This window comes from Pyrus communis, chromosome 17 (genome assembly GCF_963583255.1).
Source record: "Pyrus communis chromosome 17, drPyrComm1.1, whole genome shotgun sequence".
Classification (NCBI taxonomy): domain Eukaryota; kingdom Viridiplantae; phylum Streptophyta; class Magnoliopsida; order Rosales; family Rosaceae; genus Pyrus; species Pyrus communis.
Window position 1 is genome coordinate 12,824,636 of NC_084819.1, and position 144,179 is coordinate 12,968,814.

The window sequence follows — 144,179 nt, forward strand, 5'->3', positions numbered from 1 at the left end:
GATGGATTATAAAAATAATGAATCTTGTATATGTCAAGTATCAAGGGAAGGGCTTAAATATACAATTGGGCGTCGGGGGAAGTGCCTGTATAATAAAGTGGAAACTGAGAATTTAATTACAAAAACTGGGTTTAAGGGATGAATGGGAGTTAATTCATATTCTAAGGTATTCGGAGCCAAGTGGTACAAGCATGGTATGGGATGTGCAAGCTTGGGTGTTTTAGGTATGTGTTGACGGGAATAGAAGGGAGTGAATATATTCATGCATCTCACTTGCATATATTTTATGCATTTGAAAGAATTGTTACAATTTAATTATTTTTAATTGGTAATTCTTGTTGTGAATTAATTTGTGCACCATAGTTATTCCGCTGTGTATTTGATAAATTTTATGTAAGATTTTGTTACACGATGTATTGTGTAATCGTTATAATTTAATTTAATTTTTCCACCATATCTTGGTTGTAAAATTTATTTCTATAGCTAACATATGAATCACACCCTAATTCGTGAATAGTCTTTATTCGCGGGTTACGGCGTGACAAAAGGCGTTGCTAATAGAATTAGAGGCAAATATTTTCTTAAATCCGCCCCTATTGTTTTTACATACGCATCTAATGTTTTTCATGACACGCTGGAAATTAGCACTTTAAAGACAGAATGTTCCGTCCCTACTTAATATTTTATAATTATAATATAAAAGTACCATTTATTAGCCAATATTGCATTTTGAGAAATTGGTTCAATCGGAAAAGGTTTTCTTTCCACAATTAATAACCTACAAGAACTTGATAAACAAAACCCAGAAGAAGCTATTGCCAGCAAATATGGGGAAAAAAATTCCGATTTCATTTCATTAGATACAAAACATACAAGAACATGATAGATTGATATTTGAACTACAAATCCAGTAGTGTACATAAGGCTTTGAACAAAATTTAAAACTAAATCTAATGAAGACACATTCTCTAATCCGAACACAAAACTGATGTAGATTAAATGTCTGTCTTTCATCATCCCGAGTCAAAGCACAAAAAGTTACAAATTTTCAATACATTTTGGAGAGATGTTATTCATATCATGTTTTTATACCACATTTTTATACCATCTTAGGTGGCATCTGATGTGGACAGCCACATCATTTGAAAAATTTGCAAAACCTACCACAATCATTATTTAATTTACTTGTTTTTTTTATTAGGTTAATAAATAATGAACTAAATTTAAAAATCTAATTAATTCAAATGATGTAATATTAAATAACAATATGTAAAGTACTCACCAATATGAAATGAGCAACCACTCTTAGTACTGGTTTGGTACTGCTTTTATAAAAAGTGGGTATAAAAAAAGTTGAACTTTGGTAAACACTTAAAAATAGCTTATTTTCACAGTTTTGGGTGAAAAAAAAACTAAAAACATGAAGCAGCCAAAATAAGCTTATTCAACCTGGGTTTGATCATTTTCATTAGTAACAAACAAAATATATACAAATATAAGTTTTATAAAATAATAACAAATAAATAAAGGAAAATAATGGGAATTGTTACCTTCATGAACACGAGGAAAGAAACAGGGAACTCAGAAAATAAAATATCAAATTTTTAGAAAGCCTGAATCATCTCCTAGTCTTCGATTCAATCAAGTAGCTTGGACCAGGAAAAAAAGAATTAAGGAAGAAAGAAGGAAGAACGAAAGGAAAGCTGGTGAGAAGAAAGAAAGTGGTGGAGAAAGTGAAGAAATGGGAATGTAAACGGCGATTTAGGGTTTTTAAAAGTTAGAAGTTGGATTACGTGCTAACTCTACATTTAATAATATAAAATTTTGAATTACAACAGAAAATAAACATTTTTTTTCAATAAAAACACAAAAATAAATAGTTGTGGCCAATATTTTCGGATTTGGATCCTCTCCGGATCCCCTTCCTGGGATCTCGGGGATCAAGATACAAGTATCGTTCATTAAAGATCATGCGGTCATAATTAAATGTTTTTTACTCAAAATGAGATTGTTTTACTTTTAAACATATAAAAAACATTTAATTATGGCCGCACGATCTTTGATGAACGGTCCTTGTGCCTTGATCCCCGAAATCCCCAGGAAGGGGATCCGGAAAGGATCCAAATCCAATATTTTCACCCCTAATGTCCCTAAATTAATGCAGGCAATTTAATTCGCCTCAAATTTGCATGTAATCCGCCCCTAATGCATTTTCACTAAATCCGCCTCTAATGTTAATTAATAGGGGCAATTATTTTTTTCCGCCCCTAGTATTCTGCCTCTAATAATCACTTTTCGTGTAGTGATTTAGTGGTGTCAGCATAAGTGATGATAATGTAGTCATATGGTAAAAACCCGAGAGATGTGACTGAGATGATTTCATATCAAAAACAGATAAGAGCATTTCTTGCAAATTGACAATCCCAAATGACCTAACGAGCCTAAAAATTTTAACTTTTGACAAGAACCAATTACTCGACAGACAAGAAAACATGTCCGTTTAAAAATCATTTTGTGCAAGAGCACACAACAATGTTAAATACTTACAATTGAACTTGTATTCAATCAGGATTTTAAGATAGTTTATTAAAATCCTTAGAAATCCGGGTGGTGGAATTTTAAAGAAGTTTATAACATTCTAGATGTATTCAATTAGAATTTGTTTTAAAGAATTTAAAACATTAAGGGATTTGAGGAAATTAAAGAGATTTTGGAGTGTATTTTAAGTATTCACAAATCTTACATCTTCTTCTGAGATTTCGAAAGAATTGAATTAAAATTTTACATAGAATCTTTACAAATCAATTAAACTCTATCAAAATCCATGAATTTATAAACCCATTAAAATCCCTTAAAGGCTCCATTGAATACGCAAAAGTTGAGGAAGTTGATGGAGTTAAGGGAATTGGAGAAATTTTGTAGTGTATTTTAAGGATTCACAAATCTCACGTCTTCTCTTGAGATTTTAAGAGAATATAAATCCATTAAAATTCCTTAAAATCTCAATTTACACGCTTAAAATCTTAATTGAATACATCCTAAATTTTCCAATTGCTTTGCTTCTCTCATTTCCTTACCTGCTAAGTGTACATACCAAGTCTCACTTTCTGTCCGTCCAAACACTTTTGATTGTAATTTGATCATGGTATTGGAAAAGATGAAAGCACACGTTACCCATTCATCAAAGTGCAGTTATTTCCATCGTTCATTAAAAATAGAGAAGGGTGTAGAGTGGTGTTGGTATACGGGAAGTTGCAGAACTACAGGCAGGATGCATGTGAAGTTACTTCTAACCATTAATTCATCCATCACCCCTCCCATCTTACTCACCTACTTGACGAGGCGAAAGTGTTATCAAAGAAAATGATTTTCGTTTTTTTAATTTCTCACACGATTTTCTTATTTTTGTCCGGAATAAATAATACAAAAAGCATTTGCTTCTTTTAATATAAATAATACCGTTTGTTAAAAAAAATCAAATAAAAAAAATTGTCATAATTAAACAAGATTATTTAGTCAATCAATTGTAGCAAATAAATAGACGTTTCATAATATTTTTATCGAATTCGTCCATCTGCTTTTATAAAGAATGATGACGACATAGGTGAATAAAGTTGAGGTTTCACTATACAACTAATTGACAATATAAAGGATAATCCTACTACTTATAAGCCCAAACAATATACCTTATTACCTGATGTTGTACTCTCAACAATCGAAATCATCTGCTAGGCAGTTTAGATCCGATCGAAACTCTGTTAGCAAAATGTATCTGTTTTATTAAAGAAGATCCTGAATTTAAATTTTATGGACGAAAATAGATACATGCATAAACATTAAATACTTGTCAAATTCTTTGATGGGCAAGACAAAGAAATGAACCGTACATTCATTGTCAACCGTTGCTATAGCTGTCTGTACACATTTAAGATGCCACCATTGACACTGACTTCCAGTCCTGTGAGGGTCAGTAAAAGTCCATATGGGATTGGACCTGCAAAACAGATTAAACAACAGTGACTGCTATAAATGTATAGAGAATGATTGATAATTTGTCACTATTAGTTGCCCATACCCAAACGGTGAGGAGAAGGACTTGGATGTCGCACAAACACAATCGGAAACCAACATTAATTAGGTTTCGTCAGGTGTATTTCTCTTTATTTATAAGTGAATGATATTATGTTCGAATTTCGTAAATAGAAAGTTTGAAATTAATTTATTTATTCACCGTTTAATGTAAATATATCGTTTGTTACTTTTTCTTCTTCTAAAAACATGAATTTTCAAGTGCAGTTTTATTATCCAAAAATGTATTTGGTATGTAATTTGAAACTTGAATTTTAATAAAATAAAAATTGGATTCGCACAAACACAATAGGAAACCACAATGAACGACTGCAACCTCTCTTCTCGATTGGTATAATTGCACCTCCACATTTGAAGTCAAATATAACTTTGTAACTTTTAACTTTATTTTTTAGATTGGAGATAGCCTAAGTAATAAACCTAAAAGAAAAAACTACCCGCATCACAAGTTTTGCTCGAGACTTAAAATCAAACTCACAATAAACAAAGTTGTAAGAGCTGTTACAACCCTAAATCTTTACCATCGCCAAAAGTCAAAGCAACGACGTCATAGAATTTACCGCATATCGCCATAAAGAATTTGTGAAAAATTTGACGAATTTGTAAAATAAACTCCTATTTAAATAGACCTAAATTGAAGAAAGATATTGAGAGCATGCTTTTGCGTACGAAACATTCTTCAAAAACCACTTTTATCAGCAAGGAAGTTGTCCCTTGCCTCAGGCTTTGATTAAGTATTTAAATCAGCATTCTACCTAAATCAACGACTACATTAATGGGGTTTAAATCAACGACTCCATTTGGAATTTTCTTTTGAGTCAGTTTTAATAGCAATTATCGAGATTAAGAGAGTCATCAAGTTTCAGGAAAAATTCTTTTTACACTTAGTGTCTCGTCATTCAGTACTACAGTCTTGTGTTATTCATCTTCACTTGAAAGTGAGAGATTTTAGATTTGAATCGGTGGCATTCATCTTCACTTGAAAGTGAGAGATTTTAGATTTGAATCTCATGGATGGCGAATTCAATACCAAATTAGGATGCCAATTGTGTGGCTTACCCGAACTCTCCCTTCCCTTACTGCAAAAAATATCAATGTATTTAAAAAATAAAAATAAAAATAAAATAAAAGTGTCTCAAGTGTATTTAAAAATCGAACAACTAAACCCCTCTACCACTCTCAACACTTTCGATTCCATCCCCCAAGTAAGATTAGTTAAACCTCTATGCTGCCATTCCATGTTTTGAATCTGATTCCAAAATTTCTTTTTTTTTTTCGGTCTCAGATTTTACCTTTCCTCAGTCCCCTGGTGTTCATTTATTTGATTTTTTTTTTTTTAGATTAATTATTGATATTTTGTTGACTTTAATTGATTGAAGCTCTTCGTTTGGATGCAGCTTTCCGATTACGTAACTTACAGCCCCAATTGCTCGAGGGGTTGTGGAATTTGAACTGTTTTGAATGTAATGATTTAGAATTTGAATTGTTTTGAATGAAACCAGGTATCTTTTTATCCATTTTACTTCTTTTATGGAGACAATTGTTAATTTGAATTTGGTGGCTGATTTAAGAGGCATTTTTTTCTTAATTGCTTGAGGGATTTGCTGCATAATTGTGTATTTCAGTGTATTTATTATAGTTTGTACTTTTTCTATGTTTCATAATGGGAATAGGTATTCTAAAGTTATTAGATACATATTATTTGAGCAAGATAAAGGAGATTGTTGATAATTTTAATTTTTGATAGCTCATGTCATATGCTATTTTTTTCATCGCTTCAAATATAAATTGATTACTAAAACACATATACTGACCATCCTCCTTTTTGCATGTCCTTGGTTTTTTCCGTTTGGATTTTTCTGTTTGTATATTCCAATTTTTTTTAGGGATTTCGACTACTATGCACTTATCAATTCAACTCTCATGTGATTTGTACATCCGCATTCCTGATTTGCATCTCTCTCTCTCTATCTCTCTCTCATATGAGATTACAGTGCACTACAATCCTTAAACATACTTTTAGAGGCTTTATTAAAGCAAAGATAAATTGAATAAACTAACTAGCTACAAAGTGGAATAGCTATTTCTCTCCTTTAAAATTTGGGTGCTAGCCCTTCCTCCTAGCCTACGTAAGATTGACATCGACTTTGTTCTTCTAAATCAAGGATCAACCTAAAGATGTGGGCAAAACTTATAGCTTCTTCAAAGATTGCTAAAGATATGTATATCTTCATCTCTTTTTTCCCTATATGTGTGTGTGACCACACACACACATATGTATATATATATATATATATATACCAAATGGGGCGGAACTAACAACAGCAGGCGGCAAAGCCGTCCATAGAATTTAAGGTGCGGAAGTAAAGCATATAAAAATAGAGTAGCATATCAATATAATGCATTAAACGTAATGATGCAAATATATTTGGAAAATAAGTTTGTTTTAAAAACTTACTGCAATGCAGATTACAAACAGGTATTGCCTAATGGCAGATGAAACAAGTAAACAAGGTGGAGCTCGTAGGCATCCTGAATAATATATGTATTACAAGTGTTTGGAATATAATCTCTGTCCTTTGTGGATAGGCAGAGAGATATGTTGCTGAACTGAGTTGTTCTTGAGTTAAAAACTTATATCCTTCTTCTGAAGATGAGTTCCTCTTTTATAGAGGGAGGAGAATGATTGAAGAATGCCATTTTGATCCGGGAATCCCGCTGGCAAAAGAAGAAAGCTGGCAAAGCTGGCTGACTGATGATCCTCTACTGTGGAGTCACGTTGTTACTTTTACAAAAGCTTAATGAATAGTGAAGATGCTTTGATTCTTTTACAAAAGTTAAATGAATAGTGACCTTTTTGTTTTTTACTAATGATAGCAGCTACTGCTGATGATGTTGTTGGGCTGACACAATCACATGGGCAAATAATGCAGTTCAATAATCAAACGGATCTTGAGCATCTTGAAGGTCCACTTGATCAGCCCAATTGGCGGGAGGCTGAGACCCTGCATCAGAAGCGTCAGAGTCCGAGTCGAAACCTTTCTTTTTCTGTAGCCTTGCTGCTTCAGCCATGAGCTGTTGAGCCAAGTCCAGAAGCTGGGAGGACTTAGAAGGTTTTCCTTTGAGGGAAGATGACGGACTAATGTCTGATAGGTATTGAATCGGCTCCTGGGTTTTTAGCAACTCAGGAAATTGCTGATGAACTGGCAAAGCTTGTGAGGACGAAGTTGAAACTTTGATTGGCAGTGCCTGAGAAGATGCCTGGGGAAATTCCACTTTTACAAGATCAATAATTTTTTGGTGCTTGAATTTATCCCACCATTTTACCCATCGGGTTCTGTAAATACCACTAGTGTCCACTTCAAAGTTCCATTTGAGAATCCATGGGATCTTGTACTTGGCCATGAGCAGTGAAAAAATAGTAACTCTGTTGTCGAAACGACTTCTGTCAAAACTGGGCTGGAAGTTGTTTGTGAGTACATGACGAAGGTCATCTGGAATGATAGAAGAGCTTGGGCCATGGGAAGCCCACCAATCTGGAAACCATGCAGGAAACCGCAATCTGAAATTCTTATCAAAGGTTATGAACCATGAATGACTAAAGTCTTCTGTCTGGTGGAGAAAAATGTTGGTCCATGCTTGGATATAATCATAGTAATTGTAATGATTGTTTAGGATGAGAACATGCTGAGTATGAAGGGGTTTTGTGTGATAAAGGGGAATTCCCCATTCGAGTTCGGTAAGGAATTTTCCAATATGGAGTGAATGATACAATATTTTGTTTTGGTGAGTGGTACTGTAAATTAGCTTAATAGCAATGCTTTCTGTTTCTGAAAGGATAGCCTGGTAATATTTTAGGCTTTTATAGGATTCAGTTGGTAAGAAATGAAAATTTGGTGGAAGGAGTAATTTGGCAATGCGCTCTGGGGGTTGGTTTTTGTCAATGTGAAGAGGGATGCTAAAAAGCCTGGGCCATGGGAAGCCCACCAATCTGGAAACCATGCAGGAAACCGCAATCTGAAATTCTTATCAAAGGTTATGAACCATGAATGACTAAAGTCTTCTGTCTGGTGGAGAAAAATGTTGGTCCATGCTTGGATATAATCATAGTAATTGTAATGATTGTTTAGGATGAGAACATGCTGAGTATGAAGGGGTTTTGTGTGATAAAGGGGAATTCCCCATTCGAGTTCGGTAAGGAATTTTCCAATATGGAGTGAATGATACAATATTTTGTTTTGGTGAGTGGTACTGTAAATTAGCTTAATAGCAATGCTTTCTGTTTCTGAAAGGATAGCCTGGTAATATTTTAGGCTTTTATAGGATTCAGTTGGTAAGAAATGAAAATTTGGTGGAAGGAGTAATTTGGCAATGCGCTATGGGGGTTGGTTTTTGTCAATGTGAAGAGGGATGCTAAAAAGCTTTTCTGAATTGGGATTTTGGACATATGGAGATGTTTTAGCATAGCTAGGTGTTTTAGGTTGTGAAGGTGCTGGAGAACGAACTGAAGAGTAGGAATCATAAGGGGTGGCTAAGGCCGTTTGGTAATTTGGTCGGATATTTCCTACTGTTGATCCTAAGGGAGTAAATCTGTTTGTAATGGCGAGGGCCGATGAAGAGTCGGGAATAGACTCTTGTTTTACTGGTGCTGGGGTTTGGGTAAGGGTGGCTGGGAGCCTTCGTTGCTGAGTAGGATTAGTACCCATTCTTCCCCTGCAAAAATTCTCTGGTTAGAAAATCTGGTATGCAATTCTGGCTGCCTTTAATGTATTCAATTTCAAAATAAAAAATACTTAATATGGCTTGCCAGCGTGCAAAAATTTGTTTTGATGCAATGTTTTGAACATCTTTTTGTAAAACATGTTTTGCAGATTTGCAATCAACACGAACTAAAAATTTTTGATTTAATAAATCATCTTGGAATTTGCTAATGCATAATACAATTGATAAAATCTCTTTTTTAATAGTACTATAGTTGCTTTGAGCCGGATTCCAAATTCCTGAATGGAAACGAACAATTTGTTCAGGAGATTCGGAAGAAGTTTTCTGTTTGAGGATACCTCCATAACCGATATCAGATGCGTTGGTTTCGACTATTTTGAGAGAGTCGGGAGTTGGAATGCCAAGGCAGGGCAAAGTCTTGACATGATTTTTTATCTGTTTAACAATGGAAGTATGATTTTGAGACCATGATGGAGGATTCTCCTTGAGACGATCAAACAAAGGTTTACATTGTTGACGAAGATGAGGATAAAATTCTGAAACATAATTGAGAGATCCAAGGAATCTTTGAAGCTGGGTTTTATCAATAATTTGATCTAGAAATTTATCAGCAAACTGGATGACTCGATCAATTGGTTGGATGGTAGACCTGTAAATATGGTAACCTAAAAATCTAACTTTGGTTTGAAATAACTTAATCTTAGATGCCGAGACGACTAACCCATTAGACCTAATGATCCTAACAAATGCATGCAAATGCTTCCAATGCTCATCTATTGATTTTGAGAAAATTAATACATCATCAATATAAACAATCGAAAAATGGCTATATTGATTAAAAATCTCATTCATGATATTTTGAAATTCACTTGGTGCGTTTTTCAAGCCGAAGGGCATTACATTCCACTCATAGTGTCCGAAAGGAGTTACAAAAGCAGTTTTGTACTTATCAGATTCATGAATTTGGATTTGCCAAAAGCCTGATTTCATATCAAATTTGGAAAAAACAGTTGCTTGAGAAAGTCTTTTTATCAAATCTCTTTTGTTAGGAATTGGATATCGGATCCATTCTAAAACATCATTCAAGGGTTTGTAGTTAATAACTAATCATGGAACGCCGCGTTCTAATTCTGCATTTTTCTGGACATAAAAAGCAGGGCATGACCATGGAGATTTGCTTTTACGGATAATTCCTTTTTCTAAAAGTTGATTAATTTCAGTTTTACAAAACTTTAAAACTTCTTGATTCATTTGAATCGGTCGTGCTTTTGTGGGAATTTTTGATTCAGCAAAATCTTTAATATAAGGGAGTTTAACAATATGTTGTTTTCTGTGCCAAAAAGCATTTGGAAGATCGGAACAAATTTCTTTAGTAAGCTTATCAGAAAACTGACGAATAGCATTTAACAAAGATTTGTTCGTCAACTGTTCTTCAATTCTTTTGTGAATAATTTCTTCTTGTAGAAATGCAATTTGCTGGGATTTTGCAGTAATCTGGTTGAGGGTTTTTGAAACATTATTTTTTTGAAGTTGTTTTAACTTTTTAAGATCTGTTTCCATGCAAAAGTCAAAAGTAATTTTTTGGCCAAAAACCTTGGTAGAAATACAGTTATGATGGACTTTGAAAGGATAAATTAATGCAATGAAAGAGAGTCCTAAAATAACTGGATCAGAAATATTTTTAATTAAAATGAATGGAGTTTTAAAACAAACTTCTTGTTGACAAACATGAGCTTTGGGAATTTCATATTTTAACTTCATTGGGGATTGGTTTGCCGCACTGAGTACTTCGGTAGACTTATGATAATATCTAGTCGGTATTAACCCTTCTTGAATACAATTTAAATCTGCACCTGAATCAATTAAAGCAATGGTTTCTAACTGAAAATCGTCAATTATTATCTTGATTTTAGAATACCATTTTCTAATTCTAATTTTGTCTAAAAGACTTAAAACAAGTTCTTTTGAAGAAGATGATTTAGCTGAGTGAGCGTCGGAATCGGAATTTGAGGAAGAACCATTTTGTTCTTGGACGAGTTCTTGCGTACGTACTCTACTGAGTTGTGAACGAATTTCGGTATTTTCGGATTTTAAAAACTTAATTTCTGATTTAATTTGATTAATTTCTTTTTGTAAATCCTTGATGGTTAAATCCTTTTTTGGTTTATTAAACCGTTCCAAAGTGGTGCTGAGAGAAATCTTTTGAGAAGAAGTTTGACTGGTGCCAGGTTCATGAGGAGAAATCAAATTTTTGAGTTTTTTCAAATAAAAAGATTTTAAATCAGAGTCATCGACTTTACTAATTAATTCCATTAAAAACTCTTCTTGTTCTTCTTGCTTGTTAAGCACTGAAATTTTATTACAACAAGTGTCCGTGCACCCAAACTTAATGTTTGGCGAGGAGACGTCGCTAGAATTGCTAGAGTCGGAGACGGAAAAATCGGAATTTTTATCAGATTGACTAGAGTCGGTATTTCTAATTTCTAAAGCCTGAATAAGTTGAATTTTCTCTTCTTCAGAGATTTTTAATTGGTTAATAGCCTTCTTAACTTTGCATTCATTTGCATAATGACTAAATTTACCACACTTGTAACATTTTCCCTTTTTATTCTGAAAATCCTTTTTAGACTTTCGAAAAGGTTTTTTTGTTTGAAGATGGTTTTTCATAAAATTTATTTGTTTGAAAATGTTTGTTGGAAGATCTTTTGTTTTTATAAAATCTGGATTGATGTTTAGAAAACTTGCTGGTTTGTTGGGCTTTTTTCTTTTTACTCGAAGGAGCGATTGGAGGTAAACCATATTGTTCACAAAATGTTCCAAGTTCGTATTTAGCAATAGATTTATCTTTATGAACTTGTTTTGAAATCTTCATGTCGATACACATTTTCAATCCTTCCTTTTGAATAACATTAACTATGTTACCATAAGTAAGGGTATGATAAGGTATGACACCTTCTTCATTTACTAAAACATTTCGAATTTTGTGAGCAAAAAGATTTGGTAAACCATTGATAAATTTTTCTTTCCAAAAAGGTTGATTACTATCTTCCCGAAGCATAACTCTGGATATGAAAACATCTTTATACCATCTGAAATCACTTAAGGTTGGACACCTTAAATTACTTAGTTGGTGGTGAATACCCATAGTAACGTTGCTGGGTGTTCCTATAAAGTGTTCTATAATCGTATAAAGTAAAGTATTTACTCCGTCGGGTATTCCTTGTCCTATCGTTTCGTCAAAAATGGGAAATCCTTCCTCATCTTTTTTGACCGCAAAGCGTATTTCATCTCTGGACTGAGAAGTTAAGTGCTTCTCCCACCAAGAATGAAGCATTCCAGTGAAACCAGTGACGAGAAGATCAACGATTTGTGTTTGTATAAAATTGTGATTTGAAATGTAGCTATTAGCAACCATGGACATGTGTTGAAGTTTGTTCAAAAGTTCTTGTTCGGATAAGCCATCTATGTTCCACTCATAAAGTTTGTCGGCTGAAACTGAAAATTGATTTTGAATATTTCGTTCTTCAAATTGAAGGTCAGGAGGAGTTGGCCTGGGATACCAGTTTTTTGTGAGAGAAGTAGGGTTGACCGGATGAGTACGAATACGTTTTAAATCAAGAGTTGGTTGAAGATCAATGTTGTGAAAAGCATTTTCAATATTTTGAATAGTAGAACTAGTTTCCGTGTCCTGAGAAGAATCTGGATCAGATGTGTTTTCTTCTTCGACAAAAACATCATTGTTTTGCAAAAGACTAACAACTTTCTCTTTTTTGAGCTCAGTGAGCATATGATCAATTTTTTGTAAAGTAGTCATGGATTTTAAAGCAGTGGAACTTGAAGAAGTATCAGTAAAATTTACTAAAGGTTTTTCTTTTTGAGAAGATTTTGGTTGAGACAATTTGTCGATTTTGGTTTCAATTTTGTCTAACTGTTTTCCAATAGTATGAAGACTTTGGTTTGTAAAATTATTCTGTTCAATGACAGGTTTAAAACCAGAATCCTCTTTTGGAATTTTGAAAGGAGTTGCGGGAATGCTGGTATTACCAGTGGAAATTAAAATAGTTTCTTTGGGAGGATGACTGGAGGAAATCAAAGTTTTGTCTTCCTTAACCCAATTTTCTTTGGTAACAACCGTAACTTTATTTTTTGTTTCATAATGTTTTTCAATAAAATCAAAGAAAGATATTTCAAATTGGTATTGTTTTACAAAAGCTTTCCATTCAGCATAAATGGCTAGCTTTTCTTCATCACAATACTTTTTTTGAAAAATATTTCTTCTGGGGATGTTTTCCTCAGAAGCGATGTCAGCTTTAAGCTTCCTCCATCGTATTTTATGTGGTTTGTTTAAAACAAGTAATTGGTGATTCACCGATGTTGTTTCAAAATCAGAAGAAGTTGTAGAAGTGGGTTCTTCTTGGTTTGAAGGATGATAAACAGGATGTGCAACTTGTGAAGAAGTGTCGACAGACTTTAATTTGAGTAAATCATTGACTAAATCTTGTTGTGCAGCTTCCTGCTCTTTTAGTTTTTTGTTTACTAAAGATTTGATCAAATCTTGATCTCGACCCAGTCTATCGGTTGACGTGGATCCAGAAAAAGACTGTCTGCTAGGAGCAAAAGATTTGTGTGAAAAAACTGATTCACAAGATTTTCTTGCTGGACGATCAAAATTGATTTTAACTGTGCCGTCAAAATATTGTTCAATGTTGTCGAGATTAACGAGGCTGTTTTGAACGGAAACCGGCTTACTTTCGTTGATTAAACACCAATCTGAAGGGAGACTGATGTCTGACCACCTAATGGTACTTGGTACTCTTATGTTTGCATTTTCTTGGGTTGTTTGGATCAAAAGAGTATGGTCGCGAGGACTTTTGTTTAAAGCTTGAAAATTCATGTTTGTGCCAGTGACTTTGTAATAAATTCTAAAAATAAGTGCCAAAGGTTGTGTTCCTTCCAGGACTTGGTACCCGGAGGTTTTGATATTAAGAGTAAGAGCTTTTAAAACATGTGGATCTGAAAGACTTATTGTGAGATCTGGAAAACAATCAAAATTGATAGGTCCGTTGTAAAGACTAGATTCGATCATTCCTAGTATACTATCGTTGAAATTAGTAAATCGAGCGTCGCGTAAACATAAAAGGATAGAAGTGTTAAGACCTTTTCGCGTTAATGGTTTAACTGCGATTTGAACTAAACCAATATGAAGATAGTTATGACCATTTTTGCGATGCGCTTTGATTTGTTCTGGAGAAAATAATTGACAAGTCTCATGTTCTTTGCTAAGAGCATAAGCCTTTTCAACTGTTTTGACGTGATGTTCGGATTTAAAAGAGGTCAAAGACCATTTTTTCTTGTAAATATTTTGGGTTGAAACTTTTGGAATGTTCCAGTCGGAAAAATCAATACTTTCGTCTGTTTGAAAATCCAGTTTTTGTTCTTCATTGACAATGTCAGGTATAGTTCCTAAGTTGGATCTAGAGCTAGTGCTGGCCATTGAATTAGATCTAAACAATCTACTCATGATATGCACGAAACAAGTATACTATATGCAAGACTTAAAAGATTCACCTTCCTCGTATGTCTAGACTCTTCCCCCGCTCATGCCTCTCCTGGGACTTATTGTTTGGACCACGTCTTACTGTTTGGCTGGAAAAAAAAAGAACTGAGGACCGACGATTAAGAAATGCAGATAAGATACAAGTATGTGAATAGCAATGAACAGATTAGATAGATGCTAATGCAATTACCAACCACTTGGCTCTGATACCAAATGGGGCGGAACTAACAACAGCAGGCGGCAAAGCCGTCCATAGAATTTAAGGTGCGGAAGTAAAGCATATAAAAACAGAGTAGCATATCAATATAATGCATTAAACATATATATATATATATATATATATACACATATATATACATATGTATGTGTGTGTATGTGTGTGTGTGTCTTTTTTGTGTTCTATATAGCCCATATTATTCTAAGCTCTGGGTTAATATCTAGACCATGGTTGGCCACGTTGCCTGTTTTATTTTGCATGTGAGAACCAAATGGTTACCAAGTAAATCAATAGAGTTCATACTATTATTTAGTTAATTTAATAAGAATAATAACATATTAAATGTTGTCATCTTTTGTTATGTTTTTGCGAATTCATAGATCATTTGAATTGAATATAATTCCTATAAAGATCATATTATTATCTTTTAATCCGTGTGACAAAAGATTATATCCAAACATGAATTGCAACAATTAGCTTTGATTCATGTTCTAATTAAACAAATAGTTATGTTGCAGGTTTTAACTTGAATCATCTTTTAATATGTTCAAATTATCTAGTATGAACCTATGCATATTGTCATTTCATCGTTATTACAGTTAGGAATTTCTGATAATACCCTTAACTATTAACATAATTACAGAATGGCTTTCAAACATGAAATTAAGTAACCCCTGAATTTTGGGCACTTCTGCAAAAGCAGGCCAATTTCAAAACTGCAAGTACACACGCGGATGCATCTAGCAAAATTGAAGTGAAGTACAAACATCTTACAGGGCAGAACCTTCAAATGGTATTTTCTTAACTTCTCTGTTCACAAATTGCAGATTGCATAACAGACCTCTTTCTAATATCTGAAACACTATTTGATATTTGAATTGATACTTGAATTGAATAAACATCAGATAGGCCAATCAATTTAAATATCAGATTTCATTTTTGTATTATGTTTCTCAATATCATATTTTAATCATCGTTATTGGTATTAAATGTGATAATGAAGCTTTATAATCAGTGCAATGTATTATCTAATATCATGTTGATTTTGTCATCTAAGTTTCTTCGAAAGCTCACAGCTCGATTACTTTTCTGACTAGGGTTTTGACATTTTATTTGTATTTTTTAGGAAATTGCAGAAACCTTGCATTGAGAATTGGTTCTTTGAGCAGTAGGACCTCAGGATTGAAGACTGAATTATTGTAAGTTTGTTTTCCTTTTCTTTTGTTTTGGCAAGTGAAATCTCAATTATGCTCCACTATTGTTTTATAGTGTTTTTTTTTATGTTGGTACACTTGTATTACTGTAAAATGAGCTCTTTATCTTGGTTTGTTTGGCATATGGGTAATTTTAACTACTCTAATTGATATGCCCAAGTTACAAATGAGGACTATTAGGGAAAAAAACATTGGTTGTATAATTCCAGGAAATGTGTAAATGAGAACTATCAGGGAAAAGAATAATAGTTGCATAATTTCAGGGCTATGAAAAAGGTTAGAAAAACAATTTTAATCATCCAATTGTATTCGAAATTTCATTTCTATTGGAGCTGAAAACTAACGTCACTGGAAGAACTTAATCTTGCTATGCCTTTAGTTTGGATGAGAAAAGCAGTAAGCTTTTTCAATTATTTTCCCTTTCATGTAAATGATACTAGAATAATTCTTTTTAGTGTTTCTGCCAATGTTTTCCTTACCTACTCATTGTTTATAGAGATCCCTTCTAACTTGAGTGTTTAGAGTCGTACCTTCTATGACTTTTTGCACCAAACAAGCTTCACTCTCAACCTGGTTAGGCTTCAATCTACCAATTAATTTAATGTCATGTCTTCTAATTTGTATTAGTTTAGGCTTTCAAAATTAATGTTTGATTTCTACTATTTCTTATATTGTTCTATTGTTTTAGGCTCCATGTGAAGTGTAAAGTGTTATACATGTTAGGTAGAATGAAGAAGTGAATTAGGTCCTCTTGAGCATATAGTGGATAAATCCATGGGTGTTAACTTGGTTTTTAGATTGTTTGTTCAGTAATAACATAGATCTAAATACTCACACCTCCAAAATATTTAACATCATCTACTAACTAAATATTAGATTGCACTAATCTAAATAAGAGCCTATTAAATCACTGAAAGAAAGTTCTATCCAACTAGCATAAACAAGATTCCTTTCCACAAAAAAATAAATAGGGTAAATTACACAAAACTACCTCAACTTTTGGTCATGAACAGTTTCATATCTCGTCTTTAAAAAGTTTCAATGTCATATCTCATCTACAAATTTGTTACAATTTCATACATTCCGTCAGTTGTCTGTCAATTCCTCCGTTAAATTCTAACGTGGCACACTTTCTATTAAAAAACTAATCAAATATTATTAAAAACTAAAAAAAAAAATCATTTAATATTTTTTAAATAATAAAATTTTTAAAAAATTAAAAAAAAAAACCCACCCATGTTTGTCTTCTCCCCTCCACCCCCTTCTCCCCCCACCCCCTGCAACCCAGAAAGAAAGAAGAAGGAAAAAAAAAAAAAAAAAAAAAAAAAAAAGCCCCATCTTCATCTTCCCCAACCCCCCTTCCCTGCAACTCACCCCTTTCGAAGATACGGTACGACATTGAAACTTTTTAAAGATGAGGTATGAAACTGTTAATGACCTTATAGTTAAGGTAGTTCTGTATAATTTACCCAAATAAATAAATAAATAAATGACTAGGTGATCATACTTTATTCTTATTTTATTTATAGTATAAATGTGTTGGTGTATAAAATAATTGCATGTAATTTCATTTTATTTCTTTGCCTAGGCTGCTTTCTTAACAATCAAGAGTACTGGAGGGAAACTTTTGGTGCTCCAGTGAAAAATTTCGGTCATATTTTCTCAAGGTAAATGAAACAACATTCCCTAATATTTTTTGCATGTAAATAACCCAACGGTTCGTAATCTTTTGTATATAAGTTCTGCTATCGATTGAAAACCACAATCAAGTGGAAGGTCTAGATCTAATATTTTTTTTTTTTTTTTTTTAAATGTAGATAGCCAAGAGTTCTACGATTGTTTGTATGTGGACTTTATTGATTAAATCTTTTGTATGAAAAAAATCTTCCTAATGATTTCAATGTAAATAATGTTAAACTTCTATGACTCAATTTTTTAGATTTTTCAAACATAATCTCTTACAATTTTTAATCCAACAGCATCGCGCGGGCAGCAATATCTAGTGCTTTTCTATAACTGAAGGCCAAAGTATTTCGATGTACTTTAACTACAATTGAATCCAAAAAAAAAGTATTATACAACTATATACTTAGTTTGGTAACTCGTAGTATTTGTAAATAGGAATATATGAGCTGGAATTGGCATGTTTAACTATGTCACATGGAGCTATACTTTGGAATTACGGTAGAGGGTTCTAGGAAATTTTCTATATTTTGTTGAATATTGCTTCTTTATATACATCAGTTTGATATTTTATTGTGTTGATTATGATTTGAATCTGAATATTGTTTTGGCATATGATTACTGAGTTCGAATGCAAATTGGATGTGAATTTCTTATTGCTATGTGGAAAATGGAATGGAAATTTGATAATTACATATGTTGTGAGAATGTGTTAGATTATTGAGAAGGGAAGTTTGGGAATTATGGTAGTGGTTAGAAACTTTTGTATAGTTGAGTTCGAATTTTGATAGGTACCAGGTATCAGGTCCGTCTAAAGTGCACATGCATGATTTTTATCGGGTAATTCGAGACTGGAGGCAAAGATTCAGGCAAAACGACTAACAAAAAGTAGAACGTGGAATGACAAGTTATGAGTGTTAATTAGTTTATACAATAAAGCTTCTAGACCGCCACTATAGGGGACATGCATGTCTGCCTGTTCTAATATATGAATTAACAGGATTAGATAAGCTGTTTCACATTGCATTCGCGCGTTTCATTTCATATGTGCTTTTGAATTTTTTTTCTCTGATAATCAAATTTTGTTCATTATCTATGTGAAAGCATGAGGTCTCTACTGAGCTTAGTAAGCTCACGCTAACTAAATTTTTTACGTATACAAATTAGGATATCCAATAGGGTAGGCCGAAACAGGTCAAATTAGTTAGAAGGCTTGATGTTTTATTATTTCTTGTATCATATAACTTGGTTATTTTATAAAAGGAATGTTGTAGGCCTATTTGACTGAACTGTATTTAGAATTAGAGAGTGAGAGGGGTCGGCAGCAAGAGAAAGAGAAGAGAGATTTAATTGTGAGTTGTGTGTTGTATCATCCCATTATGCCTTTATTTATAGTATTATGATAGGTTAAATCCTTACCCTAATAAGATTACAACTCTAAGAGAATAATATCTACTAAAGAGATTATTCCAAAATATCCCTAGACACTAGAATTTACACAATCACATTCCTATTCTAAATATGACTACAACACTTCCTTCTGAGTGTGGAAATACTCAAACAAAACATCGCATCAGATCTTTAGCAGTTAAGGTAGAATAGTTGATGAAGTTGTCGGCACAACAGACAAATGCGAGTCTCTAATATAAAGAAAGTATGGATCGGTGGTAAAACTCACAAAATCTCGCTATGATAAAACCTAAGGCAAGTGAAAACCCATAGACTAAGGAGAAAAGTGAGAAGTATGCATAATGTTTAAAACAAATGTCAAACAGAACGAAAGTAGTGAACTCAACGAAGTATGATCATCCTAGGATGGGTGCCTCATCAAAACATTGTTAGGTAGCAAAAACCCAGTGGGAAAAATGTTCCTAATCATAGGAAAAAAAAGTACATAAAGATCAAGTGAGTACGCTGCAGGATACTCCCCCTGAGTTTACATAACTTCCAAATAAGAGAACTACAAGCAATTCAATTTAGATAATTTACGCATTACCAATTCCTTGGACGAGTTCTTGAATAGTAGATTTGGGCAATGACTTGGTAAAGAGATCGGCCAGGTTGTCCTGGGAACGGATTTGCTTGACTTTAATGTTCTGATGTTGTTGTTGCTAGTGAGAATAAAATAAATTCGGCGTTATGCTTGGTGTTGTCTCCCTTGATGTATTCTTTCTTTAACTGCTCAATACATGCCGCATTGTCTTCAAAGATCGTCGTAGGAAGGTCAACGACGGTAGTAAGACCACTAGTGATTCGAATATGTTCCATGACTGCTCTTAACCAAAAGCACTCACGAGATGCTTTATGCAAGGCGAGGATCTCAGCATGGTTCGAAGAAGTCACAACTAGCGTTTACTTGGTGGACCTTTAAAATATAGTTGTGTCTCCAACGGTAAAGACATAGCCCATTTAAGAACGTGCTCTATATGGGTCAGATAGATAATCAGCATCTACGTAACCAACAAGGCGAGAATCAACCCAAGGACCAAGGGGGCGGCGGCGGCTCCTCTTGAGGATTTGTGGGTGTAGAACAAACTTAAATCCATCGTACCCTTGAGGTAGTGAAAAATGTTTTTAACACCATTCCAGTATATGCGTGTAGGCACATTGCTGTATCTAGCCAAAAGATTAACAGCGAATGAGATGTCAGGTCAAGTGTATTGAGCCAAGTATAATAAAGCACTAATTGCACTTAGGTATGGAACTTCAGGCTCCAAAATCTCTTCCTCATCCTCATTGGGATGGAAATGATCTCGTTTAGCATCTAGAGTCTGAACGACCATAGGAGTACTCGAAGGCTTCACTTTATTCTCATTAAAACGTCGTAACATTTTTTTGGTCTAGTTCGATTGATGTACTAAGATTCCATTCGAACAATGCTTGATCTCCAGGCCGAGACAATATCGAGTTTTCCTAAGACCTTTCATCTCAAATTCCGATTTCAAGTGAACGACAATTTCCTCAAGCTCTGCAAGAGTTCCGATGAGGTTCATGTTGTCGACATAAGCTGCAACGATCACAAATCTGGAATGTGACTTCTTTATGAACACACATTGACATAGTTCGTTATTCACATAACATTGACATGTCAAATATTCACTAAGACGGTTACACCACATCCATCTGGATTGTTTCAATCCCTAAAGTGATCTCCTCAATCTAATAAAGGGAGTGTTCTGTGGTCTAGAACTATTTGAACCAGTCAATGGAAGTCCTTTTGGAACTTTCATGTAGATGTTCGTATCTAGATCCCTATAAAGATATGTGGTTACCACGTCTATAAGTTGCATATTCGGTTTTTCAAAAACTATCAAACTGATAAGGTAGCGGAATGTTATGACGTCCATTACGGGGAAATACGTCTCTTCGTAATCAATCACATGGCGTTGAGAGAAGCATTGTGCTACGATGCGTGCTTTGTATTGCATTATATCATTCTTCTCATTATGTTTTCTTGCGAAAACCCACTTGTAGCCCACGAGCTTCACATGTGGTGAAGTATGAGCTACAGGTCCAAACACCTTACGTTTCTCAAGTAAATCGAGTTTGACCTGGATTGCTTATTTTCAGTTTGACCAATTTGTTCTACATGGGCATTCATCAACGGAACATGGTTTAATATCATCGTTAAGTATGATGTCAGTAGCTACTGTGTACGCAAATGCATCGTTGACGATAATCTCTGTGAACACGAAAGATTCTTTGAAACAAGAAACCAGAATAACGTGTACAAAATAATATTTTTTGTTTAATGATTTTGGGGTTACGATCTCTCTCAAATTTGGTCCTCTGATTCTATCTTCGTAAGGTGTAGGTTTGTGGATGATTTGTTGATCCAAAGGGTCGTCGAGGCTTGATCTAAGGATGAACAGTTGATGAACGGATGAACACTTTCTTCAAGGGCCGTCGGGGCTTGATCTTGAATAATGGTTGTGTGGATTTCTTCAAGGGCTTTTGGGCTTGATCTTGAAGGTTGATGGATGAGCGGATCTTCAAGGGCTTTTGGGCTTAATCTTGAAGAACGATTGGATGTGTGGATTTGTTGAGGTTGTTGATCCAAAGGGCCGTTGGGGCTTGATCTTAGGATGAACAGTTGATGAACAATGAACACTTTCTTCAAGGGCCGTCGGGGCTTGATCTTGAGTTGGTGGAAGTTCTTCAAGGGCCGTTGGGGCTTGATCTTGAAGGAGGATTTGACGAAGAAACGAAGAGTGCTTTCTTGATCCTTCGGGATTTTCTTGAGAGCTTTAGAACTTTAAGGCTTCAAGGTTTTGGTGTGTAGAGAAATGTATTTGTGAATTGGTTTTGGTGTGTGTTGGCTTTTCTTGGGAATTTGGATGGTTGGAAGCTTTGGAGTTTCAAAGCTTCAAGGATTTGGGGAATTCTCTTCCAATTTGGGAGTAGAGAAATGTATTTGTGAATTGGTTGATGCTTGATACCTTGATGGAGAAGCCTATTTATAGGCTTTGAGAATGAATCACCACCACAAAATATTTTTTTCCTTTCCAAGCACCATTGCCTAATTTTCCCACTTAATGCAATATTGAAATTGAAGTGGTGTAACTTATGGCCTAATTTCCCACTTAATACCATTTTAAACTTGAAGTGGTGTAACTTATGGCCTAATTTCCCACTTAATGCAATATTGAAATTGAAGTGGTGTAACTTATGGCCTAATTTCCCACTTAATACCATTTTAAACTTGAAGTGGTCTAACTTATGGCCTAATTTCCCACTTAACACCATTTTAAACTTGAAATGTGTATGCTTTGTCATTGCCCAAATGAGAAAAACTTACTTTGATCCGTAATGGATTGAAGTGTGCTTGCCTTGTCATTGCCCAACATGAGAAGAAAAACTTGTTTTGATCCTCAATGGATTGAAATGTACTTGCCTTGTCATTGCCCAAAATGAGAAGAAAAACTTGTTTAATCCTTCAAGGGTATTTCTTCCTATTTTGTTGAGTCACACGCCATGTGTACAATTTGTACAACACGTGGCGTATGCCATGTATGCCTTAACACGTCAAAACTTTAATGCATTGGTGAACATTTGTTTTACTAAAATTTCGATGTCTACAAATGCCCCCACTTCAAGGCGCGTCGTAGACATGTGCTTGTCACGTGTAGAAGATGCGTTTTGAAGTCTCTTAATGTAGATGTCAACCCAAGGGCCGTCGAGGCTTGATCTTGAATTGGGCTGGAAATTTCTTCAAGGGCCATTGAGGCTTGATCTTGAGTTCGATTGGAAGATTTTCTGGTTTCCTCCAATCGTTGATTTTCCACAGGCTTAGTCTTGAACTGGGCTGGAAATTTCTTCAAGGGCCATTGAGGCTTGATCTTGAGTTCGACTGGAAGATTTTCTGGTTTCCTCCAATCGTTGATTTTCCACAGGCTTAGTCCTGAACTGGGCTGGAAATTTCTTCAAGGGCCATCGAGGCTTGATCTTGAGTTCGACTGGAAGATTTTCTAGTTTCCTCCAATCGTTGATTTTCCACAGGCTTAGTCTTGAACTGGGCTGGAAATTTCTTCAGGGGCCATCGAGGCTTGATCTTGAGTTCGACTGGAAGATTTTCTGGTTTCCTCCAATCGTTGATTTTCCTTTGTGCTACTCTTGAACTGGGTAGCAGGATTCTTTTGGTCTCCTCCGAAGGTCTGAGCTTTACTCCTTTTTTCTGTTTCTTTGTTCAATCTCTCCAATTCGTATTAAAGAGGGTTAGAGGATAGCTCAGCATATGCAGTTGTTGCTTGTCTCCACATGCTTCAATGTATCATTTTTACTTGCCTTACTTGCTCCCCTTTGCAGAAGTGGTATTTCCTTATGCAGGTGTGGCATCTTCTCTTGTAGTATTTGTCCTCTGATGCAGGAGTTGAATGCAAACCTTGCATTTGAATGGACCCTCACTTCTTGGTGGCAGCGCAAGTTTGAGTGGAGGTTCCGACATATTGCTTTCTCTGTCCTTGTCTTGGCAGGTGAGAACAAGGGCAAAGGAAAAGACAGGGAAAAAGCATGATATGAGATACCTTTGCTTTCGCCCTTGATGATATGAGATACTTTTGCTTTTGAAGAAGTAGCAAATGAATCAGCACATATATTTGTTGTGCTTGTCTCCACATGCTTCGATTTACCGTTTCCTCCTGCCTCATCTGTACTCCAGGCATCTGGTATCTCCTTTGGGGAAGAAGAAAAAATTGAGTATTTCGAGAGGCTTTGCTGGGAGTGCGCCCTCAGAGGTGAGGAAGAGTTGGGCAATTTTTTTTTTTTTTCAGGTCTGCCTTGCCATAAAAGATGAAGGTCGACATATATAGGGATTTCCCAATAGCAAGTGGTGGTTATGTTCTTTTACCCTTGTCGACAAACGTCTCTTCGATTTTTTAACAAGCGTCTCTTCGATTTCTGAGCGAGCGCCTCTTCGAAAAAGTAGTCACGGGTGCGGCTCTGTCACCACGCTTGTTGGCAAAGGCGCGTAGTTGGGATGATAACCTTCACGTGTTTTCAACTTTGTCAGAGATCTTTTGACAAAGTTGAACGCGTTATCTGAAAAACCGCGAAAGCGTCGCCGAACTTCACGCAGGAAAATCCGATTTTTTTTTAATCGGTGGTCGTGTCGCCTTGGCTTTTTATAGAGGTATCGATCACCTCCAACATGCACACTTTGAAGATCGCCCGTTTGTGAAAATCGTCTTCGGCCCTTTCTGATTTTACTCCATCCACCTTTCTCTTTTAACATTTTGACAATGGCTAACCTGTCTAACATTTGCTTAGATTTGAGTCTCAGCAGTGATCCGAGTGCGCCGCGTCAGGTAAATGTATGGTGCCCTTCTTTCTTATCTTCTAATGGCCCTTTGACAGATGAAGATTCTGTGATGAAGGACGCAACAACAGCTACGATAGTAGCTAGGAACTTCCTCACTCCAAAAGATAGTAGGCTGCTTTCAGAACGGTCCGATGAGTTGGCCGTTCAAGAGTCCCTAACTCTCAGTGTTCAGTGTGCAGGCTCTGTGTCCAACATGGGCCAACGCCTACTTGCTCGATCCCGCCAAGTGGAATCATTGATGGTGGAGGTGGAAACTCTTAAGCAAGAGATCAAACAGCTTAAGCACGAGAATAGAAGTTTGCATGTGCTTGCAAATAACTATTCGACGGGCATGAAGAGGAAGCTTGATGAGCTGCAAGAATCCAGTGGTCGAATTCAAAGTGACCGTCAAAGTGACCGTCAAAGACTTGCTGCTTTCTTCCAGAGGCACCTTTTTCCTGGCTCATCTAGCGTTCCACCAAGTATTGAGGCCTCTTCTTTGATGTCTCCCGCTTCTGTAGTTTTCCCAAGTAGTGGGGCTTCACGTGAACAACCTTTATGAAAGCTCCATCTCTCTTTCTTTTTTTTTTTTTCTTTTTTTTTTTTTGTACGCACTTGTAATTTCTCGGAGATCAATGAACATGCTTTATTTTATTCAGTGTATTGTGCTAAATACAGATAAAACATATACATCACCAAGATGTGTTATTTCCCTTTTTTTTTTTTTAATTTTGATGATGTGACTGTACTTGAAGTTTTGAAGTTTCAAGTTGCCTACATACCCTTGGTTGAGGAGGGATCAAGTCATGACGTAGTTCAAATGAGTGATGGTTTTTTTTTTTTTGATGATTTTGCCGTACACAGTTTATGCTCTTGCGGGCCAGGAGCATGGTGCGTTTGCTTTAGGGGTAGTAGCGCTTCAAAAATCTGCCGTTGATGGGGCCGATCTTCAACCCGTCTTCTGCCATGATTAAGTAGGCACCATTGGTGTAGATCTCTTGTATTACGTAGGGTCCATCCCACTTTGATGTGAACTTGCTTTTTGTCTTATGAGTTGTAATGATAGGCCTACGCAATGCCAGCACGAGATCTCCGGCTTGGAAAGACCTTGGGCGGACTTTCTTGTTGAATGCCTTGGATAACCGTGCTTGGTAGCATTCCAAGTGTTGTTGAGCTTCGAGCCTTCTCTCATCCAGCGCTTCCAACTCCTGAAGGCGCAACTTTGCATTTTCTTCATCAGTCAAGCCTTCTTGTATAGCCATCCTTAGTGAGGGAATTTGACTTTCGAGCGGTAGAACAGCTTCTACGCCATATACGAGAGAATAAGGTGTAGCTTGGGTAGGAGTCCTATGTGTAGTCCTATATGCCCAAAGTGCTTCACTTATTCTTTCATGCCAATCTCTCTTTGTTCGGCCGATTACCTTTTTCAGGAGGTTGCACAGCGTCTTGTTGAATGCTTCCGCGAGGCCGTTGGCTGTAGCATGATACATGGAAGACTTGTGCTGCTTGAACTTGTATTTGTCGCAAAGGTCGTCCACGAGTCGGTTGGAGAACTGTTTTCCGTTGTCAGTGATAATGTAGCGAGGCACCCCATATCGGTGGATGATATGCTCCTTGATGAAACGAACAACAGTTTCCTTTTTTACTTCCCTTAAAGGGATGGCTTCAGCCCACTTGGAGAAGTAATCTGTTGCAGCTAGGATGTAAGCTTCCCCTGCAGATGACTTTGGCGTAATTGGTCCTACAACGTCCAATCCCCATGCGTCGAACGGCCATGAAGCAACTGTAGGGTGTAATGGTTCAGGCGGTTGATGTATGAAGTTGGCGTGGAATTGGCAGGCTTGGCACCTTTTGGCGTGTTCCAGGCAGTCCTTCACCATGCTCGGCTAGTAGTAACCCATTCTTTTAAGCCGGAAATGTAGCTTTGGTCCAGACTGATGTGCCCCACACACACCTGAATGTGCTTCTTCCATGGCTAGATTAACTTCTTCCTCACCTAGGCATCTCAGGAGCACTCCTTCAAAAGAGTGTCGATAGAGTGTTCCTTTGTAGTAAAGGAAGCGAGGTGCTCGTCGACGTATTTCGGAACGGTGTCTGAGATCATCTGGAAGCTTTCCGTGCTCTAAGTAGTCGATCAGCGGCTGTCTCCACTCTTCAGCATCGACTGGAAGTACTGAGATGACATTTGTATCATCTAGTGACATTTCATTAACGAGCGGAATCACCCATCTTTGGCAAACTGGCACGTCTGCAACTTCATCTTTTCCTAGTGTCATACTCGAGGCTAGATTGGCGAGAGTGTCTGCCATTTGATTTTCCTTTCTTGGCACATGTTCTAGTGTCATAGCTTCGAACTTTTGTAGCAGTTGGGTCGCTAGCCGGAAGTATGGGACGAGATCATCTTTCCTCACCTCATATTCAGTTAAGAGTTGATTGATTATGAGCTTGGAATCGCCATACACCTCAAGAGCTGTGATTTCCATGTTGATCGCCATTTGGAGCCCGATGATCAATGCTTGGTACTCAGCAACATTGTTGGAGCATAGCTCATTCAGTTGGAAGGAGTAAGGTAGTATTTGCCTTTGTGGCGACATGAATACTACTCCTGCCCCCGCTCCGTCTGCTCGTGCGGATCCGTCGAAGAACATCGTCCATGTTGGGAAGATGTCGATGTAGAACACCTCCTCGTCAGGCAAGTCGTCTGAGATTTTCCAATCAGCTGGGATTGGATGATCGGCAAGGAAGTCTGCTAGCGCTTGTCCCTTGACGGCTTTAGCTGGGACGTAGATGATCTCATATTGATTAAGAAGCAAAGCCCATTTAGCGAGTCGCCCTGTCAAGACTGGCTTAGTCATAACGTATTTGACAGGGTCGACTTTAGCAACCAAGTGGATGGTGTAAGCATGCATGTAATGTCTGAGTTTCTGAATGGCAAACACCAAAGCGAGGCACATCTTTTCTATTGGGGAATAGTTCAACTCAGCGCCGGTGAGAGTTCGACTGAGGTAGTAAAGTGCTCCTTCTTTTTGGGATTCATTCTCTTGCGCCAAGAGTGCTCCGATTGAACTTTCCTGAGCAGCAATATACAATATGAGTGGTTTCCCGGGCACAGGTGCCCCCAGGACAGGTGGACTTGACAAATATTTCTTTATGCTTTCAAAAGCATTATGGCATGCTTTGTCCCATACGAATGGAACATCTTTCTTCATAAGGCGACTAAACGGTTGACAACGCCCTGCGAGGTTGGAGATGAAGCGTCTGATGAAGGCTAGCCGTCCTTGTAGACTTTTCAGCTCGTGCAGGTTTCTTGGCTCGGGCATGCTTTGAATGGCCTTGATCTTTGATTGGTCTACTTCAATACCACGGTGCTTGACGATGAAGCCGAGGAATTTTCCAGAGGTGACGCCAAACGCACACTTTAACGGGTTCATCTTGAGGTTGTATTTTCGCAACCTTTCGAACACTATTCGCAGATCCTTCAAGTGGTCTGATCTTTTCTTCGTCTTAACCACCACATCATTTACGTAACATTCTACATTTTTATGTAGCATGTCATTGAAGATTTTCTGCATTGCGCGTTGATACGTAGCTCCAGCGTTCTTTAGACCAAAGGGCATCACCTTGTAGCAGTAGATACCTTTTGGAGTACGAAAGGCTGTTAGTTCCTCGTCTTCGAGGGCCATGCGAATTTGATTGTACCCAGAAGAGCCATCCATGAATGATAATGCCTCATGGCCAGTGGTTGCATCCACCATGATTTCAATGATTGGCAAGGGGAAGTCGTCCTTTGGGCAAACATCGTTGAGGTCCCGGAAGTCTACGCAAACACGTATTTGTCCTGATTTCTTAAGGACAATGACGATGTTGGAGATCCATTTGGGGTATTGCACTTCTCGAATAAAGCCTGCTTCGATTAGCTTGTCGATCTCGACCTCGATTTGTGGGATAAGCTCAGATCGATAGCGTCTTTGAGTTTGCTTTATCGGTCGTGTTCCAAGCCTGACCGCAAGATGATGAACAGCGATGATAGGGTCCAGGCCGGGCATTTCTTTGTAGGTCCAGGCAAAGACGTCTTTGTACTCTAACAACAGCTGATAATACTCCTCTATCTCATCTGTACTTAATAATGCACTTACGAAGATAGGCTTTGGTTCCTTGCCTGTGCCTAAGTTGAGTTCCTTGAGATCATCGACCGTGGCTTGCCCCCCATCTTCGAGCTGTGGTGGTGCAGCAGTGATATCTTCCTCGGGGATTTCGTCTTCTTTACCTTCTTGAACCGTGATGTGGAAAACATCTTGGATCTCCTCTTCAGTGCTGTCTTCTCGGGCTTGTCGGCATAAGGATTGTCTGGTGTTCTGGGAGAGGCGTTCCTCGCAATCTTCATAGGAAGGAGCCTTGACCGAGTAATTGAAGAAGTCTTCTGGAAGAGGTCACACATTGTGATGGGGATGGATGATCTTTGTGTCGAAATTTCATCATCTCCAACACTTTCACATTGTTCTGGAGGTTGACAAGAGCTGTTTTGCCCCCTTTTCGACTGATAAACTTGTCGACAAGATGGTTGCTGCTTATCCAATTTCTTCGAAGCGATCTTCGAACTGCATTCCTCACAATCTTCATAGCAAGGAGCCTTGATCGAGTAATTGAAGATGTCTTTGAGGAAGAAAAGATCCCGCATGAACGATCTTTGTGTTGTAATTTCATCATCCTCAAAATTTTCATGTAGCTTTGAAGGTTGACGGTAGCTGCTTTGCCCCCTTTCTGATTGGTGCACTTGTGGAGAAGACATATGTTTCTCGTGCAGTTTCTTCGGAGTGACATGAGTCCATCCTTCAATTTCACTTGACTTGGAGCATGCCCCCAACAGTCGAGGTGAAGACTTTGAGTCGAAAGAGCCAGAAGTGACATCTTTCTTAGGGATTTCATCTTCAGTGCCGTTCTCTTGGGTTTGTTGGCACGAAGATTTGCCAGTGTGGATGATGATGCGCCTCCTTACCTTCAGTGGTCCTTTTGTGTCGACCTCTAGGATTGCTTGGCGCTTCATCCTTAAAGGAATCAAGCTTCGAATGTCGCCTTTTTCTGCTAACCCATCGAACTTTTCTTCCTTTGGTCTTGTCTTCCTCTTTCCAAAAGGCTTCTCATTATCTTCAAATCTTTCTGAAGCTGATCGTCGCAGAGGAGAGATAGCTGTGTTGCTTTGTTTCTTAGGCTTTAACAACCTTTCAAAAACAGAGCTTTAGGATGTTGGCGCGTTAAGCCTCTTGAAGACAGAGGTTCGGTCTTGATTACCAATGCGATTAAGCACTGAAATTCTGGAGCTTGAATGGCTCATCCTATCGAAGACCGACGTCCGAGGGGCGGGTTTAGGCTCTTTTTGGTCTTGTTCAATGCTCACGCTGATGTGTTGAGCGCTAGCTTTCTTCACTTGGCTTGAAATCTTCACGGGTGCATTTGGTGTGAAGCCAAGTCCGGCTTTGTTGTTGTCAACTCCGTAACCATGCTCCTTCAACTTCTTTTGAGTTTTGGTGAGGTTACGTTCTTTGTCATTGACAGTGTTTGAAACCTTCTTTCCAGCCGCCTCAGAAGAAGCGAAGTCGTACCCGGCCTTTGACATGAGTTTGTAGGCGTTTGGGTCGAAACCTTCCTCGGTCCTCTTGGTTGGAAGAAAGCTTGATTCCACCTTCTTTGGTAGAGCTTTTATGAAGCCTTGTGGTAGTCTTACGGCCATAGCACCCCCTAGCTGTGTCAGAGGCAAAACTGCATTCATCTTGAGCAACTTTACATTATCCGTGTGCCACTGTGTGTCGGCTTTTCTTGTTCCAGTTTCGAATGGAGATTGACCATTCTTTCTTCTTGACATCGGGATATACCGGAATATGGGTGCGTTCGGTCCTTTTGACGGCATCCTACTCCCTTTGGTTGTTGCAGGTTTAGCAAACTCGTCATCGTCTTTGCTTGAAGACTGCACGGCCTGCTCTTTTTGCTTTTTAGGCATGGCTTGCCACTCCTTCTTTTTAGGTGCTGCTCTGCCCGTGGATTTGATCTCTTCCGGAAGGGCTTCAGGTACCATCTCTTCATCCATGTAGAACTTGGCATCTGCAAAGTGTGATTCGGCTTCGGTGAATGGCTTGGTGTCACCTTGAATCACCTTCACTCCTTCTCGGTAAAATTTTAGGCATTGGTGAAGAGTGGACGACACTACCCCATTTGCGTGGATCCAAGGTCTTCCTAAGAGCAAGCTGTAGGAAGTTCTTGCATCAATCACGTGGAATATCGTGCTTGATTTGAGGATAGAGATGAGAGGTAGAGATTGTCCCACTGGGCATGCCAAATTTGTGAACACGAAAGATTCTTTGAAACAAGAAACCAGAATAACGTGTACAAAATAATATTTTTTGTTTAATGATTTTGGGGTTACGATCTCTCTCAAATTTGGTCCTCTGATTCTATCTTCGTAGGGTGTAGGTTTGTGGATGATTTGTTGATCCAAAGGGCCGTCGGGGCTTGATCTAAGGATGAACATTTGATGAACGGATGAACACTTTCTTCAAAGGCCGTCGGGGCTTGATCTTGAATAATGGTTGTGTGGATTTCTTCAAGGGCTTTTGGGCTTGATCTTGAAGGTTGATGGATGAGCGGATCTTCAAGGGCTTTTGGGCTTAATCTTGAAGAACGATTGGATGTGTGGATTTGTTGAGGTTGTTGATCCAAAGGGCCGTTGGGGCTTGATCTTAGGATGAACAGTTGATGAACAATGAACACTTTCTTCAAGGGCCGTCGGGGCTTGATCTTGAGTTGGTGGAAGTTCTTCAAGGGCCGTTGGGGCTTGATCTTGAAGGAGGATTTGACGAAGAAACGAAGAGTGCTTTCTTGATCCTTCGGGATTTTCTTGAGAGCTTTAGAACTTTAAGGCTTCAAGGTTTTGGTGTGTAGAGAAATGTATTTGTGAATTGGTTTTGGTGTGTGTTGGCTTTTCTTGGGAATTTGGATGGTTGGAAGCTTTGGAGTTTCAAAGCTTCAAGGATTTGGGGAATTCTCTTCCAATTTGGGAGTAGAGAAATGTATTTGTGAATTGGTTGATGCTTGATACCTTGATGGAGAAGCCTATTTATAGGCTTTGAGAATGAATCACCACCACAAAATATTTTTTTCCTTTACAAGCACCATTGCCTAATTTTCCCACTTAATGCAATATTGAAATTGAAGTGGTGTAACTTATGGCCTAATTTCCCACTTAATACCATTTTAAACTTGAAGTGGTGTAACTTATGGCCTAATTTCCCACTTAATGCAATATTGAAATTGAAGTGGTGTAACTTATGGCCTAATTTCCCACTTAATACCATTTTAAACTTGAAGTGGTCTAACTTATGGCCTAATTTCCCACTTAACACCATTTTAAACTTGAAATGTGTATGCTTTGTCATTGCCCAAATGAGAAAAACTTGCTTTGATCCGTAATGGATTGAAGTGTGCTTGCCTTGTCATTGCCCAACATGAGAAGAAAAACTTGTTTTGATCCTCAATGGATTGAAATGTACTTGCCTTGTCATTGCCCAAAATGAGAAGAAAAACTTGTTTAATCCTTCAAGGGTATTTCTTCCTATTTTGTTGAGTCACACGCCATGTGTACAATTTGTACAACACGTGGCGTATGCCATGTATGCCTTAACACGTCAAAACTTTAATGCATTGGTGAACATTTGTTTTACTGAAATTTCGATGTCTACAATCTCATTCTAATTCTAAACCTCATCCGATACTACGTAGTGGACCAAAATCTTGCGATTCTCGGAAGGCTGGGTTGTCTCATCAAAGACATCACCGTAAACTAGAATAACCTCATGCATTGGAATAAATGAGTAAGCGATGGTCGGATTCAGACTAGGGTCACTAGTTTGTGCCATTTTCCTCTTCCAGGGTTGTGAATCCTTTGAACCAGGGGGTCTGCCACGTTTCAAGATAAGAACAGATGATTGGCTAGCCGCCAATGTAACAGGCCACCTGGAAGGTGCGGCAGCCCCACCTTTAGGGATGGTTCGTCCTTTCCAGGCAATATTACGGCGTGTTCTAAGTACGTCGATCCTTGCAGGTGCGTTTGCAACGGGTATATGTGATCTCATCACCTTTGTTAAATTAGTAAAAACATTTGGCATGCTTTAAGTGATGCTCTGAAGATCTAGAATACGTTGCACTTCAGTTTCAAAATGGGCAGTGCGGGGATCTAAATGAGACATAGTGAGAGCATACCATGACGATTCCCAGCACTCTACAGGAATGTCAGCGTTCTTATCTCCCCATAACGACTAGAAAATTATTTTATCAAAGTGACAATTCGTAAAACGTGTGATAAAGAGATCTCCTGTCGAGGGCTCTAAATAGAAAATAATTGATGGCGAATCATAACTGACATAGATTCTCCTTCTTTTTTGAAAACCCAATTTGGTATGCAGTGACGACATTGGCACATAGACTACGCACCCAAACACACGTAAATGCAAGACGTCAGGCTCATATCGAGTAACCAACTGTAACGGTGAATGAGGTTAGGTAGCGGTGGACCTTAGGTGGACTAACATAGCCACATGCAATATTGCATAGCCCTAGGAAGATACCGACAGTTTGGTTCGCATGACCAAAGTCTGAGCTATCAATTGAAGACGCTTTATGAAAGCTTCTACCAGGCCGTTTTAGGTATGAACATGGGGTACAAGATGTCCAACTTCAATCTTAACTGACATGTAATAGTCGTCCAAAATCTGTGACGTAAACTCTTCAACATTATCCAATCGAATCGACTTGATCGGATAATCAGGGTGCTTAAGCTAAATAATTTGTGCTTGGAGTTTTGCAAATGCAGCGTTGTGTGTGGACAATAAGCAGACATGTGACCAAAATAGTGTCGCTCACGCAATATGGTGTGCATAGTAGCACTATCAGCCAGACAACTAACTTCCCCACTAGTCATACTTAGAAATAAATTAATTGAATTGGTCACATGCATAAATATAATTCCATTCATTCAATTAATCAATCAAGAAATAATATCCATAATTCAAAACAAACCAAAACCAAAAAAATTATTCCAAAAACTTGGAAAAATTGTCCAAAATTTAAACCATAAACCTAAAAAATAGGAGGGATCTGGCCATTCCTAGTGGGTTTGGCCATTAGGGGTAAAAACACATATCTAGAAGAATAAAACTTATTCATCTATATGAGCTGATGCCTCCTGAAAATCTAATATCTCCATGGATGTAATAGCATTTTTTGGATGTTCCACATTGGCAAAGTTAGACTCACGACAAGGAATGATACTTGGCAATAGCCTCGAGGGTAGCTTTGCATACACGTGACCAATGATCATTTGATCCACAGCGGTATCATATATCCATTTCAATGGAAGTCGATTGAACGGTGGCTTTTTCCCTTGTTCTTGAAGTTTGGGGCTTCTGGGTCAAATTTCCTCCCTTAGCTCTGTTGACCTTGGGCCCGTGGGTGGGCTTGCCACCCATTACCACAGCCACAATGATTTTTTCATCATTTGTGACTGCTAGAATTGGTCGCATGCGCTTTAGGCAAAGCGTTCGAGCCAGTGGGTCGAGCTTGATGATTTCTCATCAAAAGCTGGTTCTGTTTTTCAGCGAGAAGTAAAACAGAGATCAAATCCAAAAATTTGGTGAACTTTTGTGCCCTATATTGTTGCTGCAGAACAATATTGGTGGCATGAAAAGTCGAATAGGTCTTCTCCAAGAGATCTGCATCTGTTAAGTCCACTTTACAGAACTTAAGCAATGATTGGATTCTACAAACTTCAAAATTGTATTTATTCACATACTTAAAGTCTTGAAAATGTATATGCTGCCAGTCGTGTCTTGCTTTAGGCAAGTAAATGTCTTTCTGGTGATTGAAATGATCAGCCAGAAGGTGCGTGGGTCCTCCTCAGCAAAGTACTCGGTCTGCAATGCATTATGGATGCGTCTTCAAATGAAGATCATTGCAGTAGCTTTCTAAGCTTCATCGACGGGGTTGGTAAGTTCCTTGAGGGTGGCTCTAATACTCTTTGTAGTAACATGGAGCTTCACGTCTTGAACCCACTTCAAGTAGTTTCTTCCAAATACTTCCAGAGCGGTGAAATCGAACTTGTTCAAGTTTCATCTCCCTAAAATGGAGGGTACAATAAAACGTGGTTAGTTATATGGTAATTCATAGACATGCATCGTAGGACATTCGGGTTATATGGACATGTATTGGTTTAATTTAAACATGAAAGCTACAAGTTTCATGTGGTAAGTTTTGAATGAAAACTTCAGGTTTCAAAGGCACTAAATATGAAACTACATTTTCAATTTAGTTTTATGAACGATTAGCTCAAAAAGAAGAGGTTCATGTAAGAACACAGAATTCAATATTCAAATTTAAGCGTAATGGATTTGAGTTACTTCGGGAACTCAAGTGTTAGGGCTTGGAGACTATGAAAAGATGTGAACAGTTCAAAGTAGAAAAATAAATTATTGAATCGTTAATGTCCAAAAGTGATCTTCAAGTCAATAATTTTGGAATAATTATCAGATCAATGGACTGCATGTCACTTTTAATTAATTCAATAGATTAAAACCAAATGGGGTCAATCGTGGAAGTAAAATAATGACAGACGGGTCATATTAGCTTCGATTGGTGATAAACCAAGTGATAATTAAATTAGAATTAATTGGTATAACCCAAAGTACCCCAAAAAAAATATTTGGGTATGCATTATAATGCGGGCATGCCAAAAATTGGCTTTAGGTCAAAAGAAATGACGCGGCCAAGCCAAAAAATAGACTGGTAAAGACGCGGGGACAGGCCATGTAGTTTGGCTGTAAGTCATTGGGCCTTGGGAGGGCTGCAGGGCTCTGGGCTGTGTGGTCTGGGTAAGCGGAACATCAAGTGATGTTGGTTTGGGCCAAAAACAAGGCACAAGTGCAGGGAAGCCCAGCCGAGGCTAGGTTTCGAGTTTTTTGAGCTGGGGCAGGTCAAGCCCAGGCAGCGCAAAGGCTACTGGCGAGTTAGGCCGAGGCATGGGCGAAGCCTAACAAGCAACAGGCTTGTTGCAGGCAAGCCTGGACATGGGACAGAAGGTCCAGCAACTTTGGGTTACTGGTGTTGGCCCAGGGACACATAAGATAAGTCTAAGAAAGCTTCAGGCCTTCTCGGGTTTGGCTGAGGCTGCAAGCTCGTGAGTTCTTTTCTAGGCCGAGGGCTTGGGTTGTCTTGCATTAGCAGCAAAGCCCGAATGGCTGCTACCGTGTTGTCTGAGGCGTCAAACGACGCCGTTCCCATGTTTGCTCCAAGTGGCTGGGCTACAGGCCAACTACGGTGGTTGGCGATGGTGCCTGCGGCGAGCAGCAACCATGTCGTATAATTCCCAGTTTTTATTTTTTTCCGACTTTTTTAGGGTTTTAAGAACCCTAAATTGCTTCTAATTTATTTATATGTTTTGACTCACAAATTCCACATAGCAAAATAATTGTTTAATGCATGATATATATTGACAAATATATGAATCATATACAATATATCGAAAGGAAAATATAAATATAGGGGGTTCATGCATCATGGGAAATATTTTCATGCTTTGTGGATGTTTCAAATATCTTATTTTATTTTAAGTGTACCTGATTAGCAGAAAACAAATAAAAACCTTTGAATTTTGTAGAAGAAAGTCTCCTCCTACGATCCTTTAGTTCCTTAGGTTCTGGCAAAAACTTGCTGACAACATGTTGTAGGCCTATTTGACTAAATTGTACTTAGGACTAGAGAGGGATAGAGGCCAGCGGCAAGAGAGAGAAGAGAGTTTTAATTGTGAGGTGTGTGTTGTATCATCCCATTGTGCCTTTATTTATAGTAGTATGATAGGTTAAATTCTTACCCTAATAGGATTACAACTGCAATAGGATAATATCTACTAAAAAGAATTTTCCAAGGTATCCCTAGATACACTAGGATTTACACAATCACATTTCAACTTCGGGGCTTTACTGACCCTTGATCTGGATCAGGACAATAATGTTAGCTACATGCCATCAGTTGGTTGGTGGCGAAGAGGTTGAAATCGATTAAAATTTAGTTTTAATTTTAATTTTTACATTTTACTGATTTTTGCTAATTAAAATTCAGATATTCAAAATCGATTACATTATATAGGCACAATTGTGAACTATGTAAAAAATTGATAGATGTAACGACCCTTCACCAATTATTACGATTTTTATAATTTTTAAATGTGAATTTACGAAAATGCCGTACGAGGCAAAGTGTTAACTTTTGTTGACTGCTGTGTCATGTCACGTAAGGTTCATTTTTTTTGACGTATCATCATAGTACTCATCGCTACGGACGCGTGGGCGCAAAAAGATCGTAATTTGGAGTTATAATGAAAGAGTTATTAATGTTTAAAGTTAGGGACAAAATGGTAAATTGGTTGTTATTCTGGAAGGCTCCAGATGGAAAGAAAAGGAGAATGCGGGAGAGAAAAAGGGATGGAACTGGCCAATGGGAGAGGAGAGCAAGGAGGGGAAAGGAGGAAAGAGAAAATGAGGGAATCGAGTCCTTTTGAAGACCCGTGACCCGACCCGCGACTTCTATGGGTTCTGACGGCCTTTCACCCATTTTTCTGGCAAATTACACCGCCTAACCACCTAGAACCACCTCCACGACGTTCCCTCTATTTATTCCACCCCAAATTTGGTGAGATTTGGCCTTGAAAATGAGAGAACCCACACGGTGGGATGCAGCGGTTTTGGGTTCGAATCACCTAAATCTGAAACTAACCACATCCATTTGCACCACCAATATACTTCCCTTGAGCCTAGAAACAATGCCCAATCATTGGTTGGAGCATCGGAGTCGATTTGAGGACGAATCAAGAATCACCCTTTATAGGGTTTCCGACGGATCGAAGGGAATTTGAGGTGTTTCCCGGCCAAATTGGCCTTAGTCACAGGTACAAAAGTTTCTCTACTTATTGAGATCTTCATTTTTGTGAAGTTTGAGAATTTTTAAAAATAGTTGAATTTTCTGACAAGTCGGGGCGGCCGATCGCCACCTACGGCGGCGCGTGGGCTGAGAAGTCCCCTGACCTTCTTAGGTTAAATTTGAATACCTTGATTCCATTTGTGAGGTCCAATTGATTCATTGCCGTCGTTTGAACCTAGTTTCATTAAGGTCCGCTACTTGATTATTATAGCAATCGACGATCCGACTGTTGGATCGTTACCAAACTTTGATATGTTATAATATGTAATATTTGAGGATATTAGAAACTTACGGATCGGGAATCCGACGTACGGATCTTCCTAATTAGGACATGTAAGTTATATGTTCTATTGATAAGAATTCTAAGACATGATTTGATAATTGTTCTAGGTGTCGATCGTTCGTGAGGCCTTGATGTTGTGCTAGGGAGTTGTAGCACGGACTCCAGGTGAGTGGGCTTTTGGTTTTCTATATATATACGTTTGTATACTTTACGTTTTTCCCACAAATTGGTTTAAATGAAATATGATTGAAATGTCATCTCATACTTGCGTTATATTTTAGTATATGCATTGGTGTAGTCATGTATAATGTTGCATGATGCTGAGGAGCCCAGGTAAGCTACAGGTGAGTACATTATGATGGTAGTGGTTGTGATGTATATGGTTATGCCTGGATGCATTTGGTACTCATTATCCTGCACCCCGGTGTTAGTGTTCCGCCCGAGATTAAGGCTAGCCTTTACGTGATCGTTTACCTCCCGCACCATACGCTCACCTTGGATCCAAGGCAAATGCCAGCCTGTTGTACAGATCACATTAGGTGGTTCTGTAGGTGTCTTGCGATATTTCGCACAGCCTTCACATGGTCGTAGCACTTGAGCGTATTTATTTATACCCAACCTGTCTACATACCACATTAGGTGGTTCCGACTCGTGTGCAGGTTTAGAGCCGTACAGGTCACGTTGGGTACCTCCTACTGGCATATCATTTTACATTGATTTATTTCACCTGGCTTGTTTATTTTATTGTTGAGATACTTGACATGGCATATACTTGGTTTTCACTACTCTCGAGCATAATTTCTATATACGTATGTATTATTATTTTTTGGGAAATTATACGGGTTTTACGGCGAGGGGTTAAAATGTTTTCAAAAGTTTTTTATTAAAAACTTTATTTTCAGGCACACTCACCCTTGTTTTTGCGCCCCTCCAGGTTTTAGCTGTTGGATGTTCGTATCGACGAGGATTTGTGGCAAATCTCAATATAAGTGGCTACCTCTGAGGGTATGATCCTTACCCACACTACTGTACTTTACTTATGCTCTGACATTGCGTGTGAAACAAGCTTGTTCTCGCTCGTAGTGCACTCTGGTCCTCAGGCACTTTTAGGGTTAAATTTATTCACATTTTCCACATCACTATACTTCATGGCTTTGTCACCTTCCAGGTGTCGGCCAACACAGCTAAATTCAGAATCTTAGTGGACATTTCGAGTCAGGGTGTGTCAGTTTGGTATCAAAGCATAAGTTGGGCAGTATTGCGTTCATCACACGCGTGATGAAAGTATTCTAGGTTTTTTAGCGTAATGTTTGGATCTTGCCACCTCGTCGAATATGAAAAATGTGTTAGTTTTTCCTAAGTTTTGGGTAGTTTTGTCGACTTGTCGACGTTTTTGAAGAGCACTTTGGAGATTGTCCTTAGACTTGAAGTGAAGAAATCCCTGCCAAGGAAAGATGTAGATTTGAGGCAAGTTGATGGCCTAAAGCAGGGCTAATGTATTGGTAACTGTGTATCATCAGAGACTTTACTAACCAATTTCATCCTTATCCTCCGGCCATCAGTATTAAACCTTTAAAAGATTGGAAATCCGAAATAGTTTTGATTCCTTGCCAGTATCCGTTAGAATACCACCTATTAAAATTCCTGCGAAGTCTAATTTTGTCAAGACTTTAGAAATGTCTCATGTGACGATGGTGTGGTAGCACTCGACGGAATCACATCTTAGGAAAACCACTTTTGGCCCTGATAGCTCTAATAAATTTTTTTATGTTACTTTTCGATCATCCAGAAACCTTGTTAGCTCATTCTTAAACTTTACCTTTCTACTTTTGGCCTGAGACAACCACATAATTGTTTAGTCTTTCGGCACAATTCATCATTTTTGAAATTGTCCGACTCTTTGATCTTTTTAGTCCGCATCAGCTCTGTTCATACCCTCATCTTCACTTCATGGTAATAAAGGTATTTTAGTTGATTTTGAGACACTCATCTATTCCCCATATCATTTCTGATGTTGATAGACTGTCCAGGAGGATCACTTAGATGTTGAAACTTTCAGTTTAGACCATCAGTTCTTGAATCACCCAATCAGCATTCCATCGAGCAAATCGTCACCATCAGTGATTTATTATTCCTAGAGTTATCATTGTAACAAACAATTGTGAATTTTAAGTCGAGGAAAAATTTAAGTTTCTGTCCGTCAACCCTCCTTAAACTATCGTTCAAGTTGAGTTATCTTCCAACTCTTTCGTTGCTAACACATGATTGAGTTAGATATTTTCACATGTTTAGACATGGAAATTGTATATTCAATCCAGATATCTTGTACTCTAGATTTCCTAGACTTGTTTTGACCCTCAAATTCTTGAGCATTCTTTTAGTCTTCTCGATATGGGTTCTCACTCAATCATTGAAGAATTCACAATAGGTCGACTTGGCAAATGTGTGCGCCAGTTTCATATCGATGCTAGTAGGAACCATTGAAGTATAATCTCCTTACGAGTTTATCAGATTTACCAAAAAGAATTCCAAGCGGCTTTGAGGATTGAGTAGTAATTCAGCATGATACTGGTGAAGGTATGAATATAGGTTATGAGCTTAGTGGTTGTGATGTTAATTTTCAAGTGTGGCTCGAGACTGCAACTGTCATTCAAAGAATGTCGTTAGAGATATGGTTTCTCTAATTTAAGCTTTCAGATTTTATACCCTTCGATTTAGAGAGCAACTATAGTGATTAGCCACGAATGAAGCTTTTCGCAATATGTGTTCGTCTTTACGTATATTTCCACTGCTTCACTCCAGGGTCATTGTTGTGGGAATGTGAACGTCGAAACACTTCAAGAAGCTGGTTTGGTGTGCTCTAGGATAGTATGGTATCGCGATCGAGGCATGAATCGGGCGACCTACGCATACTCACACATGAGAAGCAAAACGATATTTTGGCATCCTTGGGAACTTCTCCCTAACTTATTGAGACAACAATAGGTGATCGGCATTACAGGTTGCAGACTATAATATTGATGGCTTAATTGTTGGGTTCACTAAGCAAGTGGGCAAGACGACTCATCTACAACAACATTTATTAGTTAGCTATGGTTCGAACTCAATCTCAAAGTTCATGACACGACGAATGTTTGGTGAGGTTCATTTTCATTTTGGGTTTGATTTTTCTTTGTACAAATATTTTCTCACTAAGTTATTCTATTTATGTGGGTATTTCTGCCATTACAAATTTTGGAGGAGCTATTTGTACTCTTGGTTTTTAAACTCAATATAAGTATTTCCTTATGTTATCGCATAATAATTGGTGTTTTCAACCTTAGGGGTTATACGAGTGTTATACTACTATGTTATTGAGGGAGGAAGAAGATATGAGCTTGGAGGCATGAAAGAGGAATAATTGCAATCTGATCGCGACGGAATGACATTCTGTTCTGTGCAGCCGCTCTACTTAATTTCTTATATTTATATCAAGATGTTCCTTCCTGTTTTCGAGTATCATCAAGTTATTATAAATTTGGGGGACGAAATTTTCTTAAGGGGGTAGATTGTAACGACCCGTCCCCAATTATTACAATTTTTATAATTTTTAAAAGTGAATTTATGAAAATGCCCTTCGAGGCAAAGTGTTGACTGCTGTGTTGTGTCACATAAGGTTCATTTTCTTGGCGTATCATTGTAGTACTCGTTGCTACGGACGCGTGGGTGCAAACGGATCACAATTTAGAGTTATAATGAAAGAGTTATTAATGTTTAAAGTTAGGGACAAAATGGTAAATTGGTTGTTATTCTGGAAGGCTCCAGATTTGTTGGAGCTTTGATTAGGAGCCACGTGTGTGGCTGAGATGAAAAGAAAAGGAGAATGTGGGAGAGAAAAATGGATGGAACCGGCCAATGGGAGAGGAGAGCAAAAAGGGGAAAGGAGAAAGGAGAAAATGAGGGAATCGGGTCTTTTTGAAGACTCGTGACCCGACCTGCGACTTCCATGGGTTCCGACGGCTTTTCACCTATTTTTCTGGCAAATTACACCGCTTAACCACCTAGAACCACCTCCATGACCTTCCCTTTATCCATTCCACCCTAAATTTGGTGAGATTTGGCCTTGAAAATGGGAAAACCCGCTCGGTGGGGTGCGGTGGTTTTGGGTTCGAATCACCTAAATCCGAAACTAATCACATCCATCTCCACCACCAATATACTTCCCTTGAGCCTAGAAACAATTCTCAATCATTGGTTGGAACGTCGGAGTCGATTTGAGGACGAATCAAGAATCACCCTTTATAGGGTTTCCGATGGATCGAAGGGAATTTGAGGTGTTTCCCGGCCAAATTGGCCTTAGTCAAAACTATGAAAGTTTCTCTAGTCACTGAGATCTTCATTCTTGTGAAGTTTGAGAATTTTAAAAAATAGTTGAATTTTTCGACGAGTCGAGGCAGCCGACCGCCACTTGCGGCGATACGTGGGCCGAGACGTCCCCTGACCTTCCTAGGTTAAATTTGAATACCTTGATTCCATTTGTGAGGTCTGATTGATGAATTTCCATCATTTGAACCTAGTTTCATTAAGGTCCGTTACTTGATTATTATAGCAATCGATGATCCGACCGTTGGATCGTCACCAAACTTTGATACGTTATAATACGTAATATTTAAGGATATTAGAAACTTACAGATCGAGAAGCCGACTATGGATCTTCCCAATTAGGACATGTAAGTTATATGTTCTATTGATAAGAATTCTAAGACATGATTTGATAATTGTTCTAGGCGCCGATTGTTCGTGAGGCCTTAATAATGTACTAGGGAGTTGTAGCGTGGACTCCAGTTGAGTGGGCTTTTGGTTTTCTATATATATACGTATGTATACTTTACGTTTTTCCCACAAATTGTTTTAAATGAAATGTGATTGAAATGCCATGTCATACTTGCATTATATTTTAGTATATGCATTGGTGTAATCATGTATAATGTTGCATGATGCTGCGGAGCCCAGATAAGCTACAGGTGAGTACATTATGATGGTAGGTTGTGATGTATATGGTTATGCCTGGATGCATTTGGTACTCATTATCCTGCACCCCGATGTTAGTGCTCCGCCTGAGGTCAAGGCTAGCCTTCACGTGATTGTTCACCTCCCGCACCGTACGCTCACCTTGGATCCAAGGGAGGTGCTACCCTGTCGTACAGACCACATTAGGTGGTTCTAACTCGTAAGTGTCTTGCAATATTTCGCATAGCCTTCACGTGATTGTAGCACTTGAGCGTATTCATTTATACCCAGCCTGTCATACAGACCACATTAGGTGGTTCCAACTCGTGTGCAGGTTTAGAGCCGTACAGGTCACGTTGGGTGACTCCGACTGGCATATCAAATTACATTGATTTATTTCACCTGGCTTACTTAGTTTATTGCTGAGATACTTGACATGGCATATACTTGGTTTTCACTACTCTCGAGCATGATTTCTATATACGTATGTATTATTATTTTTTGGAAAATTATACGGGTTTTACGGCGAGGGGTTATAGTGTTTTCAAAAGGTTTTTATTAAAAACTTTATTTTCAAGCCCACTCACCCTTATTTTTGCGCCTTTCCCGGTTTTAGCTATTGGATGTTCATATCGACGAGGATTTGTGGCGAATCTCAGTATAAGTGGCTACCTCTGAGGGTATGATCCTTACCCACACTACTATACTTTACTTATGCTCTGACATTGCGTGTGAAACGGACTCATTCCCGCTCGCAGTGCATTATGGCCCTTAGGCACTTTTCAGGTTAAATTTATTCACATTTTCCACACCACTATACTTCATGGATTCGTCACCTTCCAGGTGTCGGCCAGCACAGCTCGATTCAGAGTCCTAGTGGACATTCTGGGTCGGGGTGTGTCAATAGATGAGTGTTTAGAGACATCTTTTGGGTGTAAACAGATTTTTCCTATCCTTTTAAATCTATACTACTTATTAATAGAACACTCTTTGTCAACTAAAAACAGAAAAATACTATTATACCCTTCAATGCATAACTAAAAGAAAATATTAGAAAAGAAAATTCATGGGCTTTAAAATAATTTCGTACAATTTTTTTTTTCTTTCTTCTCTTACTCAAATGTCATCAAAGCATGTCTCTAATTTAAAAAAATAAAAACTTCCCACTCGACGTCTTCTCTTTCCTTCTCTCCTTCACATTTCTCTCAAACTTCTCTTTTTCTTCATTATTTTTTTTCTTTTTAATTCTTAAGTATTCTCACACAGTGTGTGAGCTTTATGTAGTTAAAATAATGAGAAGTTTTGTTATTGGGCCTAGTCCTAAATGGCTAATAATAAGAGGACCTAAAATAATCTACTTGTCCCATGGTGGCACTCCTAATCAAGGCCCATTTTAGTATAGTCTAAAAATTTTATCATACATTTCTCACAAATATATATTTTTTTTAAATATAAAATATTTGGAGTGAAAAATGAAAATTTTGAAATGCTTATAACAATTCCCTATTTCTCAATAATTATAAAGAATGCAAATCGATTGGATTCAAATAATATTTGTGTTTTGGTGGTAGGGTTATTATTTCACATCTTATAATATGAGTCAATAACATTGTTGATATGTTCAATTTTAGGAATACATATTTTCTGAGAACGATTTAAAATATAGTAATAAAAAAATATTTTTGTTATAATTTAAATGGAATAATAACACCACCAAGTCATCAAGTGACTAGTATTTCGGTACACTTAAAAAAAAACTTGCTGATATAGGATCTCCATCTATTTTCTAAAGATATCATAACAACTCAAAATAACAAAATGCAAGTGGCTTGTAGCTCTATTGGTTAAAAGCATTCGCTCTTGCACCCAAAATCCCATGTTCAAATCTCCCTCTCCATAGTTTAGATAAGTTTAGGGTAAATTACATAAAACTACCTCAATTATTTGGTAATTAACAGTTTCATATCTCGTCTTTAAAAAGTTTCAATGTCATACCTTATCTTCGAATTTGTTGCAATGTGATACCCTTCGTCAATTGTCTGTCAATTCATCTGTTAAATGTTGACGTGTCTTGAGGCAAGGCCCATTTTTTATTAAAAAAAAATTAATTAAATATTAACTAAATATTAAAAAAAATTAAAAAAATTAAAAACCTCACCATACTTCCCCACTCCCATCTTCCCCCCCCCCCCCCAACCCAAAATATCCTACCCAGCTTACCCAAATTCCCTCAATTTTCAAATTCAAATCCCTCTTCTCCCGGAAGAAGAAATCCAATCCCTCATTCACTGCCGCACGCCACCCCACCTTTGCCCCCACGCACTTGCAATCGCCCTCCTTCCACTCGCGCACCCAGATCGCATGATTTGGGATTTGTTTTTGGGGAAATATGAGAAAATGTGTGACCAGAGGAGAGAGAGAGAGAGAGAGAGAGAGAGAAAGAGAGAGAGAGAGAGAGAGAGTTTGATTAGGAAGCGGGGAAGATCGGGACCGTTGATGGAGGCTGAGCTGGGTGGGATCTGGAAGATGGAGGAAGAGAGGTGGTGGTGGTGTGGTGAAGATGGAGGAAGAGAAGCGGCAGTGGGGTGGTGAAGGAAGGTTTGGGTGCATATGGGGGGACACGAGTCGATGGGAAGTTTGGGGGGAGGGGATCTGGGTGTGGGTGGTTTTTTTTGGTTTTTTTATTTATTTTTTAACTATTAGTTAATATTTAATTTTTTTTTATAATCTTTTTTATATAAAGTGTGTTTCGCCTCAAGCCATGTCAGCATTTAACAGAAGAATTGACAGACAACTAACGGAAGGTATGACATTGCAACAAATTCGAAGATAAGGTATGACATTGAAACTTTTTAAAGACAAGGTATGAAACTGTTAATGACCCAATAGTTGAGGTAGTTTTATATAATTTACCCATAAATTTAATTTAAAATATTCTATCATTTGTAAAAAAAACTTAAAAAAAAATTAAAACTAACAAAATGGCGCTAATAACATCAATGTGCTCAACAGCTTGGTCAAGAAATCCACATAACCCAATATAACCATACTATTCTCCTCTCTGTTGGTGACAAATTTCCCATGCGAGTGTTTGTGACTCTTGTCAGTTTAAAGTGTCTTTGAACACCTTAAGAAGGCATCAGGCTCTTTTAAATGAGTCGTTAGTTTATGTAAGGTGTGCCACTATTGATTAATACCAACAAAAAGATTGAATGATGTTAGTATTTGATTGTAGACTTGCATCACAAGTAAACTGAACTTCTAATCAAAAGACCGTGCCATGATTGGGTTAAAATATACGTTAAGTTATTTTCTATGCTTTGTTCTATAAAGGACTTCAAATATGTTCTTTAGGTATGCCAAACGATAACCACAAACTGATTTAGGCCTGGCAATTCCTGACACGACCCGATAACCCGACACGACACGACACGAAATTAACAGGTGTTCGGGTCGACACGATAACGAATCGGGTCGTTATCGGGTAACCCGATAAGTACCTGTTAAGATAACGGGTTGATTCGGGTATACACGTGGGTAACACGATACACGAAAAGCAGAATATTATTTTTATAATTTTATAACCCTAAAAAAAATGCTGTAATAATTATATACATTCATTTAACAATTTTATACCCCTAAAAACTATAATAAATATATATATATATATATATATATATATATTAAATTAACTATAAAGTCTATAATAATTATAATAATTATATATACTATAATAATTATACCCCCAAAATATTAACTATCTATAATAATTATATAATTATATATATATAATTTTGAATTAAATTTTATAAAAACTATAATAATTATTAATTAATATGCATGATGCATCCATTGATTTGATTCCATTCCATTCATGCCGCCCTTTTTGAAGAAAAATAGAGGGAAAATGAAAATGATAAGAAAAGTTGAAAATGAAACAAAAAAGTGAGGGAATTAGGGAAAGATGTTGGAGGGAAAAGTGAAAATTATAAGAAAAGTTGAAAAGGAAACAAAAAAGAGAGGGAAAAATGAAAATTAATAGAAGTTGTGAGAAATTTTTTTTTTTTTTTTAAGTCAATCTATCGTTTTGTTGGGATACGAATTCTCCAAAACTAATTTCAACGATCCAAACCGTCAAACTTGTTTGTATATGCTTGGAGATCACATTAACAAAAAATCACAAAAAACAAACATTCAGAGATCAAGTAACGGGACAAAGATTTTCGACGGTTATAAACAAAAAATTACGATTTAACGGTTATTTTAACTCCGATTTTGATGATTTTTTACAGGTACATTCCTTGACCCTATATGAATACAATGAATGAATTCGATCTTCAATTTAAAATATTTACACAAGTGGATACCACAAAATCTATTGTTCTACTTAATGAAAGTATAAATAAACTCTAAGTGTTAGTCAATCTATTGTTTTGTTGGGATACGAATTCTCCAAAACTAATTTCAACGATCCAAACTGTCAAACTTGTTTGTATATGCTTGGAGATCACATCAACAAAAAATCACAAAAAACAAACATTCAGAGATCAAGTAACGGGACAAAGCTTTTCGACGGTTATAAACAAAAAATCACGATTTAACGGTTATTTTAACTCCGATTTTGATGATTCTTTACAGGTACATTCCTTGACTCTATATGAATACAATGAATGAATTCGATCTTCAATTTAAAATATTTATACTAGTGGATACCACAAAATCTTATGTTATACTTAATGAAAGTATAAATAAACTTAAGTGTTAGTCAATCTATCGTTTTGATGGGATACGAATTCTCCAAAACTAATTTCAACGATCTAAACCGTCAAACTTGTTTGTATATGCTTGGAGATCACATTAACAAAAAATCACAAAAAACAAACATTCAGAGATCAAGTAACGGGACAAAGCTTTTCGACGGTTATAAACGAAAAATCATGATTTAACGGTTATTTTAACTCCGATTTTGATGCTTTTTTACAGGTACACTCCTTGACCCTATATGAATACAATGAATGAATACGATATTCAATTTAAAATATTTACACAAGTGGATACCACAAAATCTTATGTTCTACTTAATGAAAGTATAAATAAACTCTAAGTGTTAGTTAATCTATCGTTTTGTTGGGATACGAATTCTCCAAAACTAATTTCAACGATCCAAACCGTCAAACTTGTTTGTATATGCTTGGAGATCACATAAAAAAAAATCACAAAAAACAAACATTCAGAGATCAAGTAACGGGAAAAAACTTTTCGACGGTTATAAACAAAAAATCACGATTTAATGGTTATTTTAACTCTGATTTTGATGATTTTTTACAGGTACACTCCTTGACCCTATATAAATACAATGAATGAATTCGATCTTCAATTTAAAATATTTACACAAGTGGATACCACAAAATCTTATGTTATACTTAATGAAAGTATAAATAAACTCTTAAGTGTTAGTCAATCTATCGTTTTGATGAGATACGAACTCTCCAAAACTAATTTCAACGATCCAAACCGTCAAACTTGTTTGTATATGCTTGGAGATCACATCAACAAAAAAATCACAAAAAACAAACATTCAGAGATCAAGTAACGGGACAAACCTTTTCGACGGTTATAAACGAAAATTCACGATTTAACGGTTATTTTAACTCCGATTTTGATGATTTTTTACAGGTAAACTCCTTGACCCTATATGAATACAATGAATTAATTTGATCTTCAATTTAAAATATTTACACAAGTGGATACCACAAAATCTTATGTTGTACTTAATGAAAGTATAAATAAACTCTAAGTGTTAGTTAATCTATCGTTTTGTTGGGATACGAATTCTCCAAAACTAATTTCAACGATCAAACCGTCAAATTTGTTTGTATATGCTTGGAGATCACATTAACAAAAAATCACAAAAAACAAACATTCAGAGATCAAGTAACGGGACAAAGCTTTTCGACGGTTATAAACAAAAAATCACGATTTAACGGTTATTTTAATTCTGATTTTGATGATTTTTTTACAGCTACACTCCTTGACCCTGTATGAATACATTGAATGAATTCGATCTTCAATTTAAAATATTTACACAAGTGGATATCACAAAATCTTATGTTATACTTAATGAAAATATAAATAAACTCTAAGTGTTAGTCAATCTATCGTTTTGTTGGGATACGAATTCTCCAAAACTAATTTCAACGATCCAAACTGTCAAACTTGTTTGTATATGCTTGGAGATCACATTAACAAAAAATCACAAAAAACAAACATTCAGAGATCAAGTAACGGGACAAAGCTTTTCGACGGTTATAAACGAAAAATCACGATATAACGGTTATTTTAACTTTGATTTTGATGATTTTTTTACAGGTACACTCCTTGACCCTATATGAATACAATGAATGAATTCGATCTTCAATTTAAAATATTTATACAAGTGGATACCACAAAATCTTATGTTGTACTTAATGAAAGTATAAATAAACTCTAAGTCTTAGTTAATCTATCGTTTTGTTGGGATACGAATTCTCCAAAACTAATTTCAACGATCCAAACCGTCAAACTTGTTTGTATATGCTTGGAGATCACATCAACAAAAAATCACAAAAAACAAACATTCAAAGATCAAGTAACGGGACAAAGCTTTTCGACGGTTATAAACGAAAAATCACGATTTAACGGTTATTTTAACTCCAATTTTGATGATTTTTTACATGTACACTCTTTGACCCTATATGAATACAATGAATGAATTCGATCTTCAATTTAGAATATTTACACAAGTGGATACCACAAAATCTTATTTTGTACTTAATGAAAGTATAAATAAACTCTAAGTGTTAGTCAATCTGTCGTTTTGTTGGGATACGATTTCTCCAAAACTAATTTCAACGATCCAAACCGTCAAACTTGTTTGTATATGCTTGGAGATCACATCAACAAAAAATCACAAAAAACAAACATTCAGAGATCAAGGAATGGAACAAAGCTTTTCGACGGTTATATACGAAAAATCACGATTTAACGGTTATTTTAATATATTTTTATATGGTATAGTATTATTATTTTATTTTTTTTCATAATTATTTTGGTAAACTTCTCATAATTTGAATGATTTTTAATGTTTGGTTTTTCTATACTTAGTTTATGCGGAAGAGAGTTCTAACGTGGAAAACCTTACTGAAAACATCTTCAACATAACTCTTCAAGGCAATAGATGAAGCCAAAGTTTCAATACAATTTCATGATGATCGATGTAAATTGAAGATTTTGTAGATAGAGGTGTAAACTTTTGAGAAAAACTTACAATCTTGAAAACAAAAACTCTTTCATTTTGCATATCCTTGCACATTTAATATTTGTAATAGATTAGTAGTGTATGTATTTTTTTTTTATTAGGCTCTTATTTTTGAATGTAGATATAGTACTTAAACGACAAATGTTTTAATGTTTTGAAGTAATATTTATGTGGCAATGTGTGATATGTGCAAATTTAAAAAAAAATATATTTTTTTCTTAACGGGTCATAACGGGTCGGGTCACTTTACCCGTTGGGTAAAGTGACCCGACCTGTTAAGGACCCGTTAAGATAACGGGTGTGACACGACACGACCCGTTAAGATAACAGGTGTTACACGAAAACGACACGAACACGACAGACACGACCCGTTTGCCAGGCCTAAACTGATTGGACCTTGGTTCAACTCAATTTGCAACTCTTTATGTAATCACGGAATATATGACAAGTTATAGTCTGGATGAAAATTAAAAGACATAAAGGAAATGACGTTAAATACTCATTAAATATTCAACAACAAAGTAATACCTAAAAAAATAAATACAAAATATAAGATATCGGTAGGGATGGCAACGGTTCGGTTTGAGGACGGAAATGTTATATCCATCCTCATAACCATGAAAATTAACCATAACCATAACCGCAAAATAACCATCGGGGATTATCCATAACCATATCCACCTGGTAACGGATTTTCAATCGGTTATCGGTTATATCCATCTTCATCAAAAATATATATATATATATATATATATATATATATATATATTCATCCAATTGACGCACTATAAATTTTAGTAGATACTAATTTTTCCATTAAATAGCCACATCCAATTACAAAAAACATAACAATATATATTTGAAGTTGTTCATGATAAGCCAATATGATAAATTGGTAATTTTGCATAATTCTATAGGCTCATAACATATGTAATAAACTGAAAAACTGACCCTAATTGATAATTTTCATGAATCAAATAACATGAAAAAGAATGAAAGATTACCTATTGAGCTTACAACATGCACCAATTTCTTGACGGTGAGACTTTTGAAGAGAGATGAATCTGATAAACTTGGAACATTTGATAATTGATATATAAAATGATTCAATGAATTAATTTGGTTGAGTATAACAATAAGAGTATTGAATTGATGAGGTTGTTGGTATGCCCCATGTATGATGTTTGGTGCATAATAAAGATAGTATATGGTTTGATGCATGTATAATGAATTAGTACTATAGGGATAGGAATAATTGAACACGTTGTGGGCATGATTCCAAGACTTCAAATGGCATAATTGAATAAAATATAATATATATCAAATATATATATATATATAATATTCGGATCGGATTTGGGTACGGATATGGATTGGGTACCCCTATAACCATATCCAAAACCATAACTGAATAAAGTTAACGGTTTTTCCCCGTATCCAAACCATACCCGAATTTTCATATCCAAATCCAATCCATTCGGACGATTATCCATGGTTATCGAGTTTAACGATTAGAATTGCCATTGGGCAAGTTTAGACCTATTCGAGCAAGTTTTCTTGTTAGTCAAGGAAGTTTTTGCTAATAGTTGATGAAGTGTTGTGGAATGAAGTTTTCTTACAAGAAATTGATACTACATGCAATGTAGCCGAGCTGACATAAATACAATTATAAAGGTGCTGAACTACAAAAGGAATTTGTATAAAAGGTAGGCTGCAAAGCTTTAAAGTCTTTTTGTGTTGTAAGTTGACTGTCATTGTCTTCTGCCTTTCTACTGTATTATATAGAACAGACCTTTCTTTCCCATTAAAGCCTTTTACTCAGATAATAAATTGCCATACTCCCAGTTGTTGGTGTGATTACTGATAGAAGATAAAAATTTACATCTCAAATTGAGCTTTCCTCATCTCAAACCACTGAAATGCCATCAGAAAGTCGCTTGTCCTCTGTTATAACTACAAGGGCTCGTTTACTAATCCGTAATTAAAATGAGAGGAATTGAATTGAGGAGGACTTGGATTGAGGGGGAATTAAAATGGGGTGGAGTCAGAATCAGGTTCTTGTTAAAACTGTTTACTAAAATTTCTTGGTATCAGAGTAGAAACATATTTATTTATATAAGTTGTTTACTTAAATACATGAATCGGAATGAAAATTAATGTAATTGCTAAATTGCCCATATTCCAAGTATATAGTTATTATATTTTTGATAATTTTTTTTAGAAGACCACGAAAAAAATTTAAAAAGAATTTGTACGGTTTATCAAATTTTTTCTCCGGATCCTCATCCCTAAATTATTTTTCTTTCTCCTGAAGCCCAGACTGCACCATCGCCTAATTCTTTTCAGCCATCCCCCAACTCTTTTCAACCTCCCCTTCTCTGATTCTTCCCTTCTTCTTCTTGCTCCCTTCTGATTCTTCTTCTTGTTTTCTTATGATTCTTCTTCTCGTGAAGACCGCACCGCACCCCATTCCCCAATTCTTTTGAGCTTCTCCATCTATTTTCTCCATCTTCTTCTTCTTCCCTTCTAATTTTTCTTCTCCTTTGATATTGGTCACTGCCCGCAGAGATACAGAGAAGCAGAGAAAGTGGTGGAAGGGAGACGAGATAAGGGTATTTTGGGTAGAAAAAAGGGATTCCGGATAGAGGCTTTCTCCCAGAATTCAACTCCCATCCATTGTTCGGAAGACTGAATCCGGGTATATTAGGAGTCTGATTCCCCATATTAGATGGATCCCACATACATTTCATTCCCTTTGGTAAACACTTGAATAATCGGGGAGGAGTGCAATTCCCATTCCTCTTGTTCCACTCCCCTTACTAGAGGCGCCATAATTGACTGGGTTAACTGCACAGTTTAAAAGGGTGTTTGCCGCCCAAAATACCACGTGTAAAGTACTTTTGAATTTCTTAAACTTGTCACTGTTCATTTCTGTAAAATTGAACACCCATTGCGTTTAAGTGATAAAAACAAGACTGGGCCTCGATCAGGCCCAATGCATACATATTTTATGTCCTCTCTCCCTTTTGTGCTTGACGAGCTGCCCCGTATTAGTGTTCTCCTGCTATTACTGAAAGCTTTTCCAAAGTCTGAAACCTTACTTTGGTGGCGTGCCTACGATAGGCAAGAACGGGGAGATTAGCCATATGATCATAAAGATGCAAAAGATGGAGAGACTGGAAAGAAAGTCTCTCCGATAACCTTGACGACGGAGATGTAAATATGGCAGATGGAGCACATCGATATGAGTTGGGGCTCTGAGGTGGCAGTGGCATGCTGAGCAGGTCTACGATGGAGAGGACGTTGAACAAGGTGTTTTGCTGCCAAGGATGGATGAGGGAAAAGTTTGCGTTTTGTGGTTAGGGTTTCAAGGATATATATAAGAAAAATTATTTGAACTCATAACCTCTTCTTACATTTAAAATTATTCTTTATACCCATATTACTTTCTCTTCAAACCCAAATTTATTATCTTAAATTACCTTCACAACCCAAATTCAATGTATAAATGTATCATTACACCCTTCCAAAATATAAAAACCAAAAATTAGTGTTTTGCAACTCATATATGTTCTAATTACTCACTTGTCTGCTGATTTTTCTTAATCACATATAGATGAATAAAAAGGTTAAAACATTAAAAATTATATATGTTTCTGCTAGTGACTATGCTTTGGAAAAAGCACTGCTTTTGTTACTAAACCTTAAAAGATTGAAATCCAACGGAAAAAAACCTTCATAGAGAAATTTATGCTTAAGTTGGAGGATTCAAAACTTCAAAAGCATCATCTGTTGGTCATAAAGAACTTGTTTTTCTCTATGAGAGCGTCTTATGATTTTAGTTAGATGAACATAAGATAAAAATTGCATGATGATAGAGTTTGATGTGATAATATGGTTTGATTATTGGGTTTAGATTTATTGATAAATTTTAATTTTATTATTAATTACATCGTATACTAATTAGTAATTATGCAATAGGATAAAAACGATAATTCACTTGAACGTAAAGAACGTTCGATGGAGTTGCATAAAATTTCTCTCAATATTGCGTAGTTTTAGAAGAGCATTTTTGTTTCTGATTGTCTCGTTTTGTACTTGGATAGCTTTTTGTGCTATCATATGTACTGTTAACTAGTTTTTGAATAAAATATTTTTCCTACAAAAAAAAAAAACGTATTAAATATTTTTATTATATTACAATATGACAAGAGAGGCAATTGGTTCAGTCTTGTAGGCAACGAAAGTTAATTGAGTTGATAAGAATTATTCTCTTTACTAAACCAAAGTCTAGGTTTGAGTCTCATTATCGGTAATCCATCTTAATAGATGATCTGTTAAAAAAAAAAAAATTGAGAAAAAGGGGCTAAAACCTCCTTTGCAAGTCCTCAAAGAGGTTTGTTGTCTGTCCTATCAATCGCATTGGGGGTAGCCTCTCCTCCCCTAAATTTCTAGAATTAAAAAAAAATAATAATAACAAAAGTACACCATTTTATAAGGTATTTGGTATATTCTGTATGGTTTGGTTCAGTTAAATTAACGATTTAAAAAAATTTGGATTGGTTTTGATTGCACTGATTCAATTACAAAACCAACTAAAGGTATTCAGTTAACGATTATATAACGAACCAAGTTGTTCGATTCGTCAAAATTTCGGTAATAATTTCCAAATGAAATCATAGTTGTTGAAATTTGTTTTTGCCTAAAAAATAAAAATATCATCATAAATACAAGACACATGTGATGCTACATTAATTTTGACAACAAAATCATTGAATGTTGAATGAAATGATGATGACTATTTCATCGATTTACCTTAGGTGAAAATCAAATTTATCTATTCATCATGATTTCTTTGGATAGTGATAGTTGCGTTGAATTATTTGAAGAGCGGTCTGATTAATCTTAGGTGAAAATCAAGCTCACCGATTCGTCATGATTTCTTTGATTAGTAATAGTTGCTTTGAATTATTTGAAGAGCGGTCTGATTTAATCATTCACTTGCACCATGGATTAGAAGAAAGAAAAATAAAAAATCGAACTCACACAAAGTACGTTAAGCAACCAATTAGGTAACTCGACAAAAACAAAAAACCAATTCAGTAACTTTTTGTTGTTGAAGACAAATTTGGTAAAGTTCGTTATTTCCAAATTCATTAAAAATAAATAAATAAATAAAACAGAAATTAAAACAAATTCACCGCACGTGCCACCCTTGCAATATGATGGAGATCCGTGCGTCAAACTGTAACACGCAGAGAGATAGGAGCGGTGGAGTCTGTTAGTTTTTAATCTTCCCTTTTTATTATAAAATGAAAACTAACGAAAAATTCTAAAACTTTTAGATTTTAATAAAAAGAATAAAATAAAGATGTAAGTAAATAATATTATAAGTGATTTTTCAAATAAAAAATATGCTTAACCTTAGAAATAAACTGTAACAAAAATATTTCATTAAAGCTTCTATAAAAACATGTGACGTTGTCGGTGAGATTCCCTAAAAACGTGAAGTATCGTTAACTCGGTTAAAACTTCTGTCTAAATCAATCACGTGCGTATCACGTGGGACTGATTTAAAGGGCATATCAATTTTTTGATCCGATTTTTCGTACACTCCGATTAGATCGGAGAAAAAATGGCCGCGTCTCGTCGGCTCCGGGACCTGCAATCGCAGCCGGGGAACAAGATCTGCGTGGACTGCTCCCAGAAGAACCCGCAATGGGCCTCGGTATCCTACGGTGTCTTCATGTGCTTAGAGTGCTCCGGCAAGCACCGCGGGCTCGGCGTCCACATCTCGTTCGTCCGATCCGTGACAATGGACTCGTGGTCCGAGATCCAGATCAAGAAGATGGAGGCCGGCGGCAACGAGCAGCTCAACGCCTTCCTAGCCAGCTACGGCGTTCCTAAGGAGACGGATATCGTCACCAAGTACAATACCAACGCTGCCAGCGTGTACCGGGATCGGATTCAAGTCCTAGCCGAGGGGCGTCCCTGGAGGGACCCACCTGTTGTGCAGGAGACCATAGGGTTTGGGAAAAAGAAGCCGCCTTTGGCCCAAGGCGGCGGCGGTGGAAGTGGCAGGGGAGGTGGTTCTGGGAACAATGGTGGGTGGGATAGTTGGGATGACGACGGTTTTAGATCGTCGACCGATTTGAGGAGGAATCAGTCGACCGGTAACTTTAGAGGCGGTGGTGCTCATGGTGGTAGTGGTGCTGGTGGATATGGAGGTGGGATGCCGGCCAAGTCGAGGTCTACGGAGGACATCACGAGATCACAATTGGAGGCTTCTGCGGCGAACAAGGAGAGCTTTTTCGCCAGGAAAATGGCGGAGAATGATTCGCGGCCTGACGGGCTACCGCCCTCACAGGGAGGGAAGTATGTCGGGTTTGGATCGAGCCCCGCCCCTTCGCAGAATCATAATGTGAATGCGCAAGGCGATGTGTTGTCTGTTGTATCTCAGGTTGCATTATTTTTTACTTATTATTATGTTTATCGTTGATTCGTGATTGTAGATGGAAATGCTGATAGTTTTCCGTTTATTTAATTTGAATAGGGTTTTGGAAAGTTATCTTTGGTTGCTGCATCGGCGGCTCAGTCGGCTGCAAGTGTAGTACAGGCAGGCACTAAAGATATCACTACTAAGGTATTTCTCTATTCATTCTTAATATTGTCAGATGCTAGACGATCGCTCTGCTACTGGCAGGCATTTGTCTTTGGAAATTATTGAAATGCCATGTACTGCACAGCATGTTTAATACTTCCCTTGAATGCCGTCAATGGCATCACTTTGTATGCGTACTGTGTTTCTTTTGGCTATGGTGGTATATGTTTGGCACCCTTTGTTCTATTACTTGTGTATTTTTCCTTTTCAAAATTCTCACATTCAATATTGTACAACTTCATGATTCTTGACTGTAATGTGTGCTTTTACTGGTATTCTTGGTTTCTGACCGTTTTGGTACCTGACATTTGGGGCAATGTTGTTTAACTGTGATATAATTTTTGCAATCATCACTTTTGAGTTAGGAAACCCTAGCTTAACTCATCACCATCACCGCCGCCACCACTACCACACTCATCACCATTCATCACCCCAATTAACACGTAGCCAGCACTCACAGTGCTGAAATGGATTCCCATTGGCCATCCCTATTTCCATTGTAATTGGTCAAGCGACCACTAAACATCACTTAAAAGCTCCGTTCCAGACATGTTTTATCAAAGTTTCCATGAAATTGTTCTAGTTGCATTTGTGTTATGTGATACACAACATTTTCACATAGATTAATATTGACCATTATTTTTACAATAGACAGATAGACTGAAAGCTATATTTCTTCAATCACTGGTAATAATTTATATAGACCTAAAGGTTAGCTAAATTTCTGAAATTTGACAATGAAGTTGTATTATCAAACTTTTATAACAGGTGAAAGAAGGCGGCTATGATTACAATGTGAATGAAACTGTTAATGTTGTCACTGCAAAGACTTCAGAGATTGGACAAAGGACTTGGGGGATTATGAAAGGGGTCATGGCACTAGCATCACAGAAGGTTGAAGAGTACACTAAAGACGGAACAAACGGGAAAGCTGAGAATAACTGGCAACGAAATGGTAGTGAGCAGAATGGATACTATCAAGAGTTTAAAAAGGAGAACAAAGAATGGAATTCTTCTTCCGTAGGGGGGCAATCATCAAGTGGGAATCTTAATTCTTACGGCTCTAGTTCTTGGGATGATTGGGACCAAAAAGACACAAGGAAGCAAGAGACTACTAAAGGAACGGGATCCAACAGCAATGATGGTTGGGCTGGATGGGATGATGGCAAAGATGATGGATATGATAATGCTTACCGGAGTGCATCTATTTCAAAGGTTGGTCACAATGGGAAATCTGACTCAGCGTGGACTGGGGGAGGCTTTAACTAAGGTTAGTGTAATACAGGGAACTTATTTTCTGGTTATCTATAAGACTAGAACCTTTTCCATATCTTACCTTTTTACCATGTTCCACCAGTATAAGAAGGTGCGTGTTATTTGTGTCTTGAATTGAATTTGGCTGAGATAGGTACCAATTTAGTTCGGGGTTCTTATACCTGTTTTGCGTTCTGTATATCATCCAAGTAGGAATCTCACGTGGTCTCAGCAAATACTGGTTGACTCATGTCGGACACAAATTAGAACTCAAACGGATGGATGCCAAGGGTGATACCTAGGACCTAGCTGATGGATATGGAATTTGATGAAGGCGGAAATTGTTAGCAGCTGGTGCTGACTGATTGATTGGTGATATATTGGAATTTAGATCCATTTCCATGGAAAAGACACTTGTTGAGGTTAGTTTATTTGCAGAAATTTTTTCTTCTCTTTTTCTTTCATCTTGAAAAGATTTTTATGTAACTTATTTGGGATTTTCGTTGTTTTCCAAAAGTTGTTTATATATGTACAACTATCAACAAGGAGGGTTATTTACCCGATTCAAATGAGGTTCAAATTTGTTTGTGAGATTTGAGGAATGAAAATTTCCATTTGATTTGCATCTGTTTTTGTTTGTTATCCTTCTTTCGTGTTCTGATATGTGCTCGCCTTTTGAAATATCAGTCATTAGCAATCATCTGAACAATATTTTTTTTCTGGTTAAATTATTGGTCGGGTAAAATTCTCACACTCCATAAATGTCTGGTTTACACGAGTAATTTACCTCTATGAAAAGCACCATGCTGATCCCCACACTGCTCGATTCTGTTCGTTCTGTTCTACCGCTTATTTAACCATTTAATTCGAACACTACTTATCGCATGAATTTACGACCCCGAACCCTACTTATTCGAAGCTAATGACAAACTAAATTACAAGCGACAGTAAAACACCCTAGAACCCAGATTATTATTTCCAAATAGCTGATTCATCGTTTTTGGTCGTTGAATCCCGCCATCGTCCAACTGCTTTTTACACAGTACAACAGCATCCTTCATGTGCGGGTTCTTGGTGTTTGTATCACAAGAACAGAGGACGAAATCCCAGGTGATGATGCTAATGTGTCTCCAATTTGTCCCAGTTCAGCATGCTCCAGCTGATGGCCAGCCAATTCAGAATTCTGCTGCTCCTTCCCCACGATAACCAGGTCGTATTCCCCACTCAGCCCTATACTCACCGCTGTCCCCGCGATGCCGCCTGTCACCACCTTCTCTATGTATTCCACTGATTCATAACACCTCCTCAACTCTGCAACTGCTGCCTCATCTAGTTCCTTCTCATGATTTTGCTCCAAGCTGTCCCTAATGCATTTTACAACTGTTAACATAACGCTTGAATGTGCCAATCTTCCACCAAATTCCAGAGCCTCGCGGTCGTCAGGTCCACCTAAGAACAAAATGCACACCCTCTTGGGAGTGGCGGCACCCCTCTCACGTCTGCTGCCAAATCCACGATCCACGAACAATGCCACTGAGCAATTTGCAGTGCTTAAGACCCTCTGATTGACCCTTTTCCAGTCATCCCCCAGATCCTCCATTTCCTTCTCTTCCTCTCTTCTCCATTGTTTGTTAAAAGGCAAGATGACGAGGGAAACCGTCTTCGCCTCTGCAACATGGAGAATATCCTCTTGCATTGTGGACAACGCGGAGATGGCCGTCGTGTGGCGGATGGTGACTTGACCGACTTGACCATAGGCCTCAAACGCCGCAGGGATTTGGTCCTGTGAGACCCCTCGACATAAGCGGTTGATGAAGGGAAAACCATTTTTCCGAGCTCGATGTACCATCATAATGGATGATGAACGGTCAGTGAGCTCAACAAGATGCATCACGTAAACTTTGAGCGGCGATGAGTGTTGTGAGGCAGGTGCGACTGACTCGATGAGGTTGATGAGGGAAGGTACACTTCCAGGTCCATGAACGCAAGCAAGGATTCGAAGGTCCTTTCGTCTGTGGGCGGGTTTGGTCGGAGAATGCTGTCCCTGTAAGAGACGGGGAGTTTGAGAAGCAATGACATCCCATGAGGGTTTGTAAATGGCCATCACTGCTGGAGTTGTCATGAAGGTGGTAAAAACTGCCATCAGGGTCAAAATAGCAAACATCTCATCGTTTAGAATCTGCAAAGCAAAACCAAAAGTTAATCCACCAAAGTCGAGTTTTCATTAAACAGTTAATCACACTTAGGAAGTGCATCTTCTTATATCATATATAGTGGGTTGGTATAGATTCTGTGCACCAATACTCCATGTCTATTAAAACGCCTGAAATCTGTACGAAAGGATAAGACCTTTTTTTTCTAAAGAGGAGAGTCTTTCTTCCTCGTAATCGGAACATCATTTTACTTTACAAATATTATAATTAGAATAATTTAATATTTTTATCAATTATCTAAAGATTATTTCTAAAAGAATTCTTGTGATTTGGATATTATTAAGTCATTCATATGAAAAGAAGAAATTGATTGTTTGTCGTGAGGTTGTTATTTGTTACCATAATCGTCGATTTGTTCTGAACATAAGAATTACTAAACGGCCTCCAACTCGAATGGATGTTTCTAGAGACGATGTTATAAATTGTAGATTAATAATATCACGTAACGGTATTACAATCACACTCAAAATTACCTTTTTTTCCTTCCCAATGTTGAGAACAATGAGCTCCACCAAGCCTTTAGTATTCATGAGGACTCCCAGTGCTAATGACTCTCTTACTGGTATCATAAATAACATGGCCACCAGAAAAGTACCCAAAATCTTGCCAGTGCAGGACACAGATATGACCAAAGCCACCAACCCCCATGCCCTGAGCCCTTGAATTTTAGCAACATCAGTTTTTAAACCACTTGAAGCAAAATATAGAGGAAGAAGCAAGCCAGACACAAAATCCTCTATCCTTTTGGTCAGTCTGGCTGCAAACTCTCCCCCCTTTGGAATCGTTAACCCGAAAACAAAAGCGCCGAATATGGCATGGATGCCGATCATGTCTGTCATAAACCCGGATAACAGTACCCCGGCTAGGGTTAAGCAGATGTATGCCTCATCCACTAGGTCATGATCGGATGAGCACCGTTTGGCAACCCAGTTCATGAAAGGTCGGACCAAAGTTAGCTGAAAAACAACAAAACCAACGCCGGAAATGAGAACCCAAATGGACACTAAGGGGCTTTTGTGGCTCCCGCCGGCTAAGGCCACCGCCAATGCCAGCAGGATCCATGCAGCTATATCGTTGAAGGCTGCTGCTGCCATCGCAGTTTCACCGACACGAGTTGTGAGAAGTTTGAGCTCCGCTAAGATGCGAGCGAGGACAGGGAAAGCGGTGATGGAGAGGGCTACCCCTGTGAACACGAGAAGCTGAGGGTAACCGACCTTGTTCTCTCCGTGGATGACTTTTCGGGTAAAGAATGAGAGACCAACTCCGAAGAAGAAAGGGAGGGAAATGCCTGAGATCAAAGTACTAAATATTGGTGTTAGTTTTACACACTTTTTTTAACTTCTCACACATTTTTCTTTATTTATGATCATCAAAATGAATAAATCAAACGAAAACAGTTGACATGATTAAATATGGGTGTGTAAGACGAGAAAATATTGAAAAAGTTAAACCATGCCTGCGAGTGCTATGCTGATGGCTCTTCTGCCACTGCGGCGAATGGAGATCAGATCAAGCTCGAGGCCGACGAGAAATAGGTAAAAGAGAAGGCCAATGCTTGCAACGGATTCTAGTATGGGAGTGCTCCATGAAGGGAATAAGATCTCCAAGAAATCTTTATTCCTGCCAAGTGCGGATGGTCCCAACAAAATCCCACCCTGAAATACACAAACAAATTGAAAGTATAGCGCACACTCATCTCAGTTATATACAAATGACGTAGTTTTAGACATAAAAACAGATGGGTGCACGACAACCAATGGATCGAGGATATGAACGTACTAATATCTCAGCAATGACTTTAGGTTGGCGGAGTGGCTTGAGAAGGAAGGCGAGGAAGCGGCTAACGAAGAGGATGAGAAGGGTTTGAACTATTAATAATGGGAAGGCATGGTGAAGAGGATTATCACCTTGCCAAGCTCCATCAGATGAAGTTCTCATGTTGGTAAAATTGAGTGCCATTTTGGTGGTGGCAATGTGAGACAATGTTGAAGTGAAGTGAACTGAAATGAGCAGCTATGATTTTATAGAGAATATAAGAAAGTAGTAAGTGCTCTTAAGTCAAACCCACCACCTGATCACTAAATATAAATAAAATTGGCTCCAATGAGTAAAATGACAATTGGTTCTCCCACTAGTTAATCCAGATTAGTTTGTTTATTGAGTTAATCCAAAAAGAGGGAATGCAAGAACCCTCCGGTAGTGGTGGTGCCCCAAAAATAAAAGGAGGGAATATGATCTGCAAATAGGCAAGGGAATGTGATCTGTGGGGCAATGGAATTGAGCACGTTTCAATTGAAATTATTCGCAACGAATATGATTTGCAAATAGGCAAGGGATACAGAAAGTTTTATTTTCTCTGGAGGTATCACGGTACTTAACTAGATGTTTTCGAATGGTTTGCATCAACTTTTGTAAGGCATATGCGAATTAGTTCTGGCAAATGGCCCGTGTTTGTCGTATTCATGTCAAATCCATTATTTTAACAAGTTATGTCACAATACCTTAATTATTTTAACGGATATATACTTTACTAAATAATCAAATAAAAATTTCCTACAAATTACTCAATATTAACATCTGATTTAAATTTTTTTTGCTTATTTATAGTATAACGCTGTATTTTCAATTTTATGAACTATAATAACTGTTGTTGCTTTATTTTTTTGCCCAAAATGCCAATTTTATAAGGGAGTTTTAATGAAACACTCCCGATATTGTTCATTTTAACGAAAATGACATTTTTACTCTAAAAAGTCACTTCTGGTACTATTCATTTACAACACCTTTTTGTCATTTTGATTAAAACTTACCCTTTTCATTAGTTTATAAACTATAATTACTACTGTTGCTTTATTTATAGTATGCTGCAGTATTTTCAATTTTATGAACTATTTATATCCTTTTGTATTTCTTTTAGTAAAAAAATTTAGAGCTTGAAATATGCACTAAATTAATTGAGATTTTAAAAATCTATGGACCGACCCTGCTCATGTTCGAAGAGAATAACAAAGTAGCTTCGTATAATTTCATACACTGATTCTTAACTATGTGGCTCTGCCTGAATTCAGAGAATGAAGAAATCCTCGTAAGATAGTTTTCTTGAGCTACAAATCTCAGGAAACCCACTCTCATTCAAAAGGAAACTTATTCGACCAAAAAATAAAGAAAAGGAAACTTGTAACCACTTATTTGTACTTGTTAATTAGTGAATTAGGTCACACAGATTCCTTAGACATCTCAAGCACAGTACTGGAGGACTCATCTGCGACGAACCTTTCGTAATCACCATGCACTACCTTTAACACCGGAGCCTCCACGGAATGAGCTACGTCATGTTGTTGAATCACAAGCACTGATGAGACCACATCATGGCCTGATGAAGCCAATATGTCTCCAATGGGGCCTAACTCTGCATGCTCTGCATGGCGGTCGGCCAGTTCTGCTACATTGCGTGACGGGAATCGTCCTTTGCCTACAATTAACAGATCATGATCTCCACTACTTCCCATTGCCAAAACCCCCTCCACAATATTACTGGCTGCCACCTTCTCTACGCACTCTACTTTCCCATCCCACTTGCTTCTGAACTCAGCCACTGCTTCCTCATCCAGTTCCTGATTAGAAAAATTTACAAATGATTAATACATACTTAAATAGTATAACATACTATACTTGTGTGTTGTGTGCTCCCAGTCTTGTAAATTGTACGGACTTGTGTTGATTTGACTGATCTTTTAGGGTATCACACCCATGCAACAAGGGTGAATTATTGTGAATAATCAAATGGACTAGGATTCAAATAGATCTCTGCAACTGTTTGATACCCCTCAGAGCTCAGACTACTATCTCACACGTCACGTCGTAGAAAGGGTATTGAACTGACGAGAGGTAAAGTATTTTCAAATTGTTGGAACATCATGCAATATGCATACCTTTTCTTTCTTTCGGTCCATTTTAGCTGTGGAGAAACTATAGCTATTCTCGGTAGACTCGGAGGGAGAAGGCTTTAACATGAGACCATTACTCTCCAAACCCTCTTTCTCAACAAATTTCACAACCGTCACTTTAACTGTCGGGTGTTCGGCCATCCTACCGCCTAACTCCAAGGCCTCCCGATCATCGGGCCCACCAAAAAACACAATGCAAATCCGCTGGGTTCCGGTGTTACCAAATCCACGATCCACGAGCACTGCAACTGAGCACGGTGCAGTTTGAAGCACCCTCTGGTTGACCCCTCGCCAGGCCTGGCTCACAATCTCCGTCACTTCATGATTATCGCCGTCACGCCTCCATTGTTTGTGGAATGGCAAGATGATCATCGCAACCATCTGGTCTTCCGCCGTATGGCAAACATCCTCGTACATTGTGGACATGGGTGATATTGCAGTTGTGGGTCGGACCGAGACTCGCCCCAGTTGGCTATAGGACTGGAAGGCGGAAACAACGCCGTCGCTCCAGGCGCCTCGGCCGAATCTATTAAAGAAGGGAAAGCCGTTCTTTCGAGCCCGTTGGACCATGATGATGGAAGAAGATCGCTCAGTGAGCTCCACAAGGTGCATGAGGAAGAGTTTGAGTTGCGCTTTCTTGGCACTTCGGATGGACTCAATGAGGCTAATGAGTGAGGGCACATTGGCAGGCCCATGCACACACGCCAGGACTCGAAGTTCGTCCTTGAAGGATACAGTGGTTGACAGATCACGGAGCTTGCGATGAGTGCGAACTGAGATGCCACGTGCAGGCTTGTAAATGGCCATCACTAGTGGACTTGTGATAAAGGTGGTGAAGAGTGCCATGAGGACTAGAATAGCAAATGTCTCATCGTTAAGCACCTGAGATTAAATTTAAAATAATTCATTAACAGAAGGTTGCAAAAGTTACCCTTTTTGTAGAAAATTTCATTTTAATTCTTGGTATAGATGACTTTTAGAGTAAAATCATGAATAAGATCAAAATCTAATTTTAGTCCCTTGATACATTAATAACCTCATTTATTAATTACATTTTGATTTTTTAATTATTTCTCTTTTTCTTCCTCATTTTCATTTTCATTTCATTTATCGTAATATATTTTGTTGTAAACATTTAAATAAACTAATTTTTTTTATACAATATATTTCGATGTACTTTGTCTTCTTCATTTAGGTACATTAAAGTCATTATAATACATTTCAATGCATAGATTTAGGTACACACATTTTGGTACATACATTTCGATACAAACATTTAGGTACATTAATTCAATATAATACATTTCGGTTCATACATTTTGATACACACATTTAGGTACATTAATTTAATATAATACATTTCGGTGCATGTATTTCAGTACTAACATTTAAATACATTAGTTCAATATACATTTCTATACACGCATTTAGGTACATTAATTGAGTCTTTCAAGTTTGAAGAATGTTAAATAAAATTAATAAATTAAAAAACTCTTTATTGGTCAAAAAATAAATTAAATTTGTATATTAATAAATTTAAATATTGGGTAAATCTCTGTTTACTACTCTCATATTTCGTGGTTTTCAACATTTAGTACATCAAGTTTTTTTATCCTAGAGTCATACCTAAAGTGTAAATTTTGGGACAGTCTCATACATCCGTTAGTCAAACTGTTAAGTTTCCTGTTAACTGTAACGTGGCACCCATGTGGACAATGACTAGGCGCCGCGTGTCATCCATGTGAAAATTAAAAATAAATAAATAAATATAATAAAATTAAAATTAAAATAAAAAATAAAAAACCTTCATCACTCACCTGTTCGTCCTCCCCCCCCCCCCCCCCCCTTTGCCCCACCCCCTGCAACCCAGAAGGAAGAAGAAGAAGAAAGAAGGAAAAAAAAAAAAAACTTCATCACTCACCTATTCGTCACCCCCCTTTCCTCACCCCCTGCAACCCAGAAGGATGAGGAAGAAGAAGAAGGAAGGAAAAAAAACAAAAAACCTTCATCACTCACCTGTTCGTCACACCCCCCCCCCCTTTTTTTTCCCCCACCCCTACAACCCAAAAGGAGGAAAAAAAAAAAAAAAAAAAAAAAAAAAAAACCTTCATCTTCCCCAAATCCCACCCGTGCCCACCCTCCTATCACCCACCTGTTCGTCTCCCCCCTCCCTTCCCCACCCCCTCACCCTCTGCAACCCAGAAAGGAAGAAGAAGAAGGAAAAAAAACCTTCATCTTTCCCAAATCCCACCCGTGCACCCACCTACTCGTCTCCCCCTCCCCTTCCCCACCCCCTGCAACCCAGAAAGGAAGAGGAAGAAGAAGAAGGACAAAAAAAAAAAAAAAAAAAAAAAACTTCATCTTCACCAAATCCCACCTGTGCCCACCCTCCAATCACCCACCTATTCGTCTCCCTCCCCACCCCCTGCAACCCAAGGAGGAAAAAAAAAACCCCAACTTCGTCTCCCCCCCCCCACCCCCCATCGGAGAGGATCCATCGGGAGACCCGATCTGAACCGAAGCCGTCGAAGAGGATCCATCGGCGTCGTTAAGGGTGTCACAAAGGGAGCTGAGTGGGGTTGGTCGGGGGTGTCACAGTCGATTTCGCAGGAGTGATGGGATGAGTGGTGCAAGAGAAAAAAATGTTGAGAGGGGGTGGAAGAAGGGGTGGGTGATGGAAGGGTGGGCATGGGTGGGATTTGGGGCAGATGAAGGATTTTTTTTTAAAATTTTGTTTTATTATATTTATTTTATAAATAATTTATTTTTAATTTCCATGTGGATGACACGTGGCACCCAGTCATTGTCCACATGGGCGCCGTGTCACAATTAATGGGAGACTTAACAGTTTGACTAACAGATGTATGAGACTGTCCCAAAATTTACACTTTAGGTATGACTCTGAGACAAAAAAAATTTGATGTACTAAATGTTGAAAACCACGAAACATGAGGATAGTAAATAGAGATTTACCCTTAAATATTTAATAGGAGACATTAAATAAAATGCACATTAATTATTTTGAATTAAGGACACATCAAGGAATTATAATCAATATGTAATCTAACACCAAATTTATTTTAAATTTCAATCTACTTGAAGGATTAAAGTTAAAAAATCCCTATATTTCAAAAACAACAAATATTTTATTGGATGAGGGAAGGCCCAATACACATTACAACAATGAACAAACAACCGAATAAAAATTGGGGATAGCCAAAAACTCATTCAACAAAAAGATAGAAAACGAAAATGAGACCCAAAATCCTTATCCTGCAAAGGCAGAATGCAACTAATGCCCCACAGCCGCCACTACCACCTTGCTAGCAACCACAAAGGTAGTTGCTCTAAGAAATTGAACTCCGCGTTGGATTCAATGAAGGCATTGCAACACAAAAAAAAATTCAATCCGCAACAAAAAAGATGCCCCAACCAAATTTTGCCACCAAAAACGCTGCATCGAAAGAGAACCACTCAATTCAAAGCACCTTCACAGACCCCATGCCAGCAAGTGAGGGGAGGATTTAGATCTGGCGTCCAAATTAGGTTAACGCTTGTAGTTTTGAGCAAAGGTTGTGGGAGGAATGGTGTGTGAGGAGGGGGAACTTATGAAGGAGATGGAAGATGATGGGTGTTGGGTTGGCGGTTAAAGAATGGCAATTGTAGGATAGGGATTAGTCTACAAAAGACAAAATACGGTGAAAAACACTGTAGTCAAACTAAGATTTTAAAGGATTTTAAAGGATTTTAAAAGTGATAGATTTGATAGGATTTAAGAAGATTAAGGACTCTTACAAAATTCATATGGATTTTTAAAGAATTTGAATGGATTGTGGTGGATTGTGGTGGAAGGATTTGAAATCCTAGGGGGTGAGGTTGGATTCTTTTTAGTCTTGGTTATATATACTTTTGGCTCTCAATCCACAACTTATTGAAATCCTTCAAAATCTTAATTTTTTTAATACACTTGGATTTGGATGGATTTTAAAATCCTTTAAAATCTTTTAATTGACTACACCTAGATTTTAAAGGATTCTAAAATCCTTTAATTGACTACCCCTAGATTTGAATGGATTTCAAAATCCTTTAAAATCTTTTAATTGACTATACTAGGATTTTAAAGTCTTTTAAAATCCTCTCAAATCCTAGTTTGACTACACTTTGACGAAGAACGATGCGATAACGGCGAAGCATGTCGGGAAAACAAGCCATCCACGAAGGGCATGGCCTGAGATTCTAGAAAGGAAGGGGAAAAGGAAATTGTGAAGAAGAAAGGTTGCAACCAACCCCAAACTAAGAAAGGGGTCGGCGGCGAAATTGTCATTTTGTTGCTCGTGAGAGAGAAGGAGAGGAAGCCGCGCTGCTAGGTTATTTTTTTTTGTCAAAAAGTAATTTGTTAAGAGTAAACTGCAAAAGTGAAAAGTAATTATATACGTTGTTGCATTATATATTATGCAACCAACAGTTTTGATTCGTAATCATACGTACTATATTCTCTTGTCTAATATGATATTATGTCATGCTCACACGTAACAGCCAACAAATATCACAAAAATATAGAAAATATAATAAGTGGCAGATACAAAGTTTGAAGATTTCAAAATATTATGGTAAATCCGAATTATGTTTCGGAAATTCCGAGACAAAACCGACTTCAAAATTACTAATAAATTCCAATAACCCATAAAAAAACAAAAATAAAATTAACTGATTTCAAAACTTTTTTGAATTAGCATTAAAATATTTATTTCAACCCGATCCGATCCGAGAAAATCACCCCATCTTCCCCTGAATAACCTTAACCTTTAAGAACGATGCGTTCATTTTCTGGAAAGGTCATGCTCCAACTTAAGGGACAAGGCTCTGCTACATACAATTACTATAAAGTATATAAAACATCCTCAAATAGAAAGTTATTGCCCGATAATTGATTATACAAACCCAACTTTTTTTCTCGTGGATTGACAATAAAAGCCAAGGCAGACGGGACAAACTATACCCAGTATTCATTTTTTAATCATTTCTCAACCTGTGTATGTCTCCAAAGGACAAACTATACCCAGTATTCATGTTTTTAATCATTTCTAAACCTGTGTATGTCTCCAAACGAGGCTTTAAATCAAGATCCAAATCGTGAGGATTTTAAGAATCCTCACATCTTAATCATTCATCGTGTATTATGTGGTTACAAATCATTTATTTATTTTAATTTTAATTTAAACACAAATAGTATTTGACAAAATCTGATCGCACAATATATGATAAACGGTTAAAATATGAAGATCCTCACAAAATGAATCCGAGTAAAATCCTCTTCTTTAAATCAGGATTCCCACAAAGTGAACCGGATAGAATCGTCTTCCTAAAATCAATCCTTTAGTGACTGTATGTTGGTGATTTAAAAAAAAAAAAAAAACACCATTTAAAAAAAGACGAGTGTGAGTGTGAGTGTGAGTATAATCATTAAAGGATGCTCAATAACAAAGAAATGAAATGATGATATTAAGTTTTCACACTTGCATTACCTTTGAATATGCTGTTGTTGTTGTTGATCCTGATCTTATTAATAAATTAACAGATAATTGAAGCGTAAACGAGTGATCGCAAAGAGAGGAGGATAAAAGCTGACTTCTTGTATTCAAATGATTCCCTAGCATGGCCCCCTACCCTATGCCACCAGTACCTTAATTACCACGCTAATTTATCTGATACGATTACATAAAAACATTCATCTAAACTACGTACTAATAAAACTCTCTTTGTCAATCAAAAGAAAATGAAAAAATTATTTAATATTCTATCATAATGAAAAAAATTAAAGACAGTAACGTAATTTCACAAAACAAAATTTTAATATTTTGTATTTACACCTCACCTACAAATGATTTTTAACACTTCTAATTTGAAAAACTTAAAATAAATAAATAAAATAAATAAATAAATAAATAACTAATGAAAAGGGGCTTGAAAACTTTGAGTTTTAACGATAATAACAAAATATAGGGTAAAACGAATAGTACCATAATTAACTTTTTAATGTAAAAATATGGTTTTTTTCGTCAAAGTAAACAGTACTAGGAGCTTTTCGTAAAAATTCCCAAAAAAAAATTAAAAATTAAAAATTAAACCTCTTTCACTCTCTCTCTCTCTCGATTCCTCTCTGCCTCTCTCCTTCAATTTTAAAAACAAAAATAAAAAAAATTTCACACACTTTGTGTGTGGGTATATACTAATATCTATGAGATCAACTTAAATGGTTGGGTTAAAACTCAAAGTTTAAGTTTTAAACTCATCCAAGGCTTGTCTAATCATTGAGCTAAAAAAAGGTTTTGGGTTTAAACTTATTTTTGGGCCAAAGTTAACCAGAAAACAAGCCAAGATTAATGGCTGAGACCCAGTTGCTGAAGTTGTCAACCACTTACGAAAAGACCAACGATTATTTTTTATTATCGGACGGCCCACGTGGTTGAACCAACGATCCAGATTCAATTTTCTTAATTCAAATTTATGAATATGTAAACTCCAACGGTTGAGATCGAATATGAGCAAATCTAACAGTATAAAGAAGATCTAACAACCCAAAATTAAATCCAATTGCTAAAATAATTAAAAAAATTATCTAAATCAAAATTCACCCAAAAACTCTATAAATACTTATGTATTTGTTCAAACATCCACACAAAATCCACTTTCGTCAAACAATTCCTCCTTTTTATCTTTCTACCCACCTAAGTATTTGTGTTTAAGAATGGGGTAGGTTGTGTGATTTTCCATGTTCTTTCATGTGGTACATAGTGTAAGAATGAGGTAGATTTAGTGATTTTTCATTATTTAACAGAATTTTAACATTTTTATGTTAAAATATTTATAAAAATAAATTAGAATAATCTATATAGATTTTATTTTTTAAAAAGTTACCAAAAAATTAGCTAAAATCATTCTTTAATAATTTCGGGCTAAAATATTAAGATAAAATTATTGGAGAAGAAAAACTGTTTCTAAGTTAAAACTTATATTTCATGGACTAAAAATTTAAGTTTTAACTCCAACCGTTGGAGCTGGTCTCAGAATATTTGTTCTTATATACACGAAAACTATGAATAGTGACATTAATAGAACTTATAGATTCATGATGTTGAGTCCAAAATTCAAATGTAACATCCCACATTGCCCAGGAGAGTGCCCCTCATAAGCCTTATATGTATATTCTCATCTCTACCTAACACAAGGCCTTTTGGGAGCTCACTGGCTTCAGAGTTCATAGTTAAGCGAGATTGGACTAGAGCAATCCCATGATGGGTGACCCATTGGGAAGTTGCTCGTGAGTTCCCAAAAACAAAACCGTGAGGAGGTGGTCGGGACCCAAAGCGGAGAAAAATATCGTCGTCAATAAATAATTTCTCTTTTATGTTTTTATATTTAAAAAATCAGTGATGGTTTTTCAAGTGTCGTATTATAGGAGGTACACTAAATAACTATGACACATCCTCTTTGTTTTAACTTCAAAGCAAGAGAGGTCAACTTTTGCTAATATTCACTGTTTAATTTCTCTTTCTGGCAATTAGTACAATCTTCACATTTTTGTTTGTTTTCATTTTCCATTATTATTAATTTGTAAATTAGGTGTGATAGGACAAGAAAAAAGAACTTTTGTGAGGCTACTAAATTTCACTGCCATAATCAATATTTATTTGAAATATTGTGGTAAAAATTAAACCAATAATAATTAGCTGACCTTTTTCTCCTTGCCAACGTTGAGAACAATGAGCTCCACCAACCCTTTGGTGTTCATGAGCACACCGAGCGTCAACGATTCTGTAGCCGGAATCATAAATAGCATTGCCGCCGCAAACGTCCCCAATATCTTCCCGGCACAAGCGATCGATATAACTAGCACCAACAGCCCCCACGCCCCTCCTCCGTGTATTTTCGCTACATCGGTCTTCAACCCACTTGATGCAAAGTAAAGAGGAAGCAACAAGCCGGACACAAAGTCCTCAATCCTCTCTATCAATCTTTCCGCAAACTGTCCTCCTTTGGGAATTGTTAGACCAAAGACGAAGGCTCCAAATATAGAATGGATACCAATTAGGTCAGTAATGAATCCGGATACCATGACTCCGGCTAGGGTTAAGCATATATAGGCTTCGTCTATTGCATCTTGCTCTGGAGAGCTCAGGCGGGCCACCCAGTTCATGGCCGGTCGGATCACCAGCATCATGAAAGCAACAAATGCAACACCTGATATTCACCAGGCAGTAAATGTCAATGTTACCAAGGTCTAAAAATACAGAATATTAAAGAAATGATAAGTGATTGCATTGTATACTATCTCTAATAAAAGTGAGATTTACTTATGGGAAACCCAATGTAAAGGGAGATTTTGTATTGCATATTAAATTATTTAGTTTAAGTTGAGAAATAAGTTTTATGTGTACTATAAAAATTTATCACCATTATACTATTTCATGTGTTAGAATATAAGCGAACGACTGAATTAGTATGTTTCACTTCTAAGAAAGATAAATTACTAAAAGTTACATATACGTGAGTGAAATAGTTTCATGCACATGACTATGTCTATTTTAGGGTCTCTACTAGGCCTGGCAATTCCTAACACGACCCGATAACCCGACACGACACGACACGAAATTAACAGGTGTTCGGGTCGACATGATAACGAATCGGGTCGTTATCGGGTAACTCGATAAGCACCTGTTAAGATAACGGGTTGATTCGGGTATACACGTGAGTAACACGATACACGATAAACAGAATATTATTTTTATAATTTTATAACCCTAAAAAAATACTATAATAATTATATACATTAATTTAACAATTTTAGACCCCTAAAAACTATAGTAAATATATATATATATATATATATATATATTAAATTAACTATAAATTCTATAATAATTATACCCCCAAAATATTAACTATCTATAATAATTATATAATTATATATATATATATATATATATTAAGTTTTGAATTAAATTTTATAAAAACTATAATAATTATTAATTAATATGCATGATGCATGATGCATCCATTGATTTGATTCCATTCCATTCCTGGCGCCCTTTTTGAAGAAAAAATGGAGGGAAATGAAAATGATAAGAAAAGTTGAAAATGAAACAAAAAAGTGAGGGAATTAGGGAAAGATGCTAGAGGCAAAAGTGAAAATTATAAGAAAAGTTGAAAAGGAAACAAAAAAGAGAGGGAAAAATGAAAATTAATAGAAGTGGTGAGAAATTTTTTTTTTTTTTTTTTAAGTTATTAACTTTTTATCACACATATGACATATCTCACTATTTTTATAATGACACACGTGATGTACTACTCCGTGTACCAGTCAATTATACGTACAAAATAAATAGATTTAAATCTACTTAATAAATATATATAGATATATATATATATATATATATATCTATATACACCATTAGAACTTGATGGGATACGAATTCTCCGAAACTAATTTGAACGATCCCAACCGTCAAACTTCTTTGTATATGCTTTGAGATCACATCACCAAAAAAATCGCAAAAACAAACATCCAGAGATCAAGTAACGTGACAAAGCTTTTCGAAGGTTATAAACGAAAAATCACGATTTAACGGTTATTTTAACTTCGATTTTAATGATTTTTTATAGCTACACTCCTTGACCCTATATGAATACAATGAATGAATTCGATCTTCAATTTAAAATATTTACACAAGTGGATACAACAAAATCTTATGTTATACTTGATGAAAGTATAAATAAACTCTAAGTGTTAGTTAATCTATTGTTTTTATGGGATACGAATTCTCTTAAACTAATTTCAACGATCCCAACCGTCAAACTTGTTTGTATATGCTTTGAGATCACATCAGCAAAAAATCACAAAAAACAAACATTCAGAGATCAAGTAACGGGACAAAGCTTTTCGACGGTTATAAACGAAAAATCACTATCTAACGGTTATTTTAACTCCAATTTTGATGATTTTTTACAGCTACACTCTTTGACCTTATATGAATACAATGAATGAATTCGATCTTCAATTTAAAATATTTACACAAGTGGATACAACAAAATCTTATGTTATACTTAATGAAAGTATAAATAAACTCCAAGTGTTAGTCAATCTATCGTTTTGATGGGATACGAATTCTCCAAAACTAATTTCAACGATCCAAACCGTCAAACTTGTTTGTATATGCTTGGAGATCACATCAGCAAAAAATCACAAAAAACAAACATTCAGAGATCAAGTAACGGGACAAAGCTTTTCGACGGTTATAAACGAAAAATCACGATTTAACGGTTATTTTAACTCTGATTTTGATGATTTTTTACAGCTACACTCCTTGACTCTATATGAATACAATGAATGAATTCGATCTTCAATTTAAAATATTTACACAAGCGGATACCACAAAATCTTATGTTATACTTAATGAAAATATAAATAAACTCTAAGTGTTAGTCAATCTATCGTTTTGATGGGATACGAATTCTCCAAAACTAATTTCAACGATCCAAACCGTCAAACTTGTTTGTGTATGCTTGGAGATCACATCAACAAAAAATCATAAAAAACAAACATTCAGAGATCAAGTAACAGGATAAATCTTTTCGACGGTTATATACGAAAAATCACGATTTAACGGTTATTTTAATATATTTTTATATGGTATAGTATTATTATTTTATTTCTTTTCATAATTATTTTGGTAAACTTCTCATAATTGGAATGATTTTTAATGTTTGGTTTTTCTATACTTAGTTTATGCGGAAGAAAGTTTTAACGTGGAAAACCTTACTGAAAACATCTTCAACATAACTCTTCAAGGCAATAGATCAAGTCAAAGTTTCAATACAATTTCATGATGATCGATGTAAATTGAAGATTTTGTAGATAGAGGTGTAAACTTTTGAGAAAGACTTACAATCTTGAAAACAAAAACTCTTTCATTTTGCATATCCTTGCACATTTAATATTTGTAATAGATTAGTAGTGTATGTATTATTTTTTTATTAGGCTCTAATTTTCGAGTATAGATATAGTACTTAAACTACAAATGTTTTAATGTTTTGAATAATATTTATGTGGCAATGTGTGGTATGTGCATATTTTAAAAAAAAATATTTTTTTTTCTTAACGGGTCATAACGGGTCAGGTCAATTTACCCGTTAAGATAACGGGTGTGACATGACACGACCCGTTAAGATAACAGGTGTTATACGAAAACGACACGAACACGACAGAAATGACCCGTTTGCCAGACCTAGTCTCCACCACCACTCCTGAGAACTCTTTTAGGGGCTTCAAGAGAATATTGTGGTCCTTAAAGAAATATTGTCTCCAATAAGAAGTTCTTATAGTAGAATCCTTAAATTTAGGAACTAAAAGATTTTTAAAAAATATTGTTAATTTCGTTAGAGTATGATGATCGTTGATAAAACAAGAAAAAAATCAAAAGGCTATCTAGACTGTTGGGAAAAAAAAGTCACAAGTGCGGCGTGCGGCCCTCGCCTGATGCTACAGCAGCAATTGCTCGGCGAGCAAGCCTACCAGTGAGTGAAGGGAGAGTGAGAGGCGTTGTTGTGCAACATTCACGTGGGTGGGGTTTGTTTCCCACTTAAAATCAATATCGGGGCTCACTATTTATGTCCGTATTCGGTCCTAACATTTGGGGATGGGGATTTTCTTAAGGTCTCCGGGGAGTTCCTCTACTATAGGGACTTCAACTCAACTTAGTTGGAAGCCTTCTAAATACTATACATGAGGACATACGGACAAAATTTTGAGCACTAGTGGAGATGCTCTAAGTAAACTAGTACCTAAAATATCTAATTTGCTGGAGTAGGTCAGGAGTACAATTACACGAATTGTTCAATTAAAAGAAATGAAAAATAAAAATGAAACTTGTGAAAAGGAAAAAAAATATGAGAAAATATCGAGGATATTGTCGAAACTGTGGACCATACAAACCTGATAGGAGGACCCAGATTGATACCAAAGGGCTCTTCTTATGGCCACCATCACCGTCACCGGCCAAGGCCACCGCGACAGCGAGCAAGATCCATGCAGCGACGTCGTTCAGAGCGGCAGCAGCCATGGCAATCTCGCCAACCCTAGTAGTTAAAAGCTTGAGCTCTGCTAAAATGCGGGCGAGAACAGGAAAGGCCGTGATGGAAAGTGACACTCCCATAAACACAACGAACTGACTGAAGCCGGCTTTGTCAGATCCGTCGATCGTTCTCCGGAGGATGACAGCGACGCCGATGCCACATAGGAAGGGCAGCGATATGCCAGCGAGGGCTATGCCAAAAGTGCTTCTTCCACTACGACGTCGGACTGAGCTTAAATCGAGCTCAATGCCTACGAGGAACAAGAAAAAGAGAAGACCAATGCTTGCCACGGTTTCGAGTATTGGAGTGCTCCATGAGGGAAATATTCTGTGTAGGTAATATTTGTTTTTTCCGAAGGCTGACGGCCCAAGCAATATTCCACCCTATACAAATAGACTAATGAGAAAATAGAACTATATAACAAGAATTAACTATATATGAATAACTAAGACGCATGCAAATATATTTTTATCACTACAAATTGAAAAATGTCTCACATTCGAATAAAGCAGGAGAGTAGGACTTACAGCAATCTCGGCGATGACTTTGGGTTGGTGTAGGGGTTTGAGAAGGAAGGCGAGGAAGCGGCTGACGACGATGATTAAGGTGGTTTGGACGATTAAGAGTGGGAAGGCGAAGTGTAGAGGATTATCACCTTGCCATAATCCACTTGATGCCGTTTTGATTGAAGTTATATTCACCGGAGCCATGGTGTTATGCAATAGCTAGTCGCTGTGTACTATGAAATCATGGAAAATTAAGCAATATATAGAGAGGTGTTTATAAATATGTAAAAGTTAGAGAGAGATAACCTTTACTGGTGACAGGAGTGAAGCAGGTGTAAAATATCACACTGAAACTATAGCACAAGAGGATGACAAATAAAAGAGGGAGGAATAGATACTAAGGTTATTAATCTTTCTTTCTTCTCTGTATTCTCTCTATATCATTTAACTGCAGTCAGAGCGCTCTATTTATAGAGCGGCTCCATACAAACAGGTTCTTACAAATTGAAATTTACATCGCATGTTTTGAAAAACAATCTTTTTGTTTCCAAAGTCTATTTCAATTTGCAAGGGCATTGACAATAAGTGTATGGGCATTCATAATAATGCCAATGTTTTCAACAAGAGGGAGAGCGAGTGTTGGTTTTTGTCGTTCTGGGTAAGGGTCATTAAAGTGAGTTCACGTGATGAAGGGCAACAAAAGTGTAATTTGGCATTTGATTACGAATACATCGTTTTTGTTTTATTAAGCAAAAGGAAGATCTGAACTTAGTGAATACTTTCGGCATCAGAAAGAAGTACATCACGAAACTAATAGTTAGTTGGTATTTTAAACTTAATTGTATATTTCACGCATTACAGACCATGTTAGTTTCATTCATTTTAACCCCAGTTGGTTAATTCAAGTAAGTAATTAAGCTCAAATAGTTAAAAGTATTTACTCATACACTCAAAATCCTTTATTATATCCTATACTCATTAAAAAGAAAATGATGGATCATATGACCTAATTTGCATCCATGCCGATTCATCTTTCCATGTTACCAACCAAAGTGAACCCAAAATCCAAACACTTCACGTGGATAAATAATTTATTTTCCAAGTTTGATTAAACGAATATCACGAGATTCTTGTACATAGGATCGCGAATTTTGTTCATTTACGACTCCACATTGAACCTGACCCGTGGCACCTGTACACTTAGATAATTAATGATCACAATCAATTTTGGACCAGGCAGAATGGGACTAATACCAAACCAGTATAATAATTCATAATACTCATCAAATACATGGCCCTCCATGTTTTTCTTGACAAGACCTTAAAAATTAAGGGAGCCTGAAGATTGAAGAGAGTGGATTTTCCAACCGTTTGATCGTGGGTGAGCAATTTGTATAAAATGAGTTCATAACTGTGATATTTTAGTCCAATAATGTAATACTATTATATTATGAGACCGAAAGTCTACAATAAAGATAAAGCCATTCTGTATGTCATTATCTCACCCTCAAAACGTTTGAATTTAGGTACCATTAATTATTACTCCATCTGATCACTCTCAAGATGGTGCTTCTGTGTATAACAAAAGAGTACAAACTCTCTTTTAAGCCTGCATGTGAGTGGAACCCTTTTGTTTGGCACTTTAGAGAGAGAGGGAGATGAGAATCACGATGCATATGATGCATGGTGCATAAGCTTTAATGTTTGTTGTGCTTCACACAAATCCTTTCTTAAGTTACTTTCTTGTTCCCTTCTTTGCAAGTGGTCCATGGGGTGGTCAATCAGATATAGGGTTTTAGAGATTCATGTCCGCAAGTATAAATAAGTTGCTAGTTTCACATGGCATGCATCATCTCGTTCATTCGTCGCTAGGAGGATCATGTACCTTGCATTTTGTGCCCCCAAATATTCAACAATCTACACCGAACTAGGGGAGAAAAATACTAGCCGCGTTCTAACATGTAAGGAATTATTTTTCATCGTAGACAAACTAGCTAGCTAGATTTTGATATGCGGGCATAAATTTTGTTATCTAGTGTTAATGAGATGTTCGTATCAAATTCTAACAAGACGTTAAAAGAAATTGTTTACAGAACTACGAATCTCTAAAGAACACAAAGATTAAATGGAAAGAGCGAACATGGAAGAGTAAAGTATTCTCAGATTTATTAGTAATGAAGAATTCTTACAAAGCTTTCTTACTGAATGTGGAAGATCAAATGGCTATATGTACTAACAAATCACAAACCACAATTACAATATTACCCTCTAACCTCCTTACTCAATTACCATCTTATCCTCCTTAATAACCTCAATTCCCAACTACCTTTCTTTTAACTAACTTGACTCAGCCATGTGTCATTGGTTAATACTCCCCCCCCCCCCCTCAAACGTAGTTGGGGAAGTCCCAAGCTATGGTTGTGAGTTGTTGTGATCACGTGATGTAGTTGCATTTGAAAACTCTAACAGTGCTTGATGACTCTCCTGCACCTTTGACTTGGAAGCGCCCAAAGTAAGATTAATACAGTGTTTTACAAAGATTGGACTGTGAAGACCCTTAGTAAATACATTTGCAACATGCGCTTCAGTTGGTATATAATGCACAGTGATATCACCTTTTTGTACTTTCTCTCGAACAAAATGAAAATCAGTATCCAGATGTTTGATCCGAGAATAAAACACTGGATTGGAGCACAATGCTAAAGCAGAAAGATTATCACAATGAAGTTTAGGTGGTATTGGAATAAATTGATGCACGTCTTTGAGCAATGACCGTATCCAATATACATCAACGGCACAGTGAGCTAAAGCTTTGTATTCAGCTTCGGTTGAACTTCGGGAGACTGTAGCTTGTTTCTTTGACTGTCATGAGACAGGATTAGATCCAAGAAACACAACAAATCCAGTAATAGACCTCTGTGTATTTATATCGGCTACCCAATCAGAATCAGAATACGCAGCAATGTTAAAATCAGATGTTTTGATATACTTTAAACCGCAGTCTAAAGTTCCCTGCAAATATCTCTTGATTCGTTTCACTAGATGCATGTGCATATCTGTTGGATGAGTCATATACTAACAAACAACATTAATTGAATGAGCAATATCTAGGTGAGTGAAGGTGAGGTACTGAAGGGCTCCCACAAGACTGCGATAATGAGTAGGATCAGCTAAAAGATTGCCTTCATTTACAAGTAACTGAGAGTGAGGCTTAGATGGTGTTAATGTGGATTTACAATTCTCCATCCCTGCTTTCTTGAGTAGCTCTTTGGCATATTTTGACTATGTTACCAGTAATGAACCATCGGAGTTATAGTGAATTTGGAATCCCAAGAAATATGTTAATCTGCCCATATCCTTTAAATCAAACACTTTAGCAAGATTAGTGATAACAGATTGAAGCTTGTGTGAAGATGAACCTGTGAGGATAATGTCATCAACATAGAGAAGAAGTAGAATAACGTCCCCATCATCAACCTTTATAAACAAACTAGAATCTGATAATGCAGTTTGGAAACCAAGTGCAGGGAGAAAGCTTGTAAATTTTGAATTCCAGGGCTATGGTGCTTGTTTAAGACCATACAAGGACTTAACTAATCGGCAAACATGATTTGGATATGTAGGATCAACAAACCCCTATGGCTGCTTCAGGTATACTTCTTCCTCAAGATCACCATGAAGGAAAGCATTCTTGACATCTAATTGTCTCAAGTTCCAATTCAATTGTGCTGCCAAAGCAAGAATTATCCTGACTGTAGTATGCCTGACCACTGGACTGAATGTCTGAGAGTAATCCAAGCCATCCTTTTGACTGAATCCTTGTGCCACCAATCGTGCTTTATACCTGGAAATAGTGCCATCTGAATTCCTTTTGATTTTGTAAACCCATTTACTCCCAATAACTTCTATATTTGATGGAAGAGGAACTAGTCTCCAAGTCCCTTGAGCCTTTAAGGCATCAAATTCCTCCTGCATAGTGTGTTGCCATTGAGGTACAGTTCATGCAGCTCAAAAGTGTTTTGGTTCTTCAATTTCTCCAATGTCAGCAAGGAAAGAGAAACCACAATAATCCATAGTAGTAGCAAAGACTAAAGAAAATTCAAGTTGAAGAGATGACAATTCAAGAAAACTTGCAAAAAAAGAAGAGTAATCCTATCTTGGTGTAGCCCTTGTTTTAAGCCTTGTTTGAATTCCAATAGTCATATTTGAGACATCACAATTACTTGCCATGTCATTAGAAGAGGATAAGGGAAGAATTACTTGTAGTTGTGCAGGATCTAAGACAGGAAGCAAGGGAACTGTACTAATTGGGGTGGAAAGAGTAGGTGTTAATGCTGATTGTGTTTCAAATTCTTGCATTTCTGAGCCTTGATGTAAATGACTAGATACATGATGAGGAACTACAGAAGATGTTGATGAGGTATTCTCAGACTGATGCATTGAAGATACAGTGTTCTCAACTTAACTTGGATGATCCATAGTATTATGAACTGAATTTCTCATTGGCATAAGGACAAGAATAAGCAATGGAACTGGTCGAGAACTAGTAGTAGCATATTGGTCTTTTTGTAATGACTTTGAAACTTTCGTAGAAGGAAACATAGTCTCAACAAAAATAACATGTCTTGAAATTATTGACTTGCTATTTATTGGGTTATAACAAATCACCCCTTTGTAGCCCATTGAATAGCCTAAAAAAATACACATTTCAGACCTTGACTACAATTTATTGGCATTATATGGTCTTAACCAAGGATACACAGCACAACCAAACACCTTTAAGGACTTGATATCAGGTTGTTTAGTATATAGTCTATAATAAGGAGACTCCATAGAAGTAGACTTGCATGGCATTCTATTGATAAAAAATACAGAATGTGCACATGCATAATACCAGAACTCAATTGGTAAGTGAGCTGTGATCAGTAAAGTTATTGCAGTCTCTACGATATGTCGATGCTTCCTTTCAACCAAACCATTTTGTTGTGGGGTGTATGGACATGAGATCATATGTTCTATTCCTTTTGCACCAAGAAATGTTTTAAATGAGTGACTAACATACTCTCCTCCTCCATCTGATTGTATACATTTTATAGATATTCCAAACTGTGTATGGATGAAATTGTAAAATTTGACAAACACAAAAAAGAAATCTAATTTATTACACAATGGGAAAATCCAAGTGTACCATGTGTATTCATCAAGAAAAGTTACATAATATCTATATCCTTATGAGGACTTTATAGGAGATGGACCCCAAATGTCTGTATGAATCTTCTCAAAAGGTGAAGTACATTTATCAATCCTAGAAGAAAAGGGAAGTCTTGACATTTTACCCTTGACACAATGAGTACACATACTATGTTTATCATCTATATCAATTGATATACCAGACTGTTTCAACATCACAACTATTATTTCATTTGTAGGATGACCCATTCTTTGATGCCAGAGACTGGATTTTACCATTTGTCCAAGAAAACTAGATGACTGCTGAACTGCATATTGCACTCCTTTTGAACATTTGACTACAGGAATTTGAAACAGTTACCTGGGTCTACTCTTTCCGTGGTACAAAATTTCCCCTATCTTCTTGTCCTGCACAAAAAACTCATTTTCATCACAAATGAACCAACTATGGTTATCAACACATAGTTGTTGTACAGATAATAAACTTCTGGAAATATGTGGAACATGCAACACATTATTAAGAACAAGATCACTAGACTTAGTTTTCAGAATTGTGGAACCAGTATTAGCAATAGATAACCCTGTGCCATTGTCAACAGTTATTGTTTCGGAACCTTAGAATGGTGTAACTTGATTGAGAGAGTCAACATCGACAGTGATATGATGAAAAGCTCCAGAGTCAACTATCCAAGCATCATTAGGACTGAATTTTGTTGAATGTTGTGCAGCCATAGCATTGAAGGGTGGTGGGGGTGGTTGTGCTTGATAAGCATAGTTACTTCTATGATAACATTCCAGAGCAGAATGACCCCTCTTTCCACATATCTGACACTCAACAATGAAACCTGGAGATGGCATAGTTGTATTCCTTCGAAAACAGTTCACTGCAGTATGACCCCTTTTATTACATATCTGACACTTAACCACCACATTGGATCGAGTATCATTATTCCTAGACCATGCATTAGACCCATTCTGCCTTGTAGTATTAGCTTGAAACCTAAAAGAACTACAAGAGTTAAAAGATTTGCGTTTATACCCACCATTCGACTTGAAATTGTTATTACCCTTGTAGCTTGAACCATTGAATGGCTTATGTCCAAACTGAGTCCTTGGACCAGTATTAGTACTCGTAAAACCAAATCCATAAGATGGTGGATAAAATGTTGAAGGATCAGGAGGAAATGGTTGTGAAAATTGTTGTGGAAATGGCTGCAAGTATGGTTGTGATGCAGGAAGAAATGGTTGTGCAGTTCCAAGATAATGAGACTGAGTTATAGTACCTCCAGTAGTTGATGGAATATGATTATGCCCTGCAGGATGAGATGTGGAACCAGACCCAGAAGAAGATCCAATACCAGAAGAATTCACACCATTAACATATAATGCTGACATATTTTGAGACAACAAGTTTATTTCACCCTCAATTTCCTTCTCAGCACCTAATAACTGTGCCCTGAATTCTTTCAAAGTAATAGATGACTCCCTAGCCAATATCACAATTCTTATAACAGAATACTCCTTAGGCAAACCCGCCAAGCCTGCAATTATAATGTCATTATCAGAAATCAACTCTCCAGCTGCAGTTAATTGATCCCTAATATTCTTCAATCGCAACAGATATTTATCAACAGTATATGTACCCTTTTGAATAGTGTGCAATTTAGTTTTAAGATGATTCACTCTAGACTTAGAAACTAATGCATACCTATCCACCAGATTATTCCAGGCCTCGAATGCAGTTCTACATCCCAAAACATACTCTATAGCCTCATCTGTAAGGGTTGCCAGTAACAGACTTAAAAACGCCATATTCATATACTCTCATTCAACATAGCCCGATGTAACCTCAGTTGCTATCCCTGATTCTGTATTAACCACATACTTTGGTGGACACCCTATTGTACCATCAAAATAGCCAAAAAGCCTATATCCTTTAAGAACTGATTGAAATTGGAACGCCCATTTGACAAAATTATCATCCCACAACTTTATAGTTAACATTCCCAGTAAATTCTCTACTTTGATCGATGAAGATGCCATCTTTAGACACCACTTCAATAAGAATATCACTCAACAAAAAATTGCACCAAGAAACACTAAAATCTTGATTTCTTAGGAGATTGACACTCCAAGAAAAAACCCAAAACACAATGATGTAATCACAATCTTGCGAGAATGACACTCCAAGATTCACAATGTCACAGGAGAATGATACTCCAAGATTCACAAAAAGAAAAAAAAATAACATTTTCGTCAACGAAAACTTCAATTCTTAGAGAATGATACTCCAAGATATACAGAAAGAATGATACTTTCTGAAATCAACACATCAAGAACGAAAAACTAATCCCAGATCTCATACAATACACAACTATCACAACTTCATAATATCCAACCACTATTGCATTACGAACAGAAACAATTTCACCTGATACACAACGCAAATGTCCCAAAATCTTCGACTTGCACAACTCCAGATCTGCAACCCACTCTGTGATCTCACAAATTCACCCAAAATCTGAAGTCTGTGCGATTCTAAACGCCAGCAACCCAGTCTTCTGACCTCTGAATTTCCAGAACACACACCGAATGACAGCAGAAGATTTCTTCAGGATCAGAAATGGTGACGAGCCAAGACCAGCGATGATACCATGTTAACAGAACTACAAATCTCTAAAGAACACAAAGATTAAATGGAAAGAGCGAAAATGGAAGAGTAAAGTATTCTCAGATTTATTAGTAATGAAGAATTCTTACAAAGCTTTCTTACTGAATGTGGAAGATCAAATGGTTATATGTACTAAAAAATCACAAACCACAATTACAATATTACCCTCTAACCTCCTTACTCAATTACCATATTATCCTCCTTAACAACCTCAATTCCCAACTACCTTTCTTTTAACTAACTTGACTCAGCCATGTGTCATTGGTTAATAGAAATAACTATTTACATGTAATGAACATTATTTATTTGTGAATCTCCACTAAAATATACAGTGATTAGTCATGAGTGGTCGTCCACCATGCGTACCAAGAAACCAAACGTCCCATTTTGAACAATATATATCATTCGTTACCAGATTCTTGAACAATATATGTCCACTCTATTTTCGCATTGGAACAAATATTTCAATTACATGATTATTTACTGTTCTTTGATGCACTTTTTTTTCAAAAAAAGGGTCAATGAAAATGAAATGGATAATGGTAATCTTGAAAGAAAATGAAACAGTTATTAGATAACATTCCAATAGGGTTTTAGCTATGTGAACAAATTAAATCCAATTATTGTTCTTTAGGACATAATACTAGTACTGATTTGCTCTAATTGGCATGCAAGCCCAAATGATCAAATCTTCCAAAAGGGAAAGAACAAAAAGCTGATCGAGTGTGGTGCCACGAAGCCATTTGAACAAATTGAGGATCTTTGCCGGCTATTTCACGTTGTGTGAATCGTGTTCTTTGGTTGAATTAATAGACCCTCACTTTTCATACGTTGTGGTTCAAATAGAAATCAAAAGGGACAAACTCTCATTTGTTTTCACTTTTCATCAAATATACTAAGCTGGTTAGCTAGTAGTACTGTAGTACTTTTGTTTTTTTATTGAAGAACCTGTAGTACTTTACTTCGCTGGCAATTTTATGTGTTAGAGAGCAATCTCAACTTTCAACGAGAAATTTGGTATCATGTTAGACAATTTTAAAACTGAGTTACCAATGTAGTACTCTATCAAATTTAACATAGATAAAAAATAAGGAAAACTAAAGGAAAGTTTAAAAAAACTTTAGTTTTAATGAAAAATGATAAAAATAAAAAAAACATAATCCAATGACGAACCTGAATTTGGTTGGTATTGTTGTGGGGGAGGCTATGGTGGCTGCATAGGCGTTGTATAGAACTCCTCATATGGTTGCCAATATTCTCCTTGTTGAGCCTCCTTGGCTTGGTTTTGTGAGCCCTGCACCAAAGAAATTAATTCATCAAGAATTTGATCATAATCTATTGACAAACCTGAGTTTGGTTGGGCATATTGTATATGAGGTTGTGGTGGCTGCATAGGCATTGAATAGAACTCCTCATATGGCTGCCAATATCCTTTGTGTTGAACTTGTTGAGCTTCCCACCACATAGAGTTTGAATGATCACTCCAATCTCTTTGTGGACATTGATTTGCTTGATATTCTTGCCTATAAGAAGCACCAAATTTAGGGACACTTTGCATTGTGGACCCTTCGGCATACTGTGACAACTGAGAAGTAAGATTTGCTATTTGAGCTTGAAGATTAGCAGTTACCATGTCTTGCTTCTCTAGTACCTGAAATCAAAGAAATAAAACTAAATTAAATATCAAAAGAAAAATAAGCAAACAAACAAAGGAATTAGCAATTTTACTAATCTCCGGCAACGGCGCCAAAATTTGGTGTGAAATATTCTAACACTCAAATTAAAACCCTATGATTGTAGTATGTGTAAGGAGGGATCGTTCTAGGCCGGGGATTAGAAGGGATGCTAATCTACTCAAATTAAACTCTAAAACACTAAACTAGGCTCAAAAACAGAAAAATAGACTCTAACAACTCAAAACAAACTAAAAAGACTTAAAACAGCACAAAATAATCAAATAGATTCAAACTAGACACTAAAGGATGATTTGGACGAAAATTACTTTTAACTTGACTCAAAACACTTAAAAACACAAGTTTGGACAAATTCTAACTAATTTGACACAACAAAGTAAAGGGGATTGGGTTTTGGACGAAATTAAAGTAAAAACAAACAGATTGTAAAGACTCTAAACCACTTGGACAAAATTGGGTGAAATATGGGTGATAAGCTAGCTAGAGGGTCCTTCTCCACACATGACACACTTGCATACAAATTGATTTCCAGTTGCTTTTCCAATAAACCATGAACCTCAACACCCCAGATTAACCGTGAACAGCACTAATTAACCCTCATATTTTCCTTAAGTCGTTGAATTGGATGGAATGCGCATCGACAACCAAATTATTCTTCAATAGTTCCCTACATGAATAGCATAATAGAGATACAATCAAATATCATTAAGCTTTGTGAAAATCATAAGTATTGACAAGGCATTCGTGACTATGAACAACATGATACTCCTGCCAAAAATTTACTTAACACGATCGTGACTAGCAACCTCCACTATTTATAAATATAAGCTCATAATGATTAGATGAAACTCCCTTATATTTTAGCATCAAATTCATGCATGAAAACTAAGCGAGCCCTCTTAATCAACACATAAGAATAAGTTCTTAATCAAACAGTTAAGTAAATTATATTCACGATTTATGAAATCACAACTGAAAGTAATCAATTCATAATGCAAATATAATCATGGTTTCAAAGTCTCCTCTAGCTAAAACAAGTTTAGCTCCTCATGTTCGCAAAACAAAGATAATTAAACTTAAACAATAAAAACAAAGATAGAATACACCTAGAAACACGCAGGTGGCTCCTCCTTCCTTCCTTGCTGCGCACAATGGGGATTAGTTTTAATGAAAAATGATAAAAAAAAAATTATAATTTTAATGAAAAATGACAAATAAATGTGTAGTAAATAGTACAAAGAAAATGTAAAAATATAATTTCTCACTAAAAGTGAACAGTATCGAAGGTTTCATTAATACTCCCTAAAAAATAATAATTTATAAATTACAATAACAAGGCATACATATTCAAATTTGGATCCTCTTTGGATCCCCTCCCTAGGGATCTCAGGGATCAAGACACAAGGACAGTTCATCAAAAATCGTACGGTCATAATTAAATGCTTTTTACGCAAAACGAGATTGCTTTACTTTTAAAAATATAAAAAGCATTTAATTGTAGCCACACGATCTTTGATGAACGGTCCTTGTGCCTTGATCCCTGAGAGCCCCAGGGAGGGGATCCGGAGAGGATCCAAATCCATGCATTGATGACTTTTCAAAGACAAACCTGTCAATAAAGGTGCTGATCAGGTTAGGTTTGATTAAGAAATCAAACACGTTTGAAAGCATAAACAGAATCTCATCAAAGTGGAGAAAAAATTGAGTTTCAAGAGAGTTAAGTGGCGAAATTTGAATCTCAAAAGGAAAAGTAAGATTGAAGTTAAGTTTTCAGGGCCAAATAAATATTACTCTACACTTTGAAGCATGAAATTATTGATGAGAATAACCACATAAGATTCATCACCTCCTTGAGTAATTGAATAATAATAGAAATCTCCCGCAAACCCTAATTAGTAGGAGCGTAATTAAACATGAAAATTGATGCCATTAGCATCCACAAGAGAATCCAAGCTAAGTAATTGAAAAGGATTGATTATTGGATCGTATATATAATTATGGAAAGGTGTTACATTGGATTCATCCGACAGATGCTTTGGATAATATATGTTGATGCTGAGACTATATCTACACATGTCTTCATTTCTTTTGTTAAGATCCCAAACTATATGATATGAACTTTACGTGTACAATTTGTTCGTTGTAATGAAAACTAAGCCCTTTAACCTAAATTATGAAGCAGCAAAAATGTGTTTATTCTCATAATACAGCAGAAGCAATTTTTTTCAAAAACAGCTCTGATTGTTAAATCCCATCAAAGAAAATAAGTTGTATTTTCTGGCCTTATTAGAAGTGCTTTTCTTTTTGCATCTACTGCTTTAATAATTAGACATGGCCTTGGTTGTTATTACAACTGATACCATGTGGAGCTCACAAGTCAAGTAATTTTAAAGTCATGTAGTCGAGTGGCAATCCAAGGAGCATTTGGGCTCAAATGTCAGTTTTAGGCCTATGACCCAACATTGCCAAGAGAACTTTGCTGTGGCATATGAACCCATTTGACTGGATTTTATCGTTGGCTAGACCAAACATTTTAATAATATACTTGTTCAGCCCATTTCGACGATTCGACGAGCCCACTACCTTGGTCCAGTTACCCAAGATGGGCAAGTGGGCCAACAATTGGATTTCAATCGGTCTCTTAAATGTATTGAACAACTACCTAACCCGACTCTACTTATTATTTAATTAAGTAGGAATCAACTTAATTAATCAAGTTCGTAACAATTTGTCAACATAACTACCCAACGCACAAGCATCCAAATACAATTTCGATAGAAACAAAATGGATAAAATTAACAGAACTTTCATTCCAAAGTTGGAATGAAAATAGATTTATGTTCCATTAAAATCCAAACTAAAAAACATTAAATTCCAGAAATTGGTTAACTAAATCTAGTAATCTACCCAACCACCACACCAACCGACCAATTTACATGAATCCCCAATCCGATACCCAACAAACTAACCCCCGAACCCGTACAGAGTCCTGCCCTGCCTCTTGAGCGCATAGACGACGTCCATCGCAGTCACAGTCTTCCTCCGGGCGTGCTCGGTGTAAGTCACGGCATCCCGGATCACATTCTCCAAGAAGATCTTGAGCACTCCGCGGGTCTCCTCGTAGATGAGGCCGCTGATACGCTTGACGCCGCCACGGCGAGCCAGACGGCGGATGGCGGGCTTGGTGATACCCTGGATGTTGTCCCTCAGCACCTTTCTGTGCCTCTTGGCTCCTCCCTTGCCTAGCCCCTTGCCTCCCTTGCCGCGTCCAGTCATTGCCGCGGAAATGAAATTAGGGTTTGATTTGGAATCCAATATTCGAATTGAGAGAGAGTTACTGCGTCGGACAGGTCAGGTGGAGGGGGTTTATATAGAGAGGTTTGGGAGCTTTGATACGTGAGTTGTGTTTCTTTACGTGAGATTTGGGGGGAACGTGAGGACTGTTGGATTGGGCGCAATCGACGGTTAAGGGTTGCGATCCGTGCCGTGGGTTTGGGTGATGGGGGACCGTGGATTGTGTTTGGTTCGACCATTGGTGCGGAGTTTGTAGATGCTTTGCGGATTGTGGGTTCACGAGAATCAATGACGTGGCGGGCTTTGTGTGTTTTCGATAATAATGACCGTGAACCGTTGGATATAAGCGTTATCTACGTCCGAGAAATCGGGGCGACTTGGATTGAGTTGATGCTTGAAAATGGTTCAAGTTCAACTGCAAGATTGAAAATCCCTCCAATTGATGTCTGAATACCAAACGAGACCTCAAGGACAAACGACTCATTTCCCTCATTGTTCAGGAAAATTTGTACGTAATTTAACTCTGCGACAAATCCGTATTTGCCGCAGAGTTCCAAATTTGCAGAGAAGAAATTAGACGAGCGAAGGAAATAAGTCATTATTGTTGAATTGCAATGATTAGTCTACATGGGTTACAAAAGCACTGTAAATAATCACGACAATACAAAGATTCACTTAAATCCAATGCGTAAAGTAGAAACGATAGATCCGAGTTCAGGCTGTCTCCTATACATACTCGTGCAGTTTTCCAAAATGGTTATCATCGAGCAGCGGTCAGCTTGACATGAGTTAACAGCCTCTAATCTCTCCCATCCGTGTTGGAATCCCTGCAAAAATAACCGACACGTGCCTCTTTGCATTTAGTACGCCCCAAACTCCTTGAGATTCTTGTTCCAACCCGTAACCTGTGTTCAGATTCTACAATGACAAAGTCAAACGTTAAACTGGTGATTCTTGTCAACGTAACTTGAATTTTTTTGAGATTGTATTCAGCTCACTTTGGATACCAACAATTCTTACAACAAGGTCGGAAATGAGTCTAAAATCTTGCTAGAAAACCAACCTCTATCATCGTATTCTGCTTTTCTGAGACCCAGATTTGCTGCCTGAAAACATGTGACGCATGCAATAATCGGCATGTATTACAGTAAACCAAACCAAGAAGCAGATTAAATCCACAAAACGGTAGAGGAATCTATAGAGTCAGTAATCAATGAAAGAAACCCGGAAAGCACCAAGTTAAAATCAGTATCTAACCCCCAGTTGCAGTTTATTCTATTGATATATCGCCAGCTAGAGAATAGCAGAAGCAGTCAACTTTAAACGCTACTATGTTTAGGAGGGAAAAGAGTTGCCAGCTAAATACAGTTTATAAGGGACAAACCTCTTGATGGTGTTACTACAGGTCGGTCATCCTGAATTCCAGTAATGTTACGATCCTAAAAATAAAACCCAAGAGAGTGTCAATGTACCTTCAAGCTAATAATTAGTCAGACTACAAAATTATGGAAGTAGACATAAATTATAAAAAGAAATTATGTAGCAAACCCCCCTACATAGTGTGGTACGAGTACGACTCAAAAGAGTTATTTTTCTTTTTGGATAAGTTGGTGTAATTTTGATAAATCAAACCCTACTACATATTTTCCACCTATCCACCAGTGAGTGTGCACCATACATAGTTGCAGGCGAAAGCTAACATAAAAGGAAAATGAATAAAGCAAGAAAGGAAAGGTAGGGAAAAACCAAGTCATAGACTGCCGCTTGATTCCGCCAGAACTCCATGGTGGGTAGAAGTAGTCTCCCTGCAACATAGAGAAATCACATTTTTATAACTTTCATTGTTTGCTGATACACTGTCACAAACAAAATCAATTAAACAAAGTGATATTGACAAAAAATAATAAATAAATAAATAGAACAGTACAAATTAAAATTCTGTTGTTTTAACAAAATACAAAACTGAAAATACTACAGAGACATGTTCCAAATGCTATGAACCATTCATTTGAACAGAAGTGTGCATACAAAGTTCCCTCATATCTAGCCATGGTAACTATAACTGGGCTTGTGTATTTCATTTGGTGATGATATTAACTGACAGACTAAGGATACATATAGTAAAAGAAAAGTAGAACCGTTGTGTGATTGAATGTGTGTGGAGGGGAGAGAGAGAGTGAGTCGCACAAACTCACCTATTCTGGACCGTTTCAAATTCAAAGATTCTGGAGAAACGATAGACACTTTCTTGTTCTCCTCTGGAGTGGGAGATTCCTAAGCAGACGTTAAAAAGTCAACATAAATGTGATAATAACAAGACCATTGGAGATACGTGACAATTAACTTGCTTTTACTACAGCCAGCTTACCGCAGCATCAAAGGTTGGTTTCCTCTTAGCTTTCTTCCTGGGTGTGTTTTCCTTCTTGGCATCAGTTTTTCCTTCTCCAACTGCAATATTGGCAGTTTTTCTCTTACTCTTTTTACTGGATGTGTTTTCTGTTTTGGCGTCAATTCGTCCTTCTCCAACTACAATATTGGTAGTTTTTCTCTTACTCATTTTTCTGGGTGTGTTTTCTGTTTTGGTGTCAATTCGTCCTTCTCCAACTACAATATTGGTAGTTCTTCTCCTAGTTTTCTTCCTGGATGTGTTTTCTGTTATGGCGTCAACTGCCCCTTCTCCAACTGCAACATGAATTTGTCAGTTTGATTAGTTCAAAGAGAAGGCCAGAGGGTGAAAAAGCTTATCAAATTGTTCCCAGCATGCACCCTACCTTGAGCTGTTAGTCCCTGTTTTCCAATGCCGGTGGGTTCCAAATCTTCTAGACAGTCAAAATCTAGTCTTTTTATCACGTTCCCGCCGTTTGGTTCTTGAAGCTCTGAATCAGAAGGCTGGGACATACTGCTCCCTCCTACTTCACAATAATCATTTTTTGAAGTGTCGCCCAGAGTTTTAGGGACTGTGGTCACAAAATCCACTATAGTTGGTTCTTGAAGCTCAGGATCTGAAGGACGGGACATACTTCCCCCTCCTACTTCACAATTATCATTTTGTGAAGTGTTGCTCAAAGTTTTAGAGACTGCCGGAACAGAATCCAATGTAGTTGGTTCTTGAAGTTCAGGATCTGACGGACAAGACATACTTCTCCCTCCTACTTCACAATTACCATTTTGTGAACAGCTCACAGTTTTAGCAACTGCTGGAACAGAATCCACTGTACTTGGTTCTTGAAGCTCAGAAGCGGAAGGATGGGACATACTTCTCCCCTTCCCCTTATAATTGTCATTTTCTAAAGTGTTGCTCGCAGTTTTGGAGACTGCTGGAAGTGGAAGAGTATCCACTGTATTTCTCTCACAGTTCAATCCACTTTCCAGCATTTGCTTCTCTTTCCCCTTACTACTTAACAGATTTGACAAACTTCTGAACAGTTCACCCAAAGAAAGTCTTGGATCTTCCTCTGATATGTCCACTTTCTCTCCAGACTGAGTAGTTGCAACTGATGCTCCACCAAGGTTCTCAATGGCCTCTGACGCCACACTAGTTTTTGTAATCTTCTTCTTCGTAAAGCATCTGGATATGGGTTTCTTCTGATTGCTTTCCAGATTCGTTGGTCTACCAATACCCTGAAAATCTCCTGACCCAAAATTCGCTCTTCCTGTTTCCTCCTCAGCAGCATGCTTGGGCATGTCATCAATCTTTGTGTCATCAACAGCGACATTTATAAACGGCTTAGAAGATTGCTTTGTAACTTCAACATCATGCCTATCTTCAGAAGAGAGCTGCTCATGTGGAGGTTCTTCCAGATCAAAATGCACAGCAGTTGGAGCAGAACTTTCTGTGCCTGCATCCACTCCTGAGAAAGAGAGAAAATATTTAAATGACTAACGTAGAAAATTAGTTTGCAAAGAAAATTTAGGAATGAATAGTACACATTTGGATATTTTAATGTATTACTTCCTGGAGGAGCAGCTAACTTGCCTGAATGAGAAGTACTTTCAGGACCAGCTCCAGCAATGCTAGAATCTCCTCCAAAGAACTTTACAACACATTGTTCCCAGTCAGGAGGAAAGCCAAAAACAAAATGACTAAAAACCTGTTTAGGATCAGCCGCAAACATCATTTGGGAATGTCCCAAATTTTAATGATATAAGATGGAATCCCAAACTTGTAACTTGTGAGAATATGTTATGCAACAAAAAAAATTACAGGTCGACCCTTCTACTGGTTAGTAGGGCTTGTAGCACGAACAAGCAAAGCAACGGCTGAATTGGCCAAAGTAAATTTACTAGACTTTGATACAGACACATTGAGTGCTCATCATTCACTTGTGCTTGTAAAACCAAGACAAAGGGTAATTTCGCATTCTCCATAATTATACTTAATGCCGATATTCATAGCTAATATTCTAAGTTACCACTAATTGATTGTTCAAAGCATCAATATCCCAATATGTATCCGAATTAATGACGGTTCCCAATACTCAGTAACTACAGCATTTGTGAGTCCCCAACACTCTCAAATGCATATATTTTTCAACATATCCAGTCAAACCCAAAATTCAAAACTAAATTTGTACCAAAAAACATTAAAAAACAATATTCGCAATGTCAACCAAATTCAGTAAAGAAGAGCAATATTAACAACTATCGAGTACTACCTCAGACGGAAACCCATTTTCGATAGTCTTCTGCTCGTTTATGAACCCTTTGATGGCTACACAGATGCCATCCACCGTCTCCAGAGTGAAAATATCGAATCTTTTACTTATTGGTGCAGACGAAAACACTCTCCTGGCTTCGTTCCTGAAATTCAACAGCACAATTAACAATTAAGTCCTTCAAAAACAGAATTATAAAAACTAAGAGCTCAAAATAATCAAATTACAAAAATCAAAATAATAGAACCCTAGAACAGTGAAATGTATCTCACTCTGTAGAAGTCACGCCGGCGACGGCTAGCCCCTTCCCTCCGACGTCATTTTCGGCTATAATCAACCACCAATCGTGCAGACATACCTTTAGAAATTCAAAAGCGAAATAGGGTAAAAATATTTTTCAATAGTTATAAATATACACACACACACACACATACATACGAAATGACAGAAATTAAGTTGTGGAGAAGTAGATAAAGGAGTTACTGTTTTCTGAAAGTAGGAGCCATCAGCGTTGTCGCCGCTGTGGACGGTTGGGTTCGCGGCAGGAGTGGAAGCCATGGCTCATGAGAGTGAAGCTCGGGTAATGTGTCAATCGGGAAAGACGAAAATAGGGCGCGATTGTTATATTTTTTTTTTGGGAATGCCTCATTTTACAATTTTAAAGTTTTTTGGTTTTCAATATTTAGTATATGAAATTTTTTTCGTCGTAGTCTGGTACCTAAAGTTGTAATTCTGCAACACTTTCATACATCCGTTAAGTTTTCCGTTAGAACCTCTGCAACTCACACCCTCCTTTTTCTCCTCTGCAACCCCTACCCACCCACCCTCCCTTCATTCTCTCCTTGCAACCCGCACCACCCTCCCTCATCTCCTCTGCAACCCACACCCACCTCTCCTACCTCACCTCACCCCCACTCCCTCCCTTCTTTCTTCTGCCCCCACCCAACGCTCTATACCCAACCTACCTCCACCCTGTTCACCTCCCCTCCCTTCTCTTTCCTCCATCCTCTTCACCTTCACCCTTTGCAAAAACCCTAATCCCCAAAGTCTAAGGAACAAAAATTCGAAATACGATCCGGAGTAGCTACGGTTCGGGAGCCACTTGAGGAGAAAGAATAACTGAAGCAAGGGAGCCACCACGTGCCATTGTCGGAGTCCAGTGGGATGGTGGCAGGGGCTAGAAATGCTCAAGAATCGGTTAGTAATTGGGAAATTATCCAAAATTGGGATTTGGGTCAACTGGGTTTTTGATGAATTTCATAAATTGGATAGGTTTCTTGTTGAATTGGAATTCCATTGGGTGGGATTTTGTTGAGTTGGGTGCGTGGGGAGGGTGGGTACGGATTGCAAAGGAGAGAATGGAGGGTGGTGTAGGTTGCAGAAGAGAGAAGAGAGGGAAGGGGTGCAAGTTGCAGAAGAGAGAAGGAATGGAGAGCGTGTGGGGGGATGAGGTAGGAGATGGATGGGTTTTTTTTTATTTTCTTTGTGTTTCTGTATATTTATTTTATTTAATATTCAAGTTGGCTCATATTAACATGTGATGTCCAGTTGTTGTCCACGTGGGTGCCACATCATCAGTTAAAAGAAGTTCTAACGAAAAACTTAACAGATGTATGAAAGTGTCCCAGAATTATAACTTTAGGGTACCAGACTAGGATGAAAAAAATTCATGTACCAAATGTTGAAAACCAAGAAACTTTAGGGTAGTAAACTGAGATAAACCCTATTTTTTAAGAGTAAATTTCAGTAATGGTCCCTTATCTTTAACTCAATTGAAGCAATGGTCATTCAACTAAAAATCCATTACCATTGGTCTCTCCACTCATCAAAATGTGCAGCTATGGTTTTTCAACTAAAAATTCATTACCATTGGTCCCTCAACTTTAATCCAACTGGAGAAATTATCCTTCAACTTGAACCCAATTATATCAATGGTTCTTCCAACATAACTCATTTTGACAAAATTCTAACAACGTTGACAAAAATGACCATAGTCAGACGTTTTGATGAGTTGAGGGACCCCAATTGTAGCAATGGTCCTTCCAACATAACTCATTTTGACAAAATTTTGACGAAATTGACGAAAATTGACTATAACTACATATTTTGATGAATTGAGGAATCGATAGTAATAGATTTTTAGTTGAGAGATCATTGCTCTGATTTAATTAAAATTTAGGGACCATTGCTACAATTTACTCATTTTTTTTATAAAAATAAACAATCGATGCAATTTTAACATGTAAAAAATTTCTTTACATAAGTAATTATATTTATTTCAACATATTATTATATCTTTATCAATGCAATTGTGTGTATATTTCATGAGAGATTAAAATTTAAAATTATATTTTTGAGAGCATTTTTCCTTACTACCATTCAATTTAGTGGATATTCGTCTTCCTATCAACAGATTGTCATGTATCCTCCTACTAAATTAATAGAATTAACTTTAATATTAAATATTTTTAAAAAGTATTAAAAAAATAAATTAAGCATTTGACCCAGCAGTAAGCGTAGATAAGTGTACCGTCCTCCCCTTCCTCTCCCTTCGACCCAACAGCCGCCGCCACACATCTCCCAATCTCAACAACGGAGACTAACACCCATCCACTTTGCTAGCGCAATCGCCGCTGCCACCTTCCATGCCTTATTTATTAAATGGAAAAAAATGCAAAAGTGCATCATATATCTCCTCATGAAGATGCTTTAACCGAACTGCAAATTATTTGTACTATTTTATTAAATTAAAAAAGGAAAAAAAATAATTTCGAACAAATACCACTTGAACGGTTTCAACGTAGTCCTCTTTTGTTGTTGTAAATCATGAACATTTACTTCACAAAGAATTATGCCTTAGTGGTAGCTCTTTCTAATGTTGCAGAAGTTCAAAGTTTTTATTTTTATTTTTTTAGCAACGGAGAAGGATAAATAATCATCGTCGATAAATTAAAAAAATGATCATGTTTCAAGTGAATTCTTTTCAATCTACATGACTAGTGACTACTACACCTAATATTGACTAAGAGTCAAGTGTGATAACATCGATAAGTAAGGGCATATGTTTACATACATTTTTACGTATGAAAATGATATTGGATCAATGTACAATGATACCTAATTAATCGAGTATAGGATAGACAAAGCTCATATTATTTGAATCGAAATGAGGAATTCAAAGAAAATTTCATACATGCCTTTCATTTCTCGTTCATTCAAAGTCTGTTTAATACACTTTCAAATCATACAAAAATCTAGAGAATTGGTAGAGTGGTCGAAACTCGAAAGCGATTATAACTTTTACAATCTAAATAAAGTGTAATGATTGAAAAATTTTCCTCATTTATTTATTACAAATAGATTGCTTGCGGATAAATTGTCACCCAGTGGCTGTAGTTTAGTGGTAAGAATTCCACGTTGTGGCCGTGGAGACCTGGGCTCGAATCCCAGCAGCCACACTTTATATTTTCTTCATTTTCCCCTTTTTAATTCTCAACGGCTCTGCACAATACGACGTCGTTGCCCAAACTGCTTTATATCAGCGCGTTCCTTTTCCTCAATGCACAACACAAACAGCACCTCTTCACTCTCTCGGAAGGCTTCGTCTACCTTCGCCGCTGACCGAGTAATCGACTCCAAAAACTGTTAGATTCTCGATCTCTTTCTCAATTCTTTGAATTATGAACGCTTCGATCGCTAAGATCTCGAAATTCGTTATTCCAATTCGAAATTTTTGTGTTGTTTTGCTAAGCAGATGCGGTTTTGTTTATTTGTTTCGTCGATGTATTTCTGTGCGCAGTCACTTGGAATTTTTTTGCGCCTTTTGGTTATGGGTTTTGAATTTGAAAGAATCCAGTTTTAATGCAGTGGGGGTTTGGAAATTGGATGCTTAGCTGAATACGGATACGAAATTAAGCATTTTTTTTTTTGCTAGTGCAAGTCTATGGGTGTTTTATGATTTAAAAAATGTTGCCATAGGAACAAAATTGGGAATAAATATTTGTAGTAATGTGAGTTATTCACATGAAAGGTTTAGTTGGGTTTGATTTTCTGTTTTCTTACAACACTAAGCGTTTCCGACCAATTTACAAGTTATAAACACAACCCGATTTCCTCTGTATGCTCTATTTGTTGATTTTCACTAGTTTCTGGGATGTGGCTTGTTTTATGGTTGATAGTTTTCCAACAATGGTTTTGAGTTTGGACTTCATTTAGATGTGATCTTTTTGTTGGGTCAACTCGGGCACGTTTGATAATCATTTCGTTTTTGGTTTTGAATTTTCATTTTATGTGCTTTATATAGAGGAAAAGTATGTGGGAGAAACGAGGAGTGGGGAGGGATGAAGGGAGGTGATGGGAGCGAGGATGGAGAAATGAAGGGAGAATATATGAAAACAGAAGCTTGAAAGTGAAAACAACTTAAAAATTGTTTACAGTTTTTGGGTTTTAGTTTTCATTTGGTGTGTCATTCCCTACACGGTCCTTTCACATTTATTCCCCATCCTTTCTTCACCTTTATTCAATTCTCCCCACATGCTTTTCCTACTCAATTCAATTCCTCCTCGATTCACTTGCTCTCAATCTGACTACGGATTAGTAAACGTGCCATTAGTGTTTCTAACAAGTGTGTGTAGGATAACCTATTTAACAAGTATTTCACATGATAGTATGATGTTGAGGAACACTGAATCCTTTTGCTGAACTTTCTAGTTTTTCCATTTTGATGTGACAGGTGATGGATGATCAGGACCTGGGCTTCTTTGCCAATTTTCTCGGCATCTTCATATTTCTACTGGTAATAGCGTATCATTTTGTGATGGCCGACCCAAAATATGAAGGCAACTAACGACCTGTTTCTTTTTTATGTATTTGCAATGAATTTTCTCGCGACTAATGGAGTTACGCTATTAATTTTGTAGCGTGAACTATTTCAGAATGGATACAACTTGATTTAGTGAGAAGTTTTGGTATACAATATGACCGTGTGCTGTTATACACAAGATTTTATTTCTCTAGTTTATCTGTGGTTCATATTTAGTTTTCAACGCCTTTGCATTGTTAAGGGTGTGGACCGTGTTCGGACTATGTTTTGAAGGTTACCATTGGCTGTGGTTGTGAATCAAGTGATCCATTGTTCGTAGAAAGTGCTAAAAGCACATTTTAGGGTTCATGGAAAAGAACATTCATTTTGGTGAATATTCAGAAAGATATAGGGAAATTACAATGTGTACTGAGGTCAATGGAATATTGAAAAATCTAATGGCATTTGCCAATCTGTTAGATGTATTGTCAAAGCTAATCATCTCTCATAGGAGTTATGTATGTGCATTAATTTTGAATAGTTTTCTCACATCTTTCTTCATCTCCATTGTTTCTCTCGTAACGCTCTGAATGCAGAATCCCAGGCTAGTTAAACAAAGAACCATTTGGCTCTTGTGTTTCTCTTCACTGTCACTAGCATGTACCTTGTCAGCTACTTCCTGCAAATGTTGAAGAAAATTACTCACAATAGTCTCAACCTCTTCATCATCAGTACCCAAAGTCGCAAATCCCTTTGGTGGGTTGCCCAATTCGCTGTCGTGGTAATCACTTTCCGACTTTGTCTCAGATACCGGCAGGGGCTTGATCGAAGTGGCCTCCTCAAGGCATCTTAATGGAGAGTTTATTTTTCCCTTTAGTAGCCCTAGATCAACATTCATTTGTTGCCTTAGTTCCTCCCAAACACCTCCAAAGTTCTGCCCAACTTGTGCGAGAAACTCCGTTTTATAGGCCACAAATAGTAAAAGATCAGCAATTTTTGATAAAGATCCTAGGACCTGATTGTAACCGGAACCCTTGAAGGGCAAGAACCAGCAATTAGGCTCTGTTTCAGCTTCTTGGATGAACGTTTCTAGTTCCTTGACGTGGGATTTTAGCTTCCTCTGCTTATCCCTCAATCCGGTAGAAGCCGGTACACACAGATTTACACCTTCGATGCAATCTCGAAGCACCCCCATGGTTTGTGAGAGCTTGTTTTTTGCTAGGGCCGCCGCTCTCATTGGATAAAAGGCAATCTCTACTGTTAGGAAACAAAGCAACCCAATGGAAGCCTCTATGATTCTTGCAATTGCGAATTCACTTGGAGCACCATAGTTGTCCCTACCCAAGATTAGTAGAGCTCCAATGGCTGCTGAGATGCCACCAGCTTGGCCATACATCCTGCTGTACCTAAGAAAATGGCAGATAAAGATCCAAGGTATGAGTGGTAAGAGCCTGAATTTCTCAAGTCCGTGGAAAATAAAAAACCATAAGATCCCGTAGATCGATCCCAGCGCCGTTCCTTGAACTCGGGCATTCGTAACAGTGAATGTTGCTTGCCTTCCTGTTACAAAGCTGATGGCAATGGTGAGGCCTGACCAGTATCCGTTTTCCTTGTTATACAACAAGCCGAATAACACAGCGAGGCCTAATGCAAGTGAGCACTTGAGAGCAAAAATTAAACTCCTGCGACTCGGGAGTATGTTTCTCCAAACCCCTTTGAAGTTCCACCGCTGTTGATTTTGTGAATCGCTCGGTTCTTGGTTAGGTTTCCTAGTGTTTCCGGGATTTCGGGCAATGGGCTGATTTTCTAGTAGGAGTTCCATGCAGTACAAGAAGAAGAAAGCCGGAAGGTCCTCACGGTTTTTGGTGGTGGGTTTTTTGGTCCAAAGGGGCTTGTCGAAGATTTCTCTGTCCGACTCTGGAGCTAATGTTGCATCAGAAGGCAAAGAGTACTTAGCTTGCAGAAGCCTTAGTCTAACATGTGCTTCTGAACTTTGTAAATTGCCTTTTAGCTCTTCATCAATTAGGTTAACAGGATGTGAAGAGCCACTAGATAAAGCTATCTCCAGCCCCCTAAGTGGAACCTCCATTTCTTGCAACCTTTCACCCAAGTCCATATATTTTGGTTTCAGAAATTTGATATGTGGTCTCTCCCACACCATGGTTTCCTGCTTACAAAGAAACAAAAGCCTTTAATTACTGTACTGAACTAATTGGCGCAACTTAAACTCACCTGCCTATCACAATTTGACACGTGTAAATTTTTTTTCATTTTGTGTTTTTGATGAGTTATTTTTGTATTTGCGTCAAACTGTAATTTGCACGAAGAAGCAAAGCAATGTCCTTTACGAGTTAACATGAGTTAATAGTAGCTTACCAGATTATTAGTGATGCTATGAAGAAGCTTAGCTGCTTCTTTAGAGAGAGATTGTCCTTGAGAAAGGAGTTCGAGTGCTCCGCTCTTGTCCCGGGAAACGATGGCCTCGACGAAGCGAGTTAACCTCTGGGAAGCATTTCCGGCATACAGCTGCCACGATTTACAGACCTGTACGAACGCATTATTTCCAGTTCAGTTTACATAATCTACACATAAAAATTATTCCCTACTATTTGCAGTATGTCTAGAGAGTGATCTTAGCTAGGGAATTTAGAATCATTAGTTCTTGTTCTCTCCCAACAAGCTTGTGCTGAACAGAATCAACCAAACCTCAGTGTGGTGTTATATTCGACTTCTACATCTTTAATTAAACAGCTCTTTTAGCATATCAAGCGGGAGATATAATAAAAAATGTTGGAACTACGCTATTCTAAACTACTATAATCAACTGACGTAACTCACATTTTACATGCACACAAATATTAGATGCTTCATGAATTCTCTTTTTCGTTATTCGTAAAGAAAGGAAAGTAAACTTTTAACGTAATCTAATTATAATCTATTTTCTCACTCGTCCTCACCACATAAACTAACCCTAATGACTTACCTAGATCGTTTTCGATGTTGTTCAAGAGACAATTAGACAAGACCAAAGGCCTTCGATTGGACCACGAATCCCAAACTAGGCAACTGTCATGGACTAAGTCATTCCCTTGATTCCTTTTAATTCATATCTAAGATTCTAAATAATCCCATTTTATATTCTGGGTTAATTCTGTTAGACAAATCATGATTATTGTTGGTTGCATTCCGGCAGTCTCGATACCAACAAGCTGCCATCTGTCGTACAACATTTTTTTTTGTAGTCAACTTTGTTTCCAAATTCGCTGGATGCATGTATATTATAATTTCCTTCAATCTGATTGGTCCAGGTGTCAAAGCTCTACACATATACAGTTTAGACATTTAATTAGTAGTTTTTAATGATAAATCTATATAGGAGCTGTTACGTTATGGTGGCTGTATAGTACTTAAGCGCCCTACCATAAAATAAAAGATTACGTGGAACTGTCGGCCAAGGCTATAGACACATTGGACACATTGGACACATCGGTTGTAGGCACCGTTACCGCCTCCAGTAAGACAGTGGAAACTGGGAATGAACTTTGCTTTGTTCCATCCGCATCTTAATTACTATGATATTCCTGCTGATAATTTTATTATTTAAAACTATGCTACTAAACGCGGGAAATTAGGTTTTGTTATTGTGTTGTTTGCCAACGTAAGATTCTTAATTGTATTACTAGACTGAAATACGATTGTTCAGTGGTCAATTTGTATTTCTTAAATGCATGCTACTCAGATAAACAATCTAACGACACAAATATTATATGTATACAGGGAGGACTCAGAAATTTAACTCAGAGGAAGCACCACAAAAACTTGCTTGATTTCTTACAACTTAGTTGATAAAACTTGCCTAATTTTGTCAGTGGTTTCTTTAAAAAAATTTCTTTACTTTTTTATTAATAATTTAATACTCATTCGTATTAACAAAATAGATATACGGAACTCAATAACCTTTTTTAGGTAATGTTAAGGAGACCATCTTTTTAGACCATATATTGTAGTCTACATAATGTGACTATTGATAGTTGGATCACTTCTTTAAATCATTGAAAAATGAGTTCAACTGTCACACCCAATAATTTACGACATATGGCCTAAAAAGATTATGTCCCTAGCATTTTCCTTTACGCACAAAAGCGAGTAAGGAAATGAAGAAAGAAAGATGGGAAGTTTAAGAACTCAAAATGCGACAGGGGGCACGCCCCCCCCCCCCCCCCCCCCCCCCCGAGACACTGTCTGGTTTAACTAGCAATATAAGTCCGACACTGAAAATATTACTCGTAAACTGCATGTGTAAAGAGTAAAAGAAAGCAAAGTGAAGAGTTAATTACCTCGTAGTAAGATAGCCGAGGATAAGGAAACAAGACGGCCACAACAGAAGCTAGAGCTCCAAGGGCAGTGCTGGATGCAACACCAAGTGGGTGCATGACAACTCCAGTTTGAGCACCGTGAATCACAGTACCAACATAAACATTCACAAACTGCCCAAATGCAATTCTCTTAGACATCAAGTGCGTGGACTCCGGCAACGCCACCACAAAAGCGCTCAGTGCTACTGCCGCTGCCGCTACCCCCACCGAAAAGTTTTTAGGCCCCACCAACCAAAGCGTCAGCACAGAAGACACCAGTACCTGTGCCGTGGCAAAGATCACATGCCAACAGCTTCTCATGACGTCCCCAACCGTTGCGTCCGGGACTATTAGGATTGTGGTGATGTACGAAAAGGACGAGTAGGTTAAGTACTTTTGAAGTTGTGGAGGTCCATAGAGGGTGGTGCAGCCAACTATGATGCATGCCAAAGCCGTGCGTAGGGCGGAGCCTAGGCGCATCTGCCACAACGATTGCGTTTGGTGATCTCCCATTGTCGTGGAGACCGACAATTTATGTCACGAATTACTTGTGAAACAAGGAAGTAGTGGTGTGCAATGAGATGAAAGGGTTTTCGCCCTTCTCAAGTGTTGGGAAGCTTGTTGGTTTTGCATACAACCTGATGAGAGGAAATAAGGGTTGGGAGGAAAGGTAAGTTTGGAGGAGAGGAATTACACATTATATATGCTCTCATGGAGCAACTTGTATTATATTTATACAAGAAGCTTGTCCCAACTCAACATTTAATCTGAGGCATATTATTTTTTATTTTATTTTTGTGGGACTCTATTTTTATCTTTTTGCTAATGGAGAAAATAAGAGTTGTGAAATAAATAAATAAAAGAAATAGGCCATCAGAGTGATATTATGTTTTTAATGATGGATTAGCCAAAAGGGCCAAGTGAGTAAAACACACACACACACAAACTATTTGGCATTTGACTTTAAACCCATTTAAATAATTATGAAATCTTTGTAAATTAATTAAAACTTAAGACTATTCTTATAAATTTGGTTTTTTTTTTCTTTTCTACTTACATAAAAAAATATTGGAAGCATATGTGGGCGTAGACACATCGGCTAGACCATAAGCCTGTTAAGTGTACTCGAGTTTGATTCTCCTCCTCCATATATACCTACGTTCATTTGAGAAGTATTAAAATTTTGATTAATGTAGATCATTAGCAACTAAAATATCCTAATCAAGATTGAACCTTGTGATATCTTTGTATAGTTTGTTTCTCATTTTTAAGCTACTATTTGGTTATTTGTAGCATAAATCTGCCATTTAGATTTAAGCTACTAGAATCTTATGTCAATTCGGATTTTGTTTTTTGTCAATTTGTCCTCTAGTTTTTGTAATCATCGATCTTGGAGACTGTGATCGTGCCCTTTGTACAGGACCAGGATCCTCTCCTAATCTAAGGATGAGGATCCTCATGATCAAGAGATGTGGACTGTTGGATAAAAATTCAACGGTTATAATTATTATAACTTTAAAGGGATCCCCTGCTTGTAGTCGTTGGATAAAAATCTAACGGCTCACATCTCTTGATCATGAGGATCCTCATCCTTAGATTAGGAGAGGATCCTGGTCCCTTTGTACAACCCAACTTTTGGGGAACTACTTATTTAATAATTTTTTTTATTAATTTTTGTGAAAAAAATAATTTCACCAGGGATAGGAATATTTTTCATCACAAACGTAAATTTGTTTCCAATCCCTTTAGCGTCGGCACCAGAATACCAAATTTTTTGTCTTTAGAATAAATTCTTGTATATTTTTTTGGACAATTTATTTATTTATTTGGTCAAATTTTGCTGGACATGTTAAATCCTTTGAGAATTGTTGAAGCTGTTTTGTGTAAAAATGGACAGGAATGTGTGAAGCACAAACCAGCATGTAGATTATGAGTAAGTGAACTGTAGTCAGCAAGTGACTAATCACCATAATTTAGTCGGCTGACCGCAACTAAGTGACTAATCATATTCATTAATGATAAACCTCGATAAAAACCTTATCGGAGCTTTCAACCCAATCGAAGGGAGGCAAAATAGATAGAGAAATGATTCTCACACATCATTTTCTCTTTTTTAACACCCTTGTATAAATCTGCCTCTTGGTTCTCTTTTAATTTTTTCAGGGAAATTTTATTTGAAACCATATAATCTCACACTATACCCAACTTAAATTTTAAATGTGAATTGTTTTTTTTTTTACCCTACGATATAATTACTATTAATTACAAGAAGAAATTAACAATAAAAATAAAATTTATCAATAAACACATACCCTTACTATGTTTCTCTTACTTTATATTTTGATTAAAATCCTAAAACGCTCTCATAGAAAGAAGAAAAAAAATATTTTTTGACGAATATATTGTTCATAAATTTCTCCTTTTTAAGTAAATTTTGTACACATGACTTGGTTTGATCAATACTGGTAGGCTTTTATTAAAAAGAAAAAGGTCATGACGAAAGCCATTTACGATGATGGGGATGCTGAATTGTCTCTACAAGTCTTTCCGATCCCTGAAAAGGTGGACTGTGGTGGCGAAGCCACTAGCTGATCCTTTTTTTCTGAAAAGAAAGGCATTCACGAGGAGCTGAAAGCAGGAGAAGCAAGTAACTGATAACAGTGTTCAGCAAGAAACCAGAAAATACAATAGAGAAGAAGAGAGAGAGGAAGAAAGATAGAGATGAGAGATAGAGAAAGATATGATATTTTGTGTATTACAATCTGATCAATCCTTACAAGATATTTCACACTTATATATACTAGTGTTATCTTATCTCCTAAGCAATATCACCTCCCATCTCTAACTAACTAACTGTCTTTTATATTCCGTTTTACACATTTGTGTCTTTGACCATACTATCCTTCAATATCCCCCCGCAATCTGAACTTGGGGAGCCAAGTTTAAGATTGGAACAATGTTTGACAAATAATGGTCCGTGCAACCCCTTGGTAAGAATATCAGCAGATTGATCTTCAGTAGGAATGTAGGATACAGCCAAATCACCTTGTTGCACTTTCTCGCGAACAAAATGATAATCCGTATCCAAGTGCTTGATGCGAGAGTGAAAAACTGGATTGGCACTTAAAGCAATCGCAGACAAATTATCACAGTGAATAACAGGTGGTGTGGGCAGAAACACATCCAAATCCTTCAAGACTGCCCTTATCCACGCTAGATCAGCTGCAGTGTGAGCCAAGGCTTTGTACTCTGCTTCAGTAGAGCTACGAGAAACAGACCCTTGTTTCTTTGACTGCCATGAAATAGGACTGTTGCCCAGAAAAACAAGATAGCCAGTCACAGACCTCCGAGTGTTGCAATCTGCTGCCCAATCAGAGTCGGAAAAGGCCTCGAGACTCGGTGTTGTAGCTGCGGAAAATACCAGACCATATTGACTGGTACCCTTAAGATACCTTAAGATTCTCTTCACTGCGCCAAAATGAACCTCAGTTGGGGCTTTCATAAATTGACAAACGGAATTAACCGCAAAAGCAATATCTGGCCTAGTAAAAGTCAGGTATTGCAGAGAACCAACAATGCTTCTGTAAAATGTAGGATCGGACAATGGCATTCCTTCAGTGAGTAGCAACGAGTTGTGTGGCTTACATGGTGTGGGGGATGACTTACAAGAATCCATACCAGCTTTATGAAGCAAATCTGTGATATATTTCGATTGAGTGACACATATATCCCCATTGGAAGGATATGAAATCTGGAGGCCTAAGAAATAGCTAAGTCTGCCCAAATCTTTCAGTTCAAACACTTTCGAGAGTTCGTGAATGACCTGTTGAATCTGTACAGAATTCGAGCCTGTCAAAATTATATCATCCACATACAACAGGAGAATAGTGATATCATCACCAGTGTGCTTAACAAACAAACTTGTGTCAGACAAGGAGGCACGAAATCCCATAGCACACAGATAGGTGGTAAACTTAGAATTCCAGGCCCTTGGTGCCTGTTTAAGGCCATACAGAGATTTAACAAGTTTACAGACATAAGTAGGACAGGTTGGATCCACAAAACCTTGAGGTTGGTGCATATAAACCTCTTCTTGTAAATCCCCATGCAAGAAGGCATTTTTGATATCCAATTGTTTCAATTCCCAGTGATTCATCGCAGCTATAGCAAGAATGATTCTGACTGTTGAATGGCGAACAACAGGACTAAAAGTCTCGGAATAATCAAGACCATGCTCCTGTGAAAACCCTTGAGCCACCAATCGAGCTTTGTATCTCGATACATTACCATCAGACTTCCTTTTGACCTTGTAAACCCATTTACTCCCAACCACAGATCGATTACTCGGATATGGAACTAGCTGCCAAGTCCCCTGAGCCCTGAGAGAGTCATATTCTTCCTGCATAGCTTGCTGCCAATGGGGAAGACTTGCAGCTCTGCGAAAATTAGAAGGCTCTTTAGTATCAGTAATAGCAGTCACATAGGAATAGCCACCAGAGAACACTTCATCTGCTGTAATATATAAAGATTGTAGTTCTGGAAAAGATGTCAGATAAGCAGCATAATCTTGCCGTTGTATAGTCCCACTTTTTAAGCGTGTAACCATGGGATGACTAGCCACTGCATCTGGGGACATGGAATGATTGTCAGAATGTGCACTGAGTGGAGAAGAGACTGGAATGGATGCCTCCAATGGAGAACTCTGATGAATAGACAGCAGGGGTGATGCATTGACTGTTGGAGGAAATGCAGGAGAAACGACCATGTCAGAACTGGAATGCACATTGGACACTTGCTGCGAAGAAACTGGATCCAATGTGGAATCTGCACTGGATAGAGATGCTGTACTGTGAACCGCAGGAATAGGCATTTGAACCACAACCACATCACTTGATATGTTCTTAGACTTGCCAGGACTAAGACATCCTCGAGATAAATCTGTTTTATAAGGAAACACTTCCTCATTGTATATCACATGCCTAGACAATACCAATTTACCAGTGTTGATATCAAAGCAAATGGCTCCTTTGTATCCCAAGGCATAACCAAAAAAAACACACAGGGAAGATCTAGGTTGAAACTTATTACTGGTATATGGACGCAGGAAAGGATAAATGGCAGTACCAAAGACCCTAAAATTATGAATATCAGGTGTGTGGCCAAACAATATTTGATAAGGAGACTTAAACTCTAAGACTTGAGATGGCATTCTGTTAATCAAGAGAACTGCATGAGCACAGGCATGATACCAGAACATTTGAGGCAAACTTGCCTCTGTCATCAAAGTAATAGCAGTTTCAACTACATGTCGATGTCTCCTTTCAGCAATACCATTCTGCTGCGGAGTATAAGGACAGGAAACCATGTGAGAAATGCCTTTACTTGCTAAAAACTCCTTAAACTGTTTACTCATATACTCACCTCCCCCATCAGATTGAAAACACTTAATGGAAGCATGAAACTGATTAAACACAAATGCTGTGAACTTCACAAAAATAGAACAAGCTTCTGATTTATTAATCATGGGAAAAATCCACATGAATCTGGAAAATTCATCTACAAACGAAATGTAGTACCTATAACCTTCTATAGATGGGATTGAAGATGGTCCCCATACATCTGAGTGGACTTTCTCAAACAAACACTTAGCTTTATTTTGTCTTACTGGAAATACTTGTCTACACATTTTTCCTTGTACACAAGAGGAACACAAAGATGAACAAGAATCTTTACTAGTACTAATCTCAGCAGTTTTCAACATTCTAGCTAAAATATCCCCTGATGGATGCCCTAGCCTTTGATGCCAAATCGCAGTCCTGACTTTCTGTCCCAAGAAGGCAGCACATCGACTCAACCTTGTAGCAAATGCTTGATCAAAAACAGTGGCTGGAACTGAAAACTCCATTTAACAAAATTGTCATCCTGAAGCTTGACCGTAAGCATACCAAGTAACCCTTCAATCTTGACATTCGACCCCATTGAAAAATCAAAAAACTGCACCAAAATATGATCTGAACACCAAAAAAAAAAAACCTACCCTTCGTTGCTAATGGCTATCGGCCTTTTTCTTTCTCCAACACAAACACGTATCACAATCAAACAATGGCTATCGGCCTCTTACAAACTCAAATAATGGCTATCGGCCTTTAATCTTGCTAATAATGGCTATCGGCCTTCAAATTCATAGACAAGAACCAAACAATCTTCACCTAGAACATATCACAAACAGATGGTGTGCAATGCGAAAACACAAACCAAAAACCTGATATGAATGAACCCCTTGCCCCCTTTTTGACAAAGAAACTCTATGATCTTGCAGCAAACATGAACCAGCACTCACAATTCTTTAAACTCCAGCGGAAGAAACGGCACCTAGAATCGTCCGAGCGATTGATACCATGATAACAGTGTTCAGCAAGAAACCAGAAAATACAATAGAGAAGAAGAGAGAGAGGAAGAAAGATAGAGATGAGAGATAGAGAAAGATATGATATTTTGTGTATTACAATCTGATCAATCCTTACAAGATATTTCACACTTATATATACTAGTGTTATCTTATCTCCTAAGCAATATCACCTCCCATCTCTAACTAACTAACTGTCTTTTATATTCCGTTTTACACATTTGTGTCTTTGACCATACTATCCTTCAATAGTAACAACAAGCTTCTTCTCTCTTTGAAAACTATGTCTCTCAAAGATGTGCACTTTGGTCCCAATACTCTTTGCTTCCTAACCAGTTACTGGCCTTCTTCCTAGCCTCGTGGGTTAGTGCGGAAGCATGATTCTCTCAAAGATGCTGCTGCTATCTCTTACAGTACTTGAGCTTGAACTCCCTCATCAAATGCGTTCCACGACCCTATCGACTGTATGGCAGCTTCCGCCTCCGCCGCCACCCATTTCTTCCCGCTCGTCCGACTTCTCATCCTTCTCTATGTTTTCCTCTCACTTTCCCATCAACAAGCAACTTAACCAGCGTCATGGATCGCCAACAGTCATGTATGAGGTTTAAATGCGTATAAAGATAAATTAACAAATTGAATTAGGTTTGTGAGGAAAGTTTAGGTAAAAAAAAATTAGTTTAAAGCGATATTGATGGTTTAATTAAAAATAATACGAACATAGAAAGTAAGTTGGGAGTAAAGTAAGGTAATATAGGTTCAATAAAAAATTTCATTTCTTTAATCTAAATATCAGAAATAAACACCCTTTTGTGCAGGAAAAATGTGTGAAAATCACTTTCTAACAAATATAATATCACGTACAAACGATCATTAAATGTTGATGTATGTGAAATAATAGATTCTAAAAGTATGAATAGCTAACAATCACTCTAAAAGCATGAACGACTTATAAACTCCAGTACGCATGTGTTCGACTGTGATTAATATTTTTCCAACCATGATAATGTGACAATATCTAAGTTAACATGTCCTATCAAGGAGGCATTCTTAGCTTTCTCTGACCGTATATCTTCTTAGTCTATCTTTCTCATCATGTGTCCTGGTTACAAGACAGATTATCTCTTTGTTTAGACTCGAAATGATTAGGTTACACAACTACATTATCAAAAAGGCTTATTTTTAGCTACGACCCAAACTCGATTTAAATTTCACTTGGCCCCTGTAACTTAAAAATCGTCACTTTACTCCCTGAAACTCAAAGTTTGCTTCTTTTGCCCCTTGAAACTCGAATTTGATCTCATTTTGCCCCCTGAAACTTGAAAGTTATCTCTATAAAACTCAAAATTCGCTCCACATTATCTTACATCTGTTAATTTCTTGTTTGGGTTTGATTTGGGTGCGCCAGACTAATCAATTTCTTTTTTATTTTTTTCATCTCTTCAATTTCTTTTAAACTTAATATTCACTTATTGTTGAATATTAATGCATAATGGAGATTTATAATCAAATTTATTGCATATGTGGCTAGCCTTATTAGTTGCTAGATCCCACATATGTTTTAGGAGGCGATCTATAAGTTTCAGGGAGAAAAGAGTCCACAAGTCAAAGGGGAACAAATTTTGTTCATGGAGTAAAATGGTCATTTTTGAGTGAGATCAAAATAAAATTTGAATGGGTGTAGCTAAAAATAAGCTTATAAAAATAAAAATAAAAACAAAAACAAAACAAAATCAAACAGTCTATCCATAACCAACCACCACCTTATACCAGAATGGTAATGGGATATATATCTATATCTATATCTGTGTATATAAAGCCAACACCTTAAAAGAGGAAAGATTTTAGCTAAAATTGTTCTTGTCATATTAAGGTGTTTTTTTTTAACGATATAACGATATTATCTACACTAAGAAGGTGAGGAAGTAGGCTAAACCACAACAATAATGTGGTTCAAATTCACCTTTGGCGAGAATCAAACCTAAGACCTCTCACTTACAAGTGAAGAAGAATACTATTAGACTGTAGTACTAAATGACATAATAAGGTTTTAAAGAAAACAATTTAATTTGAAAAAGGACAAAATAGTAATTAAATTCCATGGTGCTAGTTGAAAAATCCCCACGTTTTGGGGTTAGTTTCCTTTCACATTTTTAAAATAAAATAAATTAAAATCAATTTAAGAAACAAAAACAAAAGTACAAATCGAAGTATTATAAGCTTACAAAAATTTGAATTTCAATCACGTCATTGCTTTTCTTTTTGGTTTAATTAAGAAATAGAAAGAGACTTTGACAACAAAATATAAAAAAAAACCAAAGTGTTGGGACAAGAATATAAATAAGAAAAGATTTGGGAGGGAAATTCAACTCATGTTAAAGTATATCATCGTGAAGCAACGTTGAGTGTGACCTTCCCGTTATACATCCAATCCATCCAATAATATATGTCATGGGAGGCGCACCATCACCATGTCTGAAAAGGACTTGGTAACATGCTTGTATGACCTAACTACGACAACGACTACTAACAACGACAATTGTCTATTGTATATGTTTAATGCGCTTTCCTACGTGACAATCTGACATGTTATATTACTATAACCGTACATTTGGACACGATTCTAGGAATTGGAACTTTGCAAGATGGATGCCTAACACGAGGACATAATATTTTGTGTGAGAGCTCCTAGTAATAGTATGTTGTCAGACTGAGAATCATGACCCGGCATTCAAGTATAATTCCACTTAATCAACAGCCTTTAACTAGTTTCACAAAGACAAGAAACTGCAAGCATACATGAACTCGATCTATTTTGTCTAAAAAACACAATTTCATGTTTTAGCAATGCATGCAAACAAACATGCTAGTTACCTTCCTAAACTTGGAAGCATCAGGATGGGTAGTAGTCTGAGGCAATAGGGTCTGACTCACAGTTGGTGTAAATTTGACTCAATGCGATTCATCCCCTTTGGTGTGACTTCATACGATTAAGAAGACAACAAACTCATAACAAGTAAAATGCCTAATTCCCTCAAAATATAGAATAAATATACAAATATACCCCAACAGTTAAACTATTAGCTCTCAAAACCTCCATAACTGGCTAATACGAGCGGCTCAACGCATAATGTCATTTTAACACACATGAACATAATGCATCAAATTGCAATCATGTGTTAAATAGAGGCCAATGCCGTGTTATCTTGAACTGATTCATATTTTGTCACCATTCGCACTGCTTCAAGTGTAGCGTGGCGTGGTGGGTTTGGCTCAAATGGCAAGACAAATGGAATTGGAATTATAAATATTTCCTCCAAAGAGGAAATGACAAATAAATCCATAAGCCGTAGAGGAGCCAACAAGACCCATTCAAAAGGGCAATACCAAAACGGGAAGAACTATAACAGATATATAACAAGCAACTAAGCTGTTGATATGTTCACTCATGCAACCAATTCACATAGATGATCCGAGATACAAGAAGCATACTTTGTGTTCATTTCACTTGTAGTCCCGGTTCTCGCTTTTAAACATATGCAAAGAAGGAAAAACAGTTTTACCTCTTTCCAGTCCCCAAAATGTTGCGTCACTTGATTGTGAGTAATCCTGATGAAGAAAGCTAGTTTAAGACTTCTTTTGTGAGCGAGTCTGAGGGAGAAACTTCAATCGTGGAGAAAATCGCAGCTCTTGCTTACTGGAGGAAGCAGACTTCCTCTTCTGGCCTTGGCTTTTACCACCACTTCCTGAAACTTTTCCTGCACTTTACATAATTCTAAGCTTAGAATGCTAAAATGAAAAGGGGTTAAACAGTAACTAAGGCGTGCAATAAGAAAGAAAAAGGAAAACCGTAGAGTAGACATGATTTTTTTATAACAAGGTAATCAAATAGATTTGACCTGAGTTTAAATAAATGGAAATTTGATCAGGGACAACAAACAAACCACTTTTAAGTCAGTTCTAACACAATACACAGTGGCGAAGACCAGAATGCAAACTGTGTTAAATGTTTTAGAAGTTCTGCAAATCAGATCTGTATTCTACGGTCTACCCAAGTAACATAACACAAATGATTATAACTAGACAGAAAAATACACATGCTCATGTGAATATAACATATGTAACCTTCAATTTGTCGAGTGTTTCCAGATCTTGTGACAGCACCAGACATGTGCTTTTCATTGCTTTCTTCGCCATGCATATTCTTGTCCTTGCCAGCTGAAGGAGAGACAGCTGTTTTCTTTCTTGGTCCACCACTTTTCTCTTCCTTTCCATGGTTTTCAGGAACTGTTCCATTCTCTTCAGAAGAACATGTCAAACGAGTCGACCTCCTCATGTTGGTTGTAACAGCTGACTTAGTGTTTTTAGACTCTTTACCACAAGTCTTAATTGGATCACATATATCTTGAATGGCTCCAGCATCACCAGACATCAGCTTTTTATCTCTTTCTTCCATAGGAATGTTACTCTCGGCATGAAATGGCGAAGAGACTACTTTCTTCTTTTTTGATACATCATTCTTCTCTTTCAATACATTGCTTTCATGAATGGTGGCATTTCCTACTGAAGAAAATGACCCTGCAGCATGAGCTGACTTGCTCTCGTCCAACCCTTGTTCAACTGTCACAGTCAATTTATATTTTTCTTGTTGGATTGCTGAGCGTGTCAACCTTCTTGCACTGGTTAAGGCCCTTGGCTTAATCTCTTCGGCAGAATTTCTCAGGTGAGTATCACTATTTTGAATTTCAAAACCTCTCTGCACAACTGAGCTCGTTTTTGTAGCATCTGAAGTCTTATTTTCATTCTTATGAGCTTTAGTATCTTTAGTAAACATGTTGTCACTATCACAAGATTTGAAAAGTTCAGTCCCACCTATAGCAATATGCTTGTGACTACTTGATACTAGTAAGGCCAGAGCTGCACGAGCACCAAGAGGACTAAGGCGAGACTTGTATTCTGAATGCTCTTCTTGCATGGATGAACGAGGGGCTTGTAGACCCTCATCGTCTATGTTTACTTCGTATTCAATAGAACTCTGAGCAGTACTTTTTGATTGATCTTGGTCATGAGAAACCTGAGCATCTGAAATGCATATTTTGGATGCAGTAACAGGATTGAGTAGAATGTGTCCCTTGTTATCAGCTGCATGCACGATTAGGAATAATCTAAATGTTTGTAGCAATGCAAATGTAATTATGTATTTAATTTCAAGGGAGATTTGATCTAAAACCAAAAGAAAACTGATGAACAAGCACCCCCTAAGTTCCCTGTTAATGAAATGACTTATCTATCCCCCTCATTATCTCTTTTCACTTTTATTTTTTTAATAGTTTCTTTTGAAACTTCAAAAGGTTAAACATTCAAAATGACCATGGCCAACACACCGGCCTAGGCTACGGTGGGAGAGGTGTTGTAGATTTTTTTTTCCCCTGATTTTTGTGTATCGGCCTTTTAAGAGTAAAATGGAAGTTAAAAGCCTACAGGAAAGAAAAAGAGTAGGGGACTAACTGAGAAAAGTTTTTCAGTTCGAATAGAGTCACCTCCAGCATACTTGGGTATCAAGCAGCTAATTCTTGCAAGAATAACTCCCATGTAGGCCTTCAGCTTTAACATTGATGTCAACCCATTTTCTTGATGAAAGCTAGAGGGGGTGGGAAAAGGAGGGAGTACATTTACCCGACTATGCATGTGGCATGAATGATACACTAGTGAAGCCCATCTACTGCTCATTAGTTTACAAGAACCATATTCCTCTGATTCAACTTAAGAAGGACATTCCAGGTTCAAGGTGCAGATGCAAGAAATATGTGGTTGCAAACAGTTGATAGATATCGCTTATGGGAATAATTTTCTTTAAACAATAAAAAAGGGATATCCAGGATGAGATATTGCAACAACAAGCCTGATTCATTAAACATATGAAGTAACGAGAACGGCTGGTTACCTTTGACCCCCTCTAAAATGTTTTCTGTGATTTCTTTTCTGAATCCATTAGTTGAAATATTGATCTCTTCTATTTGCTTTTCCAGCAATTTGTTAAGGTCCAATTCAAATCCAAACTCCTCATGCACGACTGGAAAGGGAGAAGCGCTATTCGGACCCATTTGTTTAACTGATTTCAAGAATGCAGCAACAGTTGGATGGACAATGATGCTTTTGCTTGCTAGTTTCATAATTGAACTAGAGGGGAGAGTCACGGTCTGTCCCTTGAGTTCTTGGTGAAGCCATTCGATCATGAAAGTGCATCTACAATAGACCCTCTGTGAGTGTCTCACTCTGAGCACCTAGTCGTCATGATGTTGGGACATGAACTCAATTAACAGAATGGCTTTTTGCATGCAAAAGGCATAACATGTATTATAAATCATAATTATCACACAAGCCTAGGACTGCAGTACATAATAATCAACTAGAACATGATATGGTTAACACAAACAGTCTAATTTTTTTCATCTTAAAGCTATTAACCAGATACACAAAGGATTTCTCAGTAAGAACCCAATGTCATTCCCATTGCTGCTGTAATTTTATAAGGACACATTCTCTTAACCACTAAATATATACATATATTTAGACTGATTAGGCATTATATAATCAAGCACTTATATAATGAGCAACAATTAATTCAAGAAAGTAGAAAGCTTATGATTAGATGATAGCCTGGTTCCAAGGAAGCTCTGAATAAATTAAGGAGTAGATAAGTACCTTTTCCACCTTGGCATCACATAAGTGGCTCTTAAACTGTGACTTGTTAATTGCAAGAACTTTCTCTCCTTCAATGTGAGCGCAGTCATTGCCTTCAAGAGGAGTAGAACGGAAGCGGAGACGGGAAAGTGCTTCATCCTTGTTCAACACCATATCTTCTAACTCCTGGCGCCCAAATTCTACAATTAGGCTATCTCCAGTAGAGCTGTGGACCACAATCAGGAGCCACCTCAACACATTTTGTATGCATATCCAACAATTGAATAATTATATGCCCAAAATGGGGGGGAAGACATAAGTATCTGACTTTAATTATGTAAATTCAGGACAATCCTACTTTAGTGTTAAAATTAAATCTCTCATAATCTGTAGAGAATCAGAATATAGAATAGTCATCCCAATACACAGTCATGACATATGTCACTCTTACCGGACAAGGGTAGCAGTACTTTACTCAGAAAGATAAATATTTGGGAAGTAAACATCACTGAGTAATCACACACTTAAAAAGAAAATGAAATCACTGACCACCAGCTCATTGCACGCGCACACGATGACCGGATAGTAATTCACAACTGAACTGGGATTAAATTGTTTGATTACATCACACACATGACAATGCATTAAGACATATCATTTAGCATCATTTCGGCGTAGTCATACATGAACAAAATGAGTACTGCACACACATGCACATGGGATAGTCAAGAAAAACACATTTCATTGCGTGATCCAAACCGATCATTATTCTAAGGAAAACCCAGTGATCATCTAGTCAAAAACACTACAAAAAATCACAACTTTGAGAAAACCCAGCTCATAAAATCTACTAAAAACAAAACCCATTGGTGAGTTTCTTCAATAAACATCAGGATCCCAATCTATTTGGAACAATGCTGAGTGGGTTGGTTCAACTTCAGATAGATGGCTCACCTGAGAGAAACTTGGCATGGGTGCCAAGAGGAGTCTTCCATGCACATAGCTTCGAGCTCATCGGCGTTCCCTGCCTCACTTGCAGCTTCCATTTCATCCCCTCAGGTTGTGATCCTTTTTTTTTTCTTTTTTTTTTTTTTTGAAAAAAACAGGATATGATCGTATTTTGGGGCGATGAACAATGATAGAAAGAGGCGAAGATGGCAGCTGGGGGAAGATGATTTGATGTTTTTATACTTAGAGAAGCTTCGGAGTTGGGGTTTTTACCGTTCTAAGCTTCCAGAGCTCTAGCGTCAGCGACGGGCTGGACCAACGAACCTGCAGAGAATGGGCCAAGCTAGGACGGCCTAATTCAAAATTCCCTTTTTTTTTTTTTTTTTTTTTTGAACAAACTATATTTTTTATATTAAGGAGCAGGGGGTAGGCTTATCTTCATAATATACTAACAATAATGAGGTTGCTTTGGCGAGAATCGAACCTAAGACCTCTCACTTACAAGAATTTGTGCAATTGTAAGCGGGAATTGCCCTAATGGTTAGGATCTTTGTCTTAACTCATTTCGTTTCGAGTTCAAAGCCTACTCCATCTTCATCTATAACCAAATACTTATCTCTCATCCCCCGTAAAATTCCTTTTTATGATATATCAAACTGATAATGATTTCTAAGTTTGATAAATCACACTTACATGATGATTAAGCAACTAATGGATCAGATTCATCAGTTTGAACGGTGTTGTAGAAGAAGGGTGACGAGAGAGGCGAGAGGTTGGCGGAGGGGATTGGCGCGGGCTAATGGATGGAGTGGCCATGCCCGATATGCCATGACATAAACAAATGAAAATGAAGAAATATGAAGGGTATTTGATTATAGGAGCTACTAATTGGTTGTAGATTCAAATTGATATGTGTCATGATTTTAGAGAGCTGTTAAAGATACTTATAAAAAGTCATCATACGTCCCTTTTAAGTGTATTTTTCACTTATATTTTAAAATGTTTATAATGCAAATGAAATTTTTATAGTGCTTTTACAAATTGTATTCTGTGTTCAAACCCTATCATTATAGAACACCGGTTGCCTTTAAAAAAAAGTTTGTAAGAAAACAACTTGACATTGCGCAAAATGTTGTTTGCATCCCTAAAACCATTAGATGGAAGAAAAATAAATCGAGTCCTATTCATGTTAATGTGGCATAATCCAAAGGCTTTCCGAGGCCTAAGAATTGGTCAACTTGGGATTATTGTGCTTTAAAAAAAATGTTTGTGTTGTTCTTTAAGACTAATCAGTTGTAAAATAAAGTAGTAGAACATTTGATAAACTGTATTTTTTAAGTGTTGTGAATATGAATAATAGTGTAAAATTGTTTGGCCAATTTTAAAGTAAAAGTGATACAATTATATATAATGACAAAATGGAGATAATCGTGGGGTAGTGGCAATGACAACGGTGGTTAAGGTAGTGATGGTAATGGTTGCGACAATGGTGGGAGTATGGTGGTTATGCCAATAGTAAGGTGTGGTGGTTAGGGTGTAGATGTAGTAGTGGTTGCGATAGCGACAACAACAATGGGGCGGCGATGACGATTGTGGTGGTGCCAATAGTGGGGTGCAGATGTAACAATTGTGGTATCGGCAGCGGTGGGGAAGGCAACGGTGGTGGTGGTGGTCAGTTTATTCTCCAATGAAAAAAATATGTGAAGAATGATAAATAATGTCATTTTTAAGAATTAATGAGAGTTTACCAGAATTAAAAATATGCATTAAGAACTCAATTTTTTATGATTGCAACTTTCAAATATAAGCATGATATTATAGATTTACCAAACACTTTTTACGCTTAACTTTAAAATGAAGTGATTTTTTGTAAAAAAAAAAAAAAAAAAACAAAAAAGGGCCAAACTGATAGGAACTTAAGAATTAAGGTTTCTTAAGTTCATGAACAACAACCTCTCACAATTGAAAGTCAAACCCATATATTGTTTAAAGGTGAGCTTGACTGCTGTTTATGAAAGTAAGAAATTTTATACCATTTAAAGGTGAGTGTGACTGAAGATTTTATACTATGCTTCAAGATTCAATAGATTTAATTTTTTTGGCCTATATGCGCCAAAAATTTAACAGCTAAAAATCTGGTTAAATCTATACACCAAAGCATATTAGAAGTTTCGGCATGACAGTTGCTTGTGGGAAAAGGTCCTAGAGTAAAGTTCAAACACTTGTAATTAGGCAATCTAGAAAGGGTTAAAAACCTAGGGTTTTCTTTATCACCACCACCAATAAGGATTTAGACGTGGAGTGAACCCCAGTAATGATAGGGGACCCATTCTCATTTCTAATCACAAAGCCAGAGGTAGCCCGCTAGTTCACCACCAAGCCGTCAAAGTTGAGCATGACAAAACCAGTATACTAGGGGGACCATCGAATGGTGTCAGGCTATGCCATCTGGCTACCAGACGAACCTTTATGCAACATCAGATTAGTTGCACGATAATCTCTACCCATACTTAACGCTGAAATCACGATTCTAGTGTAATTCATATTTTTTTTGGGGAAAACAACAAAGTTCCTTTCCTTCCAAACTTGTCAACAAATGAGGAGCGCCATATCCAACTCACACAGATTGTCAATGTTTTTGCAGTCTAGGGTGTAACACCCCACCCCGAAATACTTATTTTCGGGAGATAATTCCGATGATAAGCCAAAATTAAACTCTTATTTAATTAACTGTCAACTTATCACAAGTCTTTATTTCAATTTCTTAATCTTTCTCAAAATCTTTCATAAAATCTAGCCCATAATTTACTTCCCAAAACATAAGATTTAAATTCCAAATAATTCACCAAAGTTTCTTTCCTTCAAACAAAATCTCAACAAAAGATTAAACTCAAACATTTAATGCTGCATCTAACCCTTGTTAGACTGTCTACGTACCCATAATATGGGATCAAGCCTTTCGTAGTTCACCTTTCATTTTCAATCCACTTCCGAAACTACTCAAGTATTAGAAATAACCAACATTGGGTTTAACAAACAAACACATCAATTCGATAACAAATTCATATTTAAAGTATTAACATTTGTAAAAATGACAGCATCGGGCCACTGGCCAAGTGCCGTTGTGGGTGGCAGTTTCCTGCGAACGGAAACTCAATTTTTCCAATTAACCCTAAAAATTACCAAATTTTACAGGCAAGTAAAGTTCAATGAGAGGAACAACTTTCATACATGGGCCGAAGTCCAATTCGGCTTGGAAACACCTCAAATCATCCTTGAAGCACCAAAACCATTCCAACACCCCAACTAATGCATGGACTTTGTTCCAAACCTCAAGGGGAGTCCAAAGGTGGTGGTAATTGAAGGGAATCATTTTGCAATTCATCAGAAAAAGGAGAAACCAGCCGTAACAACCGTGGGTTTATGGCTTCGATTCGTAAAATTAGATAAGAAATTTAAGAATCTAACACCACAGAGATGTTGGGCTCGTCAAGAGCTTTCCATAGACCCTGTAATCACCTCCAATAGACATTGGACAGGGAAGGTAGGACTGGGTCAAGGAACTGGGTCGGGTTAGTAAGGCAAAGGGATCCAGTTCTCTCTCCTTCTTCTCCCTTCTTTCCCCTTCTTTCCTTCCCCCTTGATTCATTTGTGTCCCTCCCTTTTCAGTCCTTTCTTTTCCATCACAGCCATCCATTTCCTTCATTTCTTTTCTTTTCTTCTTATCTTAGCCACACACGTGCGAGAATCTCAATGCTCCAGAAAATCTGGAGCCTTCTAAAGGGGGTTAAATTTACAAAAATGTCCTCGACTTTAAACACTAATAACTTCTTCATTATAACTCCGTTTCACGAACGGTTTGCGCCTATGCGCTCGTATGGCCGTGTTCTATCCAAATTTAACAAGAAATAATTTAATATGTATAAGTATAAAATATGACCTCATACAATTACGTTAAACCCACTAAGTTTATTCCCATCTTTTTTACTTATCAATAAATTTTACGACGTAAATTATAATAATTCCCAGTAACAAAATTTTAAAATTTCTCGATTAAATTTTCATAACCATAAATTGATTTATTTTTTTATTATCTTCATATATTCATATATTTAAATTTTTAGGTATTACATTCATCCCCCGTTAAAATAAATCTCATCCCCGAGATTTCAACCATTGAGTTACAAAAAGAAATTGGATCATTTCTCACCATTCCTTTTATAGTGAATAAAAACATAGTCTCAATCTACGATTTTATTCAAACTCCAAAAATAATAATCGTGATTCTTACCCACATTCTCAGATTCCCAACCACATTCATTGGCAAAATAAATATAAGAAATTCTAGCCATAACCGTTGGCAAAATAAATATCCACATCAAACTACAATCCTTATGGCCTAAAATAAATACTAGATTATCAAACCACATTTACCATTGGTTAGATAAATACTAACATAATAATCACAATCATTGGTAAACCATGTACCATCATTGGCTATATGTAGCCATTACCACAATTTTCTTCAATATCTCTAGCCAAAATCACTGGTGATACCCAACATCAGAATTTTTTTTGCCATATTCATCATCAGCAAAGTAAATATCATACATTTCAGCCATAATCATCAGTGGCTAAATAAATATCACACTTACTAGGTAATGGAAAGAAATTTAAAACCAAATATGCAATACCGTTAACATGGAACAAAATCAAAATTCATTCTATGATTTCATTCATTTCCACAATTAGACTAGATTACCCATAGTAAATTTAAAAACCTTATCTTTTTTTTTTCTTTTTCTTTTTTTTTTCCAATCTTTCCTTCAATTGTTTCTCTTTTAAATTGCTTCAAAGTGCAGCCACATGTCGAATAAATTTAGTGACTCGCACTTCTAGAGTACTATTCACATTTCATCAACCAAAGAAGAGAAATTTAAATATATTACAACTGTATTGGCCAACAACTAAACCTTACTAACCACATAGCCACGAGAATACATGCTCGTCATCAGTTCTGTTTGCAATATCAAATCCAACAATGACAACTCAAGACTATGGCAACCAAACCAATCGCATTTGTAATTATAAACTTCCCCGTCAATTCTTTTCATCAAACGTGAACAAAACTCAGCTGGGAAATTATTGATATTAAACGAATTCAAAATTTCATTTCATAATTTTATTCATGTCCACCATTAATAAATGGAGAAATCTTCATGGTCTTTTCACCATTCCAATTATAATGGACAAACCATAACCTCAGTTTATGATTTCATTCTTGTTCAATAAATCATCACAACTTTCATAAATATTAAACTTTCCAACCATAATTATCGTTGGCCATAAGATTTTAAAATTTCTAGCGTCACTTATACAATAATTTCATCACCTTTTTCTTTTACCCTGATCAGTGACTAGTAGACTGGAAAATATTGTAATATACTTGGCCAATACACATCACACATTTTTATCACTTCAATAATTCATTATCGTAGCCCACATATAGAGCTTCTCACCGGAAACATTGGGTCTTTGTGCCCATTCAACCATTCATTCACATTTTATGGCTCATTTCGCCCAATTCATCATTCACGGGCCACTTTGCCCAATCACACATCCTAGGGCCTTTTCACCCAAATCAATATCCACAGGCCCTTTTTGCCCACTCAAACATTCCTCCCATTCCATGGGCTATCATGCCCAAATCGACATCCACAGGCCTTTTTCGTCCTTTCCCCCATCAACATCCACAAGCCTTTTTGCCCAATTCAACTTCCACGGGTCTTTTCCCCTTATTCAGCATCCACCGACCTTTTTACCCAATTCAATATTCCTCAATTGCACAGGTATAATACGACTTTTCTAACTACTTGTCACAATTTCACAATCATCTCAACATTCAAATTTTCATAATGCATATCATAAAATCAACCTAATTCAAGGTTAATCTGAAAATTTAAATCAAATGCTCATCTTCAAAGCTATAACATGAATACGATATTTTAAGATTTTCCTACTCCCATTCAATTTAATTCAATTCATGATGATTCACAATATATGCATTCCACATAAATTCCTTCATACACATAGAACTCATAAAATAGTGCAATATCAATGCAATTCATAATTTACAATTCACATCCACAAACACCAATAATATCTCACATTGTAAGGTAGGATCATTTGCTCTGATACCATTTGTAACACCCCACCCCGAAATACTTATTTTCGGGAAATAATTCTGATGAGAGGCCAAAATTAAACTCTTATTTAATTAACTATCAATTTATCACAAGTCTTTATTTCAATTTCTTAATCTTTCTCAAAATCTTTCAAAAAATATAGCCCATAATTTACTTCCCAAAACATAAGATTTAAATTCCAAATAATTCACCAAAGTTTCTTTCCTTCAAACAAAATCTCAACAAAAGATTAAACTCAAACATTTAAGGTTGCATCTAACCCTTATTAGACTGCCTACGTACCCTTGATACGAGATCAAGCCTTTCGTAGTTCACCTTTCATTTTCAAACCACTTCCGAAATAACCAACATTTGGTTTAACAAACAAACACATCAATTGGATAAAAAATTCATATTTAAAGTATTAAAATTTGTAAAAAAGACAGCATCGGCCCACTAGCCATGCACCACCGTGGGTGGCGGTTTTTGGCGAACGGAAACCCAATTTTTCCGTCTAACTCAAAAAATTACCAAATTTTACAGGAAAGTAGAGTTCAATGAGAGGAACAACTTTCATACCTGAGCCGAAGTCCAATTCGGCTGGGAAACACCTCAAATCACCCTCTAACCACTGGAAACCCTTGATTTTGGGTGTTCTTGATTCGATTCCAAAACCATTCTGACGCCTCACCTAATGCATTGGCTTTGTTCCATACCTCAAGGGGAGTCCAAAGGTGGTGGTAATTGAAGGGAATCATTTCTGAATTCACCGGAAAAAAGAGAAACCCATCGAAGCAACCTTCGGTTTATGGCTTCGATTCGTAAAATTGGATAAGAAATTTAAGAATCTAACACCACAGGGATGTTGGGCTTGTCAAGAGCTTTCAATAGACTTCAGAATCACCTTTAACGGACATCGGACGGGGAAGGTAGCACCGAGTTATGGAACCGGGTCGGGTTGGCAGGGCAAGGGGATCTAGTTCTCTCTCTTCCTTCTCCCACATTTCCCCTCCTTTCCTTCCCCCTTGATTCGTCTGTGTCCCTCCCTTTTCAGTCCTTTCTTTTCCATCACAACCGTCCATTTCCTTCATTTCTTTTCTTTTCTTCTCATCTCAGCCACACACGTGGCAGAATCTTAATGCTCCAGACAATCTGCAGCCTTCTAAATGGAGTTAAATTTACAGAAATGTCCCCAACTTTAAACGCTAATAAATTCTTCGTTATAACTCCGTTTCACGAATGGTTTGCGCCTATGCGCTCATATGGCCGTGTTCTATCCAAATTTAGCAAGAAATAATTTAATATGTATAAGTATAAAATACGTCCTCGTACAATTACGTTAAACCCATTCCCATCTTTTTCACTTATTAATAAATTTTACGACGTAAATTATAATAATTCCAGTAACAAAATTTTAAAATTTATCGATTAAATTTTGATAACCGTAAATCGATTTATTTTCGATTATCTCCATATATTCATATATTTAAATTTTCAGGGCATTACATAGGTAGTTTATCCAATCGTTGAAATTAAGGGTGTGATTCATCTTTAAAGAGTTAGATATGGCATGGTTATTCCACATCTGTCTAGCAAAAACACAGTCGACAAAAAAATGGCTATGCTTTCATTTCTTGAGTTACAAAGGGGATGAATAGTAGGTATATTATTAATATATCTTGCCAAACGGTCTCTGGTTTGGAGTTTTCCCAGAATGAGAAGCCAACCAAAATTTTCAACTTTGTGAGGCAAGTTAAGATTCCACATCTTTTTTCAGAATCTTGCTAGAATTAACATTGCTATTAATTAAAAAGTCATCATACATCCCTTTTAAGTGTATTTTTCGCTTATATTTTAAAATGTTTATAGTGCAAATGAAATTTTTAGAGTGCTTTTACAGATTGTGTCCCGCGTTCAAACCCTATCATTATAGAACACCGCTAGTCCTTAAAAAAATGTTTGTAGGAAAACGACTTGATATTGCGCAAAATGTTGTTATTCACATTAATGTGGCATAATCCAAAGGTTTTCTGAGGCCTAAGAATTGGTCAGCTTGGGATTGTTGTGCTTTTAAAAAAAAATGTTTGTGTTGTTCTTTAAGACTAATAAGTTGTAAAATAAAGTAGTAGAACATTTGATAAACTGTATTTTTAAGTGTTGTGAATATATATAATAGTGTAAAATTGTTTGGCCAATTTTAAAGTAAAAGTGATACAATCATATGTAATGATAAAAATGGAGATAATCGTGGGGTAGTGGTGATGACAACGGTGGCTAAGGTAGTGATGGTGATGGCAGCGACAATGATGGGAGTATGGTGGTCAGCCAATAGTAAGGTGTGGTGGTTAGTGTGTAGAGTTAGTAGTGGTTGCAATGACGACAATGACAATGGAGCGGCGATGATGATTGTGGTGGTGCCAATAATGGCGTGCAGATATAACAATCGTTGTATGGGCAGCGGTGAGGAAGGCAATAGTAGTGGTGGTATTAGTAGGCGGTGGTGGTCACTTTATTCTCCAATAAATAAAATATTTGAAGAATGATAAATAATGTCATTTTTAAGAATTAATGACGGTTTACTAGAATTGAAAATATGCGTTAACGACTTTTATGATTGCAACTTTAAAATATAAGCATGATACTATAGATTTACCAACCATTTTTTGATGCTTAACTTTTTAATGAAGCTATTTTTGGTGAAAAAAAAAAGACCAAATAGATAGGAACTTAGGAATTAGGGTTTCTTAAGTTCATGAATAACAACCTATTGGCCTTGAAAGTCAGACCCGTATATATTGTTTAAAGGTGAGCATGTATAACACCTCGGCCTCGAAATATGTTTTATTTCGGAAAATAAGTATATTGGTGACAGGCCCGAACTAAACTCTTGTTTAGTTAACATACCATTAATCCCAATTAAACACTTTAATTTCATGAACCCTCACAATAAATTTATAACCAACATTTAATTATCAAAGCATAATGATAAAACTCAAGTTATTAACCCAAACTCCCTTCTCTTAGCACAATCGTTCAACAAAAGATTTACCTCGATTAATTAGCTACCACTTAATGTGTTTCTTTATTTATACGCTTTGTTTGCATCCATGGTCCACAATCACAATTTCTATATCAAATGCACTATTTATTTTCACACTTTGTCACCACCTTCGTTTATAGATCAAATCTCATTCTAATTATTTATTCTCGAAGTATTTAATCTCACTTATTTTATGGCTGCTTCTAACATCTCGTTAGACTGCCTACGTACCCTAAATAGGATCAAGCCATTCGTAGTTCACATTTTCAAAAATGCAAACCAAATCCGAATATATTCATTTAGTCCAACATTAACTACAAACGTATTGATATTTAAACCACATCAATCAAGTCTCAGAAGCGTAATTATAATAACGAAATTCGCATCAAAATACAATGTTGGCTCCCTGGCTGTGCATTGCCGCCGCGGGTGGTGGTTGGCCGCCCCAGCTAGCCGGAAAACTCAACTATTTCTAAAAATTCTCAAAAACTACAAAAATGAAGATCTCAAGGAGTTGAGCAAATTTTATACCTACGGCCAAATCCAATTTGGCCTGGAAAGGCTCCAATTTGCCTCGAACTCGCCGGAAACCCTATAAATGGGTGTCCTCTATTCGTCATCTCCGGTGTTCCGCCGTCCATACAATTGTTTGGGCTTTGTTTCAGACCTTAATGGTAGTCTCATGGTGGTGGTAATTGAACCAAATCATTTCAGATTTGGTGGCTTTCGAGCAAGGAGGGTCGCGGCACCCTCGGGCGTGTTCTTCCCAAATGCAAGGCCAAATTTCATGATTTTTGGGGTGTAATAGGAAGAGGGAAGGTCGTGGAAGGGTTTCCAAGTGGATGCTTGAAGCAATTCATCGGAAAAAGGGGTAAAAACCTGTCTAAAACATGCATGGGCGCTGACCGGGTCGAGTCACCAAGGCCTGGGTCTCGATCCCCCGTGTCTCTTTTCTCTCATTTCTCCTCCCCATTCTCTCTCCCCATTGGTCACCCTCCTTGCTATTCTTTTCATTTAATCACAACCATCCATCAGTTATTTTTCTCTTCAATCATAGCCACATATGTGTCACAACTCATGGCTCCAGATTTTTGGAGCCTTCTAAAGGGAAATAAAATTACCAAAATAGCCCTAATTTTAAACGTTAATAACTTTTTCGTTATAACTCTATTTCACAAATGGTTTGTGCCTACGCGTTCGTGAGATCCGACTCTATTCAAAAATATAAATTGTGACCTCAAAAGGTCTATGGATTTTAAATAGTTAATTTCCAAACTTTAAACCTCGTAAGCAGTTTAATTTAAAACTAAACTCAAATAAATTAATATAAATTCCAGAAAAATAATATAAACTCTCAATACCACGAATACGTATATTATAATAATTCCCAGAACAAAACTTTATGATTTTTCCCAATTTTATCTTTGGGACCGTACATCGATTAAATTTCGATTTTCTTCACATATTCACAATTATGAATATAAAATTCATATATTTAAAATTTCAGGGTATTACAATCACCCCCTGTTAAAATAAATCTCGTCCCCGAGATTTCAACCATCGAATAGCAAAAAAGAATTAGAATCGTTTCCACCATTCCTTTAGTGGTGAAAGATATCATACTCTCGATCTTACGACTTTATTTAGGCTTCAAAATAAGCATTCAATGAATAATAATCATGATTCTCACTCACACTCCCAAATTCTCAGCCACATTCATTGACAAAATAAATATCCAAACCGTACACATTGGCAAAAATAATATCAACCCTAAACCATAATTCTCGTTGGCTAAATAGATACCAAAACATCAACCATCGGCTAGATACATACTAGCATAATAACCATGGTTATCATAAATTCCAGATTTACCCATCTTTTGTCAATTAATTATCAAAATTTCAAACCAAAATCATCAGTGGTTGAGTAATTATCAAAATTTCAGACTAACCCAATCAAATTGAAAAAACACATATCAAGAATTCTAACCAAAACATGGAAATTCCCAATCACACTCACTGGGTAATAGAAATAAGTTCAAAATCTCACTCTATGATATATATATATATATATATATATATTTTTCAATTCCACATCCACGGGCCTTTTTTGACACACCCCGACAGAAATCAGGGCATGCTGGTCGTTACGTTAGAGTGACGTAACCATGTGCACAGTGCGGAAGCTAAGAATAATAATAAAAGTACAAACAAATAAAAATCAAACTACATACAGGGTAGTTAACATACATGTGCAAGCGTAAGTGTGAAAAACAATATTCAGAGTACAGAAAACCCAGTGCAGTCCAGAGGAACGAATACTAACTAAACATACCCAAGGGGGGTCCTACACTGATGAAAATCTGTCAGATATGCTGTGAATTCCTCGTGAGCCATCAAAAGAGCAATCCAATCTAGAACCTGGAGGGACGCAAAACAGAAAGTGTGAGTGGGCAAAAACACAGCTTTTCAAAATCATTTCATTATCAAAAGTTCTAACCCCTCGTCGTAAAACCTGTATAGTTTCCCAGAATATAGAATATACACATATATCGAAAACATGTTTAGAAAGATGCCATGTCGAATGCCTCCACATAAACTGTAAGTAATCCAAGTAATGTCAATCAATGCAAGTAACATGTCAGCCGGAGTTACCTAACGTGACTTGTACGGCTGAATTTATAGCTAAAATCCCCAACTCACTAACTATACCTGCACACGAGTCGGAACCACCTAAAGTGGTTTGTACGACAAGACTATGTGTAAATAAATACGCTCAAGTGCTACGATCACGTGAAGACTGGTCGAATAATAGCGGGTCACCTACGAGTCGGAACCATCTATAGTGGTCTGTATGACATGACTGTGCACCTAACTTGGATCCAAGATGAGCGTGTGGTGCGGGAGGTGAACATCACGTGAAGGACTGTGCCCTACTATGGGCGGGAGCACTAACACCGGGGGTGCAGGTTATGAGCTCTCTATGCATCTTACATAACCACTAATTCACAATCATAAACCATAAACTTACATGGCACTTACTTGTGCGTCCACAACACTAAACATACATATATGCAACTACTAATACATAAATAAATAGGCAAACGCTATGCATGACATTTAAAACATATAAACATTCCATATCATTTTCTGGGAAAAACCACAAGTATATAGGTATATATGGAAAACCAAAAGCCCACTCACTGGTATGTGGAAGGGTCGTAACCCCCTTGTCTCGAGTGACTGTGCTCGTCCTCGAGATAGGTCTCACCTATACGCAAAACAACTATAAAAACGTTAATTTAAAGCACATAACCAAAACTAGGTAATAACTTCTCATACAATGCTCAAATGGGGTGTGTGAATACACTAACATGATCTAATCAACCTCACGAACATCCTCATATTTTTAAAATAATTTTCTGACATCACACCCGCCGCCACGCGCGGCCACGTGCCAGGCACACTGACGGCGTCAATTAACGCCGTCAGGAATATTTCGTTAAAACTAACAGATTCCGTTAAAGTTAACCTAACGCCGCTAGGAATATTCCGTCCAAATTGAAGGAATATTCCGTCATCTTCTCCTACACACCTCCGGTGCCGTCGCCGGAAAACCGGAAAATTTTCAAACCTTCGTTTCTCACTCGTTTTTCAACCAAATTTCATGAAATTGGTACCAAAATGAAGCTTACAACAAGTAGAACAAAATCTTACCACTTTCAAGCCCTGAAATTCACGAGATCATGTCGGAGAAACTTCACAAAATTCGGCCAAACCTGCAACTCACGATCCTGACGTCTAAATCCTTCCAACGAACCACGCAAAGCTTCCTAAGGACCTCCCCAAGCTTCCTACAAGCTTTAAATTCCCTAAAAAACAACATTTCACATGTGCATGAACAGTGACCAAAATCAAGGTTCCATAGTTTGACGTGAAATTGAAGGATTCCTTAGTTGAAATTGGTATGGTTGGACTCGTATGATCCTCACAAACACAAAGGTATAGTTTTCCACCTCGATCTGCAACATTTTTGAACGATTGGTCTTGGTCCGTACGAAGAAGAAGAAGAGGGAGAAAAAGAGACACGGGACATAGAATGAGATGAGGATGCGAGTGTGGGTGTGTGTGTGTGTGTGGTCCAGATGCAGCCAACCAAAACCCCAAAACAACCACACCACGAAACATAACCACTAGGGGCAAAATCGTCATTTCACACCTACGGTACAAATAATCCGAGACGGGCTGTCACAACCTTCCCACCTTAAGAAAATTTTCATCCTGAAATTTATAGCAACCACTCACACCAACCACTAGCGATCAAAGAACAACCAAGGATACAAATCTCTCATCCGATCTTTTGCCTCCCAAGTAGCCTCCTCCGCTGAGTGATTTCTTCATAAAACTTTCACTAAATTCACAGTCTTGTTCCTCAGAAACTTTTCCTTCCAATCTAGAATCTTTATTGGTTCATCATCATAAGTTAAATCTGGATTAATTTCCAAGGGTTGAGGACGTATCACATGTGACGGATCCGCAACGTAATGACGAAGCATGGACACATGAAAAACATTATGCACTTTAGCGAGTCTCAGAAGGCAACTCAAGCCTGTAAGCTACTTCACCAACTCGCTCAATGATCATGTACGGTCCGATATACCTGGGACTTAGCTTACCTTTCTTTCCAAACCGCACAACACCTCTCCACGGTGAAAGCTTCAGAAACACTCAATCGCCAACTTCATACACTCTGTTAGTAGCATGTCTGTTCGCTAAGCTTTTTTGTCGATCCTGGGCCGTTTTCAGGTTAGACTTAATTACCTAAACATTTTGAGTAGTCTCCTCAACAATCTCGGGGCCCACAAAAACTTTTTCCCCGACCTTTGACCAACATAAGGGTGTACGACAAGATTTACCATACAGCGTCTCAAATGGTGACATGCCGATACTCGAATAAAAGCTGTTGTTATAGGCAAATTCCATTAAATCCAACCGCTTCTGCCAAGCATCGCCAAACTGCAACACCAAAGATCTCAACATATCCTCCAATGTCTGAATGGTCATCTCTGACTGTCCGTCTGTCTGAGGATGATATGTCGTACTATGGAGTAATCTCGTACCCAAAGCTTCTTGAAAAGCCACCCAAAATTTAGAAGTAAATCTTGGGTCACGATCCGAGACAATACTCACTGGAACACCATGGTACTTCACAATCTTCGATATGAATAATTCAACTAATCGGCCCAAAGAATACTTTTTCCTCACTGGAATAAAATGCGCTGACTTAGTAAGCCACTCAACTATCACCCAAATGTCGTCAAAACCATTATGTGTACGCGGAAGCTTGTACACAAAATCCATAGTAATGTTTTCACATTTCCACTCTGGAACAGGAAGCGGCTGCAACAACCCAAACGGCTTCTTCCTTTCAGCTTTAACTTGTTGGCAAATGACATACCTACTCACATACTCAGCTATCTCCCTCTTCATACCCGACCAATAATAAAATGGTCGAATGGTATGATACATTTTAGTAGCTCCTGGATACATCGCATAAGCTGAGATATGTGCTTCATCAAGAATTGCTTTCTTTAAATCCAAATTATTTGGCACAAACATTCTACTCTCCTGCATAAGCATGTCATCCGATTCACGAACTCTGAGGTCCTTCATTTTCCTCTGATTCCTTGCTTGAATTATTTCCTGAGTTTCTTCATCAATCATCTGGGCTTCAAGTACACGATCAATTAAAATCGACCTAACTTGAAAATTAGCAAGTAAAGCTACCTCCTAATCTTCTACCTCTAACCTCACTCCAATTGATCTCAAGTCTGCCAGAAGAGGAACACGACTAGTGTACAACGCATTGATACGACCCTGAGATTTTCTGCTAAGTGCATCAGTTACCACATTCGCACGACCAATGTGATAATCAATCATGTAATCATAATCACTAAGCAGTTCCAACCACCTTCGCTGACGAAGATTAAGATCCCTCTGCATGAAAAGATATTGAAGACTCTTATGATCCGTAAAGATCTTGCATTTTTCTCCATAAAGATAATATCTCCACATCTTCAAAGCAAAGATAATGGCTGCTAACTCCAAATCATGTGTAGGGTAATTCAATCCATGAGGCTTTAATTGTCGTGAAGCATAAGCAATCACCCTACCATGCTGCATCAACACATGTCCCAGACCATTTAAGGAATGAGTGCTAAAACAGGTGCATGAGTGAGACAATACTTCAACTACTAGAAACTCTGCTCACAATTATCATCCTACTCAAATTTAACATCCTTCCTTGTTAACCTCGTCAGTGGTAAAGCAATCACGGAAAAATCTTTTACAAACCGTCGATAATACCCTGCTAAACCAAGGAAACTCCTCACCTTAGTGACGGTTCATGTTTGCTCCCACTTCTCCACTGCTGCAACCTTTTAAGGATCCACCAAACTACCTTGAGCAGAAATGACTTGTCCCAAAAATGTTACTTGATCTAACCAAAACTGGCACTTGCTAAACTTAGCATACAGTTGGTGTTCCCTCAATCAATGCATAGCCTCAAAGTCCCGTCTTTCTTCCTCACAAACAACACTGGAGCTCCCCAAGGTGAAGTACTAGGCTGAATAAAACATTTATCTACTAATTCCTGTAACTAGATTTTCAATTCCCTCAACTTAGCAGGAGCCATACGATTAGGAGTCAAGGATATAGGATTAGTACCTGGAAGAAATCAATGGTGAACTCCACGTCTCGGTCTGGCGGCAAACCAGGTAAGTCATTAGGGAAAACATCAGGAAAATGCCTGACTACCCTTACCTCATCCACACTACTAGGAGCAACATCGTTCAACACCACATGAGCTAAATATCCCTGGCAACCTTTTGATAACAACCTTTTTGCTCGCACAGCAGAAATAAAGCCATGTCTCACCCCACTTTGCTCACCCATAAAAGTAACCACAGGTAATCCAGGACGTTGGAAGGTAACTATTTTCCCGTAGAAATATATATTGGCACGATTAAAATGCAACCAATCTATGCCTAAAATCACATCAAAATCAACAATATCTAACAGGATAAGGTCAGCTGGCATAACTACATCCTCCACCATCACTGGACATCCTGGATACACACAATCAACAATACATCTCTCCCCTCTAGACATAGCAACCTCAAATCATACCCTAGAGGTGTAGGGTGAGGTTGCGTCACTTGAGCAAATGTATAAGAAATAACAGAATGTGTAGCACCACAGTCAATCAATACTCTAGCAAAATAACCAAGGATATTTAACGTACCCATGATCAAGTCTGGATTATTTTGAGCATACTACAGAGAGATATTGTGGATACGCCCCTAGGTCTGCTACCGTCCACCACGACCTCTACTAGTCTAACCACCTCAACTCTGCACACTACGCCTCTGACTAGGCTGACCAGACTGCCTTGAAGACCCCGCACTACTAGCAGCAATCTCCTCCTGTTGAGGCTGTCATCCCTGGTACCACTGAGATCCAGCCGCGGGAACGGCATCACCCTAATAATAATAGGCACCACCACAACCCGTCTGACCATAACCACCAGGGCTTGGAACCTGCTGGATTGGCGCAGGTGGTGGCAAGAAAGACTGCTGGGCCTCTACTGACTCTAGGGACAATTTGTAACTCAATGTCCCATCTGCCCACAAGTAAAACAACCACTGCTGCCTCTCCTGCACTCTCTAAAATGCCGATTATTACACCTGTGGCAAACCGAAGCTCTTCCTCTACCTGTATCACCCTGCCTCTGGCCTCTAGGACCCCCAGTAAATCTACCACCTCTTCCCTGACCAGTGGCACTAAAACCACCGCTAGAAGAACTGAAACTAGTCCCACTTCGCTTAAAACTCTGGGTCTTGCAAGGTCCCAGAGATGTCTGACCTTTGCCCTTGTTGTCTTTCTTCTGATTGCCATCTTTTTCTTCCTCCTCACTCTCGTGGGCATGTTCTCGAAATCCTCAATCCTCAACAGAATCTCATAGAACTCCTGGTAAAAGTCGCAAGGGGTAGTGGTCGCCATAGAACGCCACTTCTTCTTAGTACCTAAACGAAAACGACGGAGCATCTCACCCAGATTGGCAGCAATCTCCGGATAATAACGGGATAAATCAGTGAACCTCCGATAATACTTATTCGCCGATAACTTCCCTTGCCTCAACTCGGTGAATTCCTGCTTCTTACGATCAATGTGTTCAGGAAGCACAAACCTTTTCCGAAACAAATGCCTAAACACTTCCCAGTCAGCCCTTTCTTCTGAGGTCAAATGACGGACCTACTGTTCCCAATAGGATGACGATTCCTTACCCAAGAACTATGATGTCGTCTCAACCCACTTCTCAACAGAGAGATTCCCTTGATTATGCAACACTCGGAAAGTCTTTTCAATATGGTCTAGCCACTACTCAGCTCCCTCAAAACCCTCGTGGCCCTCAAACTTATCCAGCTCCAGCTTGTACATAATCTCCAGAGGAGTCCTCTAGGGAGGGCGGAGCACCGACTGAATAGCGGTAGCGATAGCTTCCCCCAATTGAGCTACATCGGGGAAACTAGGCTCAGCCGAGCGACGTGGTTCCTTACGAGGCGGCATAGTTCTGACAGAAGACACCAAAACAATTAGAACACTCACAAAAATACACAGAACTGCCAAACCTATGCTCTGATACCAAACTGACACACCCCGACCAAAATCAGGGCATGCTGGCCGTCACGTGAGAGTGACGTAACCATGTGCACACTGCGGAAGATAAGAATAATAATAAAAGTACGAACAAATAAAAATCAAACTACATACATGGTAATTAACATACATGTGCAAGCGTAAGTGTGAAAAACAATATTCGGAGTACAGAAAACCTAGTGCAGTCCAGAGGAACAAATGCTAACTAAACACACTCAATGGGGGTCCTACACTGGTGAAAATCTGTCAGATATATCGTGAATTCCTCGTGAGCCACCAAAAGAGCAATCCAATCTAGAACCTGGAGGGGCGCAAAACAGAAAGTGTGAGTGGGCAAAAACACAGCTTTTCAAAATCATTTCATTATCAAAAGTTCTATCCACTCGCCGTAAAACCTGTATAGTTTTCCAGAAAATAGAATATACACACATATCGAAAACATGTTCAGAAAGATGCCATGTCGAATGCCTCCACATAAACTGTAAGTAATCCAGGTAATGTCAATCAATGCAAGTAACATGTCAGCCGGAGTCACCTAACATGACCTGTATGGCTGAATCTAGAGCTCAAATCCCCAACTCACTAACTATACCTACACACGAGTCGGAACCACCTAAAGTGGTCTGTACGACAGGACTGGGTGTAAATAAATACGCTCAAGTGCTACGATCACGTGAAGATTGGATGAATAATCGCGGGTCACCTATTCGACCACTTATAGTGGTCTGTACGACAGAACTGTGCACATAACTTGGATCCAAGATAAGCGTGTGGTGTTGGAGGTGAACATCACGTGAAGGACTGTGCCCTACTTTAGGCGGGAGCACTAACACCGGGGGTGCAGGTTATGAGCTCTCTATGCATTTCACATTACCACTAATTCACAATCATAAACCATAAACTTACCTATGCGTCCACAACACTAAACATACATATATGCAACTACTAATGCATAAATAAATAGGCAAACGCTATGCATGGTATTTAAAACATATAAACATTCCATATCATTTTCAGGGAAAAACCACAAGTATATAGGTATATACGGAAAACCAAAAGCCCACTCACTGGTATGTGGAAGGGTTGTAACCCCCTTGTCTCGAGTGACTGCGCTCATCCTCGGGATAGGTCTCACCTATATACGAAACAACTATAAAAACGTTAATTTAAAGCACATAACCAAAACTAGGTAATAACTTTTCATACAATGCTTAAATGAGGTGTGTGAATACACCAACGTGATCTACTCAACCTCACGAACATCCCCATATTTTTAAAATAATTTTCTGACGTCACACGCACCTGCCAAGGCACGGCTAGACGCGTCGGCCATGCGCAGCCACGTGCCAGGCACACTGACGGCGTCAGTTAACGCCGTCAGGAATATTCCGTTAAAACTAACAAATTCCGTTAAAGTTAACCTAACGCCGTTAGGAATATTTCGTCCAAACTGACTGAATATTCCATCATTTTCTCCAGCACACTTCCGATGCTGTTGCCGTCGCTGGAAAACCGGGAAATTTTCAAACCTTCGTTTCTCACTCGTTTTTCAACCAAATTTCATGAAATTGGTACCAAAATGAAGCTTACAACAAGTAGAACAAAATCTTACCACTTTCAAGCCTTGAAATTCACGAGATCACACCGAAGAAACTTCACAAAATCCGGCCAAACCTGCAACTCACGATCCCGACATCCAAATCCTTCCAACGAACCACCCCAAGCTTCCTAAGGACCTCACTAAGCTTCCTACAAGCTTCAAATTCCCTGAAAAACAACATTTCACGTGTGCATGAATAGTGACCAAAATCGGGGTTCCATGGTTCAACGTGAAATCGAAGGATTCCTTACTTGAAATTGGTATGGTTGGACTTGTATGATCCTCACAAACACAAAGGTATAGTTTTCCACCTCGATCTGCACCGTTTTCAAAGGATTAGTCTTGGTCCGTACGAAGAAGAAAAAGGGATAGAGAAAGAGAAAGAGACACGGGATAGGGAATGAGATGAGGATGCGAGTGTGGGTGTGTGTGTGTGGTCCAGATGCAGTCAACCAAAACCCCAAAACAACCACACCACGAAACATAACCACTAGGGGCAAAACCGTCATTTCACACCTACGGTACAAATAATCCGGGATGGGATGTCACATTTTTCACCCAATTCACATATCTATGGGTCTTTTGCCCAATTCACACATTCACCGTTATATCCACAGGCCTTTTTCACCCAATTCACATATCCACGGATCTTTTGCCCAATTCACACATTCACCCACGGGCCTTTTTGCCCAATTCAATTTCTCAAGTGCGAGGTATAATACAAATTCTCCATTTACTTATCACCACCTCACAATCACCATAACATTCAACATTGTCATAATGCATAGCATAATATCGATTCAATTCAAGATTAATCCAAAACTTTAATCAAATGCTCACCCTTAAAGCTATACCATGAATACAATATTTTAAAATTTTCCTACTCTCATTCAATTCAATTCAAAGCATCATAATTCACAATATATGCATTTCACATAATTTCCATCATACTCATAGAACTTATGAAATAATGCAATATCAATACAATTCATAATTCACACCCACAACTCAATATTGTATTATGTGTCAATCCAATTCATTTCACTTCATGATGAATCTCAACATCTAAATATATTTCACATAACTTTCTCATTACTCAAAGAACTTAGAAATAATGCATTATAAACGCAAAGCACAATTCCCATTAACGAAACTTTCATAATTACCAAGGAAATTGTACCACAATCATAATACAGTTTATATAGGTATTTCACATATAAAACATGAATGCCACTTTATTCCTAAAAATGTGAATTAATGCAACCACAATGCACGTCATAATTCACAACAACAAGACTCAAGAATAGTGCATCTCGTAGAGTAGGATTATTTGTTCTGATACCATTTGTAACACCCCGGCCCCGAAATATGTTTTATTTCGGAAAATAAGTATATTGGTGATAAGCCCAGACTAAACTCTTGTTTAGTTAACATACCATTAATCCCGATTAAACACTTTAATTTCATGAGCCCTCACAATAAATTTATAACCAACATTTAATTATCAAAGCATAAGGATAAAACTCAAGTTATTAACCCAAACTCCCTTCTCTTAGCACAATCGTTCAACAAAAGATTTACCTCGATTAATTAGCTACCACTTAACGTGTTTCTTTATTTATAGGCCTTGTTTCCATCCATGGTCCACAATCACAATTTCTATATCAAATACACTATTTATTTTCACACTTTGTCACCACCTTCCTTTATAGATCAAATCTCATTCTAATTATTTATTCTCGAAGTATTTAATCTCACTTATTTTATGACTGCGTCTAACGTCTCGTTAGACTGCTTACGTACCCTAAATAGGATCAAGCCATTCGTAGTTCACATTTTCAAAAATGAAAACCAAACCCAAATATATTCATTTAGTCCAACATATACCACAATCGTATTGATATTTAAACCACAGCAGTCAGGTCTCAGAAGCATAATTATAATAACGAAATTTGCATCAAAACACAATGTCGGCTCCCTGGCTGTGCGTCGCCGCCGCGAGTGGTGGTCGATCGCCCCAGCTCGCCGGAAAACTCAACTATTTCTAAAAATTCTCAAAAATTATAGAAATGAAGATCTCAAGGAGTTGAACAAATTTTATACATGTGGCCAAGTCCAATTTGGCCTGGAAAGGCTCCAATTTGCCTCGAACCCACCAGAAACCCTATAAATGGGTGTCCTTGATTCGTCATCTCCGATGTTCCGCCGCCCATACAATTGTTTGGGCTTTGTTCTGGACCTCAAAGGTAGTCTCACGGTGGTGGTAATTGAACCAAATCATTTCAAATTTGGTGGCTTTCGAGCAAGGAGGGTCGCGGCACCCACGGGTGTGGTCTTCCCAATAATAGGGAGAGGGAAGGTCGTGGAGGGGTTTCCAAGTGGTTGTTTGAAGCAGTTCACCAAAAAAGAGGTGAAAACCTGTCGGAAACATGCATGGGCGCCGACCGAGTCGGGTCACCAAGGCCCGGGTCCCGATCCCTCGCGTCTCTTTTCTCTCATTTCTCCTCCCCGTTCTCTCTGCCCATTGGTCACCCTCCTTTCTATTCTTTTCTTTTAATCACAACCATCCATCATTTATTTTTCTCTTCAATCACAGCCACACATGTGGCGTAACTCATGGCTCCAGATTTCTGGAGCCTTCTAAAGGGAAATAAAATTACCAAAATAGCCCTGATTTTAAACATTAATAACTCTTTCGTTATAACTCCATTTCACGAATGGTGTGCGCTTACACGTTCATGAGATCGAGCTCTATTCAAAAATATAAATTGTGACCTCAAAAGGTCTACAGGTTTTAAATACTGAATTTCCAAACTTTAAACCTCGTAAGCAGTTTAATTTAAAACTGAACTCAAATAAATTAATATAAATTCCCAAAAAATAATATAAACTCGCAATACCACAAATACGTATATTATAATAATTCACAGAACAAAATTTTACGATTTTTCCCAATTTTATCTTTGGGACCATACATCGATTAAATTTCGATTTTCTTAACATATTCACAATTATGAATATAAAATTCACATATTTAAAATTTCAAGGTATTATAGCATGACTGCTGTTTATGAAAGTAAAAAATTTTATACCATTTGAAGATAAGCGTGACTGAAGATTTTATACTATACTTCAAGATTCTATAGATTTGATTTTTTGGCCTATATGTGCCAAAGATTTAATGGCTAAAAATTTGGCTAAATTTATACACCGAAGCAATATTATAATTTTCGGCATGACAGTTGCTTGTGGGAAAAGGTCTTAGAGTAAATTTCAAACACTTGTAATTAGGCAAATCTAGAAGGGGTTAAAAACCTAGGGTTTTCTTTATCACCACCGCCAATCTGGATTCCGACGTGGAGTGGGACCCCCTACGCGTAAAAGTGCACGGCGATGGTGGGAGCACTGCGAACCAATGAACCCAATAAGAAGCAACCGACCAACCCACAGCCGCGCGGACTGGAGCGCGGAATCTCAATCAAACATGACCACGAGTCTACGATCGTAACGTCAAAACAATCCCAGCCGTCCATTGGCCCCACATCCCACGGCTCCAAAACTCTAGGGTTATAGAACATTCTGGAATTCCAACCCCCCAAACTCTATATAAACCTCCTCGATACTCCTCTTCCTTTCATTCACTCTGCAAACCCTAGCAGCCACAGTTGTTTTTCGCCTTCTTTTTATTTCATTCACCGTCGACAAAACCCTAGATTGATACAATGGCCGGTAAAGGAGAAGGTCCGGCCATCGGAATCGATCTCGGCACCACATACTCATGCGTCGGTGTTTGGCAACACGACCGTGTAGAGATCATCGCCAACGACCAGGGTAACAGAACCACCCCGTCGTACGTTGCTTTCACTGATACCGAGCGGTTGATCGGAGATGCCGCCAAGAATCAGGTCGCCATGAACCCCATCAACACCGTCTTCGGTAAGATCTGAGCTCCTTGTTCTTTCTCTTTCAGTAGAATATGGATCTGTATTGTTTCTTTTGCTAGTTTCTGGATCTGTATTTTTGTTTAAATTAGCTTATAGATCTGTATTTTTGTTTAAATTTAGCTTATAGATCTGTATTCTCTTAGTAGTATGCGTTTAGATCTGTTAATGCTATTTGATTGCTTTTTGTTCATTGACTTTGTGAATGTGCATCGATTTGATTTGTGGTAGTGAGATTTATGGTTGCTGATTTAGATTGGATCTGTAGCTAACAATTTGGATCAGTGATTTGAAAGTTTTGAAATTTGCTTAGTAGATCTAGTAAAACAGGGTCTTAGTTCTGTAAAAGTATGACTATTTATTTGAAAATTATTTGAATTTTTTAATTAAGGTACATATCAATTGAAATGATGGAACCCAACTGATTATTTATTTGAAAATTATTTGAATTTTTTAATTAAGGTACTTATCAATTGAAATGATAGAACCCAACTGAATCTTTATGAACATAGATCTTATCTGGAAAGCTAAATTTTTTGTACAATGATTGATCTGTTAAAAACGTGGATTAGTATTGAATAAGATTACTTGATCTGTTAAAAACATGGATTAGTTGTATAGATTAATATTTTAAATAATTGTTTTGATAGTATGCTTACAGTGATTTGTTTTAAACTAAAGATGCGTATGTTGATAATCTTTGATTTGTTAAAATTGCAGATGCTAAGAGGTTGATTGGTCGTAGAATTTCTGATGCATCTGTCCAGAGCGACATGAAGTTGTGGCCATTCAAGGTTACCTCCGGCCCTGGTGACAAGCCCATGATCGGAGTCTCCTACAAGGGAGAAGACAAGCTCTTTGCCGCCGAGGAAATCTCGTCTATGGTTCTCATCAAGATGCGTGAGATCGCTGAGGCCTACCTTGGCAGCACCATCAAGAACGCTGTTGTCACAGTCCCTGCCTACTTTAATGATTCCCAGCGTCAGGCCACCAAGGATGCCGGAGTTATTGCTGGAATCAATGTCCTCCGTATCATCAATGAGCCCACCGCTGCTGCCATTGCTTATGGTCTTGACAAGAAGGCCACCAGCGTTGGTGAGAAGAATGTCTTGATCTTCGATCTTGGAGGTGGTACTTTTGACGTGTCCCTTCTCACCATTGAGGAGGGTATTTTCGAGGTCAAGGCCACAGCCGGTGACACACATTTGGGAGGAGAAGATTTTGACAACAGAATGGTGAACCACTTCGTTCAGGAGTTCAAGAGGAAGAATAAGAAGGATATCAGCGGCAACCCCAGAGCCCTCAGGAGGTTGAGGACATCTTGCGAAAGGGCGAAGAGAACCCTCTCTTCCACCGCTCAGACCACCATTGAAATCGACTCCCTTTATGAGGGTATTGATTTCTACTCCACCATCACCCGTGCCAGATTTGAGGAGTTGAACATGGATCTTTTCAGGAAGTGTATGGAGCCAGTTGAGAAATGTTTGAGGGATGCCAAGATGGACAAGAGCACCGTCCACGATGTCGTTCTTGTTGGAGGATCCACCCGTATTCCTAAAGTACAGCAGCTTCTTCAGGACTTCTTCAACGGCAAGGAGCTCTGCAAGAGCATCAACCCTGATGAGGCTGTTGCCTATGGTGCTGCCGTCCAGGCTGCCATTCTCAGCGGAGAGGGCAACGAGAAGGTCCAGGACCTTCTTCTGTTGGATGTCACCCCTCTTTCCCTCGGATTGGAAACCGCCGGAGGTGTCATGACTGTGTTGATCCCCAGAAACACCACCATCCCCACCAAGAAGGAACAGGTCTTCTCAACCTACTCCGACAACCAGCCCGGAGTCTTGATTCAGGTGTATGAAGGAGAAAGAACCAGAACCAGGGACAACAACTTGCTCGGGAAGTTCGAGCTCTCCGGAATCCCACCTGCACCCAGAGGAGTACCCCAGATCACCGTCTGCTTCGACATTGACGCTAATGGTATCTTGAATGTCTCCGCCGAGGACAAGACCACCGGACAGAAGAACAAGATCACAATCACCAACGACAAGGGCAGGTTGTCCAAGGAGGAGATTGAGAAGATGGTTCAGGAGGCCGAGAAGTACAAGTCGGAGGACGAAGAGCACAAGAAGAAGGTGGAGAGCAAGAACGCCTTGGAGAACTATGCCTACAACATGAGGAACACTATCAAGGACGAGAAGATTGGGGCCAAGCTGCCGCCGGCCGACAAGAAGAAGATCGAGGACTCGATCGAGACTGCCATCCAATGGTTGGACAGCAACCAGCTGGCGGAGGCCGATGAGTTTGAAGACAAGATGAAGGAGTTGGAGAGCATCTGCAACCCAATCATCGCCAAGATGTACCAGGGAGCTGGGGGGGACGGTGCCGGCCCAGTTGATGATGATGATGCTCCACCTAGTGCCAGCGGCCCAGGCCCCAAGATCGAGGAGGTCGACTAAGTTTTTTGCTGCAGGAGTTAAATGTCGTTTTTTGGGAATTATTATTTAGGTGTTTGGGAACTTAATATTTTTATGTTTTATTTGGGGCCTTGAAATTATATATCAATGCCTATTTTTCTATTTTGCGGAACCTTTTATGTTGTGCCGCTGGTAAATTTTTGCCCGGGGCTTATTTTTTCAACTTTTTAATTTGTACTTTTTAGCCAGTTTTAATGGAATATTCTTTTGGCTATAACATGTTTTTCTCTGTTTTGTTAGAATCTTTATTATACAAAAATAATTTATCAAATTTCTCTTAAATTGGAAAATTAAGTTTTTGAAATGGAACAGATTTCACCTCACATTTTTTCTTGACACTTGTTTTGACAAAAAAGGGTTTAGAGTTTGATTCTTGATGCTCATAAATTGATTCATGATGCTGATAAGGGAACAAATTTCAAGTTCGTAAGAAATACAGGACGTTTTAAGTTTGATTCTTAACGCTTAAAATTGAGTCATGATTCCGATAAATTGCGTGATGAACAGAGAGAAATTGAAATATCTACGAGTTTTTCTATTACTCGGAAGGGTAGGTGATGAAGTAACTGGTTGATTTCCTTTTTTTAAAAAAGATATTGAGTATTGACACGTATTTTGACTGTTATATTGACTATAACGACGAACGAAAAGATGGGTAGGTGGTAAAGTAACCGGTTGATTTCCTTTTAAAAAAAAAAGATATTGAGTGTTGACACGTATTTTGACCGTTATATTGACTATAATGACGAACGAAAAGATGATGATCACGCAATTCCTTGACTCTTTAACCATCCATTTGCAGTCCAATGGCACGGCATATCCGTGCGTGAACCAAAGTGTGGAGATACTGACTGAAGGCGGGAAGACTTGGAACCTGACATCAAAATACAATAGCCAACAAGGGGTCGCTTCAAAGAGGCCAGACGCCACCATTGACCTCTTCTCTGCCTGC

The 144,179-nt window shown here is 37.5% G+C and overlaps 10 protein-coding genes and 1 non-coding gene across 15 annotated transcripts; 3 read left to right on the forward strand and 8 right to left on the reverse strand.

The window, feature by feature from the left end:
* Positions 1–55,496: 55,496 nt before the first annotated feature.
* Positions 55,497–58,407, forward strand: LOC137723497 (ADP-ribosylation factor GTPase-activating protein AGD7-like). Of its 2 annotated transcripts, none has more exons than XM_068462689.1 (4): positions 55,497–56,325; positions 56,419–56,508; positions 57,295–57,796; positions 57,991–58,407. In XM_068462689.1, the coding sequence occupies exons 1-3, from the start codon at positions 55,501–55,503 to the stop codon at positions 57,793–57,795; spliced, it is 1,416 nt and encodes a 471-aa protein (XP_068318790.1). In that variant the 5' UTR covers positions 55,497–55,500; the 3' UTR covers position 57,796; positions 57,991–58,407. The 2 variants fall into 2 exon arrangements, with proteins under 2 accessions (XP_068318790.1, XP_068318789.1); XM_068462688.1 differs by having other exon boundaries at positions 57,994–58,407.
* A 123-nt stretch (positions 58,408–58,530) lies between these two features.
* Positions 58,531–61,964, reverse strand: LOC137723496 (cation/H(+) antiporter 20-like). Its single transcript, XM_068462687.1, has 4 exons — positions 61,773–61,964; positions 61,450–61,648; positions 60,467–61,281; positions 58,531–59,959 (listed from the first exon to the last, which is right to left on the reverse strand). Exons 1-4 carry the CDS (start codon positions 61,950–61,952, stop codon positions 58,838–58,840), a joined length of 2,316 nt encoding a protein of 771 aa, XP_068318788.1. The 5' UTR covers positions 61,953–61,964; the 3' UTR covers positions 58,531–58,837.
* Positions 61,965–62,949: 985 nt separating this feature from the next.
* LOC137722825 (cation/H(+) antiporter 20-like) lies at positions 62,950–77,116 on the reverse strand. The gene is made up of 5 exons (XM_068461926.1): positions 76,600–77,116; positions 75,933–76,455; positions 71,676–72,181; positions 63,926–64,822; positions 62,950–63,607 (listed from the first exon to the last, which is right to left on the reverse strand). The coding sequence occupies exons 1-5, from the start codon at positions 76,780–76,782 to the stop codon at positions 63,209–63,211; spliced, it is 2,508 nt and encodes an 835-aa protein (XP_068318027.1). The 5' UTR covers positions 76,783–77,116; the 3' UTR covers positions 62,950–63,208.
* A 3,098-nt stretch (positions 77,117–80,214) lies between these two features.
* Positions 80,215–80,553, reverse strand: LOC137722027 (uncharacterized mitochondrial protein AtMg00820-like). The gene has a single exon (XM_068461031.1). It carries the CDS (start codon positions 80,551–80,553, stop codon positions 80,215–80,217), a length of 339 nt encoding a protein of 112 aa, XP_068317132.1.
* Positions 80,554–88,835: 8,282 nt separating this feature from the next.
* On the reverse strand, positions 88,836–89,473 carry LOC137723266 (histone H4-like). Its single transcript, XM_068462420.1, has one exon. The coding sequence runs from the start codon at positions 89,407–89,409 to the stop codon at positions 89,098–89,100; it is 312 nt and encodes a 103-aa protein (XP_068318521.1). The 5' UTR covers positions 89,410–89,473; the 3' UTR covers positions 88,836–89,097.
* A 538-nt stretch (positions 89,474–90,011) lies between these two features.
* Positions 90,012–94,725, reverse strand: LOC137722789 (kinetochore-associated protein KNL-2 homolog). 2 transcript variants are annotated; one of them, XM_068461878.1, is made up of 11 exons: positions 94,566–94,725; positions 94,355–94,440; positions 94,083–94,227; positions 93,404–93,461; positions 92,199–93,278; positions 91,796–92,109; positions 91,623–91,701; positions 91,174–91,232; positions 90,812–90,866; positions 90,491–90,533; positions 90,012–90,345 (listed from the first exon to the last, which is right to left on the reverse strand). In XM_068461878.1, exons 1-10 carry the CDS (start codon positions 94,638–94,640, stop codon positions 90,496–90,498), a joined length of 1,989 nt encoding a protein of 662 aa, XP_068317979.1. In that variant the 5' UTR covers positions 94,641–94,725; the 3' UTR covers positions 90,012–90,345; positions 90,491–90,495. The 2 variants fall into 2 exon arrangements, with proteins under 2 accessions (XP_068317979.1, XP_068317978.1); XM_068461877.1 differs by having other exon boundaries at positions 93,404–93,518.
* A 2,743-nt stretch (positions 94,726–97,468) lies between these two features.
* Positions 97,469–97,540, forward strand: TRNAH-GUG (transfer RNA histidin (anticodon GUG)). The gene has a single exon. It is a non-coding gene; the product is annotated as a tRNA-His (tRNA).
* Positions 97,541–98,820: 1,280 nt separating this feature from the next.
* On the reverse strand, positions 98,821–103,888 carry LOC137722028 (uncharacterized). Its single transcript, XM_068461032.1, has 3 exons — positions 103,221–103,888; positions 101,260–101,427; positions 98,821–101,050 (listed from the first exon to the last, which is right to left on the reverse strand). Exons 1-3 carry the CDS (start codon positions 103,749–103,751, stop codon positions 99,398–99,400), a joined length of 2,352 nt encoding a protein of 783 aa, XP_068317133.1. The 5' UTR covers positions 103,752–103,888; the 3' UTR covers positions 98,821–99,397.
* Positions 103,889–113,054: 9,166 nt separating this feature from the next.
* On the reverse strand, positions 113,055–117,474 carry LOC137722900 (uncharacterized). 3 transcript variants are annotated; one of them, XM_068462016.1, is made up of 5 exons: positions 117,280–117,474; positions 116,347–116,551; positions 115,586–115,925; positions 113,767–114,723; positions 113,055–113,399 (listed from the first exon to the last, which is right to left on the reverse strand). In XM_068462016.1, the coding sequence occupies exons 1-5, from the start codon at positions 117,369–117,371 to the stop codon at positions 113,269–113,271; spliced, it is 1,725 nt and encodes a 574-aa protein (XP_068318117.1). In that variant the 5' UTR covers positions 117,372–117,474; the 3' UTR covers positions 113,055–113,268. The 3 variants fall into 3 exon arrangements, with proteins under 3 accessions (XP_068318117.1, XP_068318116.1, XP_068318118.1); XM_068462015.1 differs by having other exon boundaries at positions 113,767–114,783; positions 117,280–117,473; XM_068462017.1 differs by having other exon boundaries at positions 113,767–114,783; positions 115,586–115,887; positions 117,280–117,417.
* A 13,844-nt stretch (positions 117,475–131,318) lies between these two features.
* LOC137722029 (uncharacterized) lies at positions 131,319–135,125 on the reverse strand. The gene is made up of 7 exons (XM_068461033.1): positions 135,033–135,125; positions 134,083–134,810; positions 133,872–134,038; positions 133,224–133,624; positions 132,300–132,494; positions 132,046–132,221; positions 131,319–131,598 (listed from the first exon to the last, which is right to left on the reverse strand). The coding sequence occupies exons 1-7, from the start codon at positions 135,123–135,125 to the stop codon at positions 131,319–131,321; spliced, it is 2,040 nt and encodes a 679-aa protein (XP_068317134.1).
* Positions 135,126–140,443: 5,318 nt separating this feature from the next.
* On the forward strand, positions 140,444–143,444 carry LOC137722828 (heat shock 70 kDa protein 1). The gene is made up of 2 exons (XM_068461930.1): positions 140,444–140,751; positions 141,477–143,444. The coding sequence occupies exons 1-2, from the start codon at positions 140,538–140,540 to the stop codon at positions 143,207–143,209; spliced, it is 1,947 nt and encodes a 648-aa protein (XP_068318031.1). The 5' UTR covers positions 140,444–140,537; the 3' UTR covers positions 143,210–143,444.
* Positions 143,445–144,179: the final 735 nt, after the last annotated feature.

Excerpts from the sequence above, each read along its gene's own strand:
- LOC137722027 (XM_068461031.1), bottom strand. The coding sequence starts at position 80,553 with ATGCAGGAGGAATTTGATGCCTTAAAGGCTCAAGGGACTTGGAGACTA.
- LOC137722825 (XM_068461926.1), bottom strand. The coding sequence starts at position 76,782 with ATGGCTCCGGTGAATATAACTTCAATCAAAACGGCATCAAGTGGATTA. Across the intron at positions 76,456-76,599 it reads AAGTCATCGCCGAGATTGCT|GGTGGAATATTGCTTGGGCC; the intron begins GTAAGTCCTACT and ends CTATTTGTATAG. Across the intron at positions 63,608-63,925 it reads TGGACCGAAAGAAAGAAAAG|GAACTGGATGAGGAAGCAGT; the intron begins GTATGCATATTG and ends TTTTCTAATCAG.
- LOC137722900 (XM_068462015.1), bottom strand. The coding sequence starts at position 117,371 with ATGGAAGCTGCAAGTGAGGCAGGGAACGCCGATGAGCTCGAAGCTATG. Across the intron at positions 116,552-117,279 it reads CCATGCCAAGTTTCTCTCAG|CTCTACTGGAGATAGCCTAA; the intron begins GTGAGCCATCTA and ends TGTGGTCCACAG. Across the intron at positions 113,400-113,766 it reads AAACACTCGACAAATTGAAG|GAAAAGTTTCAGGAAGTGGT; the intron begins GTTACATATGTT and ends TGTAAAGTGCAG.
- LOC137723496 (XM_068462687.1), bottom strand. The coding sequence starts at position 61,952 with ATGGCACTCAATTTTACCAACATGAGAACTTCATCTGATGGAGCTTGG. Across the intron at positions 61,649-61,772 it reads AAGTCATTGCTGAGATATTA|GGTGGGATTTTGTTGGGACC; the intron begins GTACGTTCATAT and ends TGTGTATTTCAG. Across the intron at positions 61,282-61,449 it reads CATCAGCATAGCACTCGCAG|GCATTTCCCTCCCTTTCTTC; the intron begins GCATGGTTTAAC and ends CTTTGATCTCAG.
- LOC137722828 (XM_068461930.1), top strand. The coding sequence starts at position 140,538 with ATGGCCGGTAAAGGAGAAGGTCCGGCCATCGGAATCGATCTCGGCACC. Across the intron at positions 140,752-141,476 it reads CCCCATCAACACCGTCTTCG|ATGCTAAGAGGTTGATTGGT; the intron begins GTAAGATCTGAG and ends TTAAAATTGCAG.
- LOC137722029 (XM_068461033.1), bottom strand. The coding sequence starts at position 135,125 with ATGCCGCCTCGTAAGGAACCACGTCGCTCGGCTGAGCCTAGTTTCCCC. Across the intron at positions 134,811-135,032 it reads TCGCTACCGCTATTCAGTCG|GTCCGTCATTTGACCTCAGA; the intron begins GTGCTCCGCCCT and ends TGGGAACAGTAG. Across the intron at positions 132,222-132,299 it reads CAATTGGAGTGAGGTTAGAG|ATGATTGATGAAGAAACTCA; the intron begins GTAGAAGATTAG and ends CTTGAAGCCCAG.
- LOC137723497 (XM_068462689.1), top strand. The coding sequence starts at position 55,501 with ATGGCCGCGTCTCGTCGGCTCCGGGACCTGCAATCGCAGCCGGGGAAC. Across the intron at positions 56,326-56,418 it reads TGTTGTCTGTTGTATCTCAG|GGTTTTGGAAAGTTATCTTT; the intron begins GTTGCATTATTT and ends TAATTTGAATAG. Across the intron at positions 56,509-57,294 it reads CTAAAGATATCACTACTAAG|GTGAAAGAAGGCGGCTATGA; the intron begins GTATTTCTCTAT and ends CTTTTATAACAG.
- LOC137722789 (XM_068461877.1), bottom strand. The coding sequence starts at position 94,640 with ATGGCTTCCACTCCTGCCGCGAACCCAACCGTCCACAGCGGCGACAAC. Across the intron at positions 94,228-94,354 it reads GCCGGCGTGACTTCTACAGA|GAACGAAGCCAGGAGAGTGT; the intron begins GTGAGATACATT and ends GTTGAATTTCAG. Across the intron at positions 90,534-90,811 it reads TGTAGTAACACCATCAAGAG|GCAGCAAATCTGGGTCTCAG; the intron begins GTTTGTCCCTTA and ends ACATGTTTTCAG.
- LOC137722028 (XM_068461032.1), bottom strand. The coding sequence starts at position 103,751 with ATGGGAGATCACCAAACGCAATCGTTGTGGCAGATGCGCCTAGGCTCC. Across the intron at positions 101,428-103,220 it reads CTCGGCTATCTTACTACGAG|GTCTGTAAATCGTGGCAGCT; the intron begins GTAATTAACTCT and ends GCGTTCGTACAG. Across the intron at positions 101,051-101,259 it reads ATAGCATCACTAATAATCTG|GAAACCATGGTGTGGGAGAG; the intron begins GTAAGCTACTAT and ends CTTTGTAAGCAG.
- LOC137723266 (XM_068462420.1), bottom strand. The coding sequence starts at position 89,409 with ATGACTGGACGCGGCAAGGGAGGCAAGGGGCTAGGCAAGGGAGGAGCC.